The 144,179-nt window shown below is 39.2% G+C and overlaps 1 protein-coding gene and 1 long non-coding RNA gene across 2 annotated transcripts; both read left to right on the top strand.

Moving 5' to 3' along the window:
- The first annotated feature begins 15,929 nt into the window (after positions 1 to 15,929).
- Positions 15,930 to 16,530, top strand: LOC115621678. The gene is made up of 2 exons (XR_003995283.1): positions 15,930 to 16,176; positions 16,246 to 16,530. It is a non-coding gene; the product is annotated as an uncharacterized LOC115621678 (long non-coding RNA).
- A 32,248-nt stretch (positions 16,531 to 48,778) lies between these two features.
- LOC115620710 lies at positions 48,779 to 134,011 on the top strand. Its single transcript, XM_030514085.1, has 17 exons — positions 48,779 to 49,629; positions 91,389 to 91,521; positions 103,984 to 104,122; positions 104,216 to 104,285; positions 104,387 to 104,497; positions 110,683 to 110,889; positions 110,965 to 111,110; positions 111,335 to 111,485; positions 113,999 to 114,129; positions 114,256 to 114,415; positions 120,644 to 120,892; positions 121,351 to 121,476; positions 121,596 to 124,067; positions 125,857 to 125,991; positions 132,137 to 132,295; positions 132,664 to 132,956; positions 133,038 to 134,011. Exons 1-17 carry the CDS (start codon positions 49,212 to 49,214, stop codon positions 133,707 to 133,709), a joined length of 5,772 nt encoding a protein of 1,923 aa, XP_030369945.1. The 5' UTR covers positions 48,779 to 49,211; the 3' UTR covers positions 133,710 to 134,011.
- Positions 134,012 to 144,179: the final 10,168 nt, after the last annotated feature.

The following is a 144,179-nucleotide window of genomic DNA, read 5'->3' as shown; positions in this document are numbered from 1 at the left end:
TTTATAAACTTTTTAAAAAGTGGGAAGGGGGTGGATGGATGAAGCTGAATTGTGCCAGGTGCGAGCTACTTTAAAAAAAATCCGTATTGGACAAATCGTTAGAGTCGAAAGCATTGTGAGCTTGTTTAAATCGAAGAACCTTTTCACTTACGACTTCAACAGAAAACAAACCATTCGTAGAATCTATCGTAATTTGAATTACAAGTATTAACAGATTTAATTTTCGAAATTTTAAAGCCACTGTGCAGGACTATTGGTTTTGGCATCTGCCTACATAATTAACCGCGAATTTGCGACCGATTCCATAGTCTGGGTGACCTGTTTGCTCAGGCATTTCATGCATTCGCAACTTGAAATTGACACAGTTGGCACTGAGAGTGCCGCGATGATTCGCCTTTTGCATAAAGTTACGGTTACGTGCCCCAAGCACAGTCCCCATTGCCATTGCTGTCTCCTTCACCATCACCGCCCACATTTTTCTTTCCTTTTTTTTGCTTGACCTAAACTGTAAAGGCGCACAATTAATGGAAGTTTAACTGTTCAATTGGAGCTGATTCTTTTCTTTTTTTTTGAGAATTTTTATGTGCCGCCGCTTTCTTTCTTTTTAAATAAGTACATGCTGTTCGTTGCGCCACCGCCCCGCACCATTCACGGTCCTGATTCGACGTGCCATTAGGGGCACTTTGTTCATTTTTCATTTCGTTGAATTTTTTTGCAAAAATAATATGAAAAATAAAAGAATTGCCTTTGCACTTATTTTACGCTCTATTGTTCGTATTGTCGGCCACGTCCAGCGCACTCGCTTTCGGCGGCCTGGTTTTTTTTCGGAGGGCTCATTTCTTTTGGTTCGCGGTCCGCGGACTGGTTGCTCGACCCATTCATATTTGGGCTGTTTTTTTCCTTTGTAGAAAAGTAATTCAAATGGAATTAAATTTTCCTATGCTTGCCCGCGCATTCGGCTCGATGTGGGTTAGTTGGGGCGTTTGGCTGTGCTTCTGCTTTTCATTCCAGCTTGCAGCACGCAATAGCCGCATAATTAGCATTCAAACGTGCCGCCCATGTGGCCATGTTGCCATGAAGCCTTGCAATTGGTGACCATTTTGTCTTTACCATGATCTGGCAACAACTCAACCGGGCATGCTGACACTTTTTGGCCGACAGCCCCCAACTTAATATGCAATGCGATTTGCATAAATTGACATTGAATGCAAATTTTTACAACGTTGCTGCAACACCACCAGCAACAGCACCAGCGACGGCGATCAAATTGTTTTCGATGTAAGCGTAAGCGCCGGAAAAAGCGAAACGCGAAAAATGCCAAGCTAAGCGTTAACAAACAAAAGTCGATAACGAAATAAGAGAAGTTCTCTCGATTTGTATAAAAAATCAAATTAGTGTGCAGCGCAAAATTGCAGTAGCAGCATCATCCGAGCAGGGGGAAGTAACAGCGAGGAGTTTTTTTTTGGAAACGTAACTGAATTCCAGCTACGAGGAAGCGTCAAAGGGGGACACCATCAGCTCAGCTGCGAAAGAATTGTACAATCAACCCAATGCCATATTCTGTTGCTGCTGCCGTACAATACTATATAGCGCCGCGTACTGTCATTTCGATTATATTTCAGCTCTATTTTTGGCTGTTTTTTAAGGTCGGCGCTTTGGTCAGTGGCGCTAGTCGCTCGATAAGACTGTTATCGTTTGTCCACCATTGAACAAGCTGAAAGGTTTAATCGAGTACTAAAAATGATGTTCAATATTCATACTATGTGGATAGGAATTAAAAAATATTTTTTCCATCACCACGACTAGAATGTATAAATCCATTCAGCTCTCGGCTTATGGTCTTTTCGCACATCAACAATATTGCTGCCAAAACGTGAGTAAACATTGAGCACTGGGTAACCATCTTTTTTCAGCTCTACATTTATTTATTTAGATATAACGTCAACATAATATAACGTCAAATACGTTAAATTATTCAAACCTAAAGCCAACAAGGAAGAGCCGGATAACATATCCGACATTTTGGGGCAAAAAAAAGGCAAGAAATATAATTCTGCTAAATACTGGTCAATGAAGAAAAAGAGGTAGTCTCCATCGTAGATTTAATAGCTAATTTTTAACGTTTGAATAATAATATTTAGTGTGTTTTTTTAGCTTTTTCATTTAGTACAAAACGCATAAAAAATGAATTTATTTTTGGCAAATTTACTAACTTTTTCTGTCAGGCTTTTGCACGTCCGTGAATTTAATTTGTATTTAAAGAATAACAATCAATAATGGGACTGAAACATATACCGGAACTGGTGCGGAATACAGTACCGGAAATAGCCAAGAATCACAACGTGCGCATCCGGCGCACAAAAACTTGCATGTTTGTACTGTTAGTTAACGTATTTCTGAACCTCAAACAACATCAAAATTGTGAATTTTTAATGTTGGTCGTTTTAAAGCTAAATCCCCTGTGGGTAATATTTGCAGAAAACGCTTCTTCGTTTTGATATCTGGCCAGAGTAGAAATCGTTATCATTGCACATCAAAGAAAAAAAAGCACCATTACTTCTTTCATTGTAGTTTGCAGCATGATGCTCCCATTCTCATCTCCTTAAGCATGCTTTTAAAATAATTTATAATTAAATTTAAACAAAATTAGGAATAAAGTATTTTTGCGTTCTTAAGCGAAGGACTTGCCGGCTATTCATCAATTCGTCCATTGAAAATATATTTTAAACATATTTTACTTTCTTTTGTGTGAAGCTATTGCTGTGGGAAAAACAAATGTCAGTTCATTTTAAAGTACATACCTACATACATAGTTGTTTGGATGAAAACGTCTGATTCGCAACCATCCTCAGGCCCAACTGCCTTCCTTTAGAATCCTATAAAGATACGTTTTGACTTTGTCCGCTCTGGTTGGGCAAGGAAATACTAATAACATTTAACACATAAGCGCTGACAGCGATAACTGTTGCAATAGTAATAATAACAATAATAATAACGTGAATAACAGCAGAACTGACACTTGCATTGTCATATGGTTTGCGGCAATTGAATTCATTTAGCTTGCGTCTCATGCGGCATTGAATAATTACGCATACGCAATGTTGAACTTTAAAAGCGTTGCATACTTGTATCTCAAGTGGAAAACATTTCATTGCAGCGGAAATCCAACAAACAATGCAGCAGAGCACATTAAGCTAAATAATAACAAAAGGGGCCCCACAAAAACCACTACACAAAAAAACACAACAAACAACAAACATGTACGAAAATAGCTCAAGAAATTGTCTGTGTAGGTTCCAAATAAATTTTTTTCTTCCCTACAGCTACAATGTTGCTGTCTTATTCTACCTTTTGTGGAGATTTCTGCTGCATAATAACAATTGCGATAAATGTTGATGGAAGAATGGGTGGTGGCTCTGCATTTGCCTGGCATGCTTTTGCCAACAATGTGACCAAGTGGCACATAGGCAATTCGTCAGAGCGCGGCATGTTCTGTGCTACCCAACTAGTTGTAACTAGTTGCAACAACAACATCAAAGCACTAAAGCAACAGCCATAACAACAATAGAAATATCTAGAGGCATTTCTAGTGAAATTAACCTGCATAGTTTAATACTTTCGTGTTGTTGTATTCTGCATTGTGTAAACTACTATCTGTTGTTGTTGTTATTGTTGCTGCTGTTGCTTCTGTTGTTGCACTACATTAGCCAGCGCCTCAATGCAATGTGCAACATTCTCACTGACATACGACACGACACGCTGCTACTGGCTCTTGTTGGTTTTGTTGTTGTTATTGTTACTTTAGCTGCTTATCAACGTCGTTGTTGTCTCGCCGTGACAGGACCTCTCAGGACAGGCTCACCAACTCGCCACTCAACAGCCCACACCCGCACTTTTTACGCCCCCCCCCCCCCCATGCATATACACTTGAAATAAACATTTACAGCATATTTACAAATTCAAACAATTGAAAGGCGAGCGAATTCATTGTATTGCAATTTTACCCCAATTTCTCCTTTTCAACTGTTCATCTAACTGTTCATATATACATACATGTTTGTTCTATAAATTTTTTGATGCCTTTCTTATTCTATTTGTGTTTCGATCAGTTTTTTTGAATTTCACATTATTTTAATACATGTTTCATTTTGTATCAAACGTCCCCTCACTCTACCAGCATTATACAAGTATGTGCCTTATGTTCAGTTGGAAGTTAAGCGCCCATCGCTTCCATTTATCTATTTATGTATTTTAGTTTTCATATTATTATGTGCTTTAAATTATTCCAGCATACCAAAACAGAGCACTAATACTAAATAAATACCTAAATAAATATAACATTTATAACTTTGAGGCTTAAATAACAACAGTCGACACACAGTTCTAGTCTGATAGAAGTAATAACTTTATTGATACATATTTGTAATTCTAAAGCAATTGAATTTGTACACAAAAATAAATCTAACTATTAGGTACAATAATTTCATTGGCAATTATATTGCATGGCTTACCCTTAAAACTATTCAAAATTGTAGTTGTTTAGTAATAATTTAATGTTTGAATACAATGATTTAATAACATATTTGAAATAATTGCCTTTGTATGATGTCATTGGAATGGCTAACCTCTTTAGCTCCCTTTCTTTCAGTGGAGAGTGTTGGTGCTTATGAATGTGCCGCTTGTTGCAATTGTATGCAAATTATGTTGCTGCTCTCATGTTCTATGTAAATAAGGTGACAGTTAAATGCAAAACAAGACGTAACCGTAGCTCGTACTATGTACATACACACTTTTAGGTGAAGGGTTGGGCTACTTGGCTTATATAGTGAGGTGAACAATGGCTGCCTAAAACACAAAGGGCTTACGGGCCGAGGCGGGCACAGCATGTGGCTTATGCTCCACAGTCACGGCACAACCAAATCACGACAGTGCCATCCAATACTCGAGAACTAAGAGCCGACAGTCGAATGTTAATGAATCAAAGGCAGGCGCCAAAGTTTTGGGGTACAGCCAAAGCAGGAAATACAAACAAACAAACCACACACACACCCACACACACATCTTTATATACACTTTTACATTAAGGCACACGTGCAATAATCACCTTCCCATTCCATCCTCATCCACGACTATGGCCAAGGCTGCTATTCCATTCATATGGTGGGCGTGCTGATAACAAACGAGCGCGCAAAAGTCATGCATAATTAATCATTTGTTAATTATAGACGCGCAAAAAGTGAGCGAGCCACGGCCAAAGTGTAAATACTATGTGTGTGTGGGGGCCATACATGTGTGTATAACCTGTCATATAGCATATTGTATGTAAGTATGTGGGCGGAGTATAAGGCGGACCACCTCTTCTCCCATCATCATCGTTGTGTGCTGGCGTATAATTTTGACACCTGCAAAGTTATACGAGCACTGGCCAAGTAATTGCCTTTGTCCATTTTTGAAGTTGTTTAGTTTCCTGGTTCTGCTCATTACAACTGCGTCACCCACACACATACTCCTACTCGCATACACACAGGACGTGTTACATTTATATAAATGAACTTGTCGACGTTGCTTTTGCAGTTTCCAGTTCAGAAAAACACATCCACATACACACATACACACACACACTCACACACAGGCACGCTTTCCCACCTGACCTGCTCTGTCATCTCTACAAGTGTGGCACGCCTGGCTAAGTGTATGAGAGTGTGTATGCCACATGTGTGCTGCCGCCCGTGTGTCTGTGTGGCTGCGTCTGTACTCGTACATGTTTGCTACGGAACAGGAAATGAGCACCTGCTGCTTATTTATATTTTCCGCTCACTTGAATGTAAAATTACATAATTTTTTCGTTTTTTCTTTTTTTTTTTGTGCTTTTGCTGCTGCTGCTTGCCACTCGTAGTCTAGCAATTTTTGTGTACAAATATTTTTAGTGGCACATTTGAAGACAGCTGGGAGCAGGAAAAAATAACACATGAGCTCTGAATTAACTACTGCCTTTAAAGATGTTGAAACATTTGCCTTTAATTAATCAAGCTACATTAAATGAACTCCAATGGTTCGCCAAATATAAAATGGAATTTCACTCGAAAGCAATAATGGCGTCTAAGAGCATGCCATTAATTGTTTCAAGCAACCATGTGAACTGGATTATTTCAATTAAATATGTTCAAATATGTCAATCTAAGCAGATCTCCAAGTCGGATTCATGGAACTAGTGCTCTATCTGAATACTTCGCTATTTAAGTTATGGTCCAATCAGGTTCCATATCTTGATGTAAATGTTGACCGAACAGTTAAACGATGAAAGACCAAAAACTACACATGCAGCTTTCAACGATTAGTCCACATTATTGGCTCACATTTTCAGCTCAAATTGGAATATAAAAGCCTATTGTATGAGACTACTACAAAGTCAGTCTGCACCTACAGCTCACAATTGAATGGAAAACATGTGCCAGCAATTTTCGAAAGTGTTCATACTCATTGGCAAACAAATGTATCTACAATGAGCCTAACATTCCAACAGTAACGTATGAAAAAGCTGCTAGTCCAACGCAAATAGTACAGTGTTCGGCAAATCAAATGATCGTCCGGAAATTTACGGCAGAGTACGCATGTGTATTGGTATGTGTCTTTCGAAAAGAAACAGTATGGTTAATGTTTGCCCATAAAAATTATATTTAAAAGAAGTTATTTTTTTAAAGCCGGATAAAAATATGTTTGAGGAATTATTGGAATGATAGTTAATCGTACGCGTTTATTTTTATCCCTGTACCCGTAGGGTAAAAAGGGTATATTAGGTTTGTGCAAAGTATGTAACATGCAGAAGGAAGCATCTCCGACCCCATAAAGTATATATATTCTGAATCAGCATGACGAGAGAAATCGATCTAGACATGTCCGTCCGTCTGTCCGTCCGTCTGTCCGTCTGGATGAACGCAAGGATCTCAGAAACTATAAAAGCTAGAATAACCAAAGTTGGCATACAGATTCTCCTAGGTCCGAGAAAGGACGAGTTTATTTTATTTTTTGGAATTTTCCCCCCTTCCCCCGCTACAGAATTTTGTCAATAGCGTCCACATTTCAAATGCTACCAAAATCAAACTTTGCACACATAATTTATATATAATTATCTACTGCTGTTTATTCAATTCGGTCAATTCTAAGAAACGTTATTAGCGAAACAATTTCTCTCCAGTGCAACCCCCCAAACTGCAGCAACAAGTTCGCTCTTCTTCTTCCTCTTTTTGGTGATGCTATAACTCAGTGACGGAAGTTTACCTGGGCACTGGGTATTACACTGTTGGGGTTGGTCGACTGTAGCGTTCTCTCTTGTTTCCTTTGAAACTATTTATGTTTGATATTAAATTTAAATTTCAACTGAATTGTTTGCTTAAAGTATACCAATAGCTCGCACAATTCACAAAAAAAAAAGAATAAAATACACTCTACACGAAAAGTCAACCTCCACAAAAGCAACTGGCAAACAAAAAAAAAAAATTAAACAGCGAACTCGATGCTGCAGTTTCGCGAAATTTGAGGTACAGATTAAAATATTATTTGCGTATGCACAATGTAGCTTTGAAATCGGAGGAAGGGAGCGTACAATTAAAAAAAATAAAAACATTTCACATTTGTATACAATTTCTACCCTTCATTAAAGCAATTAGTATATTAAAATAGTATGTCAAATTATTTTTATTTATTTGCAATATATTATATATATATATAGATACACTATGTATATTTGTATATAAAAATGGAAGTATATATTAATGTATGTATATATGTTCCCTATGATTTGGAAGTATATATTAATGTATGTATATATGTTCCCCAATTTTCCAAAGCCAACGAAAAACTTGTTTAATTGCTACATTACGCTATGCCTGAACAATGCCTGCATTAACGTAAATCGTTCGAGGTAATCGGACAACTCTCTCATGCATTGAAAGAGACAGTCCAACAATAGCCACTAAACAAATCATCTACTCTAAATATTAGTTAACTATTAGTTCCGCAAATGTTGTTTGACCGCTGCTGCGCATAAAGGTTGCCAACAATTGTTTACATCCACCGCCAAGGATTGCAACAAAAACAGCAAATATGCAACTGCCAAGCGATGCAAAAAAGTTAACTATTTGTTGTTGTTGTTGCACTGATGGTGCACTGTTGCAACCGCAACGAGGGCAGCAACGTCGGCAGCAAAATGTTCATGCTCATATGTGGGGCTCATGCATTCCGCCAAAATGTTGTCTGGTGTTTTGTGTGCATAAATTGTTGCCGCTTTTGAGTTTAAGCCAACAATTTGTTTGTTGGTCAGCTCGCAATCACATTCACACGCCCAGTCACAAAAATACTCGCAATTATGCGCCTGTTAATTACAGTTGTTGTTGTTGCTGCTGGTGGTGGTGTTGGTGCTGCACATGATTGCGCTTATTGGTCAGCAGCATAATCAAATGTTCAACTTTTTGAGGTTACGAACTGAGCGACCACATGAAAGTTTAATTAGAAATTTCACAAGCTTTCAAAAAGTGCAACTTTTGCGTTTGTCTTGCGGCAGTTTTTACTGCAGATGAACAAATGAATGGACGGACGGACGGACGGACATGCGAAAAGTTCGAAGCACTGTGCAGTGAGTGGAATAGTGCATGGTGTTTGCATAATATTTAATGTGTAAGTGTGTTTGTGTACATCATTCGAAATGTGACACTCGCAGCTCGGTGCTGCTGCTGGTGCTGTAGTTGAAATCTAATAAGCTGCCACCTTCACGCTTCTAAGCTCAAGTTAAAGCAAAACTAATTTGAAGTCGTAATTAAACTACTTGAAAGTTTTCCATGCGTTTTTCATGCTTGCTGTAGTTGGTTTTTTATTTTTTTATTTTTACTTTTGCTCGGCTTTCTCTTCCATTTACACGCCCATAATCAAGGTTTCTTGTGGCTAAAACAAACAGCCACTTCCAGCAGTGCCTTGGCTCATTAAAAATAAGTGCGAGATGCGGTGGCAAACAAACAAGCAAAGTGGGTGACGCTCCATAGCTTTGCAGGTGCATTTTATATAATTTCTTGCAGCTTATGCTAATCCTTAGGCTGTATGATTGTATGTGCATGCACACACCCTCTAGGCGCTAACTTAATTTTCCAGGCTATAATTGCAGCAGGTCGACAAGTTCTCATACAAAAGTTTTGTTGGCTTAATTGTAGGCATCATTATTTGAGTTGCTGCGCCGTGTAGATATTACAAAAAGTACTCGTACCATGATAAAGTTCACTGCACCACCAGGGGGTGACGAGGCGGTCGAGGGGAACTTTGCACTACATAGTTATCGTAAATGGGATATGTAATTCTCATTTCTATTAAATATTTACAGTAGTGGGACAAAAGCAGCAAATCAATTAAACAAACAAACTACATTACAGAAGCTATACAACAAATTTTACTAAAGTTCATCGCACCTAAAAATAAATATAATTTAAATTTGGATTAGTATTAATCTTGGAGTGTCAGTGCTATTGGATAAAACTGCAATGTTAATTTATATTTTATTGGCACACGTTGCACTCAAATTGAACTATTTTGTTTGGGTAGCACTATCTATAAACAAACAAAGTTGTAATCAGATTTATAGTAGTATAGAGTATAGGTAGAACTGGTATTTTAGATTTAAATAAGTTTACTTTATTCATGGTTTCTGGGACTTGTGTTTTCTAAATATTGGGTGCACTTAAAGAAGACATTTTGAAAATCACATTATATAGTAGTGGGTCCTTATAATCGTTATCGAACATTTCCAGTATTTCGGCGTTTTAATGAAAATGTTGGTATACCCTATTGTTGGTCAACATATATTCTAATAGCATGATATAACATACAACGGATGGAGAAAAGGACTGATTTGGATTTAGATATCCTTAATTATTTCGATTGAAAGCTGCTGCATTAATAATGAGCTCAGCCCCACTCCCATGTCTCTGATGGGAATAATTGTGCGTTGTGCTATCTCTTTTGTCAATCCCATTATAATTTAAATGGAAGTTAACTTTTGGTATTTGCTGCCATTTCACCCACTCAATGACTTACGTTTAACGTTTAATTTAATTTTTAGCCAAATTTACTCGGTCGCATAAATCAATGCCAAACAACATGCCTCTGAGCCATATGAATACTCAAGTATGTTGCCTTGCTAAGTGAGTGTGGTGTGTGTGTATTTGGGTGTCTGTGTCGCTGCTGTCTTGCTGTCGCAAGAGCAACAAATGGGACAAATTTCCATTTCAAGCCAATGCCGCATAAATGGCACATAATTTACGATATGAGTAACACACACACACACACACACACAGAGGATCTACTAGTGCCAGCAATAGCAACAACAACGATAATGACAACAGCAGTGAGCAGCTAACCAAACATGCAGCTAACTATCCAAAAAGCTGGTAACAATATTAGTTAGAGGCAACAACAATAAAGTAAACTTTAGCTGACTGGGTGTGTGTAGCTGTACTTGTATTTGTGTGTGTGTGCCTGCGTTTGTGTATGTGTGTGTGTGTGTGTGTGTGTGTAGGGTGCAATGCCTGACGTTGGCCGGCGTCAATGTGTGAAGTAATTAATTACAAAGCAACTGATGTGTATCTATGTGTGTGTGTGTGTGTGTCTGGCATAGTGGGTCCTCCTCGAGCTACTCCCTGTCGTATGTTATGTCCGTGTGTTTGGGTGCTGGATTATGATGCATGATCGTATATTTCGTTGCACGCACACTTACCCAGCACGCAGGTAATGTTATCTGCTTACTTCAGTGGATGCGTGAGTGTGTATGTTGCGTGGTGTAAGCTGTAACCAAAATTGAATTGATTTACACTTGAGGCGAGAAAACACCGCCGCATCCAGAGTCCATATGCATTTCATTAATTAGACAAAGGTGTCACAGCTAAATGAGTTGCCGGCTGCCAAAACAAGTTTTCATTGCCCATCTCTGATTACAGCTAAACATGTGTCTGTTCATGTTTTTAGTCAAAGTCTTTCCCTCAAATTCATTACAGATAACTAGTTTATAGATTTATTTGTTCGGTAATGTAGATATTTTCTCTAGAACGTAGGTTTAATTAGGCCACTTTTCTCTAACAATGATTTACGAAACTGTACACCATTGTACAGAGAACTTTCTGCTAATCGCAATGTACAGTGTCAATTAAACCCATTTCCTAGCATTGCTCATAACTTACAGGCGAAATAAGATTTGCTTACTCGTGTTAATAACACTTATAGAGTGCACTTTGGTCTAGCTACAAAGACATGTCTTTTTCATGATGTCGATATAATGTGCGATGAACTAACAATTCAAATAGAAGATAGATACTCACAGAAAATCATATTAATTAACAAGAGTCGAGCAAGCGGACATTGAAATACCGTGTACACAAAAAAACTTTCGCTGCTAAGTTACGTGGACCCATAGCTGAAGCAAACAGAAAAAAAAATACTTCGTTTAGATAAGGTTTGAATCAAAAGAAGAAAATTATATATAATTGAAGTGTGCAAAGTTTGGTTTATGTAGATTTGGAGTTTTGAGCAGTATTGAAGAAATTCTGTACTAATTTTGGTCAATGTGGGCTCAGCTGTCTTTTAAATCTAGGCGTTCATTCAGACAGACGAACAGATGGACAGTCGAACATGGCTATATTGATATGATTGATGCCATGCTGATTGAGAATATTTACATTTTATGGGGTAGGAGGTGCACAAACCAAATAAATAACTTCGCCCTTCGGCGTGAAGGTATAAGAATAAATATAATTGCTTTTAAGTAATAATTTCGATGTTCCATATGTCGGAAGTGGAATTGGACAGGAAAATGAAATACATATGTATATACAATTTCCAAAATTCTTGTAGCTTAAGACAAGCTTTGATTTAAAGATTTCAAAAATGGTTTAAATACAAATACACTGTTTTATCACACTGGTGAAAAAGAATGGGTAGGCAGTTATTCGCAGTATGCCGGTAGCAAGGTATGCTGAAGAGACAAGAGTTGGAACGTAACGGAAAAGGTATACAGAGATTGTCCTCACTGGGGCATCCACTGATCCCACTGAGTCTGCGAACATAATACAATTGTACATAAATTATGAAAGTTTTCTAAACTAATGTCATACTTGTAAAAGAGCTAAGCTTGGCTTATGAAATGACTCAAAATCAGAGTTTTCGGCTAAGTACTAAACTCAAATTCCTGAACATTTTATGAACTCGGGAAAGCTATTAAACACATTTGGAAAGGTCTTCAAAGGAAAGAGTAATGCCAGCTCTGAATGTAGAACGTGCGCATTTGCATATTCGAATTAGGACAGCGACCCATACTCGTATGACAAGTAGGTCAGCTCCATAGAATATTCTTATAAAATAATTAGTAATGTAATTGACTCTTCCCCGTCTGTGGCGAAAGAAGAGCGATTTTCATTAAAATAGGCGTGGCTGCGTCGCTAATTGTATCTGCCGTGCCTTAGAGCATTTCGATTTAAAACGCGGCATTCGACATAAGGGTTACGAGGATATTTTATGAAAGCCACACACGACGCGTGATATGTGCGCATAAATAAAGCACCCGTGTCTGGGCCTATGCCATGGATTCCTATGTATGCGGCGTATGGCGGCGTAAAAAAGCAGTCACGGCTTTGGCATGTGGCGGGGGCGCATTTAAATTAATCACAGTAAAAGTGAATTGCCCAAAACAATGTAATATCCCGTGCAGGGGCCCGTGGGAATAGCGAGAGCGTCGTCGGCAGGCGACATACTCGTACAAACAAACAGCCAAACAGAAATCTGTAAATGCCCGTCCGAGCCCGCAGCTGAAGCCGAATCGGAAGTCCCAAAAAGAAGCGGGAGCGGGAGCGGGCGCCCATGACGGGTCCAAACCAAAGCTGTCACACATAAATGTGTTTGTGTGTGGATGTGCGTTAGTTCATGCATGCCTGCTTCTGCTCCTGTTCCTGCTCCTGCTCCGGCCTACATGATGTGTGTACATACGGGGGTGCCTGTGTGTGCGTGTGTGTGTGTGTGCGCGTGGTTGCTCAAATTAAAACAAAGTGTCGTGCGTTTGATGAAAATGTAACGCGTTTTGTGCTTTTGCCTTCAACGTTGCCATCACACATAAATGCTAATTGGCTTAAATGTGCGTGTATGTGCGCCTCTGTCTGTGTATATGTGTATGTAAAGCTCTCCCTCTCGCTTCCATCCTAGTCTGTCATTTATGACGGCTTTTACCCCAAAAGCCGGCACAGTCTTTTTTTGCGTTGTGTGGCGAAGCGCTTTCAGGTGTTCAAACATTTTATAGTTTGGTTAATTGTCAAAGCGCGTCGAAAAAAAGGGGTGCGCCGCACACATTTATGACTTAATTATTTAACGGATTTTGTGGTTTCAGTTGGGTGGGCGCTAGTGGTGCTAGTGCGAGTATCGCTGTTGGTTGGAGTGTAAATAACAATGCTGCCAACTAAATTATTAGAAGGACACATATGTAAGTATTGGACTTCATGGAAGCTTCTGGAAGAAGCATTAATACAATTTAAATGCGCTTCAATTGAATATTGGACAAGGATAAACAAACTATTTTACATGTTTAAATGGTAGGGGCTTGTGAACAGGTGTGAAGTTTTGATATGTAGGTCAAATTACTAGACATTGTAAAACTGATTTGAACAATTTAGTAAAACTCTTGTCAGCTGGACTGTTCACAAGGAGTGGTCTATTAAGTTGCAAGTCAACACCATTAAACTAATTATAACTTACTTAATTGGGTGTTTGGTGTTTACTAAGTTTAATTGACTGTAAAGGTCTCACATATTTTTTTTTGACCAGGCTGTGTTTACGAACAGCGTTTTTTGTTACAAACTATTCTATCTTGTAGAAATCGATGGTGTTTACAAATTACTAAGTTCTCAGAATTATCTATCTGAAATATTTATTTGATTCAAGGGATTTGATTCATTTTGAATGTATAACATCAACATTTTAAATTTATTTGTTTACAAATATGTTATATGACATCAATATTTTACATTTATTTTTATACAAATTACTAAGTTACTCAGGATTATCAAGCTGAAATATTTATTTGATTATTCATTTTGATGTACAAGTATAATAAGATCATCAATATTTAGATCAGAAGTTTTATCAAAACAAATTTGTACTTGATTGACTGGAGGGGAGAAGCGTGTGAAAGAGTTATTTTAATCGTTATACAAGTTATCTTTGTATTACTTTATTTTCATCTTTCGACAGTCCTATTTCTCAACAAAAGTAAATACAAATAAAGACATGGCACTGCTTATCCCAGATGAGTCGCCGACGCTACTTGTAGGACTAAACAGCTGATAAAAAGAATAATCTCTCAGTTGGTGTTAGGAACAATAACTGTTGAGTCAGCTCTGGATGATGCAGCGTTTCGGATTATCTGTCGCGGCAGTTAAAAATATGTGTGGTGTTCCAAGACACTCTAATGAATTTCTTGTAAACTACGAGTAGGCTAAGCGCTGGATAAGGTCAGGGGGCGAAAGGTTTTACTGTCAAGGCACTCTTTGTTTCAAGCACCTTTGAGTGACGACTGGCTGCTCATCTTGTTGCTGTTGTTGTTGTTGTTGCTGATCAGCTCTGAAGTCAATTGTCGCTTTATGCTCTGCAGGCTACGTGCCTAGCGGTGCCCACTTCATCAAACTAAAGGTAAATATTGTAGTACCAGCAACGACGGACCATGGGCACTGTGAAGCAGAGAAATGCAAAGGAGGAAAGCACAACGGTAAAGTAAAATGGCTGGGAAATTGAAAACAAGTGAAATAAAGTGATTTGACGTAACATTTGCGCGTACGCGTGCGTTTTTTTTTTTTGTGTGCCTTTGTGCCCACAATTCTATGCCATTTTATGTTTATTTGCCTCCACTCCATTACGACTTTATGCTCTTTAGCAGACAATCAACTTTGTTGCTATGGGGTGCGCCCAAGGGTGCCCAGGGCCCACCACACACCCACACCCACATCGACTCAGAGAGATACTTCGCCAAATGCTAGCTAGGGTGGTGGCTGCTGCAAATGTGCGGACAATGCCCGTGAAAAAAAAAATGCAAATTACAAGTGCGAGCGGAATGAAGCAAATGAATGTGAGAGGTCGTGGGTGCGGAAGCAAGGAGCATTGGACTGGCAAACTGTCGGCATGTTTGAATGAATGAATGAATGAATGATTGCTGTACTGTGCTGTGCTGTGTTGTGGCATGGGAAGTTGTTAAACATTTTTCTTTTTACTTTATTTCTGCATTTCTTTATTTTTGAAAATTTTAAGCAGTCCAATGATAAATCGAAATGTTAGCCCCCCAAAAGCCACGCTGAATGGCAGGCAATAAGAGATGAGCTAAGACTAGGCTGGCGGCGGCCCATGCACTGCATATGCCATAATTTATGCAAATTAATTTAGCAACTAAAGAAAGCAGCACCAAGTAGCTGCCATTTGGGAACATGGGCTCTGAGTTTGTGCCCCTTAGTCGAACTGTGTGGAAACATATTTCACAACAGCGAGACAATTTTCGCCGCAACACAGACACAGACACAGACAGAGACGCTGAAGCACACATTCATGCATTTATATGGTCATACAACTAAGTACATAAATATATAGTGCGCGCCTTAAAGTAGACTCATTTATATGGCTTTATACGGAATTCCAGGCGCTGACATTTATGATGTATTGTTGCATGGTGATATGAATGTACGCATGTGTGTGTGTGTCCATGACGACTGCCACGCATCAGCCGCCTGTCTAGTTGTCTGGCTTTAAAGCCTGTGGCCATATAGCTCAGACATTTACCTGCCCGCTGTCACACAAAACGTACGTACATACTATATATAGGTTCGTATGTATGTATCAAATATGCATAGCGTTAGGGGGCACCAAGTAGGCGGCGGCGCATGTGGCATATTAAATTCATAAAATGTAAATAAAAGCAAACGGCAAGCATTAAATTATTTGGTTTGAGTCAAGGAAAAAAAAAAACAACGAGCAAACAGAAAAAAGTAGGCAGTCAAAATGCCAGAGCAACCAAAAACTAAAGGCAACCCTACCAAGGGAACCAAAGGCAGCAAGGATCCCAAACCGAATCCTCAGCAGGTGGTGCGTGTGCCCCTGGCTACGCAACATGATCGGGTAAGCGAAGCCAAAAAAATTATATGGACAATGCTGATTATTATTAATTCACCACGCTTATATACGCAGATATGGAAAATCATGAAAATGTAGCCAAAGGCCAAATTCGAAATATTTGCTGTCTTTTATTTGAAATTCATTTTCAATACTGCAGCCGAGCTTCACGAAAATGTTTTGTATTTGTTACGAATCGCCTGCCACAGGCCTGAAAGCGCCCCGACCCCCTCCCTACCGCCTACACATAGACTTGATCTAAATACATTAAAATGTAATTAAATTAAATTATAGACTGCGTGCACACAACAAATATTTCTCAAACTAGTACTTTGTAAATACAAATTGCCGTTAAACAAAGTATTTGTGAACGTTTCGCAGACTTTTTGCTGAATAAAGTGCAAAAGGACTGCCCCGATAGCTAGTATATTTCTCTTATACCCAAGCACTCACTGGAAGGATAGCAAGGCGCATGACCGTGGATTAAAGAGAGCGAGAGGAAATTCGCTCTTTGGTCTGTTGGATGTTGTTTTATTTTTTTTATCAACATAAATTTGTTCAGGTTTGCCACACTTGGCAGTAGGCTAATGCTTAAGTAAGTAACGGTCGAGACTAATTTTGTTAGAGAAATTAACAAATGGAGGTGCAGGGTCTTCACAGAAATGATAATGTAAATGATTTCAGTCTTTAAGGCGACTGCTCTTTCTCAAGTAGTGGCAGTGCTCGGCAACTAGAACTTGCGTATTTGCATTGGACTGCCAAGTGTGGTGTCAGCCTCAGGAAACAACAGCAGCAACAGCAAATCGAGCCTGAAGCAGGAATAAGAGTGCCGGCGGGCTGGCAGGCGAACAACAAATAGACGAGCGAATGAACGGGCTACAAAAAAAAGAAGCTTGGGATAGGCCTACTTCTGGCCTCAAGCATCATCAAGTCAATGCAATTTAAACCAAAACAAACTCAAACAGAGCAAGCTGGCAGGCTGGTAGGCTGGCAGGTTGGTCGGCAGCTAACGACAAGAGCGACGTTGACGTCGACGCCGACGTCGGAGTTAACTTGCGCTCGAATGAAATTTTTACTTTCATTCGTAATTGAGTGAAAACGAGGATGTGGCCGATGCTGAACGCGCTTACGAACTGAAATTTCCCTGACAAGAGCGACAACGGAGCGGACACGAAGCTTTTGTGGCTCACGACTCACGAGTCAGCATCGACCACCGACAGGACATTTTGGGCGGCTCGTGCAACCTTTTTGCTAGCCTAGCTGCTCAGTTTCGTATTCGTGTCGGAACGTGACGCTACAACGTGCTCAAGGATACGCAACGACGCTCCATTCTTTGGTCATCCAAAATCTACAGACACAACGACTGGTGTGTGTGCTTATTGTGTGTAGTTGTGCATTGTTGTTGTTATTTTATTGCTGTCGCAATATTGTTGTTATAACACGCTCGGCACTGGTCGCCGTTTAATTTTATTAGCGTGCTACGCGCGTATCGTCGTCGTCGCCCACTTCCTCGTCCTTGGCATCGGCATCGTCCACGTTGCATTATCGCGTTAAAAAATGAAGCGCAAATAACGCACAACAAAAATACAATAAATGAAAAATTAAATATTAATTAATTTTAAATATGCACAAGTGTATGTTTGTTTGCCGTTGAATGTTGATTGAAATGTTAAATAGATATTAAAAATTGATAAAGCAACGCAAACTCGCGCCTTGCCACACCAACAAAAACAAGAACAGCAAGAGCAACAGTAATAACTACAACAACCAGCAGAATACAAACAGGAAAAACAAAATAGTCGACGCCAGGGTTAACACGGCTAAGTTGCCACTGTTACCTCCTGCTTCCTGCGTCCTGCGTCCTGTGCGTCCTTTGGTAGTAGCCGTGTGCGTGTGTATGACTTTATTAAAATTTTAAGCCCGTACATCGAGCGGCAAGGCGAAAGTATAACGCGCGTGTTCAACTTCCCGTTTTTACACATTGTTTGTGTACTTTCATAAAATACATATTTTTGCCAGACGCATTGCTGTTCTTGTTCTCTTGTTGTTGTTCTTGTTGTTGTTGTTGCCAACAGCAATGGCCCCGTGGTTGTTATTGCCATTGTCGTTATCGCGATTAAGTCGGCGAGCGCGTGGTGCGGCCGTAAAAGGAATTCGCCCGCCAGTAAATGAAAATGCAATTTAATTAAATATTTGCATACGACAAATCCTAGCTTAACATATCGCTCAACAAGCCCACACCCGCATATACGTATACCCATATACGTTTATCCCAAGCGGTCGAAGCGACCCGGAGAGCGTGTCAATTTGTTATTGGCCAAGACGCTTGGCTTGGCTGGCTTGTGAAAGCTTACACAAATTTTCAATAAAAATAAAGGCATTACTATTTGAACCTACGATAAATAATAACTGCACGTTCCGTGGCAATGGCTGATGTGGATCGGCATTCAACAGAAGAAGCTGCATTTTAATCACTATTTAATGAAGTGCCCATGTAAGTTGGATAATTATTCATACCGTTTTGTTTGACTCTCTGCCGTTTTTTGTTCGTTTTTGTTCCTTTGTATGTTGTGCATGTCCTGCCAACACCCACCCACCCAAATGCCCGTGCGGCATGAACTTAATTGCAGTTAACAGGAAATTATTTGCAATACCGCTTCACAAATTGCCCAACCGGTTGCCCGACAATTGTTTGCCTTGCTCAAAGAAATCGAAGCCATGCAAATACACGTATGGCCATATTGATCATTCAGTTTCCTTTTCCTTTTTTCCTGCTGCTTCCCATTCCATTCACTGTCAGTTGTGTGTCAAAAGTTATTTAGCGCGGCAAATCAAGTAGAGTAAGCGACAATTGTAGATTGGCATACACCCATCACCTTATCATGGGAGTGAGTGGCTGTGGGTTGGGGACGTGTGCATGAAATGTTTACCTATTGGTATTTCCAAGAACTCAAAACAATTTTATACCAGTGAACCTAATTGTGCGAAGTAAGCTCCAAACAGGAAACAAGCTTCCTATGATTCCTATGTGCAGAGCGTCTAATTTTAGTTGACGCTTATAAATGTCTGCAATTTCGAAGGCATATTTAGTAAATGATTTTTTTTTTATCTAAGCACGCGTATTCGTATGCCTGTTTTCTCAGAATGACTACATCAGAGGACATTTTTAATGAGAGTTATTCGTAGCTTTTGAAAATTTCTTGGAATTTTGTGACAAGTGCGCAGCAAAACACACTTAATAACTGTTTTTGAACATGCATTTATTTATGCAATGATGATAAAATCTGGCAGTTGTATGGTTTAATTAATTAAAAGTGGATCGTCGTATATACTTTATTATAATTCATCAAGCAATTTAATGTGTAACTAAGAACAAGTCTTAGAGTTTTTTCTGAAACTAACAGAAAAGTGATTTAAAAGCAATGAAATTTTGAGAATATGAGGCCACATGAGGTCAATAGAAATCATTTGTTTTTCTTTAATCACACAAGCTATAATTGGTAAAAGGGAAAATAAAACGAGTATGTACAAGTATATACAAATATATTTTACTGGCACAAGTGAGAGATTTTGGTTTGCTATAAGTTAGCCAAGTAAGTAGAAAAAGTGTCTACACAAACAACATACTTGTATATGCAAGAATTTCAGTAAACTTCATGACTTGCCAAAAAAAACATCGGTCTAAGTACTTAGCAGCATCACAAAAAAAAATTCAGTTCCATTTATAGCGAATAATAGCATTAAAAAATACTTAAGATTGTAGAATGGTTTACTTTAGGCGCATTTTCACGATACGAAAATAAAATGCAGTCATTTTGCAATCTGCTCAATAAGCAATTTTCACAATACATCAATCATATCAACTAAAAAAAAAATAAATAAAATGACAAATAGTCAGTAGCAATTAGTTATAGAAATTAATATGAGATGATAAATGTGCACTTTATATGAGATGCCTAATGCCTAATAAGAAAGGGGCACAAATCAAGTGCTTGTAAATCAGTTGCCTGCTTACAGATATCAGTGGCAATATCTTATTGCTCCCTCATGAAGTCTAAGAAAATTTATGAAATTTTGTGGCCAACACAGCAACATTAGATGGTAGCATACATTACATTGCAATGGCAGGGCTCCATTGCAAGAAACCAAAGTGTTTGCCAAGAATCCTGGCCTACAACTACAATATTACTGCATAGCCCATGATTCCGACTGAGAGTGAGCCAACCCATTTATAACTGCATTGCCTAAGCGTTTGGCTCCATGTGGAGTTGAGGAGGCCCCCTCTGCACTCACCTTCGTACACACTTTATAATATTTATGCATGTGCCTGCCAACCGGACCGACACCGATGAGTAGTTCGTGCAGACAACCAGGGCCACATGGTTCAGAATGAAAAAATAACCGTACAGCGCTTAATCTGCTGAAGTGTGTAGTAAGTACTACAGGCGTCGAGCACATTGCCAAAAGTAACACTCGAAGCCTGAAGAGCAGCCTGCCGTGCACTGCACTGCTCTCGGTACAATGGAGGAGCTTGTATGCAGGTATGTGAACGGTAGGCAGCATACAAGGACGGGCCCAGCTGCACCAAGAATTACATTTAAAACTACATATTTTTTTTGGCATTGGGTAAATAAATATACATGCATACATAGTACATAGTACAACAGGCACAGACAGGAGCAAACAAACAAATACAAGCAAACAAGGAGGGGGCGAATAACATACAAACCAGGCGACAGTAACAGCAACAGTTGCCAAAACAACTGCCTTTTGGCTGTACGAGTATGTAGCATTTAATGGACGAAAAACAAAGCGAGTAAAAACAAGTGCAGCCCAGGACAGAGAGGACAATACAGGACACGCATGAAACTACTCAGCCATGAGATGAGATAGAATAAAATGTAAATGGCATATAAAACTTTACGCACAACGTTGCTCGTTTGCATGACACCACGAGGAAGACCACTCTCAACCCCACTTGAGCTTACATTGTGGCATAAATGCTTGAAATTCTGGCCAAAATAACACATAAATATTAGCCTACAACAAGGTCGTAGCAAAGTTGAAGGATTTGGAGAAACGTGAATCAAGATATATTATAGATTTACCTAATTTTGAAAAATATAAAATATACGAATTGTCATTATAATTTATTAATTTCTCAATTTTTTTAAGGCATATAAGTCAGATTTAAATCATTTTAGTTTGGAATTGGTTTTTTGAAGGCCACCGCTCTAGCTATTGGATTTGTTAAAGGTCTTAAAAAATACATTTACTTGAAAAAATATAACTTAAAAATATATTGCTCTCTTTTAATGTAGATGTGGTACTGAATATGCACATTTCGAAAATATAAAACTGTAATATATATATTTTTTTAAATGCTTGTAATTACAGATAAGATTAGGTGGCCCTAACCTAAGTCAAATAAAATGTAGATAATTAGAAGGATATGTGAAGCTGATCTGAATTTAAAACTGTGTTTAGAAGGAATAATATGATAATAATGATAAAATAATAATCACCACCTCAGAAATGTTTCTCTCTATGACTGTTAATACTTTAGCAGTCTGATTAAATGTGCTTTCCTGAATTAGAAGTATTGGTGATACAGAATAAGGAGATGTTGATCAAAAAGATAATTGTGGGTTAGCTTAGTTTGAAACTCACTTCGATTTAGTCTCAGATCTTGCTGAAATTTACCAAACTCATAATTTATTCTTGTCTGCATGCTAAAATGAGTGATAGCGGAGATTTATGTTTGAAAATAAAGTCAAAAATGTGTGTGAGAGGCGTAACACATATTTAGTTATTTTAGAAAATATTTTCCATAACTTTTATTTTAAGTAAAAGATATTTTACACACATATAGACAGAATTTTAATTCCACTGTTATGTATTTTCTTAGAAATCTAGAGGAACATTTTTAATATTCATACAAGTAAAGAAAAACGTCCAATTCACTTTCTGTTTACTTAAAAATTATTCGGAAAAACTATTAAATATTAAAATAATTCAACGGAAAAAGTTAGTCAGCCAGCATTCAAGGACAAAATTATAGCTCATTGGAGCAGCAATTCAACAAACCATTAATATTCAAACGCATTGAATACGTTTTATACCAGGACAGCACAATTGCAACTTTTTTGTAAGATAATGTGAGATATTTACTGGATACGCTTCATCATGATGCTGCAGTATCTTTAAAATGCTAGATGAATGTGTAAATATGTAGTCGTTGTGTGCCATTGTGCACTTTATTTTTCTTGTTTGTGTTTAGATGTTTACGCAGCGAGCTTCACATTTTGGACAGTGTATCATAACAAGGCCAACAGAGCCGGGTGGTTGATGGTTGACGGCTGGCATATGCGTGCATAAACCCCTAGAATCAGGAGCTTCAGTAGGACCAGTGGCACCACCAGCAGCAATAGCAGCAACAGCAGCTGCACAAATTGATCCATGGCTTGGCATTTTAACTGGTTTCTATTTCTTGCTCGTAAAAAACTTGCTTCCACAAACAATGGACGCGCTCTCTGAACTCTTGTTGAACTGATGGTAGAACTGTTGGAAATGTTTTGCAGGCAGCGCACTGGGGGCCCGACTTGAGCTATTGCCCGATGCCCGATGCCCTGTGCCGTTTGTTTTGCTTATTCCTATTTGTTGCTTGCTTACAGTTGTCAAAATTTATTACAGTTGCTGAGTAAAAAAAAAAAAATAAATGAAAAGTTTGTATGCGAGTTGCAGCAACTTTTTGCTACGTTTTGCTCACGTTTTTGAGCGTCTTTTTTTTGTTTTTGTACTAAGGCCTTTTGTCGTAAAGCTTTAACACATAAAAATGTTATTGTCCGATAGTTGTAGCTTATGCTGATTTGTGGTGACCTACAAAAGTTGCACGTTTACTTGGTCTTTCAGTTTTCCCGCCGCAAGTGAAAATGACAGCAAGTTTTATGCTTTTAAGACCAATTTAAACATTGGTCCGACAAGTGTACAAGTATTTCATCATCTGGAATAGTATTAGGTGTATTATAGACAAAATTAATGTTTGGCTCATAAAATCTTGGCTTAAGTAGGCAAACATTTACATTAGACAAACTATTTACATTTATGTAAGTATAAGAAACAAGTGTTTGTGTTCTTTGCGAAATCATTTTAAGCCATTTTACTTGATTCTTTATATTGCGAATAGAGTTTAATTGAGCTTTTTTTTATCAAGTATTCATTATCAAGTGGCATAAATTATTCATTGTATAAAGCATTGGTTTTCAAAAATTCGTATAGGTGTAGAGTTTTTTATATGTGTATGCCCCAGAAGTTACATCTGAAATACATAAAAGTAATGCGAATAAAGGAAACCTTTTTAACAAACTTATCAAATATTCTTGCCTGTCGCTGAAAATTAAAAAAGGTTCGCGATATATCAACTGAGTACCTAGATTACATCTTCTGCGGTTTTTAGCAAAGCTCGCACGTCAAACTGTTGAATTAGGAAGCCTTCAGTCCAAATAATGACATGAAGCAATACCTGCTTCTTCTCGGCTATAATTAGAGATATGGGAGAACAAGAACGAAGGGAACAGCTAGAAGTTAAAATGATTGTTCGAAAAAGCGCTGAGCTGACTGATACAAGTATAAAAGAGAAATTAAACTGCGTTCCTACATTACTTTAAAGACAAGGCTCACAATTTCCGACAGATACTGCATTTGACTGCAGAGTAATTAATTAAATGGAATAGTTGTGATCATATCCTTAATTTGGCAGAAAAGCGGTAATTACAGTTTAACTAATTTTGTACCCATTTCAGATATTTTAATCCTCAACGATCCCCTCAAGCTGACGTGTGTTCTGCCTATGTCAATAAAGTACAGTCCGCCAACACACAGGCACATTCTATATTAGTCGTGCAAAGTTTTCTTGGTTTGCTTAAAGTTTTAACTGCTATCTGTTGTCTATCAGCAAATTTGATGCGATTCTGTTTACCTATTTTAATGAGAACGAAAAATGCTTTTACAGGGAGCGCAAACATAAAAAGGCGAAAGCGAAGGGAACCCCGGTCGAAAAACCGAAAAACCAAAAACCAGGTCAAAGCAAACAAAATGAAATAGACGGAAATTTATGCAAAACTCGAAAAACGTACGAAAAAGTACGAAGGGATACATATACTATAGTACATATGTACAATTTGTTTGTAGGCAGGCGGCACGGAGTCGACACGGCACGAAAAGTGTGAATATACGACAACATGTGTGAGTGTGTGTGTGTGTGAAAATAGCGTGTATTGTATCAAATTTAAATGCACAACAGTAAAATAATGAATTCTTTTGTTTGTGTTTGTTCCCTGCTGCCTGTTACAGTTACTTTTGTTGTTCCTAGGCGTTCTGGGCGAAGCAAAACAAAACAAAATAATGCATACAGGCCAGGCCAAGCCAGGCCACACACATCATAGGAAGAAAAATGCGATATACTATACAAAAAAAAAAAAATAATAACAACAACAAAAATGGTTAAAACTGAGATGAAAAGGCCAGATGGAAATTAAGCATATATGGAAATTAATGTGTGCACAATGCAAACTTTTTGCTGGCTGCCTTTATCCGAGCACGACAGCGAAAATTTACTGAAATATACAAAAATGTAGTTACCATGATCCAAATAGTGTATAAATAATGTATTACCTACTCGTATTGTGTAATGCGCCTTTTAGCACATGTCCAGTTCTCTGAAGAAGACTCCTCCAGGTAGACAGTTGATGGCCTGTGGCCGAAGTAAAATTGCATTTGTCGAGCGATAATTAAACTTGCCTTTGTTAAGCGTATTTTGTGTTGAATGCAATTAAATTTGTATGTACCTTACTGACGGCTTACAATGAATCAGCACACATAAATACATGTACATACAATGTGAAAGAAGTGGCATAATCCGAAAAAATAAAGTTATTGCGTTTTAATTTAATTTTTACTTCAAGCCAGAGGCGTCAGCTGTGTATTCACAATGATAAGTCAATATCGGATGAAAATGTTTCTCAATTGACTTGAGTCAATTGCAACAATAAACTCACTAAATTGTTACAGCTAAATAATTTGATAAATTATGTTCAACAAATATTCACTCCTTTTTAAATTGGTGTTTGAAATGCTTGAAAAGCATATTACTTTCATTTTTGTCGGTTGAAAAGGTGAAATAAATTGCATTTAATTTTTGAGTAAATTTATTTCTTTGTTATTTAATATGTCTATGTTATGTAATTAGTTAGCACAAACGATGGTATTTTGTGAAATATTTGCCTTCATCCATTGAATAGAAATATCACGAATTTAGGAATTCAGATCTTTGTGGCTAGATCTATTTCACAATCAAAGCAACTAATATAGAGAGTTAGACTGTTTTCCATAAATATTATTCTTCTCCCACAAGAATTTGTGTAAGGCACTGAGCAAACGATAACAAATCATGGCGCCAACAGAAAACAAATGGCTTCTTTACCTTACTCCATCGTTACCCTTCGCACACAGTCGAATTGAGCAACACTAATGGATTTTCATAGTTACCAACATATCATTGCCTGCTTAATACACAACCACAAATTGGCATGCTTTTTGCCCTTTAACATTTTTATTTTTAGTGGCACTCAAAGCTACCACAAAACTGCACACAAAACACAACACTCCAGCAGGCACCTACACAAATTTGCAGCGCAAATAAAAGTAAAAGCAAATAATGCACAGCAAACATTTCATTTAAACAATCAACGTCAATGATCTGTAAACAGCAATGAAAGGGTTTTTACAGCACATCGTATGGCAGACAACAACATCAACATCAACAGACAGTCAGCCAGCCAGCGCGACAGCGAGACAGACAGACAAGCAGAGAGACAGACAGTCCTCACAGACAGCGGACACACTAGTGAGCAACATTTCGGGGGCAAACAAAAGGCGTACACATGCATATATCATACAAAGGAACAGCCAGAAAGATATTGAGGCCCACACAACATTGTGCAGCGCATAAACACACACTTTAAAAACACATCAAGCATACGGTTATCTCTTATACACTTCCGTATTTTTGTTTGCGAGAGAGACTGTGTGTCGGTGGGGGGTGTGCTGGGAGCAAGGCACATTCCAGAAGATGGTGTGGGGCCGGTGTTAGGCTGTAGGACGTGGGGCTTGGGTTGAGTTGTATGCAGCGAGAAATCCACAAACCGTGAAAATGTTTTATTCAACAGCAAAAAACCAAACTAAATAGAACAGAAAAATGTGAGTCTACGGGCAGTATCCAAAAGTACAGCCCACACACACAAACACAACAGACACATAAACAACCCAAAGTGAAGTCTCACCTGCCCGCCCACAATAAAAAAGCTTTGCGCGTTTTTAGCGCGCATTACATTTTACCCAGCCATACACACACAGATACAAACTATGTATAAGATGCTCTGCTTATTTAAAGTAAAGTCTGCTTACGTTGGCCAACTTTAGTTCAGTTATTTATTTAAATCGTTTCGGCATCTTAAAACAAGTGTTTAAAACGAAAAGAAACAAATATTGAAATTTAAGGTATATGTGAAGTCTCTTCATTTTCTTTTTTAGACACTTCTTATCAAGTATAAATCGTACGTAATGGAATTACACATCTTTTAGATTACATAAAATCTGGAGCTGTAAGGAGCAGTACATAGTTGTCATTTGTTGTGAGCAGGAGGCTGTCAGTTTACCTGACGACGCTAAATACTTTGCGGTTTCAATTTTAGCCGAATAGGCGGCCCCAATATCTGCTAGTGATGCTGCTGGAATGGGAAGTTTGCATTTCTCAATATGAAAGGCTATAATGTTCTAGCTCCATCAGTTTTTAGATGTATAAATCCGGTATTGAATGTGCTTGAAAAATTACATCGTTCCCCTCACATCAAAAAACACGACTATTCGATTTCTTACATTCTTATAAATTAGCGTGAGTACAAAAAAGACTGGGTTTTCACGTTTCATAGGCTCCACTGTGTAAGTGGATGAGATTGTGTGCAAATTGTGACTAAACTAAAAATAAATAAGCTAAAAGCTGTGCCAAAGGCTGTGCGTCTTTCCTAGATGTTAAGCGACAGCAGACGATTGCGGAGCTTCAAATTAAAGTGCCATCCTCTTGGCGCACATAAAAAAGAGACGACATGCTGAAATATTTATGCTAATTATATGTTAGCAGCAATGCTGGTGTTTTGTGCCACATTTTAAGTCAGAACAATTTTTGCTCAGATATATTACCAAGTACCAATTTGGCCTTAACTTGCCGCACTGAGCCTGTCTCAAGGCTGTTCAGTTGAGAGAAGGTGATTTGAGATGCTAAGCGAAATGCTTTCAGCAAGCTTGCTAAATCAAATTAATTTTGCTTCATTAAGCCAAACGCCGTGCGCAACAACAACAACAACAGTAATGGCAGCTGCGAGAAAGCTTTGGAAGTCAGTCAGTCAAGCAGGCACACACACACACACACACACACACACACACCCACACACATGAGCTCTCACGTTTTGTTGTCTACAAGTATGTATGTAGGTTTGTGTGCGCATGTAAAAGTGCACAAAATTGACAAACAAGTTTTTGGGCGCTTTCTTAACACTAAGGTACACTCCTCCACACACCCATCCAAATGTTTACAAACACCACTTAGACACAGACGAAGACGAGACCGAAGTCCGTGCGTCTGCCTTATGACTACATCAGAATGCTCAAGTAATTATTAAGTGCTGCTCTTTGCGGTGCGCCCGTTGCAGCCTCAAAGGAGCCCACCCAGAGCTCTTGCTTTTTTGCGGCTGCCTCGATATGCAATATGTTCAAGATGAATGTGTGTGTAAGGGTCTCTGCATGCGGTGTGTGTGTGTGCTCAGAACTTATGGAATTTTCTGTACACGCAGGAAAAATACTTTAGCTCAACGAAAAGTTTATCCAATATTCGTTATTAACGAACAAAGTAATACTATCTTAAAATGCATTAATAGTGGGAAATGTAAAAACTTAGTAAATGTTTTAAATGGTATTTGAAGAGTAACAGATGGAGTCAAATTCTCTCAAGAACTTAAATCAACTTTCCTTCAATATCTTTTGAAATGGAACCATTTCCATATACCTTTACTTCTGCAAGTCTTGGCATAAGAAACGTGCACTTGTAGTCAGCACTTATAAAAAAACTGGATCGACGAGAATAATTAAATGAAATAAACCGCCTTAAGCAAAACTTTGTGGCATTGTTGCCTTCTAAAACATTTTTAAAAACCTTTAATATATTATTACAGTAGCAGAATGGGAGTTATTCGAGGAAGGAGACGGAAGCTCATTCTAATCAATCTCGCTTCTAATCAAATGGAATCAAATGAATTGGCTCAGTGTATGTATACGAAATATTTTAAGAGCAAAAGTCGCTGGGTAAAGTGCTAGCCAGCTAGCCATATTGTCAACAAACTTGAAGGATTATCAAAGTCAACAAACCAAGATAACTTGGCCAACTTTTCTACTCTGTTATGCCTGTCTGCCTTCGTGTGCACTCGTAGCATATGAGTGGGTGTGCAGATCTATAGATATTTTGCTACACATATCAAACTAGGAATAAACTATTTAAATATGCATTTACTATATTGCAAACATTTGCCTTGGCCAAATTAAATTCTGCCTAAGCATTTGGGCTTAATAACTGAGGCATGTGCAATTATTATTGAAACTCTTAGCTCTTGGTTCGGCCCTGTTTCTGCTATTCCAGTAATTTCATTTGGGCCGTACGCTGCAAATATTCCTGCGGTCATTTGTGCAAAATTTAAATTTAATTTTGTTAATTTATTTGAGGCCATAAATTGGCAGTAAAGACATGCGACACACATACACACACACGCATTCACAAACTGACACAACACATGTACAGTCATTTTAAAAATGTGTGTGTGTGTGTGTGCATGCCAGGCGGCCAAACGTTGGCAAAATTAGTGCTCGTTTTAATTGAGTTTGTTAATATTTCAGTAATGGCCAACAGCAAAGCGAACTCTACAATCATCGGTCGACAGGCGGCAGTCGGTGTCGGGCCAAATGGTTAGACGGTGGCAGCTGCCAGCCAATTTTACAACTACACCAAATGCACGTCAATGTTATACTCGTATGCTTACATGTGTCTGTTGTGTGTGTGTGTGTGTGTATACTTGTATGCGTGTGTGTGTGCGTGTGCAAAACTAATTAACTAGTTTTGAATTCCATTCATTTCATTTGGCTATTCGCTGGTTCGTTAGTTTGTACGTTTGTCGCACTTCTTTGTTTTTTAATATTTCTGATTAATTTCCAACCATAAATATTTATGTCGTTAAATTATGCATCCTTTGGCCAATTGCCATGTGGCATTTAGCCTGGCAGCTACAACAAAAACAGTAACATTAACTATAAAGGCAAGGGAATGTGCCAAGCTGGCAAAGGCAGCCCTTTAATGTTTCCGGGTCAGTCACAGCAGTCACTTCCCCTTGAGCTCGTTGGCGCTTTTGTTTGTCAGCATAGACGATGATGATGACGGCGATACCGGCAGACAGGGAGACAGAGAGACAGACATTGCGACTGACAGACAGAAAGGCAGCAAGTGCCGGCGGCTGTGCTTTTTGCACTGGACGGTAGACAAAAAGTCTCTGGCTCAGTCGTCCGTTGTTGTGCACTTGAGCGACTGAGCTGCAGCTGAATCGGCGTTGGTAACACCTTCAACTATACCAACAGGATCAGCTTTCGCAGCTGACACTGCCATCGTCGGTTGACAAATAAGCACAAGCAGCCATTACAGCGGCACCCACTCGCTCTCCCGCCCGAGTGTCTGTGTGCATATTTTCCATGCAGACAAATTGAGCAGGACATTGAATTGTCAGCAGGCTGGCAGACAGGCAGTCAGGCAACGAGCTCTGGCTACGCATAGCCTTGACAACCAGCATTGCCACCCTTTATACCTCCGACCATTCGTTGGGCGCCATTCATGGACAAGCGTGCAGTTGCTTGATTATATTGTTGACGTTGATGTTGATGAAGCATGATTTGGATTTTCATTTTTATTGCATTATACTTAAAAACTATTAGCGTCTGGCGGCAACTGCTGCGTACTTGCAACGTGACTGCATTAAGGCGAACTATGACTATACTGATTCAATTTCTGCGTGCAGACCATTAAGTGATTTACGCGATTAGTTGACTGTTAGTCTTAGCAATGAGACACATTGACAGTAAATACAAGAAGAATTACTTGCACTTGAAGTACATTTTATTTTATTTTATTTAAACTTTTTATGAAGTACTTTTTTGTATAAGGTGTCAAATACTTAACCATGTCCAATTTTCTTATAAATATATTAAGGTTTACTAAATCTATGTACGTACAACAATTTACGGATGTATTTGAAAATATTTTAAAACCTTTATTCTATTTTGTTAATATTTTATTATATTTAAGCCACTGTGTTTTATCCTAAGAATTATTCTCGGACTTAAATTGCTTCAAGTAACTTGAATTGAAAAGGAAAACAATTTGCTAATTAATATATACAAGAAATAGAAAATTAAAACTTTAGAATGTAAAAATACTGTTATATTTTTTTTGAGTTTTAAATATAATCTCTATATAATTGTATACTTCATTCTATTAAAGCATTGAAAAGTCGCTCTGTCGCTACGGGAAAGGGTAGGCTAAACATACATACAAGTGTAGTTTGTGGGTAATTATCTTGAGTGTAAGTGAAGGAAGTGAGAGTAAGTAAGGTAACAGGTGTAGTTTGAGTTTAGTTGGAAAGCAGGTAGAGAAGCGGCAAGTTTTGAGTTTCCCCATGAAGGCACATTTTATATTTGGTTCTACCTCAAGGAGACAATGATTTTAACTCTGCGTGGCCTGTCTTTTGTTCTTCTGGAAAATAAATAACTGCACATACCGTGGCCGGCGAAAATTCCTCGCCTTGATCGAAGGAGACAGCATCCATGAAATCAATTCAAATTTAAACATAAGCATCATAATTAATATCATTTTAATAGTATAAGCAAATAGACTTTTGATTTGCTTCATTTATAGCTGTGCTTAAATATCAAAATGCACGCAATAACATTGCTAATTTAATATCTCAATTTCTTGTGCATAATCATTAAGATTCAGAGTCCTGGTGAAGCTTAGATCAAAACACTTGCCCGAAATTTATTATGCAATCCAGTTTTGATAACCAACAGAATAAGAACAACAAACACTCGTTAACATGCATTATGCATGTCTATAAATTTAACAAGCTAGAAAATAATGCGCGCAAGCCAATAGACAAATAGCTTGGCCAGATCTCTGTCCAAGGCAGGCAGACGGACAAAGCAAAAGGCGAAGCACAAAATTCTCGACTAAAGCGTCGAGCAGCTCAGCGCGCAAATCTTGATAAAGAAAATTTATTAATCCCATCAACGACAACAATAACAATAAAATGTAAACAAACGACTGACTGCAAGACCAGAGAAGCAACCAAGTCAAGCAAGTTAAGTCGCTTGGTGGGGAGAAAGTGATAGAGAAAGTGTTAGAGCAACCCCATCGATTTGCATGCTCAGAGACGCTTCAAAGGTGTTCGAGGAGTTCCATTTTGGTGTCAGTATGTCTGTCTGTGTCAGTGTGTCTGTGCCCGTGTCTCCGTCTCTGTGTCTCATTGATAGAAATCAAAATCGTGCATTTCAGAAATTTTATTGCAGCTGGAATTACAAATTATGCCACAAAGCGAGCGACAATGGCTCGTTAGTTATTAACAAAGGGCATATTATAAGCGGCCCGAATATCCGATTTTATAATACCCATTCATGCAAACATACAAAGGCGGTATCTTGAAGTTGAATAGTGGTTTGATATTTTTATTGAAAATCTATGTGTATATATTCAACAATTTTTATGGCCTGACGACCCAATGCTTTTAACCCGTTGCTGGGGCTCTCACAACGAGCTCTGGACACGCAATGTGGGTTCCTTTTGTTGCTGCTCGCTTGTGATTTTCATACTTTAAGTGCGGCCGGCAAACGAATCGATGATACAGCACCGCATTGAGTTGTCAGTAATAACTCAATTGTGTGTAGATCGATAGCGCTTGATAACTGAACACTGAACACTGAGAGACTGATGGTATGCCTGTCTATATGCCGGAATGGAGGGCGGCTCTTTGACTGCTGTTAGGTTGTCGATTGTGGTTCGTTGGCTTTTGTTATTGTGTGAAAATTTATTTCCAACCTAATGAGTCCTCCAATTTTGTAGCACGTTTTATTGAGGTGTTTATGCGTCATTTGTTGTTCGATAATGTTTATAGTTTGTAGTATAATGCGACGACTACCATTTATTGTTGCCTATTCCAGTTTATTGAACTATAAATAAATGCCACGATGGCGTGCTGTGACAAACAACATCAATAGAGAACTGCTCGATAAAGCCAATCATAGTTCGTAACAGGCTAACAAATGGGAGGTGGCCAATTAATAAGCACATGAAAAAATAAAAGCAAGCATTTGTTTATTTAATTTTCTTCGTAAGTGTCAAACACCCCCCATTTATGTACTTTTCCAGACCCTGCTTTAGTGCCAAAGAAAATCAAATTGACTAGAAATTCTGTGAGCCAGAATACGAACAATTGTTTGCGATTCTTATGGAAATCAATTAAATCAGTGGGCAGTAGAAGCAATTGAAGTTCAAATGAAACTTGCAACTATATGAGAGCAGTATTATTTGGATCGTATAGAAAAGGCAAAAGCTACAAGCAGCCGAGCAAATGAAATGTTAGCTTTGAATTGTTTGCTTCAAAAAAGCAGCCGGGCAAGCAGGCAGAGAAACAAAATCAAAGTTTGAAAAGACTCCATTCAAAATGATTCATAGACAACTCATCGTCAGTGTTTATCTTAAATGCTGGAACAGACAGACAGGCAGACACGAATGTGGAAGTTAACTAACACTTAAGTGGATTACTTCGCATGCTAGTTCACCACAAGCATCATCATACTGGGCTATTAATTGCCATACAGTGCGTATACGTGATGCGCACCGAAAGACAACTTAAGGGCTTGCCCGGTGAATGCCATTTTCATGCAGGGCGCGCCGCCGACTTTTCTTTACATTAACCCCCAGTGTTGGTATTACAAACGAAGTCACCGTGGGCAGGCCACACCTCAAATCAAAATAATTTAGTTACTCGACTGCTGTGTCGGAAACTTTAAAACTTTGCCCAACTCTTCGCATACACACACACACACACACACACACACACAGACATGTGCATGTGGCGTAAGTTGGCGGCGGTGGTGGCGTTGATTTTCCATAACTACAAAGGACATTTTGAGCGTTGTGTTATTATAACAGTTCATCAAATTTAGGCGAGAATTTCAATATAAATGTTGGTTCCGACATCCGCAACTTCGTCACACAATTTACACTCGAAGAAAGAGTAAAGTGGATTTGGCAAAAAAAAAAATGCATATAGGCGAGAAATATTTTTTACTTAATTTTGCTTACCATCAGAAACAAAAGATTGAGATTTTTTTCTCTTAAAATATGCAATAAACTGCATTACGAAACGGAACGATGGTATGAGTTCTTTCTTTCTCGATCCAATCTGATATGGAATTGACAGCCTTACTTTTTACAAAGCTCATGTGTAATTTTTGAAAACTCTTTTGAACAGAACTATATTGGTTGTGGGGGCTCGGTGTAGTAAAGAAGGCCGGTCACAAAGGGCATACAAGTATGTATGCAATGTGATCACAGACTCGACCGACGAAACATAACTATAGTATTCCTTGAGCCTGTTCGGGTACCAGCTTATTGTGTTCAGGCCCGATCTTAGAGTCTTATACTTTTTTAAGTGTATTTAGTGCATAGTTCGGATATCAGTGTCGATGTGGACGTAAGCATTGACGTTGCCGGTAATGTAGACGTAAACGTTGTGCCGCCTTCGCTCGCTTGCTGCCCCTGGGGCATGCCCAAACGAGCGCTCACTTTTATCAAGCAGACCTTTGGGTATTTGTGCTCGAGCTTTAGTAAACTTTTGCCCCCGGTCTGCCCGCCGCTATATAGTATGTCGCCGTCATCGTCGTCGTCGTCAAGTCACCTTTGCGCCTGTTGCCGGTACCGTCGCCGTTTCCATCGACGGCAGGAACATCGCCCAACCTTTAGTCAAAAAACTTTTTGCTTTCGATTTGTTGCCGTGCCAGGCCGTGGCCAAAACCCAAATTGTTGAAAGTTTTCACTAAAGTCGTTGATTTCATAGCTGAGAGGTGAGCTCAACTCGTTCAGAAAGTCTGCACAAGTGCTGCGTTGAGAGAAGGGGTCGACCTGAGTAGGATAGGGTAGGGTATGGCTGTGTAGTAGCTAGATGGGAGAGGGGGAGGGGGTAGTTTGGTTGCATTGCGGCCAGTATGTAATTGAGTAAAGTTGTTGCGGTGCAAATGCGAACGAACCACTTGAAAGGTACGGTAAATGTTTCGATACGTTGATGAAGTTGCTCGTCCCGGATTTTCGGAGTATGGCGCTGGAGAGCGAAAGAGAGGGAGAGAGAGAGGGAGATTTATGTATAGAAAAGTCGGCAGAGCACTGTAAATTTTTGAAATGGCCAACAAGCCAGCAAGCAACGAAGCATAACTCGACAATGAAAACTAACAGTAATTTCATATGGGTCGACGTTGGCAGAGGAGGCGCACGAAATGCGTCGCCTGGCGGCCCAATGGGACGCACAGAAAACTAAAATCATGGCCCAGCCCTAGAGATTTGTGAGCGCAGAAAATGCAACCAAACAGTTGGCAGGCTCATGGGCTTTTTAATTGTTTGTGTGTCTGTGTGTGTTGCCTGTTGGCCTATTCCTGTGCTCGTATATGTGTGTGTGGGTGTGTGTGTGTGTGTGTGTGTGGGTGGGAGTTGTGATTGTTTTCTTGCTCTGTGTGTGTTGGAGTACTATACAATGGTTTTTAGTTTGGACTCAGTAAGCTGTGTAGTTGTTTCTGCTGCTGATTTTTTATTTTTGCTATAGCAACCGCTAGCGCTTCAATTTATGACATTTTGACAGCAGTTTTTGTTGTTGGTATTTCAGTTGTAGTTGTTGTGAATCAGAAAGTTGCTCTCCAGAGTAATTGCACAGCTTTTTCACTTACGAACGCCCAATTTACTGGATTGCGTTTTCGCTCGTCTGTCCGTCTGGCTGATGTTTGTTGTGTGAAAGTGTACAAAAATTACTCAAAAATACACACCATTCCCTCACACATACACACTTACATACATACTTGTATATATGTACACATACGTATATTTGTACACATGTCTACGTATTTAGCCGATTTAAGTTGCGGCTTATTGTGAGTTACGAGCACGCGTGGGCTTTTAAAACATTAACAGTCATTAAATATTTACAGCACAGGGGAGCTCAAATCATTAACTTAAAACATAGTCTGCCACAAACAATAACTCACAAAATTATACACTCTGCACATTGGTTAAGCTGCAGAATTTCTAATTCTATATTATTTATAAACTTATTAGCGTAAGTGTAATGTTTACCAAAAATAAATATTATGGGTTATTTAAAATATTGCAACATTTCAAGATTAGTTAAAAAGCTCTGTAAATAAAAATAGATTGGGGCTTCTGAAAAATTTTGCAAATCCATTTATTACCTCACTTACCCACAATCTAGAACGAAGAAAAAGTGATTTTTAGCTATTGAGAATTATTTCTCAAGCGTCGCTGGATAAAGGCAGCGCGTGTGCTTAAAATAGCGTGGGAAAAAGGAGAAGGTAGTTGTGTTCGAAGTCAGATCCTGTGCGAGTATAGTAAAACTATTGTGCAGTATAAGAATAGTTTAAAAGTAAAGAATGAATGTATTGAAATTAATAAGGCTGTGTCACCACTTAAGTGAGGAGCACAACATCATCCTTATCATTTCCAATGGACCGCATAGAAAAACCATTAAAGACAATTTTACACTCTAAGCGGCAATTTTTTTTTTTTAAATTGATGTGCGTCTTTCACAATTGTTTAAAATATTAATGAATTTAATGTTTTTACCTTTTCCGGTTTTTTCCTCACTTTATTTAAAAATATAAGGAATTTACAAGTGAGGTGAAGATACCTTAATGTTAAGAGTACAGGCAACATAACCTTTTCTACTTAATTAAACAAATTGAAGAAATATAAACAGTTAAACAACAAACAATAGTGTAAAGCGGGACAAATTATACAACAGAAAAAACCCATAGAGCTTAATGACTTAAACCGAACTTAATACTGAGTTTTTTATTATTTATAAATTTCCCCTTTTAATATTTGTAATGAAATGTATCGCATTTTGCTGAACTAAAACATTTTCCTTCAGTAAAATGATTGGAATACAATGATTGAGGCATAAATAATTCGTAACTCAAAAAATGGTTTCATTCGTTAAAAGTTGTTTTCATTAACCCTTCACTTTTCAGTATTGAGATCAATAGTCCACAAATCTACAAAATTCCCCGCTAATTAGATAATTGAATTGAATAAAACTGCTTCAGAATAGTCTATTTTTGAATAATATCAACATACAAGTAAAAGCAGCTAAACCACTTCAGTAGAATCTGTTATTTACATATGGACAATTCGCCGCCAGCTTTGACTTAATCCACAAATCTACAAAATTCCCCACTAATTAGATAATTGAATTGAATTTAATAAAACTGCTTCAGAATAGTCTATTTTTGAATAATATCAACATACAAGTAAAAGCAGCTAAACAACTTCAGTAGAATCTGTTATTTACATATGGACAATTCGCCGCCAGCTTAGACTTAATCCGCGTTTGCGAATTTCAAGCCGAAGCTAAGTAATGACAAAATTAAAACGCGCGGGACTGACTATGAAATATATTAGACATGACCTGTCAAAGTGAGCAAAACACAGGCACAGCCACATTCACATACACATATATGAAGGTTGGAGCATCCTTCTCGCCTCATTTTGAAGTGTATGTGTATGTAAGTGTATGTGTGTGTGTGTGCGATAATAATTCAACAAATTGTTGTTTAACAAGGAGAGGCAGGCAGCCACAGTCATGCGGCACTTAAAGATGGTGCCTCCCTATCCCTAGAAATTGGCGTCGTGTTAATCGCTTTATATGCAACGCGTAGATGTCTTGTTTTAATGTGCGTGTGTGTTTGTATGTGTTTGTCTGTTTGCGACTTTGTGAGTACACATACACACCCATGCAAACATAAAAGGCACAACAACCTACGGCAATATACACAGCTGCCAAAATTTCTTACCTTCATTTCATGAAATGAAACAATTAGGACAAAAAGTTCGTGCCTTTATTCCATCGGCATTATTGTTGTTGTTGCTGCTCTTGTTTCTGGTTGTGTGGGGAAGGCGTTCGCTTCTGGTTTGGCCTGGGATATGTAACCCTTTTTTTATGGCTCAGCAAACATGTGTATGCTTGTAAACAAGCCGTTGTCTGTATGTATGTGCGTGAGGAACGCTGAACGGGTGTTTGTGTTTGTGTGTGTGAGTTTAATGACAAAATAATTAGAAAACTTTTTGTGTACTTTGTAGCCAAGGCTGTGTCGTTGTTGTTGCTTCCATGCCCTTCCGCTTCGCCCCTCAGCCCCATTGCTCTATTTCCTTTTGGCGCAGCATCACCGTCAATGTCGCCGTCAATTTGATACTTGAGCCTCGTCTGTTTGCCCGGGAATACACCCACACACGCCTGTACATTGCAGATACTTGTACTTTGGCACAGTGACACCCACACATAAGCACACACACACACAATTGCAAATTGCCCTAACAAGCAGAGAAGCAGCGACACATTGGCGGCCAGGAGGCAAATTGCCAGGCATGGGGTTGTTGCTAAATTGCCAACGGCATTGGTTTAGGGAGGGTGCATTGGCGGAGGCCAGAACTTGGCTAAATGGCAGCTAAATATTAAAAATTTAAGCAATGTTGACATCGCCTGCTGCAGGGTATGTTACTTGAGCAATTTTTTATTGGGCTAGGTCCCCTTTGAATTGAAGTTGTACACAAACAAAATAAAGATTGTTGTCCAACGCAAAAGCTGAAATGTGAAATAGGGAAAATTCTGTTTTGTCCTAAATTAAAATATCTGTAAGAATTGTGTACCCTAATTATGTAGTAGCTATGTTGATACTCGATGACAGACAAAATAAGTGGTACATGTTTGAATGTATGTAAGAGACAGACAGAAGCTTATTCGGCCCAATTCAGTCTCCGATGCATAGCAATCGTGTATCAATTTTACTGAATAAATTTGAAAAAGGTTTGATTATTTGATTGATTTTGAGGCACATCGGTTTGTTTTTAGCATAATCTGACTCAAATAACTTAATCATATTTCGAATATGTGTTTAGTTAGTTTGTGTTAGTTTATTTAAATTAATACACATTTTTTACCCGGAAAAGTTACAGTAAAGTTTTTAATGCCGAAATAGTTATTTTTCTGGTCCCAACCCAGCTCAGGCTTATATTTAATAATTTCTACGTTTGAAGCCTTTGCAAATTATTTACTTACCTATTTCTAATTGATTTGTTTGATTTCTTTTCTGAAGAGGCCTTGACTGCGTCATCACCAACATATAGATAGAAGTGTTTTTAAAAGGTAGTCGTCAACCCTGGTAGCTGTCAAAGTGACTAGTCGACTTTTTATTGTGCGCTCCGTGAAAAATTGTAATAAATTCCTCTTTTTCAATTATTTCGCGTATAGTGCGTTAAAAAAAACCACCCGGAAACCTAGTTTCACCTTGGCTTTTTGGCAATCGTTTAGTATCCTTATTTTCTTGGATTCCAATCAACAATTAATCTGCTGTATGGGGCTGCTCTGCTGACGTATACACGTCATCGGAGCAGAGACAGCCCAGAATTTTTCTTCTTTGCTTGTTTTGCAAGTCATCTTATCTCACGTAAATGAATGCTGATGAAGACTCGGCCGCTCTCGGAGCAGCTGAGGAAGTAGTCAATAAGCTGCCGAAGTACGTGGAGATGAGAAAAATTTCTGGTAAATCACCTTCGGAGCTGAGAGCAAAAATAACCAAGGACTTGCATATGTCAATGGGAAAACCATACTTAAAGCCGTCAATCTCAACCAGTAACTGGATTGCCTCAACCACTTGTACATCGACTACAAGTACCCTAACATTTTCTGTGGTGAACTCTCAATCAATGTATACTACAGTAGCGACATCAAATGGCAGTTTGTGCTCCACACCCGCCGTTGTGAGTACACCGGCTTCAATCACAAACTTAGTTGCAAATCCAACTCTGGACAAATTTTGCTCGTTTCAAATGCCTGTACCCGGTATTAATAGGAAGCGGAAAGGAGCCGTCGAGTCACTAAAATCGGCTCAAAAAAATAAGCCAACTCCTGTCAATACAACCCAGGGACAACGAACTGCGTCCTCCTCTCCGCCAGCGCTTCAAAATAATAGATTTGCAGCCCTTTCGGAAGAAGCTGATTCCATTATGGAAATGGAAGAGCCAGATTCCGAAGATCCATCGAGCCAGCAAAATGAAGCCAGCCGTTTCCAGCAGGGAAGTAGTATTCCTAAGCCTCCTGCTATATGTGTGCCACAAGTCAACAAATTGGATAAGCTGGAGGTGGCGCTCAATTCTGCTGTCTCCCCTAACGATTACGACATACGCACATCGAAATCTGGGATCTCGCGTATTTATACGAAGAATTCGAATGCGTTTCGTGCAATAATCAAATTATTGTCCAATCAAAATTGTCAATTCTGGCACCACCAGTTGAAGGAGAACAAACCCTGCAGATTGGTGCTCAGAGATATTCATCCCAATGTACCCAGGCAATTAATAGAGCGCACCTTTACCGACAAGGGCTTTACAGTTTTGAATATATATTGCCCCAGAAAACCGGACTGGCGTAACATTCAAATTAATGAGGAGGATGGTGAGGACATAAATAATGTTAAAACAAGACAAAATATGTTTTACGTTAACCTCCAGAACGCACCCAACGTTGCTGAGGCACTAAAAATAACTCAAATTGGTAGACACAGGGTTACAATATCAAAGGCCAAACAGAGTAAAGAGCTGGTACAATGCTTCAGATGCCAAGATTTCGGGCACACGAGGAACTATTGCCTTAAAAAGCCGGTTTGCGGTAAATGCTCGGGGGACCATGATACTGGCTCAAAATCATGTAACCTGAATGATAATGGGGAATTTATATGCGCTAATTGCGGCGAAGACCACATGTCGAGCTTCAGAGGCTGCAAGGTAAGAATTGATCTAGCCAAAAAACTTAAGCCAGCTGTGAGGTTGCCGAAAGATGGACTAGTTATCGGTAGCAATAGGAGTTACCCAAATAACCAAGGCACTAAAGTACAGTTTATCTCAAACTCTACTGTTAAGAGTGGCTTCTCTTATGCTGATGCAGCTAGGCCAATTGGAGAAAAACGTACCAGCGCGCCAACAAACCAAAACTCGCCCCGATCACACAGTTCCGCCGAAGATTGGCATCTAAACAACAAATTTAGTATGCTGGAAAAGGCGATTTTAGATCTAAACGCAAGAATGGATCAAATGTATAAGCTCATACAGGAAAATATGGATTCCAATAGAGCCTTCCGTGAATTGGTACAAAAACTAATATCCAAATGTTAAATCCGCTGTTAAAAATCGGATTATGGAACGCACGGGGCCTGGTCAAAAACAATGATGAACTCAGGCTTTTCCTAAGTTCAAACTCGATCGATATCATGTTAATAACCGAAACGCATATGCGTCCTGGCTTGAACGCATATTTGCCAGGATACGACCAGTACTACGCTAATCATCCTAGTGGCACCGCTAAAAGTGGTTCTGCAGTCATCATTAGATCAAGTATCGCTCATTCACAGAATGAGCCAATTCTAAAAACAAGCATCCAAGCGGCCAGCGTAACTATACCGACGAATGGTGGAAGCATCAAAGTCTCCTCCCTGTATCTTCCTCCCAATGAAGCTTGGTGCAGGGCCGACTTTGATCTATTGCTGGCAACCTTAGGAGATAAGTTTATTGTAGGCGGTGATTTTAATGCAAAACACCAATGGTGGGGTAATTCCAGATCTTGCAGGCGAGGAAGGTGTTTGCAAGAGGCCATAGCTAGTACTACTTGCCAAGTTCTTGCTACTGGAGAGCCAACTTTCTACTCTTACAACACACGGCTTAACCCCTCTGCACTAGACTTCTTTATTGTCAACAGGATTGCCCTAAACAGACTCATCGTTGAAACAAAATATGAGCTCGCATCGGATCACCTTCCAGTAGTAGCGACGCTACATCATGCACCGCAATATAATCCCAAGAGGGAATATATTCTACCACCTGGCTCCCGTATTGATGTTTTTAAAGCCGATCTCGAAAGAAGAATTAACCTGAACGTCGAAATTAACAGCCCAGAGGATATCGAAGACGCGATATCAATCCTCATGAAGAACATTTCACTGGCTGCGTCTTCTGCTGCACCGAAAACTTTACGCTTGCCAACCCAACATAGTCAAGCTAGTCTACCACCAACGGCTGCTGCGCTCTTAAGCCTGAAAAGAAGAGTCAGGAAAGAATATGCAAGAACTGGAGATACTCGCATTCATCAAATCTACAAAAGACTGTCCAATCGACTGCAAAAAGAGCTTGCTAAAATCAGACAAGGCAGAATTGATGACATATTGGAAAGTGCTGGTCCAGATGCATCATTTAATTACTCGCTCTGGAAGCTTACGAGGCGATTTAAGAGGCTGGTCATCCCTAAGACTCCAATTAAGGATCCTACAGGTGGATGGAGCTACTCCAGTCAGCAGAAAGCTGAAATCTTTGCAAACAGCCTAGAGGAAAGATTTAAGCCTTTTGACTTTACAACAGCAGATAGGCGAAGGGTAGTCGAGCTTAGGCTGGAGATGCCATTCCAAATGGCCTTGCCTGCAAGCCCAGTTACACTTCAAGAAGTGGTACAGCAGATAAAAAATCTAAAGGTAAAAAAAGCGCCTGGAGAAGACCTTTTAGACAACAGGACGCTGAAACTGCTCCCCACAAGGGCTCTGCTGTATATTGTCTTGCTCATGAATAACATACTCAGGCTGAGGCACTTTCCAAACTGCTGGAAAATGGCGCTAATTACGATGATTCCAAAGCCAGAGAAACAGCATACTGAAGTAGATGGATATAGGCCGATTAGTCTGCTACCTGCCCTCGGGAAGATGATGGAACGTGTGATTCTGGACCGGATTCTCCAGCTCGAAGCCGTGACGCGCAGAATTCCAAAATGGCAATTTGGTTTTCGAAGAAGTCACGGAACACCGGAACAGCTCCACCGTGTGGTCAACTTCGCCCTGGAAGCCATGGAGCAAAAGATGTACTCAGTGGCTGTGTTTATGGATATTAAACAAGCTTTTGATAGAGTGTGGCATGATGGTCTCCTCTGCAAATTGAAAGGCATGCTAACTCCTCAATTGTTTCAACTCATCGAAAGCTTTCTAAGGGACAGAAGCTTCAGAGTTGCTGTTGATGGAGTGAAATCCACGAGGCGCTCAATTTGTGCAGGAGTGCCCCAAGGCAGTGTTCTCGGTCCTACCCTGTATACATTATTTACTGCTGATATGCCTGCACCGCAAGAGATCATTGGAGTATACGAGGATGACGCACTAATAGCTACTTACGCAGACGACACTGCGGTGCTTACCAGAAGCAGAGATATCGATGTAGCTTCGGAAGCCTTACAGCAGTATGTAAGTAGTTTCGAGAAGTGGGCTCTGAATTGGAACATTGGTATCAACGCCAGCAAGTGTGCGAATGTCACATTTACAACAAGGCCGTCGTCATGCGGAGATATCACAATGTTGGGGTCCACGCTCAGTCATACAAATTCGCACAAATATCTTGGTGTAATTCTGGACAGAAGACTCAACTTCAGCAAGCATACAACAATGGTCAAGCGATCGGTCATGGCGAAAGCCGGAAAGATGGCATGGCTGCTTGCACCATGCAACAAGCTGTCCCTGCACAGTAAGGTGACAGTATATAAGTCCATATTAAGTCCAATATGGAAGTATGCGCTACCAATTTATGGCATTGCCGCTGCTTCAAACCTAAACAAAATAAGAGTTGCTCAAGCTAAAATACTCAGAAAAATATGCAACGCTCCCTGGTATATGCGCACTAGGGACATCGAAAGAGACTTATGTGTCCCCAAGGTTGGCGATGTCATTCAAATGCACGCAAGCAATTACGAGAAGCGACTCGGCAGTCACCCCAACGCACTAGCGAGGCGGCTCCTGTCCAAACCTAAGAAGAGAAGACTGAAGAAGTGCCATCCAAAGGATCTCCCCACAAGAGCCCTTGTATAAAATACATAGTATATATCATAAAATATAATCATTTTTCATGTAAAACATTGTAAATATTGTATATATGTACATAGATATAAGTGCGTCCTATAGATGCTTACTATAGACAACTTTTGTATTCCCTAACTTTCAACTAGCTTAAGCTGCCATATTGGTAGTAGAAAACTAGTTTAATAAATTGTATATATGTAAAAATAAAAAAAAAAAAAAAAAAAAAAAAAAAGGTAGTCGAAACACTTTGTTAGAACGATATTGGCTTTAGTCGACAGTTAAGGTAAGTAACTACCTAAGGGTAGCTAGTGCACCGTTCAGACTAGTGTTATTGGCTGTAAGGTACATCTCCACTCTCATACACATCTAGCGTAGCATAAGTAAGCTTCGTTTATTTGTGTTTTTCGTTGCCTACTTTGAGGAGCGATTATTTATTTTTATGTGTGGCGCGAACGGCGCGCCGTCTGTGTGCGTTAGAGGCAATTTGATACGCGCACGCTTTGTGCACAGTAGATTTGTTATTGGTTTTTAATTAGCGCGATATTAATGCAATTTGTTATTATTAAAATCCAGTCGGGACGCACTCATTCAACGACAAAGCATTACCCAACAGACTGGAAATAATGCCCTAATGCCAAGACATTGTGAGTCCTCCCACCATAATCTTTTGTCTCGCCCCCTCAATGGGCGTCTATTGAACCAGGTGGTGTTTGATGGGAGTCTGTAGAACATGATGAGACTCACTTAGCATTTAGTTATTAAATACTTGAGCATGTGGCACACACACACACACAGGGCCAAGCAGGTGACTTAGATTCAGAAAATGTGTATGAGCTTGTGTGTGTAAGTCCCGCATATAAACTGGCAAATAAGTTGAGGCAGGTGAATTAAATGCAAGGTAAATATAATATATGCCGCACACACGCACTCACATACATAAAGTACATACATATGTGCTGACACGCACGCCAGCCACTTCAGTTCACGAGACTGTCTAACAATCCGTGCTGGTTATTTGGCAGCCATGTTCGATGCGTAACGTTAGAGTTGGTCGTCACGAAACTGGCACAACAGGCCAAAGAAACCTCTTAAATGTGGGTGTGTGGATACTTCTACCCAATTCTCGTTTTCATTCTCTCTCACACACGCGCGCACAGTATGTGTGAGAGAGCGTAGGTGTTTTTATTGAAGTGCGTGGCAAAACACTTTAACTTGTTGTGCAAATAGCAGTAGCACAAAACTAGGCTACGACGCCAAGGCAGTAGCGAACACACACACACACACCCAACATACAACCATTTCTATACAAACAGATGTGCGTAAGAAAGCGTCACAGTACATGCGATGGCGACGGCTGATGCTAGCCCAAAACAAAAACAGCTTTGCTTTAATAACGAGCACTGACCAATAAATGCTGGAGCACACACCCACCAATGGCAAACACAGCCCCACACACATACACAACACCACACAATAGTATGCTGGCCATGTGCTTAACTATTTGTGTTACCGAAGAAAGCAAGCAAACTTTGGTTATGAGCAGCTTTTGTGTATTTGAGTTTTTTTTCGATTGATTTGGAACCAGTTTTCGGAGCTGTAAAGTGCCAAGAAGCTCATGAACGGACTCGTTTACACAAATCATGAAGTTTTATTTACTTTCTTGTTAGTTATCTGATATATTCACGTTTAAATAAATCATTAATTAGTGCATTACTTGCATACATATATACTATATATACATATATACATATATTCGTATTGTGAAGAGAGTTAGCTGCTGATAAATATACATCCAATAGGCTTTATGAATCAACAAAGAATTTTTGCTGAAGAAATTGAGCAGCTATGAAACAGTGCTGATCAAGGTAAATATGAGACCTTTTTTAATGGAAAAATGGGGGCTACTTATTTTGAAGTTTGCCTTCGCAATAATAACTCGGAAATAACTTACATTGCTGAGCACACGAAATAATTTCATTGTAAATCGTTTTTATTTATAAATTTCTCGAGTACTCCCGTTCCCACAGCATTTCATCAAGCTGCAAGACTTAGTTCATTTTATTGGAATCGCACAACTCGAGTGGATGTTTGGGCGTGTTGGGTGTAAGGTCGTTGTTGTGGGCGCCACGTGTGCTGCTTGCCAAGTCGTTGGTTGCCTTTTTGGTCGGCTACTGTGCCCTGCTAGTTGATTTTCAGCAGACGAGTTAAGTTTATTTTGCTCGTACCCAGGTGCGGCAGTCAGCTCTTTCCTTCACCTGGCATTGCTCACATATTTCCTGCTCACATATTTCCTCTACGTTTTTTTCTCTCCAAATCTTTGTGTTCGCTGTTGTTGTTGTTGCTATTGTTGTACAGCATGCTGTTGGGCAACTGAAGCGTAAAATGTTGATGAAGTACCCGCTCCGACTTGTTACACATCACGTGAATGTTTAGCCATGTTTAGTAGCAAACTTTTTCATGTTTTTATGTCGTACTGACCGGTCGAACATAAAACGGGTTACTATTCTGTCTACTTGCAAATTAGTTGGCCCAAACAACAAAAGGTGTCCTTATGTAATTCTAAGTTGTTTTTATTTTATTTTTGACAAATAACTAAAGTTTATTTTATGCATAAAACAAATTTATTTTAGTTGCTACACTTTTTCGGTGTCTCCCCCTCCCTCTCACACACATATTTTATTTCCCATATGCATGGGAAACAGCAAACAAGAACTGGTCACAAAAACGCTCCAAAAAGTAAAAGTTTTGCAACTAGAGCATGACATGATACAAAAGTGCAACAACATGAAGAACTACTTGTATTCAGTTCCAAGGACAATATAACCATGTTAAATAACAATCAGAATGGAAATACAAACTGCTCGCTGGTAATTTTGCATGCAACATTTAATGTCTGTGGCAAGAGTGGCGCTGATTTGGGCAGACAACTTTTTTTCTCCCCCATATCCTCTCCTATTGTTGGTGCTGTTGTTTTTGCTTTGTGCCGTTTGCGCCAAAAAACTGTGTCGCTAAACTTTTTGGGCCGCAGCAACTACAATAACAACTACAGTAGCAGTAACAGTAGAAGTAGCAGCAACAGCGCCAAATTAAATGAAATGTATACAAAATTTACTGCAGCAGCGTTGGCGCACTCGAAAATTTGAGTGAGTGCCTGACTGCATAAAAAGCAAGCAGGCGGGCATGAGGCGTTTGCCAAAATGAACAACAATGTGGCAGTCGTTGCTGCTGCCGCTTGTAATTTTTTCTTGTTGTTTCCCTTTTTTTGATTTTTTGTTTGTTTATTGGTTGTTGTTCTGCGCAGTGTTGTCTAAAGTTTGAAGTGCGCATAATAACCCAGGCGGTGGTAAGCTGTTGAGAGTGGGTGAAGGAGGTGGATGCGATGCGGCTGCAAAAACTACAATTTGCGCGCTGCAGATACTGCGCTCAAAAGTAGGCAACACTTTTGTGCAACTAGATTAGTGCCGAATAAGGGGCTAATAATCAAACACACAGACACTGCGGCGGTCTCTTTGAATGTTGCAAAGGGGTGGCCAACAGGAATGTTGCCTCCGGCTTCGGCTAGTTGCTGAACTAAATAACACAGTGACCAAAAAAAAAAAAAAAAAAAGAACAAAATACGCAAAAAGTGAAGGGTTCTTTAAAAATGAAAGCTATTGATAGGTTGAAATATGACTGGGTTTTCAAATCATATATACTAATTCTAAGTTCTATTTATTTTTATACCCTGTACCCGTAGGGTAAAAAGGGTATATTAGGTTTGTGCAAAGTATGTAACATACAGAAGGAAGCATCTCCGACCCCATAAAGTATATATATTCTGAATCAGCATGACGAGAGAAATCGATCTAGACATGTCCGTCCGTCTGTCCGTCTGTCCGTCCGTCTGTCCGTCTGTCCGTCTGGATGAACGCGAGGATCTCAGAAACTATAAAAGCTAGAATAACCAAAGTTGGCATCCAGATTCTCCTAGATCCGAGTAAGGACGAGTTTATTTTTTTTTTTTAAATTTTCCCCCCCTTCCCCCGCTACAGAATTTCGTCAATAGCGTCCACATTTCAAATGCTACCTAAACCAAACTTTGCACACATAATTTATATATAATTATGTACTGTTGTTTTATTCAATTCGGTCAATTCTAAGAAAAGTTATTAGCGAAACAAATTCTCGCCAGTACAACCCCCGCAAACTGCAGCAACAATTTTGCTCTTCTTCTTCCTCTTTTTGCTGCTGCTTTGGGCGCATATAACTCAGTGACGGAAGTTTACCTGGGTACAGGGTATTACACTGTCGGGCTTGCTCGACTGTAGCGTTCTCTCTTGTTAGGTTTGTGAAAGCAAATTCACAATTCACAAATCACAAAGTTTTAAATTTTGAGGGCCCAAAATTAATCTACCAATTCAATACAAAGACAAAAATGAAAATGCCCGCTGTGGATAATAACAATATGTAATTGTATAACATGTGTGAAAATCGAAAAATTATTTTAAACAAGTTATACTAGTTTCGTTCAAGATTCGATATCAAGGGCGAGTTTATTTTAATTGTTCGGCAACAACAACGAAATACTAAGACTACTATAAACTGCGAAAAGAAAGACAGTGGAATAATGCTTGCTAACAATCTGTTCCCACCTTTTAGTAGAGACTTATCTCTGTAAATCTGATGATCAGGTACGCTTTTTGGCTCTTAGCCTTACCCAACTATTAGACTTCATTAGTACGTGCGCTGCCTGCTGGAGGTCCTGGCATGCAATCGGCTAATTTATTAATGCACTTAACGTTTTTTGTCTAATTTGTTTTTGCATGTGTTTTCTTTATTTTGGCAAAAGCAAATAATAATTAACGCTCTTTCTTTCCCACTTCTTCTTCTCCATCTCATTTGCAGTCAGTTCCAAGTGCAAAAAGTGGCAGGAAGGCTTGCGGAACGTGGAACGTGCGTCAAAAGCTCAACTAAACAATGCAACAATTTGCACACATAGCACACCTCAATGCGCCGTGGAGGCAGCGGAAACTGCATAAAAGTTATGCCAAAGGCAAAAAAAATGTACATGAAACAACTTAATTAGTAGTAGTAGTAGTAGTCGACGTCGACTTATTTGTTGTTCTTGTTGCTGCTGCACTTGCACAAGAGAAAAGCAAGGAAAGGCAAAGGCAAAAAGCCGAGTGCCTAGTGCTGAGCAGAGTGCTATGTGGCAGGAGCCAAGTGCCAAGAGGAAAGTAGAGGGGAACAAAGCAGCTTGGAAACTGGCACACCCAGCTGGCATTACAGCGAAATTTAAGAAATATTTTCTCATGTTACTTCATTAGTGTGCGCAAAATGCTTAATGCCCAACAGCAGCAATAGCAATAGCAGCAGAGCAATAGCAGCAACAGCAGCAGCAATAACCAACTGCCAGCAGCAAGTACTGGCAGCAGCTTAGCCTGCAGTAGACACACCGCGGTAACTTTTGTTTTCGGCATCTCGTGTGTACGTGAGTGTGCGTGTGTGTGTGTTTGTATGTGCGTGCGAGCAAATTAAATTGCAAAACTATACACGACGACGAGCAATTGCAGTGAAACCAGAAACGTAAATACGATAAGCATACCTACATACATATAGAATATATAAAGTCGGGGAGAGTGCAAGAAAGAGAAAGAGAAAGAGAGAGAGAGAGAGAGAGAGGGCTGCTTCAAACCTGAATATAAATGATTATACCATACACAATGGATTTGCAAAAACTGAAAGCTGTAGCGCAAGCAGCATCGAAAGCCAGAACTAAAACGAAAGCGCGCAATTGCCATGCAATACAAACAAATGTAACAACTTCACCTTCAAAGTCCTCCTGCTCCTGCTCCTTCAACAACTCCAGCGTCCCCACTTTCAACTGCTGCTGCTGCTTAAACTCCACAATAGCAGCAACAACACCACCATCGTCATCATCATTATCAACAACACCAAGAGCAACGATAGCAACTATAGTGGGCGGCTTTAGCTTCCGCTTCAACCCAAAATCCTCTTCGTCTATTTGGCGATTCTATTTGGCGCTACTGACGCTACTCGTATTCGTCGCGCATATCAACTTAACTTCCGGTCAAATCGATTGGGACGACGATGATGATCCAGGTGAGTGGCACGTGAAATACATATAACAGAACAATAACAAACAATAGAGCTTCCACAAGTTTTCGTTTTGGTTGGAGCAGTGATTTGCATAAATTCCAAATGCCAGACAAGTTCAATAGCAAAGTAAACAAAACCAATTACAGCAACACCAACAAAATCGACAACAACAAAATTGATGTATACTTTTTGCATTCGGTTGTTGGTTATGCTTTTGTAATTAAGTTTAATTATAAAGCGTTAGAGAGCGGGTTTTAATTAATCTCAGATTTATTGCTTAAGGTATGCCTCGAATAGCAACACAAATGGAATTTTAATTATTCAAAAGCTACAATTGAAATATTTAATGAATTCATAAGTCTGGCAGTTTTATTGCTTAGAGTTTGGCACGCACGCACAGAAATGTTGCTACATGGGCGTGAAGAAGCAAAAAATTAAGAATACTCGTAGACCTAAGGTAGATGGGCAGCGGCATATATACAATTTCCTAAGCTTACGATTGCTTTAGGAAGATGTGAGTGGGTGGGCGGGTGAGTGTTATCTGCTGCTGATATATGGGCAAGTATTATTTGTATTCGTTTCCAATTGTTATGTTGCTGTGTCTTATAAATACATACATACATTATTCTCAGTGCGCTCTGCTTCTTTTTAAATCTGCACGATGGGTGTGGAGTGAAAGCAACTGCCTCATTGCCTGTTTCTATTAAATGACTACAAATATAGGTTTAAAATAAATAAAAAATGCTGGAATTAAATACAGAAAATACAAATAGGAGTTGAAATAGATTGGAAAGAAATGTTGCATATATTGCTGGAAATATATATCGACAGCAATATTTCACTCAGGACTTAAAAGGTATTACTTGTATAGCATAGAGTTCATAGTTGTTTTGTTCAAGAGAGAAAAGATATATTTTGTTGCATTTATTAGTTAATCGGGATGAGGTTTTAAACACAACTAGCTTGAATTCATTTAAGAAATTATAATAAAATGTTCCACTTTTGCTGCCGTACTGACAACAAATAGGATATCAACCGCTGTAATAGATAACTGGAAGTAGATTCGAAAATATGATAACATACGGTAGAATCTGTTGCTACGCTGTAAATGGAGGTGACCAAAATTGCTTCGGTATTTCTGTCCAGATTTTATTTTATTTTCGTATGAAAATATTATTAGATCTGACTTAAATTATACATATATATTATTATCCCAATAACTTTCAAATAAACGTGTGTTTATTTTTAAACAACATATATTTAAATAGGTTTGAACACCCTTTATTGATTCTATACCCATTGTGCGTCGCCCAAGTCTCACTCCAGGGCACCTACAAGCTAACGATGCAAACTAAAAATGTTGACAACAAACATTTTTCAAGCTGTGCCCGCGTCCTTGTTGTACCTGCTGCTCTGTTGTTAACAGCGTTTGTTGTTGTTCAAAGGCTGGCTTTATAAAGAGATATTGTTGTTGTTGTTATACCCCCAGTGATGTACACGTGTGTGCGCACGTTACATTCGGCTCAGAGATAGAAGCAGACAGGACGGCCCGCTGTGATTCCAGTTTACTCGTAGCTTGGTGTGTTCAACATTTTTACAACATTTACAGTTGAAAAATATGGTTTTGCATAAAATTTTATATAAATATAGCGAACTGGGCTGGTGGAAGGGGAATACCGCATCGCCCCTGTCCCTTTTAGCATCGTTTTGTACCACTCAACCAAATAAAAATGCGACACGGCGTTACGTTTAAGTACCAGCCAGACGCAAGAAAAATTACAAAATTAAACTAGAGAGTAACAGAAAAAACAGAAAAAAAAACAGAAAAGCCACAAATTTGCGGGGATTGGGCAAGCCGGGGCAATAAACAACTCGACTACAGTCAGTGCCAACACTGTGAAATTATGAAATCATAAAAGAATTTTTACGATTTCCTATAAAAAAAAAAAGTTGAGCGCAGAGAGTGGGTGTGAGGTGCCTAGCCAAGACATAAACCATGCCGACAGGCAGGCGGGCTGGCAGGCTGGCAGGCGGAAAGGTCTGTCGCAGCATTTTTAGCAATTGCGTGATAACGTAAAATTCAACTTTAGACATATGACTTCATTATTTATCAAACTTGTGCGGCTTGCAAATAGCAAAGAGCGCCACATACTCACTACATAGTTGGCTGAGCCCCACCTTGCCTTAACCCTAGCCTAACCGGTTGCCAAGAACTCAATCCCATATATCCAAATTACGCATGTCACACAACGAAAATAGGAATGAAAAAGCCACATTTGAACAATTTCATTAAAAATGTGCCGCACACAGCCCCATACACAAGCACACACATATATACGAGTATAGTATAGGTAAGCACAGGACGAAATATTTGCCAATGCTTTTTTGACGCTCTTTAGAAATTTCATTTGTTGAACTTTGTCTGTGTGTTTGTGTGTGTGAGTATGTTTGTGCCTGGTTTTAACCCTTATTAGCCTTTGCCTCCTCTGGCTATAATTCATGTTGTTTTCATTTGTTTTGATTAGCAAATGAGTGCCGAGCAGGGCAGCATGGCAGCATGGCAGCAAGGCATCTAGGCAAGCAGGCAGCCATCTAGGTCGAAGGATGGGCCAGCGTGTCGGGAGCGACAGCGCGAAAATGTTACCCATTTTTGTGTTCGGGCCTTTTGGCTGTTGACTGTTTGCTAACAAATCATAACGTGACTCGAGTTGGCAGTAAAATTTGAGTATTTGTACATTCGCACACACTTACACTCTCTGCTGAGCTCTTGCTGTCTCGCTTTTAAGCTTCGTGCCTTATTTGCCACGCAAACTGTGAAATGCTAGAATATGAACAACAACAATAACAGTAACAACAACAACAACAATAACAATGTAGTCAGCCAGGCGAGCATAAAAAATTTTAATTTATGCCGTGTTGAGTGCGTTATGCCCTAATTCTCTACAAGTGCCAACTTTAGAGTAGGTAGTAGTAATGCATACAATGTAGATAGGCCGAACTGTCAGACACTTTACAAGCAAAACACACATACACTAAGGACAACAAAGCCTGAGATTAAAAGGAGTTGGGGGATTGTTGTATTACAAAGTACAAAAGTAGTCGAGAAGACTATATGAAGGTAGCCAAAATGATTTTCTTGAAAGTGCATCTCACTAATAAGAGCTTTCAGAATTTATTTGAGCTTGAAATAAAATAATTTTAAAATTCGAAATGATTCTATTCAGATAAGGAATTACATCAATTCCATTTACAATGGAATCGAAATCAAAGTATAACTCTGTTCCTGATTTTGCAAAGTTCTGTTTTACAAATAAATGTGAAATAAATTAATAATATGTTTTTATTTATTCGCACAGTGTATATTCGTGTGCACATATGGGCCACAACTCTTGAGTTTATAGCTGAGGATTGAAGTTGGTGAGCTGTCGTTATAAGTCAAACCTTAAATCGGCACTTCTGGCCCGAGCTCCATGGCTCATTTTGTTGTCGTTGGTCGTTCGGCATTTGAAGTCGCAGTTCGTGGTTTATTGTTGCCGCTGTCGTTCTATGTTTCAAAATGTTGGATTTGCTTTAGGCACGCGATATTTTTCTTTTTTGATAGAGTCGAGCGCCACGTTGGCGAATTGTGTGGACTTGGGGCAGCCCAAAATATGTAAAAATTATAATTCATTTTACATATTTGTTGAAACACATTCAATCACTCGCCTGCCAGCGCCGCAACCCAATAATTACGCATTTTCGCCGTGTGGGTATTATTTTTAATGATAAATGACCCGGGGCCAAAGTGTTGGCAAAATTTGGGGTTACACCGAAAATTTAACTCAAGGGGTGTTTATGCGCTATTTGAAGCTTCGTGTTTGTCCCGTTCCCGCTTCTCTGCTGGCAAGGTGCTATCGTAATATTGTGTCAAAAATACTTATCGCTCCCCAGGCAGTAGCAGCGGCAGTAGCACATGTGCCTGCTTCACAACAAAGCCATTTGTCATTTGTCAGAACCTAATGCAGTTAATAATTAACTAAGCAAGGTGTATTTACGCTTACGTTAGTAGGTGGTGCGACCTTTAGCTGGCCTTAAAATAGAGAATTAATTACTCAAAAGAAGAAGTTAGCTCAATATTGAAACATTTTTCTGTATTGGTAACTTTTAAATAGATCCAGAATATAGCAGTACACAACAATAAGAGTGAATCGTGACTAAATATGACCCTGCAAGCAATTTCTTATTTCTCAAAATTTGTTTTCAAACTAAAATTAGCAATAAGCTTTATTATTCCACCTTTAAATCTAAAACACTGACACTTGGCAAGCTGGTGCAGAAATTAAGGCAGATTTAACTCAGCGTTTCAACAGCTCATAACCATAAAGTGTTAACTTTCTTAGCTTAAACCAAAGCGTTTCGTTTGTCATGCAAGAAAGAACAAATGGTGGTATATAGAAAATCACGCGAGATTCAAGACAGCGATTGTCGTTGCTGTCTCCACCACTGTTCCATAACCCCCTCCAGGACAGCAGCTATCTACTCTATACTCGTACACTAAAACTGTTCACTTTTGCGAAACGTATAAATTTTCTATTGATTTATGCCAAGTTCGCATGGCATTTTTTCCGTTTTGCATAATTTCTGCTGCTAGGTAGACAGCAAGGCAGCCAGTCAGCCAACACACAAGGCCAGGATAGAAACGGCCCATTCTCTGGCAATGGAACGTCAGTTTTTGAGTCGGCAGACGAGTGACGCAAATGCAAACACAATTGTTGCGACAGTCTCATCGCGGTCGTCGCTCGTTGCTCGTTGGTCGGCGCTCGACGCTCGGCGTTCGTTGGTCTTCTGCTGTGACTTACACCATCATGCCAACTGTGACCGTAGCTGCGAGAGCGAAAGCGAGTGCGGCATGAATTGCGATGATGGAGTTATCCATTTATACTCGCATTTGCATACAACGACGACCAGAGACCAGAAAGCGCCAAATGTGCCGCATGCGTCTGTGATTGCCGCTGGCTGTGGCAGCAGTGGTAGCAACAGTAGCAGTGGCAGTGGCAGCAGTGGCGGCAACGATGGCAACTAGACGCTGACACATGACATGGAAAAATGAAAAGGAAGTCATCGTGTAGTCAGTCCCTAGATACATGAACAAATGGTCAAACAGTTGCAGCAGCTGGCGTACAAAAACTAGTCCCAGTGGCAGTTACAGTTATAGAGCATAGAAAAGGCGAAACGCCAACAACAATAATAACAAACAATAACAACAATAACAACAATAATGGCAACTGCGAAGCGCAACGCGTCAAATCGTTTGATGTCAGAGGTTGCAGCATGTGGAAGTGCATTTTATATAACACACACATAAATGATGGCGCCGGCCTATGTGGCAAAGTTAGTTGTTGTCGTTGCTATTGTTATTCGAGTCCTGTCACGCTCTTTCCGTGCCATATCAACTTTTATATGTTGTTCGGGGCATGCCAAAAATGTTGCTGCTTAGCTTTTGACTAGTTGTGGTTCACAATAGCGTGCCACACTGACGTGTTTGGTTGCATTTTTTGTTTTGAGTTTTTTTTTTGTCCCTGCCGACGCAGGGGCAGGCGAGCATGAAAGTCAAAACTGTGTTGCACATTCATCATTTAAGGCAAACAATTTTTGATTAATCGTCAGCACTGCGAATGGGCAGTGGGGGGGGGGGGGGGGGATGCAACATTTTTCCAATTGCTGCCACACACACACACACACCCACACACAGAAATATAAATGCAACACACACTCAAGCACGTTCGTGCCAGGGTGACCAAAATATTCAAAAGCGAAAAATTGTGTAATTTCTTTCACTTTAAACGTGCCTTTTTTTACGCTCATTTTGAATGCCATAATTTAAAAACATTAAAAAATGTGTTTGCAGTTAAAGCCTTTCTTCTGTATTCCTCCTGCAGCATATTATTGCCATAATATTGTACTTTTTCGAAACATTGCTGATTGATAATTTTACCTAATGCTAGTTTATGATAACAAAGGTCTTTGTCTTTTACAATATCAATACATTTTCAAAAATATGATTCGTTTTTATTTTAGTTGTGGAATTTGTTTCTAACTTTCCAAATCAGTAATTATTCAATAAAATTTATTTCATTGCCTTCAAAGTAATCCCTTTTGGAAGCAATGCAAATATGCCAACGCTTTTAACAATTCTTTTGAAAAATTATTTTCTCAGTACTCTCTTCGATTTTGCTTGAATGTCCCCAATCGCTTAGTTTTGGCTAAATGGTCACCAAACGGGAGTTGACTGTTTCGAAGCCCAAAACTTCTCTTAACCTTTCCTTAGTTGTCAATCGTAGAAATTCTTAACGATTGATTTTCTTTAGTAAACAAACATTTCTTGTCATACTTAGGATTTTGATTGAGCATAGAGAAAATGTTTGTACCAGAATAAAGAAGTCGGGTGCTCCGTTGATTTTGCTAACATAGTTGCTATTGAAAACTCTAGTTTTTTACTTTACTCATTTGGTTAGGTTGGAATTGAAAGGAGGAAGAAAGGAAAGAAAGCTTAGTGAAAACACTTAAAGGGATCACCCTACTGGTCACCAGCGACGCAGTACAGCTCAGCAGAATAGAGAAGAGAGAAAAACACAAACATACCGAATGCTCGGTTGAGAGTGAGTGTCAGGGACACATGTATACAAATTGTAGTTGCAGCTGCGCCCACTGATGAGAGGACGATATGGGTGGAAAGGAGGACGCCGGCGACAAAAACGTCGACGATGACTTGACTTGGTTTGGATTGTTTTGCTTTGGTGGCCAACTGCCATGTTTGAAATTTGTAACATGATTGCTTGCATGACCACCACCACCACCACCACCACTGGCAACAGCAACACCAGCACTAATACCAAAATCTCCCGTTCAAAATCATCAGCATTGTAGTATAGTGGCGCATTTGACTTTTGCATATTTGACTCTCAGTCATTTTGGTCACTGTTTTTGTCTTGGTGCGGCCAATTTGTGCCTTCAACCGTTGTTAATTTCGCAACTTATCAAACTTATGATAAGCTGGGAGCTCACTTAATGTACGCATGCCATGTGCATGTTTAAGGTCTTGATCCTTTTTCGTAAATTTCAATACATATTAAACTGGTTATGCCACAAAAGGATTACAACACTTTGGCCAAAAGTAAGCATATCATTATGCTTAAACAATTTTTTGACAACTTTATTAGGTTTCGGGCGGCCAGCTGACCCAAAGCGACCAGCAACAACACTACAAAAAAGGGTTTAACTTGGAGGCGTGCGAAAAATTCTAAACAAATAAATACGCAACATATCGAAGAGCGCTCTCCAATGGAGAATGGACTTTACCGAGGCAAAGGAAAAAAGGAATTACTATGCGGCATGCGTCAGCGACAAAAACTATTTTATAGCTAGGTCGTGTTGTCGTCACGGTCGCACACTGGGGAAAAAGGCTAACGAGCAAAAGGATCTGGGCCTGGGCCTGTGTTTCGTTTCGTCTGTGAGCTGTAAGCAACTTTGGGCAGAAGGCGGCAAATGACAGTAAAATACTATGCGAATAAGTCAACGCTGCAAAATGTGTCAAAATGCGCCATTTATTTAATTTTTTGGATCCCCAAACACAAGTGTTTGTCATCGGGTGTGTGTTTGTATATATGGTATATGTGTATGTGTATGTGAAAAGTCATTTTCATACTTTGTTTTTTTTTTTCGATTCGACTTGACGCTATTTAAGCACAAAACTTTTAAGTTGTTTTACAAAAGTTTGCAAGCAAGAGCAAAATAAATTGGATTAAACCAAAAAGATGGCACCAGTGTGGCCATAAGGCCAACATCACAACTTGCAAACTTAGTTTGGTCTTCAGTCCCTCAGTTTTTTATTTGTTTATTTCGGGAAAATGCTTCGTTTCGAAAGGGATACAAAACATTTTTTAATGCGCACAAATGTAAACGAACTTTAAATGCTCATGGCTCATGGCTCATGGCAGCTTTAAAACTTTGTCTCTGGGGTCAACTCATTAGCCAAATGAAGCAAAAACTAAACGTATGTTTACCGAAAGCATTGCCCAACTTTGTGTAGTCAGGGGCCTCGTCCCAGACCAGCCGATCGAAAAATCAAACAAGAGTAACAAAAAACTTTCGCAACCCAGGCGCATGACCCAGCCAGCTTTCGGAAAACGCCCCCCAAAACCATAAATGTCAAAGTCAGCCAGAAAGTTTGCATAGTTTTTGACTTTCAGCGACGCCAACGACGGCGACGATGACGTTGGTCTTGGCTTTTGGCACAGGACATGCGGGCGGGCTATGTGGTTGACATATTTGCTGGGGGATTATTAATTGAAACAAGTTAATTTGCACAAAATATTGCCGAGCAACAAAAACCGCAAGACGGCTCACACACAGACCAACAGATGTAACTTTCAGGCAATAGACGACAAAGCAGTGTGCCGAAGGCCACAAGCGCCCTATCGCAAAGGCCCAATGCCCTGCGACTGGCTAACGAGCCCACTTCGTAGTTGGAAATGGCAAACACAAACACAAACACATACAAGAGCAACAATACATACGAGTACAACAACAGCTCCAACAAACACGCTGGTGAACTAAGCTGGGCAAAAAGTTATTAAGAGACATGTTATGAGTCCCGTCTAAAGGGTAAACTTTTCATATGCTTTTAAATTAAACATTGGAGTTTTTCTATATGGCATATGACATCGGCATATCTATAGCCACAGCTTATAGTACATATGCGAGTATATGTGTGTGTGTGTGTGTGTGTGTGCGTGTGCGTGTGTTTGTCTGTGCTTAGCTGAAGTTTCTCTCTTTCGATGTTGAATGAACAAAAACAAGTTATAATTAGCATTTAAAGGCAAGACATTGAACAAAAACTTTTTCGACAATCATGGAGCAAATAGCAGATATAAGTGGTTTGGGAATGGAATTAGCTAGAACCAAAAGCGGAGCTTTTTGTGGCCAGTGATGTCCAGCTTAAGAATCATTGTGTTAGAATTTCATTTTAAAGTTAATATTCAGGCAGAACACTTTCCAAACCTTAAATTTTTCAATATTTGGATGCTTTCGGTTATATACTTTTTATACTCTGTACATGAAATGTACAGAAGTATATTAGGTTTGCGGGAGCTGAAAATGTAACGGGAGAAGGAGGCGTGGCAGACCCCACAAAATATATATATTCTTGATCAGCGTGACATGACGAGTCCATCTAGCCCTGTCTGTCTGTCTGTCCGTCTGTATGAACACCTGGATCTCAGAGACTATAAGAGATAGAGACACCAAATGTTGCACAAAGATGCCTTATGTGTGTATTCTATACGAGTTTGTTTTATTTTTTTGATTGAAAATTGACAAAGTTATTTAGTTTAGCAATAATATTACTTGAAATGCAATATGTTGCTTTGCAGTTGTTTGCTGAACGAGTTGTCTGTTGCTAATAACGATTACAAGTTAAAAGTTACAATTTACTTTACTAAATACTATAGTATTCCCCATGGAGAATAACAACTTTCCGCATTATACTCAAATAAGCATTTAGCAACTTTAGCATCTTTAAAAATTATAAATACCAATTAACATCAAGCTTTTTCAATTTCGGCAAGTTTTTGTTATGCATCCCAATTCCCATTTGACACTGGATTTTAATAAACACATTAAGCAAATATTTTAAAACCAAAAATAACAAGACGTCAAATGGTAGCTCTAAGAAGTAAATCTCCCCATAAAAACAAATAGTTGGGCATCTAACAAGATTAGAGTCTGGTTTGTGCTTACAGACGCAGCAAAGTACTCTTTTATATATTAGAGCATGTCATTTAAAAAAACTGTAATTCGGATGAGGAAAGTAGCTGTATAATAGTGGATAAGAAACATGAAACAAATTTCCAAATGTATTGACATTAAGCCACAAAATAATTAAACGATTGATACAAAATCAAAATGCCGCAACCACAAGCCACATTTCTAAATCCAAATAAATAATTTAATTTTGAATATGATGAAATGCACATAAATTGAAATAATGCAGAAATGCAGGCATATGCTAGTTAGAGCATTATAATACACGTTTTGTCAGCATCTCTTCATTATCCTGCCTACCTCTAGCTATGTGCCACACACACATATTATACGTGTATGTGCATAGTATACCAGCACACATGCATTCATGCCCGAAAACCTTTTGAACAGTTCGTTATAAGGCCAATTGAAGAGTAAAATATTTATTGCTAATCATATCAAATGCTCGGCTAATACGTGCCTAAAGCAACGGACAGGATATGATAGACAGCGGCAATGTTGTGTAATGTGTTACCTTTTTGAAGGTTGTCAGGACGACAGACGTTTCGTGAGGTTAATGGCCATGCACACGTACGAGTATATGCGTATACCGAATATACAATTACAAAATACACTTTTCTAATTGTAATTGTTATGCAACTTCCAAACAGCCAGAGCAAACATGGGACAGCTATGTACAACAGGAGCAGCAATGAGAGCAACCACAATAATAATGCAAACAGTTTAAGGACGCCAGCGGAAGCTGAAATTATATGCCTATGCCCAGCACACACACACACATGCACATACACACAGATACACACGCATATACAAGTATGTAGTAATACACAAATGTACAACAGCAAGCACCCACGCCTAGCATTACAATTTGAGTGCACGTGTCTGTGTAATCGTCTGTTGGGCTGTATTTGTGTGTCCGTGTGTGTGTTGACATATTGTGCTTGTTGCCTTTGCCGTGTGCCCTGCCCTGTTTTCATGTTTATTTGTTTGCCAAGTTAGTGTTAACTTTAGTCATTCAGCCAGATATCCGTCGCTGGCACTTCAGACGGCCCCTTGCTGTCTGCACCTGCTCCTTCTGCCGTCGCCGACGGTCTCCTGCCCCCTCATTTGGCGGGCATTCTTGTTCTTGTTCTCGTCATCATTATTATAACGTGCAAGCCCATGTGAGTGACAACTGTACCTAGGCAACGAGCAGGGACACACGCAGCGTGCGCAATGAAAGTCTAACAACATCAACAATAGGATCGGCAGGCAGGCAGATAGACAGTTGCGGCTCATCCGCCATTGGCTCTTACACATGACCTCATTAGCCATTGAAACGTGACTTGTTATTTGACTTGTTTCGCGTGAGTTTGTCGCACATACATACAAATAGTATGCGATATGTACGTATGTATGCACGAATATGTATGTGTGTGTGCGCCGCTTAAACTCTAATTAAATTTGCCGCGCTGCACTTTAACCCAGCGAAACGAACGCAAACGAATCCCCTAAACCCAAATTCCATGCATATGTTAGCAAAAATGTCATTGCGCTCTTGCCAAACAATTTTCGGACAGCAGCAGTTTTGCATTTCCGTTGGCTGACCTCAACGTTTTTGCACCCATACACATACACATACAGATACACACACACAATTAAACAGACACACATGTACACATTTACTACATGTGGTAGACATTTGTGTAGCTGTGTGTGTGGCCGGCAGGGATTAGGCGGTTGGCACAGCAATTTGCATTGCAAACAAAGTGAAAACAATCAATTTTATTGCAGTTGCATTTAGTTAATTAACACCAGCAGCCAACAACAGCCGCCGAGGGACGCGCCAAATAAAATTGGCCGTGGTTTAAATGCGTAGTTTTTATTTTAGCTCTCGGCTCGTAAAATGGCCGAGTTGCTTGAATAAATTAGTTTGAATTAATTAATGCGCATTAATCAGACGAGTGGCAGTCGTTCCTCATTTTTTTCCTTAACGACAAAGCTGCCATTGAATGGCGCAAAATTAACAAAAAGCCGTTGATGGAAAGAAAGTGCTGGGCGGCGCTGTTTTTGTACGACCAAGTCATCAACCGCCAAACTAGATGCCTGAGGAGTAACTACAGTACGTCGAGGATATATATTGACAGGGTCATTAACAGCGTGTATTGTGTATTGTTTTAATTGTAAAAAACTTACCTAAATACTAAACGTTTACATCACAAATTTGGAAGTTTGTGATGATAATATTCTTACAATATACTATGGCTTCTAAGATTAGGATATTACATTTAATAAATGATAGCATTTACGTCTATTAATGCTAGTGACTCAAAGAATAATCTGTATGTGGAGATTTTCTTTCTGCTTTTAGTCAACACTGCACTTTTGCATTGAAAGTATCAATTTTAGGTTTTGCAGTGAAATTTCTTTACACTATTTTGCAAAAAAGAAACCACAATCCAAAGACTTTAAGATGCAGATGCCAACTTAGTGGTAAACTTGTTACAAAAATTGCTATGTGGATGTGGCTCTTACACAAATGTAGTTTATTGAATGAAAACCCCAAGCAGAAACAAGTTCCAGTAACTATCCGACATTTATAATGCCGGAATGTTGACTTTGTCGAATCAACAAAACATAACATGATCGTATTAGGTTATATACTTTTTCAAATATTGATGGCATGATAACAATATGGAGAAACTCCCACCCCAAGTGCAATCACTAAAAAGTTATTTTAATTGATAAAATATTTGTTCTTTACTGGCTTCATTTATAATATCGGACTTGGCTCAAACAATCTACTTGTGTAAGATTAAATTATATTTTTTTCTCAACTCGATATCTAGTATAAATAAACTAAATAGGGCTTAAATTTGTTGTATATATTTGATAATATATATAATTCACATTGTAGGAATTTTCGGCTAATAACGGATTTTACAACTTTATTTTATTTTTCGATTTAGTTTCATTTTATTTTTTCATCAGAGCGATGACAGATAAAATTAATTTATTTCAACATTACTTATTATTTGTTCATGTATTTCAAATTCGTATGAATATGTTTTGATTCTTAATTCAGTGCATATACATATGGACGACTAGTGTAGAACAAAAGAATAACTATGACTAGCCTGGACGGCCATTGCGTCCGGCATTGTGTGTCATTCATTCAGTTGCGTACTTTCATTCATTCCACTGACCAAAATCTGAACTTCAACGCTTGCCACAACTAATTATGCCACTAATTGAATTTTCGCATTAAGCGCTGGGGCTGGACGGTCATTTGGCAGCTACGAGTAGCTGCCTGCGGCCTGCTGTCTCTGTTTTTGCTGCTGCTTCAGCTCCCGGTCCTAGTACTGGACCTGGCCCTGGTGCTTTATAGTTACGTATGGACCCTGTAGTTGGCCATTGACAGTTGCTTTCGCTGTTGGGGTTAATGCTACTGGCGCAATTCTTATTGATTTTTGCTCAACTTTAATTACATACCGCGCTTTAGTCGATGCAAATACTGGCTGGGGCTTGGTTTTAAATACACAACCGCTTCAATTGCATGGGCGCGGCTTTAAGCTTGAGCCACAAAACCTTTTGTTACGTTGGGTGGCGGCATTTGTCAAAGTTCATGAGGCGAACACACAAATCCGGGTGCCCAGAGCAGCCACACACATAAACAAGAATACTCAAACACACACACACACACACACGCACACACCCACACGCACACCTCGCATTATTTACACTTGAAACCGAGCTCGGCCGCAATGCAAATGTTTGAATTTATGTAGCGGTTTTAAATATTTAATTGAATATTATTCAAAATCTCACAAAGCAGGCAGCGGGCGAATGCTGCTGCTGCTGCTATCCTGCTGGTCAGCCCGCTCTCTGTGCATTTGTGTGTGTGTGTGTGTGTGTGTGATTGGTTGTTGTCTCGGCTTAATCCGTTTGCTATTGTGCGTTTGTTTGTTTATTTGCTTGTGTGTCCGTTTGCCTGTCTGTTTGTTTGCGTACTGTGCTTAATTGCCAATATGCTTCATGCATAAAACAAGTCGAACCGATGCATATGTTCGTACATACTTGACTCTATTTTTCATTAATGCACTTAATGATTGCCCAACTTGCCACAGAATTGTTGCCGCATGTTTCGTTAATTGAAATCTGTGATTGCTGCATCAGCACTACACTCTGACACATACACGTACACCACACGCACACATATGGCTAACCAAAACTTTTGCCCACAACTCGGTCTGTCTAACTTCGCTGAGCCTGTTGACTTGCTTGGCCCTCTGGTTAGAGTGTGTGCACTCATTTCCGTAGAAGTTGAACATTTTGCGGCTTTTCACTTTGCGGTTATCCTCGGCACTAACCGCAAATGTAAAACTAATGGTACTCGCAAATTTATGAATGCATTCAAGCCCTGCAACTGGTTCTTAGTGGGATTGGTTGTGTGGGTGCAATCTTTTGATAATTATTTTGCCATTAGAATCCGATTAGTTGGAAAATTTCATTGGACATGTGGGTGTGTGCACTGCCTGCACAGTTATTTGATTCATTTCCGCTCTTATATGCCCTAGAGACAACCCAACAGTTGAGTCTTGACCGCCCTACAGAATTTCAACTCTTCAGCTTAAAAATTTAACGCTACTGAGCATGGTAAGCGCATGATAATAACAAACATTATGAGCTGCCTGATGATGTACAAACAGCCAAATGAATGAGTTGCCCACTGTGTGCCCTCAGCCGGCAGCTTAAACATTTTCAGCATCAATACACTGCAATTCCACCATTTGGCATCAATAAACTATAAAAGCGAAATGCTTGCGGCAACGTCTGCTCTATTTATACAGTTGGGGTGTCTTCCGCCTGGCGAATGGAAAATAAAACATAAGGGAAAGTATTCAGCTCCAACAAGTCGACGTTTACATACCTTGCAAGTTTTCTTTTTATTTTTTACTTTTCGTCCAACTACTGCACAATGGAAAGATTTAGAAGCAAGATATTGGCAACGGGGCTACCAGGACTTCTTTTTAACTTGGAAGCGCATCATACTGCAGGTAGTACGAATGAAAGATAGGTTCTCAAAAACGATGTAGAAGTAACGAATAAGCACAGCTAGGTACTCATGGTATTAATCCTTCCCTTTCAAATACTGAATTTAGTTCTATATACCATCTTGTTTCTTCATTATTTTTAGTTACAAATGAAATGTTGTGGCAAGACTTTCGCTCTAGCATTACAATCGTCATTAAAAGGTTGTAAATGCCTTTTGGCTAGCGTATCAAAACATAAAGCAAGTCAATGATGGCTTTGCTCGTTGCTTTTGCTTTTTTTATATACATTTTTTATTTTCGCCAGACTCGCTGCCTCTGTAGTGTTAAATTTATGACTTGAGCACATTTCACAAAACATTTGCGCTTTGGCATAGCAACAACAATAACAACAAGAAAAAACCCACAACAGCAGCAGGAAAAAAGCAGACAGCCGTGGTAAAGTTTAGTGCTTATTTACAGCAGCAGCAGCAAATTCTAGAGCAGAAGCTGCGATGTCTGCTTGCAGCACTTTATGTGCTGTTAGCTGCATAACTTAGGGCATAAATAATAAGCTCAACTGCATATAACTATAGCTTCGTATTGGTATGTGGCCTTAAAATTTGGCATGGGCAGCAATTCAAGCAACAAACTGACTACATTGGCTTTTAGAAGCCTCGGCATATGTGGCGTATGTGTAATGTCCAATCAACTTTTTCTTCAATGTTTTTTGCAGTATATTCTAAAAGTGCTTTGGCATTGGATAAAGTTTATATGCATATGTGTAGGCTATAATTACCGGCTATAATAAATGCGGTTTATGCTCTTCAACGCACTGGATTATAATAAGTATTTTATTTATTTTGGGCTTAAGGTTTAAAAACTAACTATGACTTGCTACCGATTTGTTAAATAATTGATTGCTTTAGCAGCATTCAAAGATTTTCTTTAATTATTTATGTTACGAGTTTTAACAGATTTTAATTTTAATACCAATGATGTTTTAAAATAACGAACATAATTTCAATAGATATTTTAATAAATACTTCAATTCAATGTTAAAAATATAAGAAGAGTCCACTGAAACTCAAGTACGCCAATTAAATAGAACCGTAATCCAAATTGCAAACGAAGATACTAAATTTAGATGCTGTTGAAAAATAATTTAGCGTTTTAATTTCTTTGACATCAGTAATTTGTATCTTTCTGTTGAAATTATAAAGATCATTATAATTAATTATGCACGCAATTTAAATTTGAATTCTTGTATTATATATATGTCAGTCCAATCTGAGCAGTTGTCCAGCTCTGCGTATGTTTGAAAGTACATTAACGCCACTTATGTTGCCATGCCAGTGCATTACAGTGCACAGGATAGGGATCATAACTAAGCGGCTTATACCAATTAGATTCCCCATAGCTAACAGTTTAAGTTAAACGCTAAATTATATGTGAACTACTTACTTTAATCAATAGATATGACAGGCAGACACACACACACACACACACACACACACACACACACACACACACACACCTAGCACTCGCAGCCCAACTGCGACCAAACATGCTCACACACATAGACCGTGACCCTAAATGCAAATATGCGACCATCGTTTATATAGTTGAAACGACACAAATGGGTTTAAGCAATGCCCTAGGTACAAGCAGTTCAAGCGCAGGCCAATAATGGAGTCACGTCGCACTTATGAAAAATATGCGATAATCCTGAAAATAAGTCGCAGGAGGCAGAAGCAGGAGTAACATACTCGCACGAAGGAGGAATCAGCTAGACATGGTGCTTCAAAAGTTTCTTATCAGTGGGTGTGCGAGCTCTGTCGTTAGGCATAAAAAGACAGAAAAAGGAAGCAAAGTAAAGACATTTGGAAAGAGTTTGCATATGTGACGTTGGTAGCTGCTGGTGATATTGTTGTTGTTCTAGTACTTAAGATGAGGTCCCCGGGCAAAAAATATTAAGATTTAAAAGTGGGATTTAACTTTTGGAATAAGAAACACTTAAAAATATTAAATGCTTCTTTGTTCAAACGTAAAGTTTAAATAAATTGTTATTTTTTCTTTTTTGAAGATTAGAAGAATGAGGAGACTTAATATTTAAAGAAAATATTGTATATATTGTTTAAAAGCTATGTATATTTTATTATAGATTGACTAAGCGGCAAGCTTATTACTTGGGGTCCCACTTTTATTATTTATTTAAATCGTCAATTTGACTAAAAGGCCATTACTTGCGAACTGAATTTTAGTCAGAACAATTTTTATCTGTGCATATGTGCCTGCAGTTATACGCAGTAATTACGAAAAAGTTGTATAATGTCGATCCTTGTGAACGACTTTCCTTTCGATGGGAGCAGGCCCTTGTAGTAATTTGATTGCACTTTAAGGCCCAAATGCTGCGCCAGCTGTCAATAAATTTTTATACGCAACAACATTGAGCATTGAGCAACAAAAATCCATCTACCTGCCGGGCCTTGATAAAAACACGCGCGTTGCCAGAACGTGTTTAAAATGTAAAAAGCCAAAAATATGTAAAATATTGCGTATACGCAGCGTAAACAGGAGCGGCAGCAGGGACAGATAATCAGGAAGTAGCGGCTTATTGAGAGCACATCAAAAATTGATTTCTGCGCCTCGAAATGTGCGATGAACGCGCATTGGCCGTGTTCTGGGTCTTGACAAATGCAATCGATATAAAGTGTGTGCGTGTGCGTGCGTGCCTTGGTTCAATTGTACGTGTATTTGGATCTGTATGTGTGTGTGCGTATATTCCTTTAATCCAAACAATAATAATTCATATGCGTTGTCCTTGCAAAGGCTTAAAGTTTTATCCGGTAACACATTTATGCGCACTTCCTGTAGCTGATATCAAGCTGCCTGCATATGTGCGTTTGTTTGCGTGAGTACATACATATATGCATGTGTGTGTGTGCGTGTGTGTGTTTGCCAGCCTTATCATCGTATTCTGCCTGCCTTGCGCCATTTTGTGTTCTTATCTATATGCACTCCCATTTAGTGATTTTATGTGTGCGATAGAAATTGTTTGCGCATAGCTACACATCGTTTGCCTCGCACGCACCGCTAAGGTGTGTGTAAAAATATCCATCGACATAATATGGCTATTATGCCCGTGTTTAGAATTTATATATATGTAATCGTATTATGAAAAGCGAATCTGAGCTAATATGGCTAATGAGATTAGTAAATGTTTATGTAAATGTATCTGACATTAATTAGGTGCAGAAAAAATCCTTAGGAAATAATAGTTATAGCTATGTTGGCATTAAACAAATTCCATTGACAACCTAAAGAAGAGACGAATTCCATTGACAACCTGAAGAAAGGAAGAATTTAAAATTTATATTGTGAAATATTCAATTATAACATAATCTTAAATAATATCAACAATTTCTGGGAATTTTTATTTCTCAGTAATCAAATATCATCATCAAATTATATGATGTCGAATATGCTCTTATCGAAGAGTTACAAAATTATAGTTACTTGCTATATGTGCTTTTAAAAAGCTTTTTCCCAAGCTATTGTTGACAATTCCTGGGTTAATAAGTATTTCAGCAAAAACCAATTTTAAGAACAATATTATTGTTTTGTTTTGCTTTTTGCTGCACAGGGTGTACAAGAAGCGGACTCGCGCGATTTTGATGTTCTACTCGTTTTGCTTGCTTTCGAACTAAGCTCCGATACGTTTTCTCAATAATTAAGAAAAGACCGACGCTTAGCTTAATAGTAAAAGATACATTTGTCTACCCAAGCTACTATCCGAATAAATCAAAATGATAAGTTTGTTTTATCAGACATTTCTTATACACATACTACATATACATACACATAGTGCCGCCTATTTCACTGTCACCTTTTTCCTTTTTCGTCTTTTTTCATAAATTTTTGAGTGACATTTTTGATGACACGAGCTTTATACAGTGCCACGCATATTACCAGCCAACTAAAGGCACCTGTCACCGTTGCCAAATGTCGCGTAGCATGCTTAAGCGTAAAGTGTTAAGATGTCAACAGAGACAAGGACAGGACGCACTGGCACTGGCATAGGCTGAAGCGGTGGAAGTGGTAGTGGCAGTGGCAACAACAACGATTGTTGAGTCTCGGCTGCTGTTGATGCTTCTGCTGGTGTTGATAGGCAAAAAGTATACAGCAATTTTTCGGTTATCCTTTTACCCACAGAACAGAGCTTTGGCAGTTTTTAGGCGTCAGCATTGCTCTCGCTTGCCTTAACTTTATATCATGGCAAGTGCGTTGGCTGGCATAACAAGATTATCTGTGAAAAGGTTACGCAATGCGTTATCACGTTTCATAAAGCGTTGTCTCAGGCGCGTGGTTTGTATGTATTTACATTGCCAAGTAGATTGCTGTTTAAAATTTGATGCATGGCAACGGAGACAACAATAATGGCAACAGCAACAGCAACACCACAAAGCCAGTCTTTATCTGTTCTTTTTTTTCGCAAAATTAAACAAAACTCTGAAAGTCGAGTGGGTGTCGTATTAAATGGGTAATAGCGAGGAGTACAAACAAAAGCCTTAATATAACCTTGAAGTGTTTGTTCGTGGGCGAAAAATCAATTGTGCCTAGGTACACATATACTAGAACCAGAACAGGACTCACCAACTAATAGATGCAGATGCTACCTACAGACACCGATACAGATACGGTTACGAAAATAGAAAATAGGTACAGATACAGCGAGTGGCAGGCGTCGCGTTTTATTCAATTTTAACAAACCTAATAAATGGATTTACAACAGCTACGAATGTGATGGTGTGTGTGGATGCGGGTATACGGGTATGCGGGTGTTCGGGTCTGTGGCTAATGCGCTTTTCTCGCTGCGTGTGTGAGCGCTGAGCTCTGTGATGTCGCAATGGCAGCCGCAGCGGCAGCCACGCAAGGAAAACGCACGCCACGATTTATGCGCGTTACATGCTAAGCCCAAAAGTATGCTACATAAGCTGCACTGCCGCGTTAACGCTGCTGCGGCAATGGCGGCGTTCATGGTGGTGACTGCGAAGGGGCGTCAGCCGTGAATAGCCACAGTGCTAATCACCGCTGATAAAAAAAAAACTTTTCGTACTGCTTTGATCTCTGTTGCTATTGAAACTCGCCTACCTTATTGTATAATACACTTTCGATATATATTTTACCGATAAATTATTTCTTTTAAATTTTGGTTCCATACAATCATATGCGTTGAACTTTTTGTTAGAAACCATTTCGATAGCGAATAATGGTATGTATTGTATGTTAAGCTATAAATAAATTTTGATTCTTTTTTGATTTTAGATATTAATAATATTAACTACAAATGCATTGAGAAAAAAAGTACTCCAAAAGTAAAATTTAAAGCATGTACTATAAGGTTTAATATTTTCCACAGTGCTAAGTTTTCATAAATTTGGAAAATTGTAGATGTTTCTTTTTCTCCACTCTCTTTTATTGAATTGATCCCATAACAATACTGTCCGTAAGTACCAACAGTCTTATGTTAATGTGCTGCAAACGTGACTTAAAATATTTCATTTTGCGTGGTTTGATCAAACATTTTTTCACGCACCCATCGCTATTGGCAACAATGATAATGCGGCTGCTGTTGAATGGGATGGGGCACGTAGATTTTTGGTATGGCGCACCCATATGTTTGTCTGTTTGGTAAGCTGAAATTCAAATTTTTTGTTGCCCACCCATCGCTGGCAGCGACTAAAAGGGGTTCATGTTCTTTTTGACTGGCTGCGTGGCTTAAGCTTGCTACGCCATTTGTCAGTGTAATAAAATCAAACAGCGGCGAAACCTCAAAACGTTCACCAAATAAACCCGGGCTGCCAGTAAGAACCAAACTACACAGCCACCACCCCGACTACCACTGCTATTGAAAATTTATATTGGCCACATTTGTACCTTTGACTTGGTAGAATTCCTGATGTTTTTTCTGCTTCTTTTTGGCATTACCTTGAGCGGTTTTTGAAGTTTTCACATTTATTTCACTTGCGCACAGACCTCGTCTGATGCTGGTGATGGTGCTGATTCAGATTCAGATGCTGGTGTTGGTGCTGGCATTGGGATTGGATTGCTGCTGCGGCTGTTTCTGTTACTGTTGGTCTCACAGATTTGGCCCTTTCGTAATTGTATGCACTTCGTTTTAATGCGCTTTCGTGTCACTTTGACGTTAAGGCCACAACAAGCTCGCTGCCTGGCTGGGTGGCTGACTGGATAGCTGCCTCACTGCCGCCTCTCCATTACCCTTCTCCACATGTCGATGTGTTTTTACAGCACAATTTATTGCGGCAATTTTTCGCGCACAAATGCAGATGTAGCCGTAACCATAGCCTTCGCAGGTCTCGGTCTGTTTACATTAGTTATTATGCTTATTTATGTGATTTTATGTCAGCCATTTGACTAGAGTGCCTTGGCTTAAAAATTGATGCGCAATTTGCGTTCTCGCTGCCTGCCAAGTAGCTATTAAATTAAGTTTAGTGGTGCGATATGCCAAGCCTTTGTCTGTAGTTTAAATTGTTGGGAGCAGGCAAAAGTCGTCTACTATAGTGACACTTGAGCTTGGGCACGTTGAAAAATCACCAAATAATTGCACAGCTTACGCTTGTCGCCGGGTGGGCTGGTGTTTATCTCTTGGTAACATTTACAACTCCGCTCATTCCTATGGGAACATCAGCAACAGTGGCAGGGGCAACAACAAATTACAAATTCAACAAGCTCCAAGTGGACGGATCTCATTAATTTGCTTGGTCGCTACAAAGTGCGCAACGCTAAGCGGGAACGTTGCAACGTTTTCTATTAAAATTAATAATACTCCCAAAAAACAAAAACAAAATAAAATAAACAAAAGCAATGGTGAAAAGGAAAGCGACCTAAAAATGTCGCACAGCATGAAAATGGCGAAATAGCGATATACTATATAATAAGCTGCTGTGCGCTTCAGTAAAAATTTATCAGCAACAACATCAATTAATGTTCAAAGAAAGCGTCCAACAACGTGGGTCGTGGTTACGTGGGTCAGCCAAAATATAAACAAGGCCATACTTAAGTTTGTATTGGCAGAAATGCTAGAAAATTAGATTGATAGCCCTTCAAACTCATAAGGATGGGAGGTTACGAGAAATATTATATACAAGAATGTACTTAAAACCGTGATATTCTGAATAGGTTAGCCGAGCTTTTATTTAGTTTTAGTTAAATTTTGAATTAAGAATCGCGGTTGAATTTCAGCTCAAGAATGCTTTTCGGCTTAAAAATTGTTTCAAGTGAGTCGCTTGCCAGTTTTTTAAAGTAGAAATTCATTTTGAAATGTACAAATAAGGTGCGCAGTATTGCGTCGATGCATGAAGTTTCCAAAGATGGGCTAAGAGCATCAAAAGAAAACGTATCAAGTTTAAAAACCAAAAAAGTAAAATACTTTACTGATATTTAAAAACATAATTCCTTTTCCCTAATAAGATTATTTTGTTATGTTTCGAATGTTTCGATGTTTCTTTAAATCTAAAACAATAATTTTTTTTTCAATAATACTCTCTTTATTCGTGAGAGTAATTCATTTTTCAGCGACGCAACTGTTCGTTGCTGTCAGTTATCATTTGTGGCCAGTATTATACTTATACTATAACAAAAAATGATGGCATTGGGGTAATAATTCATTTTCATCTAGCACCATGTCCATGTCAAAACGGGTCGTTCGTCAGCCTTGAGTCTTGACGTTCAGGGTCAGTCATTTGTTCGTTGCTTAAGTGCGGCATTCAACTCAACACAATGTAAAATAATTAGCATCATATATTTCAATTCATTACGTGTAATATCAGTCAATGTGACAAAACTGTTGTTGCTGTTGTTAGGCACGCATATTACATTCAGTTAATTAATTGCGTTGCCATCATGAATACTTCATGAAGACGCAGATAGCAGAGGAGGCGAGTCAAATAACCGCAGGTAAGGTAACTTTGCCAAACGTTATTTTTCAGTATTTTCGGTATGTATGTAAATATTTGGAGTAATTTTCAAGTGCTCTGGGACTTGGCCTTTGTCATTTAGTCAACAACACCAGTAACAGCAATCAAATGCTGGGTAAGGTAAATAGAAGCGCTCCATTTGGCAGTCGCCAACACTGTGGAGCTAGAGGAAACAAAAGGCGAGCGCCCGCAGGCAGTCTGCCCACAAGCAATCAAAGAAATTAACAAACAGCGAAAATGGCAAACGAAAGCAAAGAGAGAAAAGCCGGCACAAGAACAGAACGCAATGCAACTAAATAATTTAATATTTCCACTTCAATTGGCCCTCATTTCTTTCATTCATTTGTTGTCCAAAAATAAGCAATTGAATGCTCAGTTAAATGTAAGAAAAATCAATTTTCCAAACAATTTTACTACCAGTTTGCCAGTTGCCTGCTGTCACTACTTGAGTATTTTTATGCACTTCACGCCGGCGGCGGGCAATCCTCTTTCTTTTTCGTCTCATTCATTCAACTCTGCCAGTTTGCCTCTTTTTCAGCTGTCTGCCATGCCGGCTTGGCATAAAATGGCAAATCAAAAGCATTGCAAAATCAATCGTCAAATCACTCGAGTGCGCTCGAACCAGAGTCGCCGACGCCGTCGCCGTCGCCGTCGCCGTCTCTGGCGCCGTCATCGCCATCCTCATCGGCATACACGGTGCTGATTTTTTATTTTTTTATTTTGGTTTCAGCTGAGTCGAGTTTATTGTTGCTGCCGTGTTGAGCCACTGCGCCCAAAATCGTAAGCTAACGATTCCTCTGGGGCATGCTAAGGGTCTTCACTAGAGAGAGAGAGAGAGAGAGAGAAAAGGAAAAAGAAAAGAAAGGGAAAGGGGTTAGCGCGAAGAGTTGCTCAGTTTAGGCGCTTCGATTGTGTCACGCATGCACGCACGTTGCTTTCGTTTTTCCGGTTGCCGGGTTTGCTATTTTTTCCTGCTTCCTACGCTGCGCCTTCCTCATGCTTATTTTATCCTATTACATGCTAACAGCAACAAAAATAACAACAAAAGCAGTAACAGCAACAGCAGGAGCACAAAAACAAGAGACAACGAAAAAACAGCGACAGACTGGAAAATTTGCATGTTTAGAATGTTTGGACATGTTGAAATCTTCGTGAAGCTGCTTGTGGTACAAAAGTTTTTCATCCTTTGCATTTTGCTTGCAGGGAAATGAGTTTTACATTCGACAGTGGCGTGGAGAAGACACAAGTAAAAATTCATCTATTGCTAAACTTTTCGCCAAATGCGACTCAGAATTGCCTAGGAAGGCGGCAGGTCTATTAATGATAAACATATGTGTGGTTTTTTTGAACCACACACACTAGAATTTCAACTTTTGAAAGAAAATCTCGTAGCATTGGTTGAAGACAGAATTACAAGAGTTTTGAATACAAAGCTATCAATAGAGTTATTTACATTATGTTTGGGGACTGCAGCAGCTTTAAAAATTACCAATCACTAATTTTTGCATTTGCATAAATTTCATTGTACATTCTAATGTTCCGCATCAATAAGTCATCTCAAATTGATCAAAAAAATTGTAGTGGACTTCCCAATAAGTAAAGTTTAATTCAAACAAAGATATTTAATATTAAATATTAAATTTAGTAGCAAGATAAAAACCTTTTATACTCGTAATTTAAATGAAATAAAGTATTTTCCTTAAACTGATATAGAAAGCGACAACAGCTGACTCAATTTTCATATGCTTAGCTCCTTTAGCTTCCCCCTAAAAAACTGGATAGCTTCGCTCCTCACTGACTGCTGTCACATTCGTCTCAAGCACGAACAAGTTAGCATGCGTCTAAGCGTTCGAGTTAAAAAAATGAAGAGGGCCCAACAGAATTGTCTCACATGTAACGAACCTAAAGGACACATGTGCACGTGTTATTGCAATTCTTTTAAGTGATTCACTTGTACCTTCACATTACAATCGACAGCAGTAGTTGGCCAGCACGACAGGGTAGGAGGTAGGGTGCTAGGCAAATGCCTAACTCAACCCAAAATTGATAAAGTTGGTAAAAGTTTGACCGTACCAATTTATGAAAATGATTTTGGCAAAATTTTACTCGGCAATGAGCGGAAGTTGTTTAACAAATATAAGCGACTCAACATCGCAGGTCATGACGTCATTTCCCAGCAGCGTTGCCCAACTGTGAAGCAGCCGTTGGCGCCGTCGCACACAGTTGTGCCGGATGCTCGGAAACTCGTGCTTCAGTTAAAAGTTCAATTTGCGCAATAGCATCGCCGATGCCCCTCTTAGCAGCAACTACACGCAATGCTTCCCACACACATACAATACATACTCGTACATACTTGTATATGCGTATAATGGTAAATATGTATATACATATACTATACATATATTTATATATACCACAGCAATTGAAGCGTAAGAAACGGCGAAGGCGGCAACATCAGCATCAGAGGCAACAGCAAAAGGAAATTTTGCGTTAAATTATTACTTTCCGTTTATGCAAAGCATTCACTTTGCTCTTGCTTTTGGTCTCGACTCGAACTACTTTACCGTATATTTCCCGTTTTTTTGTTGTTGTTGTTCAGCTGCAGAAGAAAATGCAAACAAACCAACAAGGAGCCACACACATATATATTTACACATAACGATGCTGAATTCTGTGGTCTTGCTGGCATGCGGTTCGTTGCCAGTGCGAATTAGTATGTGTGACAAGCAAGGAAATTGCAATAGCGTCTCATGATGCCACTAAATGCAATGAAAGGGCGTAAGAAGCAACACAACAGCTGAGTAGCAACAACAAATGCAAGCAAGCGGGCAAAACGCGCCATACCATGCCAGGCCAAAAAAAAAAAAAAAATTCATTTGCTGCATTTGCAAAATTTTTCGTTGCTGTCAACGTCGCCCGGCAAGAATATAGAGCTTGCTGGATGAGCCGAAGTGGGGCAGAGGTATGGGAAGTGGTGGCATTTGAAACGACACACATGGGTGCCGCAACGCAGCTGATACTTACTCGTGATGCCCCTGTTGCCACAAGTAGCAGAGATGACAGCGTGAACGCCGAGAAGGGTGAAAAGCAGCAAATTTTCTCAAATTATAAATACTTATCATCAATATTAATCGAAAAGATGTGATACAATAAACCTTTTTGTTGCAGCGTAGAAGACGACAATAAATATAAGTAAGCTGCTCATATTAAGCTAGTAGTAGTACTTTTTTTTAAAATCTTACACCTATTTAAAAGCATTGCTTAACTGAGTGAAAAGTAAATTGTTTTCTGTAGCATAGATCAATAGAGGCCGTACAAAATATTAATAAGTATTTTTGTTTATATTGAAAATGCACTGAAATCAAAAAGTAGAAAGTGTCTAATAATTTTGAAACTGTTGAAAAACAATTCTTACCGTTACAAATTATTTAGTTCACATTTTAAAGTTCTAAAAGACCCAAGCTTATGAAACACTTTCAACGAATATTGAAATTGTAGTTCAGGAATAGTTCCAATAACAAAATCAGTGATGCAAATGCACTGTCATGTACTCACGCTCATTTTAGCATTCTTGTCACGCACCCATCTCTAAGCTGTGCGACAGAAAATGCCTGCATGCGAGCATTACACAAAAGGCAAGGCGCCGGCATAGCATCTGGCACTAACTGAAATGAAACGAAATGTAACGTGGAAATTGCAGCCGCCATCTCTGGCGTTTCGGCTCGTTGGCACGCTCTGGAAATTCATTTTAAAGTAAACGCCGCTTTTTTGTCATTTTAATTTTGCGGATTTCTGCATTTGCATTCCACGTCGTTCGCCAAGGTTATCAGCAACACCAGTAACAACAACTGCAACAGCTACTGCAACAAGAACAACCAAGGAAGCCGCCAACTGTTTTTTAATTGAAAATGTTCTCGTAGTCGACAGATGGTGCTCGCATAGCGCCAGGCAGTCAACCAGTCAACCAGTCAGTCGCTCAGTTGGTTAGACAGTGCACTAAGTAACTACTTTGTTACCCTTTCCCATTACCAGCACCATTACAATCACTGGCCCCCATAGCCTCTTACCGCTCGACACACTATCTTGGCACCCACATGCTGATAGAGCCACAAAGATACACACGCTCTGGGCCCATTGTAGCCATTTATCTTTCTCAAGGTAATAAAATGTCTATAATTAGTCATTTAATATACAGATTTCCGTTTTGCGTCAAGAGGCGAAACTTTCGCAAGCGCATGGAAAGAAAAAAAAAGAAGAAACTTTTCATGTCGAAGAACCTTCGGAACTGGGGCCCTGTGGGTAATTTAAGTACATGAAGTAAATGATAAACTACTAAGCAGTAGACAGAGGCTCTATCAGTGTATATCATGTGTGTGTAAATGTGTCGGTATGCGCTGGTATGTGTGTAGGTATATCTGGGTGGCGCAAAATGGCGAACCTAAATAAATGTGCAATTAAGAGCTGTTCGCTTTAGCGTTGGACCGCACAATTTGCTGCCAACTCTGGCCCCTGCATAAACTACACACACATACGCACAGACACATACATAAACACATGCACACATGTACACATAAATAATATGTGTGCGTGTGTGCAGTCTTAATGTAATATGCTGCTTGCTTGCCTGAGCTATGAACATTTTTATAATAAATCTTGGCGTTTCCGTTTTTGGTTTGCAAACTTCCTGTTGCCAACAACGCTGGCATCGTCTTGGCCAAGACAACGTGTTTAGTAGCTAGCCAATGGTGTTGTTACACTGTTAGAAATTTGTAATATCAAACGAAAGATTAAAACTTGAATACCTTGACGGTATTCAGATTGATTTTCTTGGACAAATAACGTGATATGGTCTGTCCTACCGTTGCGTAAGATTTCGTCATCGCGTGTGTCTTAAAAAACTGTACTAAATTATGTTATTTAAAGCCGTTCATCTTTCCTGCATTTTCGCACCCATGGTAACGGTGGCCAGGTTTTAAAGTTGAATGATTTGAGGGGATAATTACGAACTTTGATCGGGATCAGAAATTTGAAGTCAAGAGTCACAGGAGCTGGAATACAAAGGACGGTTGGAAACTTAAAGACTTCCAGTGAGCCGATATTTCTACTATATAATACCTATTGCATCTGCGTTTCCTGAGCTCCAACGTTTTATTTAATAATATACCTTTTTGGCCAGAAATTGCAGAGGTTTTAAAATATTCAAGCCCCTTTTATCGACTTGGTTTAAATTAGTGATTTTTTCAAACGAACGTTGTTGAGTTCATGATGCTGGTCTAATGTGATTTTTTTTAAATTTTAAAGTTGTTGAACTACTGAATTTTCTTAGACTGTAGACTGACAACATATGGAGTCCAGGCTTGGCAGTGCGTCAGCATGGAAAATTGTTGTAAAGCGTGAAATAGCAGACGGCAACTTGGCCAAGTTGTAAAAGATATAAATCTTGGAGTTTTTAGTTTATGGCTGCTGCTGCCGCTGCGTATCTTGCAAGTGCGTGCAGTTGCTTCTCTGTCTGTCTTTGATTCATCCATCTACCTTGCTGTTGTCCTAGCCAAGTTTTTAGTTGGCTACTTAGAGCGCATACGCCGCGCATTGCCATGCAACAGTAAGCAGAAACAGCAAAAATCTAGCATGCCGATGCTTCCGGGCGTGTTTTGTTACAACACGTGTAATGTTTAGGCAAGCTCGCACATAAATATTTATATAGACCTTTCGATTGGCCCACTTCCGGTCTCGCGCTGTTTTTATGACTTATTGTTGTATTTTAACGAGCACTCAAATATATTTTAATGTCTTTTAAATGATTTGCTCGCTTGCGTCACGCCAAAGGCTTGTGGCTGGCTTGTCAATATAGCCCCTTTTTATGAACGTGCTACATTAATATGACCAATATTTTACGTGTTTATGACTTTAAATCGTCGCTAGCTTTGCCGATAATTCCTCGACAAGGACCACTACTCAAAGGTAACCAAGCAACAATTTCATAAATATACAAATAGCTGCAAATATCTGAACATTTATACTATCTTCTATTCGTTCCTTGGTTGGCAATGTTTGCTTGAGCCACAGACGCGTCGTGTTGGCATTTGCATTGAAAAATGCATAAAAGACCCTACGACACAAAAATATATATCAACAAAACCTTTTCTTCGCCGCACTCGTTGCAACAAAATATAAAAAAATAACAAGAATATAAATGAGAGCCACAAAAACGTTGCAGAAGTTATACATATTTTCTTTGAAAAGCGACGAGCAACGGCATTAAGCAAATATACAAAAAGCATCGGCTTGCAAATGTTTTTGCTGTTACGTGGGCAACTCTAAAAGTTTCGCAGTACCCAGAAACAAGCTCTTTCCAAGAAAAAAACTCGCTTCTTCTGCAGTGTTATTTTTATAAGCTTTGATTTCTTGTAGCTATAGTTCATTCTAGTCTTTGAAGATAAGTGTATACGAGTATAAAGATCTCGGATATTAAAAATATAAGAATTAAAACGCTCTCTCAGGCCCGTTTCATTATTATATTTCGTTATCGTTTTAAAATCACAATAAAACTTAAAAACCAGAAACGGTTTATTATGCAATAATGCACTTTTTGTAAGACAATTAAAGTGTATTTGTTGATTAGTGGTGCATATATTTATACAACACAAATTTTTCTATTCTTCGATTTTGTTTTGAAAACACTGCGAGCCGATCTATTTGTCAAATCTCTCCACAAACAGGTTTTATAAAAAAAGCCTTTTTAAGTTTCCTTTAGAGCACGAAATGCCACATATTTCTAGACCAGCCCACGAAGTTGGTTTTATTTAGCTTTATTTTTCGTCTGCAGTTGATGAAAAAGCAGGGAAATGCAATTCTTGATCTATTCAGAAGGAGAAAATGAAACACACCGCTAAGCAGATATAATTGTCAGCGTTGCCATAGCATATGGCAGATATGGGGAAGGGGTCCTTTTCCCATCTAACGAGTTCACCTGCAAACCTGAAACATCAAAGTGTGGACACAAGGAGCAACACTTTGCCCATAGAAAATACTCTCAAAAAATATGCGTGACACTTGGAAAATGGCAAAGTGTCGTTACACCAGCTTTAACCAACCTAAATGGACAGACTTAGCCCCGCACTTCTTAAGAGGAGTGGGCGAAGGCCCGGACAAAGTTATACCGTCAGCTCGTGCTCGTGGCTGTTGTTCAAAATAAAATTAGAAGCAAAAACGCAACAACAAAAACAGCAGCAACAACGGAAAAAAATTGTAATGCAAATTTAATTAGGTTTTAAGTGCTTCAGCGCGACGTTATTTGTTAGCTGGCGCGCATAATAATCAAAAAGGTTGGTCGGTCGCTATTTCAGTTGGTCGCCTGGTCGCTTGGTTGGGCCCCAGGAAAGGTGGTAATGAAATTTTTCGTGCTATGTTTTAAAACAGTTTAAAGTTATTATGCGCTGCGTGGGCAGACAAATTGATTTTCCTAAGAAAGCTTAAAGTTGTTCAAGAGCGAATGCGGGTGTTGGAGTGTGGAGGGAGGTTTCGCGAATCCGGATGCGAATATTGCGACCAAAGTGCAAAACAAATGTTTGTCATGGCTTTACAAACAAATAATATTGACTTTTTAGTTCCTGGCAAAAAGCTAATTAGATTTCGACCCGCATCAATTGTTAAATTTCTGCGGGCCGCATATGGCATGACATAACATTAAAATCGAAATTCCAGTCAACAACAACAACAGCAACAACAAAGAAAGTAATTGCAATAAAATTCACAATGCATAAAATTGGTTTATTGTTCGCTAGCAGAAAACTTTGTCAATGAAAGTTTTTAGCGCCTCACAATATGCAAATATTTGCGCAACTATATTAAAATTCATTTTTGTCATTCATTGCTAGGCAATGTGGGTGTTGAAATGTCCATATGTGTGTGTATGTGAATGTGTGCGAATGCATTTCTCATTGTACGTATGTGCGAGCTTCTAAAAACTCTTGACAATAGTTGCGACTAGTTGTTACTTTCATAGTATGCAATGGAATGCAAGGAATTTGTGCTAAGCGGCAATAATAATTGCAAATTCCATTGCAACCGCACACATACATAAATGCACAAACTCAACAGCCCCCACCCACACACACACACACACACACACACCCACACACACACACACATGTGGTAACAAAGTTTTACGCTGTCTAACTGTCGGCAAATCGCAGAGCTTTGCAAAATCTTTGCCAAATGTTTGGCAGGCAGTAAAAACTTTATGCGCATATAAGTATGCAATAGTTTTTTGCCTCATTCTTTGTGGCAAAATGTTACAATGCAACACATTCAATGTGGTTTGGCTACACACACCCACACACATATATACTCACATATGTATCTATATATATATAAATATATATTACATTTTTCGATGCAGGTTCAGCAATTAAAATTGATTAACTTGACCAAACATTTGACTGTGCACACCAATACAATGACATTGCTGCATGGGGGACTGTCGCTGTTCAAATGTTTATATGTGAGTGTGTGTTTGTGCATGCAATTAGCGCGCATCAGCGGGCACACGTTTGTTGATTTTTACGCCGCCCGCTGGGAAAAAAGATTTCATTTTTTTCTTTATTGACAACCAAACAAAATAATTAAGGTTGTGAAGTTGTGTTCGTGTTTAATCGCCGACATGACTATCCGGAAATCGCGTAAAAATGTGTTGCAATAAATCAGAAAATATCTGTTTGACCTATCCAAATGGTTTTCATAACGAAAAAGTTGTACAAAATTACGAGATTTACAATCCTGCATCAAAAAGCATAAATATTCGTGAGTATTTAAAAAAAACACTATGTTTTTTGTACTTGAAAAATTTTTTGTCTTGACTTCAGACAGTGGAAATCGATAATCGCCCACCAACCGTACAGTTATTCTAGGAAGATATCAGCTACCACCGCTATCAATACCAAAAAGTCAGCCTTTTGTAGCTGTTTTTTAGGTTGTGGCTGATCTTTTAGCAGCAGTGCACACATTTTTATAAGTAATGACAACGTTTTTTGGCCATTCCCCTGTTTTAAAGTCAAATAAAGTAAAGTAAATTGCAACTACTGTTCGATGTTCGATGCCCGCACCACAAAAAGGCAATTATGCTACTTTTCCTTTCAGAAACCCTTTTGAAAAAGTTGAACGTTGTTAAGCTTTTATTTCTGATGTATTTAAACGCTCCTCTGATATTTGTCGATCGTTCAGTATAGTTTCGAAAAAAAACGTACACGAACAGAAGCACGAGAAATTGTATCTTGGACAAATAACAAAAGAGTTAATAAAAAAGAAATAATTACCAATTACAATACCTATTTCTTCAAACGTTTCATGCGTTTCATATATTGGTTTATTATTAAAGTGAAATTAAATCAAGCTTTTAATAGAATACTATTTTTTGATTCAATAAAATATATAATCCCAGTACATGTTTTGGGAATTTTCAATGCATTCGAATAAATAAAGAAATGTGAGATTGATGTAAAGCTTTTTAATGGATGTAAACCGTTTTTACTTGTGCATTAAATTTAGCTTAGCAAGCACTTTTGTCCGCACCTAAAATTATAGGCAGCTCCTAAAAGCACGCTATATCGCGAGCTAATATATAATTGGGTGTCCTCGGCTTATGCAGTCGGCAATTTTGACATACTGTTCATGCGAATAGCGTATGAACTTATACTGCACTCATACTGTCAATTAGCATAAACACGCGAACTTTGACGCATCCCGCCCACCAAATAGCCAAACTGCCAAATAGCCAAAGAGACCAACTGCCAAAAGACCCGACCACCCATGGCATTGGGCGACGCGTCGTCTTTGTACTTATAGCCTCGAGTGCCTAATGGCACATATTGCTCGTTTGATTCCATAGACGTCAAGTGGCCGTCGAGCGAGAATCAAGCAGCGGAAACGTAACGTATGTGACCCGTGCCGTCCATCCGCTGGCCATAACTAACGGTCGGCAGCACACACAAACAGAAGGACACTGAACTCGAACTCCGACTCCAAGTTGAATTGAACTTTGGTGGCGCAGAATGGCCAAAAAAGATTGCCAAAGGTGCCAATTGTTTGTTGGTCTCGGTATGTGTGTTTGTGTGGGTTTGTGAATGCGAGTGCGCGCACGTATGTGTGAATTTATCGGTTGACATGACAATGCGGCTGCAAAATGCTGGCGCTGCTGCCACCACCACTGCCGTCGATTCAGTCGAACTGAACTGCACTTCAATATGCTGCCGACTACCGACTGCCAACTACCAGATGCCGACTGTCGCACATCGACTGCTGTTCCTGCTCTTCGATCCCATTTGTGCGAAACTACCATTAGGTGCAATGGCAATGGCAACAGCAACAAACATGCCATTTTATGTTTTGGCTGCTGCCTTTTCTCTGCGTATCCTCCATGCGATAGAGTAAGGGTATATTTATTTTGTATCCATTTCTGAAACTGGTAAGCGGCGTGGCAGAGCTACCTAATATCATTTCCCGATATTATATAATATGGACAAATGAATCCCCCGGTCTATTGATGAACTATGTTGTTTGGCTGAAAATCAGTGCTAAAGATGAAGAATATACAAATTTTCTCTACCATGTTTCCAACAATTCGTAAAATCGTTGGATAAACCAAAAAATAGCCATTTAAGCAATATTGTCAAGGGGATGACAAAAGTCTTCAAAGTATTAAATGCTACAGCCAACCTGCTAAAAAGCAATCAAAATTGCGAACTTTAAAAAAGTACTTTAATCGTAAATATAGACTTAATAAATATGCTATTATGCTGTTCTCACGCAATTATTTTGGGATTTGATTTAGTTTTTGGATTTTGAAATAATAAATGTGGTGGTTTGTTCATGCAAAAAGTAAGTACATCACCAATAAGTGTAGCGCAGCTGGTCTCGAAAATGTAAAGCGTATCCCAAAGCCTTAACTCAAGCCATTCACAATTTTCTTATTTCTTTCTGCCTTTTCTTAAAAACTGGCATGTCCTGAGGTTCGACACGGACCATTCTTTCTAGATGGCAGCCAAAATGGCGGAGGGCTTGCAGCGGGATCCATAATACGTGCAGCTTGGCAACAAAGTTGCGGCACATTGGCGCGCACCTCTAACGCGACCTCAACGTAAAATAATTGCTGACCAAAGTGCACTCAAATGCAGACACATGGCCACACGTGATGACCAATGCACTTCACAGCCACACCAGGGGTCAAATGGACAAGAATGTATATGTATGCGTGTATGTGCTGCGTACGTATATACATATATACATTGTAAATGCCGCAAGGTCTCAATGTTTTCGAGTCGGTGAGCTCGTTATTCTTACTTTTTCGGTCAGCGGGCAGCAGCTTAGATGCGGACAAGTCGTTGTAATTGATGTAATTTCTGGCCAAGGTGCAGGCACCAAACTGCACACAGAGCATCATGTGGGCATGCAATGTATTCGTATACAAAACACCTATATGTATGTGTATTTTTGTGTGTGTGTGTGAAGTGTAATGTGGTGAAGTAACGAAAGATGTTGAAGCCAAGAGTCATCAGGCAGGCATGATTTCAAAGTAATATGAAGCTTCAGCTCTGACTTTTATTCGGCATCCTTTTGTGCCCTTAGCTTATAGAAAGAGGATGCTTGCATCGACACAGCCCCAAGGTGTGAAATGTTTACGCTTTAAGGCAGTCCCGGCTTTAAATATGAACTACCATTTACCTACCACTCCAATGGCTTTAGCTATACTTGTAGGTATTGATTTTTCTTAAGTTGTGCGCTCTGGCAAAAGCAGATCAATAACTTTTGTCCTATCGTCGTTGCTGTCCTTGTCGTCGATGGCGATGTCTATGTCGTCTTGGCTGAAAGACCTATTGAAGGTCAATAATAATGTAGCTATGTGTATTGCATATATATTTATATATTGTGTGTATGGGTGAGCGTGTTTGTTTTGTCATTGTCTTGACAGGGTTTTTTCTTCATCGTAATATTAGCAGTTTGCTGTTTGTTAGCGCTGACATTTTCTATGACTTTGTTGTGCTATTTTGTTTTATCGTTTTATTGTTCAGACTGTTTCTGTTATGTTACTTTTGTTTTAGTTATCGTCAGACATGACAGTTGCCTGGCATATTTATTATGCCCCCAAATTGAATTTGAATTTGTTGATTTTGGGGCAATTGTTCTGCCCTTCTACTCCAACTGCTATTGTTTTGTGGCCTATAGTACTATTTTGATATTTGTCCATAGACATTTCTTGGCATATTGTTTGGCAGCTAATTGGGCCGACAATGTTGGCTTGGATGCATGGACAACAGTGACTTTTATTTTTTGCCTAATTGCAGCTTATAAAGAATTTAATTTGAGAAAGTTGTTCGGCCCAAAATGCTAATTAGGCACACTATTTAAAGAAGCTTCGCCCCGAAAAATGGGTTAACACTTGTGCTGTTAATGCTTTTGGCTACTGTTGTTGTGAATACAAAGTATGATGTGGATGTTGTTGTTGCTGCGGCGGCAGCAGCAGCACACCCAGCGGCTAAGTATCTCGCAGTCACTTTCGCTCTCTCTCCCTCTCTTTCGCCTCTTCTCTCACTGAGTCCCGCTAAGTGTGCTTTGCTCCAATCTAAAGGCGAAAATTGAACAAAGGACGTTGTTTGTTTTTCAACTAAATTAGTGCAAATAGTGCACCAAACCCACGTGTGTATGTGTGCGAGTGGGCGTGCCAGCAGCACCTACGGCCAGGCAAAAAGCAACGGCATCGACTTTACCTTGTGCCACTTAGGCGTTAAAACAACAACACCAACAACAGCAGCAACAAGAAAAAGAACGACAACAACTGCACAGCCCAACGAAAGCAACAACAATGCGCTTTGTGGCATTCACTTTCGCACATAATGCGACGGCATGCACATATGTGTGTGTGTTAGCACACGTATGTCTCTATGCGAGTGAGTGTGTGTGTGTGTGTGCTCGTTGGTTTGTTAGCATTGTCTGCAGTTTTGTTAGCATGCGATTTCGGGCAATGAAAAGTATGCACAAGTATGGCACAACCATTACCTTTCATCTCAATTACACACACACGCACACACACACCCTCGCAGACGCACTTATTCGTATGCAGGAGGGTAGACTGATAAGTTTGTTTTGATTTCAAAACCTCACTTTATAGCCCACAACAATTTTATTTTAGTCGAAATGGAAAATGGGTTTTATCAAAATATACAACCTTTATTTCTATTTTTTTTAATTATAAACGGATTGTTATAGATGCTGATTGTGGTTGTAGTCCTACTTCCCTGTGAATCCTCCGTTGATCTTCTGAAAGTGTATTCAATTGTTTATTGGTCGATTTATTCATTAATTATATTAATATATATTCATTTACTGATTACTTTCACAAATTAATGGGCGTACCCCGCAATATTTAATTTGTGCCACCATTATACCAACTTGGCAAACATTTTTCTATCACCTGTTCAATACTAAATAATTTGCAAATTGTAGCCCCTCCATAACACTAGTGGTTTGAGCTGCCATCTATTTATTTATATGAAACTATACTACATCATCCCTAGAATTCATCATTCAACACTTCCTTCAGCTATTTTATTGCTCAACCAAATGCAGAAAGACTTGTTGAAATTTTGAGAAAAATCTGTAATATTTGTCTTGTGCAGCTCCAAACTAAAAGAATTTTAATTTTAAGTTTGTTTTCCGATGAAACAACCCTTTTAATTTCATTTTCAGTTTTATCTTTAACCATCTTGAACATTTCCAAATTTAATTTCTTATATTGCTTGGGATGCTGCCTAAACTACTAACTTATTAGCCCAACCCTCTTTAGAGGTTGAAACTCGCGTACATACGTATTTATTTTAAGAAAATTTGTACACTCAAGACAACAAAAACAATGCGACAAGTACAGCAACAACCTACCAGCCATCACCGCGCTGGCACGTTTATACTACACGTGACCTGCTTTGCCTTTGGTGTCGTCATCGTGGTATTTTTGTTGTTGCGGGCTGCTGCCGTTGGCCAGGGTCGACTAGGATGTCCTAGCTAGAGCAGTAGCTGCTATATTTTCACACACTATTTTTACAAGTGTCTACAGTTACGCACACACACACACACTCACACACACACATTCGCAGTCGACTCTTTATTGCGTTGCTGTTGTTGTTGTTTCTGTTTTTGTTGGTGTTGTTGTGCACTGTATGCACAAATTACCATGCTCAGGACTGAGAGACTCATTCGCATGCTCCTCCTCATCCACAGCCTCGTCCTCGTCTCCATCCTCATCAGCAACCTCAAACTCAGGCACATCGTCATCGTGCTCATCGTCATCGCGGCGTAGCGTGAAACGAGAAGAAAAACTTTGTGCACATAACAACAAAAACTTAAATAACAAAAACAACAACAACAAAACACCACCATTGGCGGTGGCGTTGAAAAGAAAGAAGATGTATGTATAGCAGCCATGGAAAGTAGAAAGGCAAGCACAGAGGAAGGCGCAAGCACAAGCACAAGCTAAAAAGCTGCAGCTTGCCATCGCAATGGGTTTCATTATGCGCATTTTCTACAACTTTTTTGCTATTGTTGTTGTTGCCGCTGTTGGGTGTACTGCCTCTCTCTACTTTATCACATCTTCTTCTTAATTTTCATCTTGTTGTTGTTGTTGTAGTTTCGTGCCGCTTGCCTTTCGCCGCGCGTTCGCATTGCATACTTAAAGGCGTTGCTGTTATTTCTGGTGTTCTGCTGCTGCTGCTCCTGCTGATGCTACTACTGTATTTGTTGTTGTTGTTGTTGTCGCTGCCGAGTTTGCTTTGGCGCAGACACTGAAATGCAATTTGCATAAGTTTCACAGCTTATTCGTTTATATAGACCTATATAAAAATAAATACTATGTGCATAACCCAAGTGTGCGAGCGTGCCACTGAGAATGTGTGCGTACTCGTAGTAGGTATAAATGTATATGTGTATCTGTGTCTGTGTATGCGTGAAGGTAGCGTGTGCGTAAAGCACATTAAGTATGTGTTACCTTGTTGTTGTTGTTGTTGTTCTTGTTGGCAATTTCAAACGAAACTGAGGCCAGCAGCGTAAATAAAATTCCATTTTTGTTTATTGTCTCGTAAAAAATTAAAACGACATTGTAACAAATACATGAGAGCATTGCATGCTGACAGAATCTGCCATATTATGTTTCAACATATTTATATACATACCCATTTCATGTTTAAAATGTTATTAAATGGGAAATGTGTTTTATTGCTGTTTGTATAATTACCTGAGTAATGTCGTGGGTGCAACGATCGTGACGGGACCTTTCAAACCTGCAGATGTTCACATCTAGCCGCAAGGCATTTTCAATTCAGAAGATGACAATTTTTAATTCGATTGGTGCTTGCAATTTCAATCAACAACACTCCGGGTTAAGCTGTGTGAATTGTGTGGCATAGATTTACACATAAACTGCTTCTCACATGGACAACTACGTATATAATATGTATGTTGCCTGATCCGGTGGCGGCAAACGAAATAATATCTATATCTATGCAGAGATAATCAAAAAACAATATCTAATATTTAATATCTCTCGCTTATAAGCCCAAAAAAACACAATAATAATATAAACCACTGCCGAGCAGGCAAACAAAAAACTTAAACAGCATCAGATTTCTAAAAGTGTGCAGCGACAGCATCCGGTTTCTGCGTATTTGAGCAGTGTTGAAGTTTAACGCTAACTAGACAGCTAGGGAAATCGATACAAGTTTACATAACATATGTTTTGAAACAAAATCGTATAAGAATTCACTAAGCGATAAACTATCTTAATTACATTATACATGAATTCATCTTCAAAAGAGAGATATGGAATTTTGTTTAAAGCTTCTTTGATATTAAAGCATCATTTTCACAGTATATTTTGTAGAAATTTTTGCAGCAACTGAATACATTTTGAAAATACTTTACAATAAACTATGCCTAATAAAGTTTGTTATTTTATTAGGGCTGGTAAGTTTACTTAAATTTATAATCAAATCCGGACATGCCTACGTATTTGTCACACGACTATTTAGGGAATACCAACTGTTGCTTGGGAAAAATCCTGCCAAATGCTTGGCTGAATTTCTCAGAGACAAAACAAAAAAGGAGGATTTCCCAAACTCCCAATGGGCCCTAAAACGATCGCTGCTCGATGCGAGTCGATGGGTGGTTTGGGTAAGTAGGGCATTGGTATGGATGTGGGCATGAATGTGGGTGTGCCTCACGGGCAAATCACTCATTACACACTTACGCTTGCACGCACAGAGGCAAAGAGGATGATGATGTGGGGGCCGATGGTGGCGCACATATCACAAATTATGTCAATTTGCTGCTGCCGGCGTCGCCGTCGCAGTCGCTGCCGCTGCCTGCTTTGGGCCAAAGACATCAGCCAGCAACTTACTGGGCGAGTGGATGATGGGCACATGGCTGGGAAAACTAGGAGGATGGTGGCGAGGATGGGGTGTTCTGTCTACTCCTTGAGAATTTGACATCTTACATGGGAATTACAAACGTACGAAAATTGCTACCATGTTCTGCGACAGCCTACACACCAACTCTCTCCCTCACTCATTCTCTATCTATGTATCTACCTAGGTACCCGTATATGTATATGTGCGGAACTGCGCGAGTGTTTGTATCTACTCGCATGTGTCTGTGCATCCGTATATGCTTGTGAGGCGTTTTCGTGTGCAAATTTTTGTAGTGTGCCATAAATTATACTGCTGGGAATTGCTTTTCTATAAAACGTGTGCATATTAAATAAATGTCAACAATTTGGCGAGGCCACACAAATACTCGTACACACACACTCACATTCTCACACAAAAGGCACAAAGAAACAACGTTGTAAACTGAAATTATGCGTAAGGAGCTTTGAGCTTTCATCAGTTTTATTTGGAGCTTAAATCAAATTACGCGTAACATGATTGCGGAGTCCCATTGAAAAACATATTAATGAGCATTTATTGATGGAGTAAGACAGGTGAGCTGCTGGTGGGGCCTTTACAATATCTCTGTGGGTCAAGGACAGCTACGAGTATTTGTGAAGTATTGAAGTTTTCGTTTAAGAATTACATTAAATATCAATAGAATGTATATCTATTAATCTCCATACCTTTAAAGTAACTCTTGTTTTACTCTTCATTGCTTTAATTTCGAACACGAATATGTTTCATAGATAAGCTGACTGTTTAAAAAAACTTAGAAAAAACTCAAGTCTAATTGATAATCAAGTTAATTTAGCTATTGAGATCAAGAATACTAACAATGGAGAGAAAGAGAGGCAGAGAAGAGAGAATACGACGATCAGCGACAACAGGAAGACGTCAAGCAGTCAAAGACAGACGTGTCGAGCAAAGAGATGAGTTCGGCACTTGGAACGTTGGGCCAAGTCGTGCACTGTAAAGCTTATATTAAGCCACTGTAATCGATGTAAACCAATTTAATACTTATCATTCACACATTTTCATTAAATAATGCTAGAATCTACTCAAGGGAGAAGCTGCTCCCTTGACTACTGCCAATTGACCTGCAATAACACCATCATATCCTCAGACCTATCGCAATTATTTCACTTCATGTCTTGTGAACCCCTAAGGTGAAAAAACTCGTGTTCTCACATTAGTTGGCACCATTTCCAATTCAATGTCAATTAATATTTACATTTGTTCAGCGATATATGAGCCTTGATAATACAAGCAGCCACTAGCGTTCGACTGAATGACCTTGTCCCAAATGGACTGACAAACAAATGAGCAATTAAGATACTTTTACTAGACACATACTCGTACACAAATACTCACATAGACAGAAGACTATGCGCACATTGTGCCATGCAGTCAAGTTTAATCTAGCTCAGTAACCATTGTCATTTACTGGGATTGGCTTCACGTTTATTCATTCCCACCCATTCCCCATCACCATCACCATCACCATCTCCATCTCCACTCCAGTCTCGCTCGGCAAACCTGAGAGCAGACTTCAGCGTTGAAGCAAACGTCGCGCTTAGCATTTATCTATTTTCATTGACATCAATTGGCAGTTTAAATGCAAAAGATGAGGCCGCAATGAAATCGCAGCCAGTCAGGCATGGCTGTAGAATTGAAGAGCTAGCCGGGCAACCACCTCATCGTCGCCGTCATTGTCGACGTCATCGTCATTCTCATCATTGTCCTTCTCGTCCTGTTGTCCTGTTGTCCTGCCGTCCCCCTGTCCTTCCGTCGTCGTCAATTTGGCATTAATATTCCCACTCACGTACTTGGTTGTGATTATGCGACGACTATGACGATGACGAAGCCAACATCAACGCTGGCGATGGAAGTGGCGGCTACTGCGGTTTGGGTTGGCACACTGGGCGTGGCCAACAGGCGCGAGCGCTCAATTCACTTGAGGTTGAGCTTTGAGGTCGGTTGTCGTGTGGTTTGCCTTGCGTGTTGCCGGCGACGCCGCCACTGCCGCCGCTACTGCCGCCGCCATTACCGCCACCACCATCGTGACAGTTAAAAGGCAACGTTTTGTTGACATTTGTAGATGTTTAAGAAATCGAAGGCAAACAGAAGTCAAGTAATTGCACACACACGCACACACGTACGCACGCATCCACGCAAAAGCCCACACACACACACACACACACACACACACACACACACACACACACACACACATACAAAACAGACATTTTAATATTGTGTTAATGACTTTGGCAATAGTTTTTCGTGCTGCTGTCAAGACATTTACAACTTGTCCCCCTTTTAAGTCTTCTTTTTCCCAAGACTGCATTTGTTCTTGTTGCTGTGGTTGTATTGTTGTTGTTTTTGTTGTGCTCGTTGACACCACAATTGTACCTCAGAGACCATTTTATATAAAAATTCAAATCAAACACACAAATAAAAATTGTTTTGCTCTTCTTTTGCAGTTTCTACCGTGGCCGTGGAGGCCGTGCTGGGACGCACCGCATCCTTGCCATGCGACATTGAACCGGAAGCGAAGGATGATCGCGTATACATGGTGCTTTGGTTTCGTGAGAGCGCAGGCAAACCGCTTTACAGGTGAGTGGGTAGCAATGGAAATGGGTCGGCTGAATATGGACTTAAGAATGGGAAAATAAAAGTGATTATTGAACTGAGCTCTGAATTTTTGGCTCTGTTCAGTTTCCTCTATCATATTACATCTTTATAATAAATCACTAACGGATGCTAATGGCGCAGACTTAGTAAAATTGCATGTAAAGTTTAAATAACATTATAAATAAGTTTCAAATTTCTTTTTGATCTAGAAATTCTATAATAGTGTCGATAAAAATTTACGGCAACTTAGTCTCGCGGGAGTCAGTATTAGATATTTCAATAACAATTAAAATCTAGTTGAAAACCATATTTATATATTTATTTGTATATTCTTTTTTTTATTTATTTATGTCAACAAACATTGACGTCGACATAGGAAATATATAAAAATTATAAAAAGCATCTTATAAGCTAGAAAATCCTAATCCTAAAGAGTAATCTAATCAAATACAATAGTATCTAATATCTGTCTTTCGTATTAACGCCTCGGGTAGCATAAAATCGTAGTCGAACGGACCAACGATTTTAAATGAACTGTCGTATTATTTTGATGGCCAGGTAATGCTTTTGTTTCCGAAGATTATAATGTTTAGGCGGCCTTTATCATTTCTGGAAATATGAAGTCGTTTAAAATCTTTCGATGTCTAGCACCCTAAATGTTGATAATTTTACGTTATGTTAAATATACTCGTATGTACACTGGTATATACATAAACTTATTAGAGTGGCTTGGGCATTTTATAGGCATGAAGAAATTTAAAGTATAACAGGCATATATATTAGTGCACAATCAGTCCATAAAGGCAAATAGAAGTTCCGATAAACAGCAGATATATAGTACATTTGGGTATTGCTTGTACCTCAATGCTATGCTTTATACATTTTTCTATTGAAAACTATAATTCATGGCACAAAGAGTGGAATGCGCGAGTAGTAAATAATTGAGGCATAAAACTCAATTTAATAAAACACTTCTTTTTCTCAGGATGGTTGAACAAGCTTGAACGACTTAAAGCGTTTCCAGTTAAAGACAACTGTCTTTCGTATTGCTTGGTCGCCTGCCATTTGATTTATGCGCTCTGGTCGCACATCCATGAGCAACGGCGCCGAGTTCATAATTTTGAAATAATTTATTATTTTAATAACATCATCAATATTAACTCAACTCAACTCTCGTGTGGGAGCCTGATGCTGGGTTGTACGTTGTAGCTACCACCTGGCCAAGCTCTGGCCCAAAACAAAAGCGAGGTCAGGCTAAGAGGCAGCGTGAGCTCATATATTAGCCGCAGGGCAGACGGAAGGGTAGGACAACAACAAGGAAATAATAATGGTTGCTCAAGTGAAAACTGTTTTGGCGGCAACTTTGATTATTGGATGAGGTTCAAAAGGGAGGCCCAACAGAGGGCGCTGCTGTTATTTATAGAGCTGGCGACGTTGGCGCTTAGGTTTAATATGTAGCACATTATAAGCAGACATCGATATCCTTTAGCCTTGTCAATTTTGCTTACATGTGCTTCCTTTTCAATATGTTACCATGCCGTGCGCCAAAAGTGCCCCGTGGTTTCCATCCACACACACATACATGCGTGCATGTGCATACATACATACGAGTATAGTGTATGCATGTGTGTTTGTTTGTATGTGTGTTTGTTTGTATGTGTGTAGTCGTACAATGTAGCAGGGACGAAGGCACGTGTATATCAAGGGCAAGCGCGAGCTGTTCACGCTGTTGCTGCCGCCGTCCGTTGTTGTTGTTATTATTGTTGCTGGCGTTTTTGTTGTTGTTGTTTCTCTGTGTGGGAGCGTGTCTGTGTCAGTGCACTCAATTGGAAGCAATAAATTTCACTGTTCCACAGACAATGCACGAACGTATGATGGAGATAAGAAGAAGGGGAAAAGGTGGTGGAAAAGTAGGGATAGAATTGCCACAAGCCAAAAATGTTTGCCGAAAACTAGAAAAACGTCGAAAACAATAATGTCGCAAAAATTTCCGACTTTATAACCAAAAATATCCGAAAGTGATTCCAATTCGATTTCCTTTCTTGGAAAAGCAAACGGCAATACACAAACAAACACACTCACACATCCACATCCACAGGAAGAAAATAAAACAAGCAAATAAATAAAAGATAGTAAACAAGCAACAGCAGCAACGGCAACAGCTACAAGAACAAGAATCATAGCAACAACAACAACAATGAGCAGCTAAGCCAGCAGGCGGGCGGTCGCTTATGGGGCATCAAAATTGCGAGGGCAGCCAAACGCAGCGTGAAATCGAAGGCAGGTTGAATGGATTCAAAATAAAACAGACAAAAAGAGAATAAAACACAACAAAAGGCGAATAATTGACTACGTCGAATTTTACATACACTACTTCGCATCCATGTCTGAGATTGTCAAGGCGATCAAAAAGATAGGATGTGATGCATGTAAATAATGCTGCAAATTTATACTGGAAAAATGTAGCAGGGCAGCTATTATATGGTTTTTATATAGCCCTGTCGATGCTGCGGAAAAATGCCACTGGCTGCATAGACTTTTTTGAATCTTCAAAATCCGATTTATGCGGCACGGATTGTATAAAAAAGCGTGCGAAGAAGAAACGCGACTTTAAAAATTATATTCATACAGTTTCTAATGAAATTCATGTAGATATAAATATGTATATCTTTTTATATTAGGCCTTTCATATAGAAATATGCAAAATTCGCTGGATTATTAAATATTTATTAAGTATTTCATCTGCAACTTCTGTAAAACATAAACTTGGGAGAGTGTGACGCGGTTGGAACTATTTCCAATTTCAAGTTCGTTCAATTGTATTAACATTTAGCTTCACCAGCTTGTTGGTTCTCTTTTATTTATCTCGCCCACTACTTTATTGACGTTCACAACTTAGGGTATTTAAACAAAAGCAACTATCAAATATGCAAGAATTTTGCACACCAATTTGTGCAGCTGTGAAGAGTAAATCCCAAAGATCATCTTTGTAGAAGTATAGACATTTTGCTTTAAAGGAAAATTTAAATTTATGCTCAAATTAAATGCCAGTCTAAAGCAACGATCATAAATGCAAATAATTTTCTTATAGATTTGTTGACGTTAAAAGTAAATCGCAAATCTGGTCGGTAGACAGAATATTTTAAATTTATATTTATTGTACTATAAAATCAGACAAATTTATGGGCAAATGTTTTCCCAGTATGACCATAGCGTTACAAACAACATATTTAATCTAGAACACTCCCCAAAAATATACATATGTACGAGTATAATATACGAATGAAAGGCTCAAAATTCAAAAAAATGCACAGAAATTGAAAGAACCATGTGGCGTGCAACATGTATGTATTCCCAGGAAATTGTTTCTTCCTTTTTAGGTTTTGTGGCGCACAGGCTTTCCTAGAACCAAGGCTATAGCTCTGTATTTGACAGCTTCACACTTACGGTGCCAACAATCTATGAATGAAGTGGAAGAAAAAAGCGGCACACAAAACAAAGGCAACTTTAGATCTCGACAGAAGAAAAATTTAAAAAGTTATAATGTTAGCTCCTTTTTATATTTTTCGCTGTTGCTTCGTCGACTTTTATTTTAGGGTTAGGTACATTAATTCCCTTTGCAACCTTTGGCTTTTTCGCTTTGTTGTTGCTGCTGGTGATGAGATTATTTCGTTGGTTTTTTTGTAGCCCTTCTCACAACGATTTGTTTTCTGACTTTGACCCTTGAAATGCGATTTTCATAAGATTTTTATGCATACAAGTATATACGTACACATTTATTTGTTATGAATTGAATGCGATTATGCTTATGCCTTTGTTATGGCATCACAAACCAGAATTGAGAGACCCATGATTGAAATTAACATTGGGGCATTGGGGCTGTGCACCTGCAAAAAACGAGGCCATGGCCGCGTCTGACATGCCAACTGTCACGTTCGATATTGAAAGGCATCAATAGCATTGGCGGCCACAAAGCCTACATAATAAACAATGGCAACGGCAACAGTAAAGGCAAAGGCAAAGTCAAAGGCGGTCGCGCAAGGCCGTGACGATCCGTGACGAGCGAGCTGGGGCCCACCACAATCAAGGTTAATTGATTTTTAAAGCCAGTCTGCCTCAATGTTTTTCGTGGCATTGCCTCTCTGTTCCAGTTTTTTGTTCGTTTTTCCTACCATTGTCTCTGAGCTTAAAGCGGTCTAGTGCAATTAAATTTCATGGAAATGGATATTACGATGCACAGTGCATTAAACGAACGCATTCTCCCGCTAAAGAATTTTAAGCAAAACTTTTCACACGCAATTAAAATATAAATTTTGACTTTTGTTAATTTTATCCAAATTGGTCAATTCGAAAAAAAAATTAATAAGCGAAGTTTGTCTGGGTACAGGGTATTTGATGAACGTGTTCATTTCTAGAAAGTAGCTTTCGAAACATTAAGTTATTAATTTGTTTTTATACAAGACATCAATCTTAGTGAGAACATTGGGAATAGCCCTTTTGGGATTTCAATTTCTGAAGTGGAAAAAGAAACCCAGCATAGCAATTTCAGCTTTCCGATAGCCCACTTTAAGAATGTATTGGAAAAATCTGTCAAAGCTAATCAGTCTAATCAGTTCTTGCACCATATTAGAAAATACTATTTAAATTTATAAAGACTAGTATATATGCATTATCCAATAGGGACGTTCTGCTGCTTCCTTAAACATTCGCCACACTGTGCCGTGTTACATTGTGGATGGCATAAGTGGCCGCAGTCAGCTGTTAACTGGGCTGTCAGGAGGTGTGCGTGCGTGTGTGATGCCGACCAATAATCCGTCTGTGGAACGCTAACTGCAATAATCGCCAGCATTGCCTTCGCTTCAGTCGTTGGGGTAGAGCGGTGGTGTAGTCTGCTTTCGGGTGGAGGCAATCGAAAGTGCATTCACTTGCAGTCACCGTGCCATTGGCCCCATGCATACCTACAGCTTGAGAATCCGCCGCCACAAAAGTAATAAACCACGGAATGGTATTCAAAATGGCTGGCAATAAAATCCGGCGGTAAGCGGCAGACGCCAAGTGGCGAGCGGAAGATGGCGCGCTCGCTGGGCGGCAAAAAGTTGAGCCAGAGGCAATTAACTCGAGTGCATTTTCGGGAGTTTAAGGGCTGAGCCCCGGGGCTAGAGGAAAAGTCTGCCGGTAAATGGCAACTGTGGCACTTTGCACAAATTTCAGGTTAGATGGAATATTTAAAAGTGTAATTAAGTCGCTGCAGTGTGTGAGTGCTTGGTTGTGGGTGTATGTTGCTGTGGGTGTGTTTGTCTAAATGACTGAACTGCCAGTTGTGCAATGGAAATCGATTTTAAGCCACTAAACTTTAGTCTGTGCACTGCAGCAGGTCCAACGTAACTGCTGACTAAATCCTCTGACAATTTTGGCACCGACTTGAGGCTAAATGAGAATTGGAGCTGCGGTTAGACTGCTTAGCAGGCATTAAAAGTCAACGACGAAAAAGTTTCTGATTCCTCATTGCATAATGAGCTGAGCAAACAGAACTTCGTGTAATTGCAATTGGTCATCGATTAACATTACTTGTTCATTTTAAAATAAATTTCAGCGTTTGTTATAACAGCTCCCCAAACCAATGTAGAATTACCTTATATTCAAAAGTATACTATGCCTGCAAAACAAGAACAGACACATCACTCGCATACGCACTAATCGGTTTCTTGCAGATAAGATTACGCTCCCAGTGGCCAAGGGCTAGTGGAGGGCAAATTAACATTATGTTGCTGCATAACAGCAAAAGAGCTCATTATTTGCAGTTTCTGCAACTAAAATTCAGATGCAACGAATCCATTTGAATAATCAATTTTCAGTTATTTTTAAATGGTCCAATACCCCTCAATTCGGGTGTCTTTTAAAACCAGGTCAATGCAAAGCCTAAGCTTTTATTGCTGCATGAAAACAGAAACACGCACAACAAATGAAACAAATATTTATTTAATAACACACACACACAATAACAGAAAAAAGATAAAGCAACAAAAACACACGGCAAGGAAAATGAAACTAGCCCGAAGAAACAAAAAACGGGCAGGCAAGATGAAAGTTTTATTTTGAATTTATTGCCGACTTTATTGGTCGACACTGCATAAATTTGAACTTGGCCATGGTTGCTATAATGGAGAAGTTGTTGGTGGTGGTGCGCGGACTCAGCGTTTCGTATTCATATGCAATATATTCATATGCTACAAATTATATATACTACTAAAAGTAAAGGAAACAAAACGATCAGCAACAATGTGTGGAGTGGTATGAGAACGATGCCAACAAATGTCAACAATGGTCGGTCGGGGGCGGGTCGATTGCGAGAGTGCTGAGGAAACTGTAGAAAAACTGTTGTTGGCAATAACAAAAGAAATTTACAGATATTACACAGCATGGGTCCACAATAACACCAATACAACACACAAACACAAACACATTCGCATGATGGCAAAAACAAAGGAAAGTAAAACCATTTGCATATGTATGGGAACGTAAACAGCTCTTTTCATATTTTGTCTGCTGGTTTGCTGCTGTTATTGTTGTTATTGTTGTTTTTTGAGCAACCAATTTAAAATTTGTTGCGAGTTGTGCCCAACATACAAGCACACATATACACACACACACAGGCACATATACACAAGCACCCACATCCACCCGCTCAAACGGCTCAACAATGAAATTTTTGTGTTGCTTCTTTATATAATTTAATGTAGGTTTATCTCTATATGTGTATATATGTATGTATGCCTATGACAATATACATTTTTTCACCTGTCTAATATTACATTCCACAATGTACCAGGAAAGCTTTGGTGGTACAAATGGCCATTCCTCTTACATTCAGGACAAAGGCAGTTGACAAGAGCCTCGCCTAGATCACACAATTACACTCTCACAGACTTGCATTCATACACACATATCTATGTATGTGCATATAGTTTACTACCTTTTGTCATGAGCTACATAATTGAAGTCAACACTTTTTTCTTGGGCTTACAAAAGACCACAGTGGGACAAGTTTTAAGCCCACTACACATTTCTGTATTGCTGAATGAAAATCCGCTTGATTTACAATTAAGTATGTTTAGCAGCCTCCAATCGCGAAAACACAATCTTTATGAGGCATCCAAATAGGTCTGTATACCTTTTCAGGGTCTACCTTTAAGTATTTTCTCGTTCATTTATAATATTATTGGCTGGTGATGTGTTCAATATTGTATGATTTACAGCTTTGATTTTGTTGTAATGACGTCTTCATTTGAATGAATTTAATGTAGTATTAATGGGACTCAATGCATTCTTTTTTATTATGAAAAAGATATAGAATCTCCGTGTGCATCAGAAGTCAACAAACGAACCACGAGGTTGTTCTTGAGGCATTGCATGCTAAATCAATGGCCACTTTTTGAACTTCAAGTGCGGGCATTTGAAAATAATAAGTCATACAGTGGTAAAGCTCGTTAAGTATTTAAATCGAAATTTCAGTGGTTCACTATTATAACATCCTAGCAAATATAATCTCGTATTAAAAGAGAGGGAAAAGAGATACTTAAAAGTGCCAGTTATAAGATATTTAGTTATACTTACATTTGGGATTTTGTACTTAGAAATGAAGAAATTAGTGATAGTCTGATATCACGTAGATAAGAATAAGTAACGTAATGAAATTTATGATTCATTAGATGCAGTCTGTAAAACAATATTAATAAAGATCTTTATCGCATAGAAGTTGTTTCGAAACAGCCAACTCAATAGTAATTCATGTTAAATCGAAATAAACGATTTTGAAGTGTCCAATTTGGTTCAATTTACCACAAAGGTATTTTAATTAAAAGTTAATTCAGAGCAGTACTTACATGCGTTCTTTCAGCAAATCTCCCATTGTGCGACGTTGAAATGAGGATTGGCAGCGAAAGCAGCACGAGCATGTGTTTAAACTGTCAAAAAATTCCGTCAGACACACTCACCCAGTCACACACACTCACGCAGTCACACACATGCACACTCACTCACATGCTGTGACACATATTGTCATAAAATTATTCAATGGTTATTGTCGCCGTCACACAAGTTTCGTCCAGGGTTCCTCACATCGCCCGCACACACACACACACACACATACACGCACACAGCTACTTTCATCCTTTTTTGTTCAGCCCTTTTGCAATTTTTTGTTCAATAGGATTTCGTAAGCGTTACAAAGTGAAAAGGCAAAACATTAAATGGCAATATGAGCGTGCACAGGGACAAGAAGGTGCCCTTTTTATTTTGTATATTGGATTTGGAGCACCATGTGCTGGCTTAAGCGTAAAGTTGAGTATGTGCTGGAGAAGGGGAGAGGGACTGTGTTGAGATGAGATGCTGCACACACTTGGCCTACAACTGACCAAGTGCAAACAAATGCTGAGGCCAAAACGTAATTACCAACCAATGCTAGACGCCTTCCCCTCCTTTAGGGTGCGCTCCTCTTAAGGCTGTGTAGGATTTGCGCTAGCGTTTTGTTTAAACAACGTGCCTCATTCATTCAGGCAGAAGATAAAGTGCTACCAATTAACGCAAAATAAATAAAACTCAACTAATTGTTGGAAAAAAAAGATGGAGAGGAAGAGTGAGAGACTAAAACAATGGCAAGGAAAACAACAGCAAGAAGAAAACCCAAGGCAAACTCTTCAAACACGCGTCTGCGTCTCGTCCACTCGGCACGACGATGAAGACACGAGCATGGGGAGGACGAGGACGATGACGACAGTCAACATTTCTGCAACTGCCACAATGTTGTCTGCTACTGCTTGCCCCATTTTATTTTCCTTTTAGCCGTTCGCTTCTTTTGCAATTTTTACTGCTAGAGCATTTTGCCTTTGCCTTGCTGTCGTTTCTTCTATTTTTTATTTCTTTTTTTTTTTTTGCTACTACTGCCTTTTGCTTCTCTCATTGTGCAAACTTGGCATTATTGTTTCCTAAGGCCAACAAGAAGAAAACACAACGTCAACAGCGGGCAGACCGCTAACAGCGTGCCCATTGACCCCTCCTCAGATTCTGCCCCACAACCATCGCACGCCTTATCGCTGCCTTTGTTGACTATTCGACGTTTTTCTTTTCTATTCTCTCCCCCTCCCTATTGTTTGCAAATGCGCAAAATTAAAAGTGAGAGCAATACCACAAAGCCTAGACGTCCAACACGGGCCTAACAACGTTTTGAAATGCCTGAAATAAATTTTAGGGCCAAGTGCGTAAAATCGTCCTTTGTTCGCCCGCCAATGGGCTCTGTTGACATTTTCGCACATATATTTAATTTGGCTAATTAGGGAACGTGCTTAGAAGGCGTCCAAAACTAAATGGATGTATATACGCATAGCTTTCTGGGTAACCCCAGGCTTAAGTGGGGTCTCTTCAAAAAGAACGCAATTTATAGGCTTGGGTTAACGCTCTTTAAAAATAATTAAACGTGTCTGCCAGGCAAATAAGTAAATAAGAACGCATTGCACGCTACCGGCCAACACATGGCACAACAGAAGGGAATGGGGGAGGCCACCCACCAGAGGTGGGGTGGAAAAATACACACTGCATGATAAGCATAAGAAATATGAGCACCGGATATAAATTGTGTCAGCGGCAAAATGATAAAAAACCACTTAAAGGCGCAAACAATACTGCTGGCACCCAAAGGCAGCCGGCACAATGACAAACCGCTCGACTAACCACAGCCGCAACCAAGGACGAGACGAAGACGGAGCCAGAGTCAGAGTCAGAGCTCGAGCCAGAGTCAGTAACAAAGGCACACTCAGAAAAAACAGAACATCGGCCACCCTAGAAATATTATATATGCATATTTATTTAGTTATTTATTACGACTCATCTATGTTTCTGTATTGTTTTTTTGCACAAATTTTCTTATTGATGATTCAGCCCACTGTTTAAACAAAATTCAGTATTTTTCTTTACTTTTAGACTGTCTCGCTAAACTCTCTTCCTCTCATTACGTCAGCGTCTAGAAATGGTTCGATTCTATTCCATTAATAATAAACGTTATAGTTTTAACCCGAACGCAACTAAAGTACTAACTAACAGTCCTTGTTTTGCTTGCAAATGTTACGAGTCGGAATATATAGCTTGGACTAGCCCGATTTATCTGAATGCGCTTGGTGATACCCTAGATGTAAACACCGATCATGATTCTAGGCCAAACGGAGGGAAACACAAATATGTTCCAAAAAACGCAAGCATTAAATTTTCTGAAATGGAGTTTCGTCTTACCATACCATAGTGCTATTTTAAAACTATCACTGTAATAGTTCCTTTCGTGGTGTTATATTCATAATTATGTACTTAAGTACCAATCTATATTGTGGATTTATTAACAATAAAAGATCGACCTCTTTCTGCAAGCGTTTATTATGTTTGATACCTCGTTTGTTGATAACATTCGCTGATTGAAATTTGAAATGTATTTTTTCTGAGTGTAACTGGCAAAGGCAAAAGTAATGCCACAGATAGCGACAACGACGACAACAACGATGAAGACGGAAATAACAAAAGGACAAAACTTGCGGGCTGCCTGACTGTGTGAGACTCTGATTCGGACCGTCCTGCTTTGCTTTGCTTTGCTTTGCCAAGTCATTTGCGGCACTTGGTGCTCTGTATGGTCGCCTGCGGGTTGTGGTTTGAACTGGGGCGAGGCGGGGTGGTGTGGTGTGGGGCTCGGCCTGTCGCACTGCCGGACAGACATTAACAAATACAATAAAAGCGCCAAAGATAGCGCGTCAGGCTTTTTAATGCGAAAAATTGCACGCCTTATATGCGCTGAGTGGTAGGTGAACGTTCGTGGGGGCGGGGTGCTGGTGGCAAGTTGCGAAATAATGCGAAACGGAAGAAATTAGTTGCGTGTAAATTTATGCTTAGGTCGTTGCCATGGGTCATAGACAGGCGCTGGCGCAGGGCACAGGAAAAGGGTCATTTTGTAGACGCGTGAAATTTCAGGCCTAGCCAATTGGCAGGCCCCTCCGATGAGCTACTTTTGAAAAGCCATAGCCGGGGCCGGCAATTTTATATCATTTTTTATTAGCTTGTAGCTGCTTTTTTACATGAACTTCTCCCCCTAAAACTTATTGCGCTGCACGGTGGCTGTACAGTGGTCACATTTCAAATTTCCCTGGACGCAAACATCAATACTCGTATAAACAGTAATGTATGTATAGTGAATCAGATTTAAGTAATACTGAATGGCTTCTATGTAAGTTATTTGTAGTATAAATTATTTGCTTTACTGTTTAACATTAGTCAGACATTTCTGTAATATGCTACTAAGTATTTCAGAGTTCGAATCGGATCGTATGATCTAGTAAAATTCTATAAAAATTATAATCTATTTATTATGCTTTTTACTTTTGTAGACGGATTAAGAATTAATTCCCTATCCTACAAATAAATCTCTATGTATGGCGAACCATTTATTTTGTTTACATTTCTTTAACTATTTGTAAAAGATTCGGGTGGGATTTGGATAAAGGTGTGTTTTTTTCCGTTTCTGAGAAGAAAGGAGGAAAGCGATGTTTCGGAATATTTCTTTGTATTAAGTATTGAATAACTTACATGTAAAACAATGCATAAGCTAGTAAATGATGATAGTTCAGCAAATTGCAAAGAAAATATATAATTAGAAAACAACGACATTAGAGTAAGCTATTTAGAATGAATTTAAGTTCCAATTACTTGCTGATATTCCTAACATTTTCAAAAGTTCATATTTCTAAAGAAATATCTAAGAAATATGATCTTCAAACATTTGTTTGGTTTTGCATGTTTGCAAAAATGCGGCTTCAAATATTCCACTGTATGGTGGTCAGAAGACACAACAAGGAGCATTCAAAGGCAACCGCAGTCTTTTGTGCTTTTTGTCGAATTGTTGTCGATTCCACACACACACACACACACATACATGAAAAGTAAGGAAAGAAAAATGCCCCAACCGCAAAACCGTGGCCGTAAACGTTGCTAATGTTGCTTTTTTCCGGACAGCCGGCGGTTGGTTGGGGAGATGGGGGCGTTCCGGCCACGTCACAGACACAATTGAAAAATGTGCTGAAATTAAGGCGGGCAATTTTTATACGCAAAACATAAGGCAAGGCGACCAAGCAGTCGCGGTTAAGGCGGACTGGCGAGTGCCCCAATAAATACTACGTAAAAATTTACGGCGTTGGCTTCGACGCCAACTGCTGCGTTGACTGAGAAGCGATTGGAGCACGAGCGCTGCTGAAAGTACTCAGGCATTTTTCTGGTGACAAAACTTATCAGCAACATTTGGTCTTTTGCATTTCCTTAGCGCCCCGATAGTAGTAATAGCAAAAAAACCAAAAACATTTATAACAAGAACTAACAACATTCATGCTGAAATATACATTTTGTATTTTTCATTTTCAGCTTCGATGTGCGTGGCAGACCCTTCGAGAAGGCACTTTATTGGTCAGATACCAACTCATTTGGGCCACGTGCGTATTTTGTGACTGGCCAACAGCCAGCCAAATTATCCGTGGACAATATACAGCTGGATGATGAGGGCGTAAGTAATGAATGGGCACGCCTAAATGTATGCTACGATATTATTTTATTACTCCGCTCTCTTTCCTTCCGTCCTGCCATTTGCGGGCAACAGGTTTATCGCTGCCGCGTCGACTTTCAAAACTCGCCCACGCGCAATCATAGAATTAATTTAACGGTTATTGGTAAGTAGACGCACATTTTTGCGTCATGAAACGAAATGCAGCAGCAAAGCAATGTAATCCAATCCAATCTAACCCAAATGCTTTTTGCACACTACACACAGTTCCTCCGCATCAAATACTCGTGTACGATGCCTCGGGCCGTGATGTTGCTGGCGCTGTGGGTCCGTTGCTCGAGGGCGATAATATTGTGTTGACATGTGAAGTGCGTGGCGGTAAGTAAATCATGATAAACGACACAGGCGCCCACGCACACACACACCCACACACACTCCCAAAGACAAACACATATGCAAGTGCACACAAATACACACATACACACATTAATGGAGAGTGGGGGAGAGAGCTACTTAAATATAGCACTCAGACAAAGGCTATCAAGCGCTCCCGGCACACGCAACTGCCCCTATCAGGCCGACAGTCAGGCATGCAGGGAGGCGGACAATCGTTCTAGTAACTCTATTTAAAGAATAAAAGATGAAAAAAAAAAATCAGATAGGCGCGCATTCCAATGATGGGCATGAGGTGTAGTTAATAATAAAATGGGAAATTAAAACAGAGCATCTTCAATTTTGAAACGATTACGAATGTCCATCATGAGAAATGAAAAATGAATTTATGTGATATTAAAACAAAGCGAGTCGAGTCACAAAGAGAGTAACTAACTGAAGTAACTAAATAACTTGATAGTTATCAATCATCTCCCAAATTTATCAATTATCGTTGTTTTTTCACTTATATTTTATCTAATGAGCTATAAATAAAACTATTCAATAAAAACAAATTGATTGAATGCAAGAAATTTGTAAAGCTAAAACGGTCCAGCATACGAAATGGAGAACATTTTTACCTATTTTAAATTGCACAGTAAACATATGTAGAACTGATTCAATAGCTTTCGGATTTGAACGTACTAAAACTATATATGTGTAAAATCCGTAAAAGGTATTCATTTTAAGAAATTATACAAATACATTTCTAAAATTGAACCGCAATAAAATAGTAAAGCTTATGAGCAAAGAGAAATCATCAATCAATAATTTAATGAAGTTATATATAAAGGTTTATTTCCATTTTTGTGAAAAAAAAGCTGTATACGTATAAAAAAATAAGAAAACAGAAAAAAATTGTTACTGCGTTTCACATTTTTTTAATTGAGATCAACTACAATTGACTAAGAAGAAATATTATGTGATGAACAATGTTTCAAACACAAGAAATGCCGGTTGCATATTGAGTCACGCGTACACCACTACCGCATACCATCGCACCTCTGCCGCCCTCTGTACATTGCAGTCGAGGTTGGAGGCCCAAGTCGTCGTAAATAATAAAAATAAATGTATGTCAGGGCGCGAACGTTGCGCTGTCTATGTCTGCGGTGGCGTTACTAACCAACCAACCATTGGACCAACCATTGGACCAACCAACCAGCCAACCGTCCCGCCATCCAAGCGTACGACCAAGCACCAGGCGCCCCAAAGCATCTTCCCCGATGTCGGTACCGACTGCTATCCCTGTCGCTGCGGCTGTCATTGCCACTTTAGTTTGAAAAATGCAACAATTTTCAACGTCTGCGCCCCTGCCCTTTGTCGCATGGCAGAGCGACGGCTACCTACCTATGACCTGTAGGCATATGCGGCATCGTAAATCTTTAAAAAGGTCCCCAAGGTGAAAAAGCAAAGGAGATAGATGCAGAGAGAACGCAAGGCCCACACACACACACACACACACACACGAACACAAACCAACGCACACACACAGACAACAAAATGGTTTCCTAAAGCAGCAGTGTAAACTTTTAACACAAGTGTGAAAAATTTGTACAAGTTGCTCGGTCTGGCTAGCTAATGCTGTTTGCTGAATTCTGGCGCTGACGCTGAAGTTGAAGTCTGACACAGCCATATAAATCATTAACTTTCTGACAAAAATTTTTGGGCTGGCTAAAAGCTAGGGGCCAACAAAACGGCCCATGTCAGCCAGCAAAAATATATTTATAACGTGGCTAACTACTAAGCAGCTCTAATGAGCATATTCTAATTTGAATGTACAATTTTGGGAGCACGGTTATGCTGTGTATTTCACTTAAAATAAAAACTTAGGACTAAGGGAATATGAATACCCAGCTATTTTAGCTCTTATAGACAGGCCGGCATATTACAGTACATAGTATAAAAATTTAGTTTAAAAGAAAGTACTAACTTTATAAGTTGTTTGGCTTGAAAATTGGTGCAAAGTATTAAGAGTAAAAAAGTAATAGGCATAGATGTCATGAGTTTACACAATGCATGGACACCACATTGCTTCTATTTCTGTAAATTAAGGCTCAACAATTTAAATTGCCAAGCAAAAAGGGTTATAAAATTTCCAAACGTGTCCCGCGCGTTCCAAGCCCCCTCTGAAACAGTTCCTTTGAATTACAATTTCTGCTCAGCTACCAGTGCTTGACGTCCCACTTTGAATTGGTTTATGCACATGCAGAGAAAGTGATTTCATCTTCGGCACACGCTGACATCTGCTGACTGTTGTTGTTGTAGGAGTAGCTACTGTTGTTAGTCATGTTTTTGTTGTTGTCGCTGTTCCTGTTGTTGCTTACGTGCGCCATTTCGCCTGCGAAGGATTTACTGTTGCTACTTTTGGCATTTGGTGGTTTGCTCACTTGCTTTGCTTTCCTTTGCTTTGCTTTGGTTTTGCTACTGGTGTTGCTTTGGCCTTGTCCTCCTACCTCCATCTACATAGTCCAACCCCCACCCCCTCCCCCGCTTGACAAAGCTGCACGTACTCAAGCGCGCACCGCTTTGACTAGCCGCATGTGAATGAGCTAAGCTGCCAGCTGCCTGCCGGCTCTATAGTGGGCGGCAGGTAGCTGCATGGGGTGGAAGGAGGGGGTGCGAGGCAACCGACGACATTTGCTTTTGACACCTGCTGAGCGACACGCTTCTTGGCAGGTGGCAGCCTCTAAAACTGGCAGAATGGTAGCCAAGCCTGCCAACCCATGAGCTATCGCACATTCAGCGTGGGGCGGCGTTGATTTGTATGCAAAATTTTCCCATCGTGCTCGACTGGCAGTTGATGCGACACCAAGCTACGTACATACAAGTATATGCGTAAAAGCAGCTACACAGAAAAAAAGCCACTTTAATACTTTTTAAAATGATATTCGACTAACTTAACTAAACGTCTTATAAATACTATATAGATAAATAATATAGATCAGATTTCATTCATTGTGCTCACCGAATGGGCAATCAATTGGACTCAAATAAATTATAATAATAATTAAAATTGCATAGCTTTGAAAAAATGTAAGTATATTGTTATGAATTACAGAGTATATTGTTATGAATTACTGATTAGATTTTGTGAAAATTCAAAAAAACTTCTAGTAAAATATAGGGACTTTAAATTGGGAAAGTTTAGAACAAGTTATAGAAGTTATATGTAGTTATAAATTAAAAACGACTGGGGATGGTGTGATAATAGCTTCCAAAAATCGTAGCACATACCTCTATATATATGCATTAATATCAAGAAAATAGATTCTCAATCCTGTATCTCTGCACATCTCTATAACATAAGTTTATGGTGTTATGGAGTGTATTTTTTCTTGATGTGTACGGCATTGCATATGCTATGCAAGCGAATACAGGCGAGGCGGATCCTCGCCGTTGGGCGCTAAGGCAAATTAACTAATATTGCAATTTCAGCGCCACATGTCGTCGTCTTAGTCATCGTCAAAGTAACGCACCCGCTGTGCACGCCTGATTAGGGCAAATGCAAATCTTAACGCTATTTTTATGGGCCCGCCACTAATCATAGAGAGGCGCTGGAAACGTAAACGCCAGAATGCCAAATTGCTTTATCAACTTTATTAAGTTCGGCTAATAGCAATTAATACCGACAGTAAAAAGCTAATCTAAGCGTGCCGTAAAATGCGGGTCTGGGCCCAGCAGCGGGTTTTATGGCATTGTCGCATAGTCCATGCATAATTCTGTGGTCAGCCAAGTGTGGGTCCAACGGCATTGTCAACAACCTTAAGTATGGCTTAGCTTCATGGTTGCTTCTGCCTTTCATTTAGCTTCATTCGCTCACACAGACACACACTCACACACACACACATGCAAACAGATAGTCTCTCATGGTTGCTCCGTCGCTGAATGCCGAAGGAAACTGTTATTTGTCTATTATCCTTGCATTGTCCGTAATTGTCCCATTGTTCCGTAATTGTGCGCGTGTGTGTTCTGTATATTTGGCTGGCTTATTGTCACCAATGTCTTCGCTGCGTATCCTTTGCAATCAACAAACATTTGGGGCTAAGTTGTCGGAGGCAGTAAATTCATGCGACAGCCCAGCACCCCGCTCTTTCATCCTGGACTGCTTAGTCGTCAGCAGTCGCAGCTGCTTGTTGGCTATTGTTGCTCATTTCCGCCACATTCACTTGCCTCACTTAATGGCCATGTCGCAACAGAGGCTGAGGCGGAGCCGCCAAACCCTCTAACTCACCCAACATCTAATGCTTTGGGCACTTAAACGGATTAAAAATATTTCCTACATTTGATGTGTGTGAGCGAGGAAGTAAGTGAAATTGAGTTTACTTACTTACAATTGGGCTCGGCATGATGGGCGGACTGACTCGTATAAAAAAACACGATTAATATTTGATCAACATCAACGAATTGCCGACAAATTTATCGTAAGGTATAAAACACAATATGTTCATGGATTAGGCGACTCACCGTAATCGATAGCAACTGAATTTTAAAGGTCAGCAGAGTTTAGAAAAGGTGTTTAAGATAAATTCGTTAAAAACATTGGATTAGATTGATATAAACGTAAGCTACGGGCAGACATTCCAGTTCAATGAACACAAAGTTGCATAAATTATAACCACAAAGTTGTATTTTGTTGAATAATGCTATATATAGTTCAGTATAGAATTATTAATCGTTCACATTGTAATTGCACAATTTCGCGGGCATGTTTGACTAAATATGTAGTAATGTGATATTATTTTCAACATAAGCATTGCCAATAAAAAAGGTACAAAATTATAAGTAACTCGAGAGAGCACTCGCATTTGCAGCCTTGTCTTTATCACTGAAAAGTCATCTAGCTTCGATAGAAGTTAAGCCAGTCCATTTACCACATTCAACATCGCCAATAAACGATAATATAATCATCATAAGTCATCAAACAAGTAGTATACATTAAATAATTAATTAACCTATAAAAGTGAATAATTTTCGAGTCTACATATATTTTCAAACATGTAACTGAATATTTTGTGTGTTTTTGTTTACACATACGAGTATATGCTGTATTCGTAAATATGTTATCCTTCATAAATGTGTACAATACAATTATTTACGCTTTCATTCGTTAAGGCTCTAAGGAACATACTGACAATCAACAATTGTAACGTATAAATACATATGATGTCTTAAGTAGATATAAAAGCGTAACACACTTAACGCTCAAGGGCATTCTGGGATTTATTCCATTGTTGTGAGCACTGTGAAAAATTAAACTTAAATGTATTGTAAATGTATTTTATTGCATTTAAAAGACTATTTAAAACAAATTTATTTCAAAACTTTTCTTCAGCTTCAATGAGCACGTTCGAAACTAAACAAAATTGCTTAGCAACCTTTTATTAAAAGGCATCGATAACTAATTGGATTTTAAAATGTAGCGGCAAACTCCTTCGAGAAGATTGTTTTAGACAAATTTGATAAATTCTAAAATAAGCAGTAATCCTACGTTTTGGAATAGAGTTCCCCAAACTAAACTACAAATAATTCAATTTGAATAAACAAGCCCCTCACCAGGCTCTTCTCGAACCCAACTGAACGCTTTGCATTTTTGGTCTAATTCAATATTCAAGCTTATGCGCCTGACTGTCCGTTGGCACGATTCTCTCTTTTTCTCTCGCTCCTGGAGGACACAGTATTGGCAACTTTGCTAGTTAAGCTGGCTAAGCCTTTTTCCTCAGGCCATGGGTACACTCTGCTAAATGCGCATTATCATTAAAATGCTTAAAGTTTTTTTGGTGCCCATAAATTTTCAAACGCGTTGTGTGCGGTGGCACCACTTCCGTTGTTGCCGTTGTTTGTGTTAATAATGCATGAGCCAAAAGTTGGCAAAAACAATTCAAAAATTTAAAATTAATATGTACATTAAACATTAATTTCTATTTCAAATGCGCAATGAGCGTCGCGCGTGTGTTTTTATTAAGTTTTCAAGTTGAAACGTACGCTTGGCACTTGGCGCTTCAAGTGCTTCATGTCTCCCCCACACTTTCTATGCCACTCCACTTCTGCAACTGTTTTCGCAACTAACTGCCTACAATTAACATAAATTTTCTCACGCACACACACACTCACACATATATACACGTATACAGGTCGCCCGGAGCCCACAGTCACGTGGCTGAATGGCACACAGACCCTGGAGGCGGGTAGCGGTGTTTCCATGGGCCGGCATGTGACCGTCAATCGGTTGGAGGTGCCGAACATCCCACGCTCGGCTCTAAACAACACCTATCGCTGTCAGGCGTCCAACACGAAGCTGGTGGCGCCCGTGGAGCGCAGCATACGCATCGAAATGTTACGTAAGTAGCCAGACTTTAAGTCTGAAACAGCTCTATAGGTAACACCTGCAATATATGTATCTTTTCCTTTCATAGTCAAGCCCACATCAGTCAATTTGACCAACAAGCTGAAGGTCTTCTCGTCAGGCACACAGTATAATCTCACATGCATTGTGGCTGGCTCTGTACCGGATACAGAAATCAGATGGACACAAAATAATCGACCTTTCAAACGTGGCGTGGTAAGCACTACCTACCTACCTTCCTACCTATGCATCCACCAGCTCAATTCAAATGTCAAGCGACTGCTTATTTATGAATTTTGCCTGACATGAAGGCAGACAAGCATTATTCTATCTATACATGTATATACATACTCCTGCTATGCTGCCCGGCTCGGGCTCGGACTCGGGCTCGTGGCCACTTTTCTAATCAATTTCACATCTCTGCATTCTTCTGTGTTCAGCTGTCAGCAAGCCAAGGCAATGGACGCGTCATCTCGACCCTGTCGTTTTATCCACAGCCCGAAGACGACGGCACAATGCTCAAATGCGAGGGCTCCAATCCCAGATTACAAAACTCAGCCATCGAGGACTCGCTCATGCTGAACGTGATGTGTACGTATACAAAAAATAGTTTCCCTAGATATAAAATCGATTTTAATTTTCATAAATGCAACTTGCCATGTCGAAGGCTTCAAACGGCCAACTACGAATAGGTGACACACTGGCAGGGACAGAGGTGGGGGTTGGAGGTCGGGCTATCCAGACGGCGCACAAATCAAAGCCACTTGCGCAAATAAGTCTAAATTATGCAGCGATATTTGCCCAGCCCTGCCACGCCCTCTTCTGCCCACTCATATTCAATCGCTGCTCATGTGTCAATATTTATTTCGCTGACTTTCAGCTTGGCCATAAAAAATGACAGCAAAATTTGTTGCTGTTCTGCTTTTACTTTGTTGGTTGGTATCGCTGTTGTTGTTGTTGTTGCTGGGCATATATGCCAACAAAACGCCATAAATTTTACTTTATATGATTATCAATTTAAAATCAACAATTTGCAAAAACTGCCACGCCCACCAACAGCAAAGGTCACTGGGCAGCGTGGAGCATTCGCAAAAAAATACACATGAACCAACATAAAAGAGAAGAGCAATGAAGTCATAAAAAAATTGAAAGGCAGCCTGCACAAATATTTCGCTTGGTGTTGGGCATTCGAAATTTACGAATGTAGTTGAAAATCGCTGTCAGCTTGACTTTGCGTTTCTCTTCATACTGCAAGTGCTCAGATAATCATAGGTTTATTGATTTGTAAAGTCCCACTAGTGGGGGAATCTATAAAAAGATTTGATGGGGGTAGTCTGTAAAAGATTGTATAACTTTGTGACCCTATTGAACTTTGGTTGTATGAATCAGGAATAAAAGTCGGTAATTAATCAATTCACTTAAAATCTTCGACTGTTTGCATAAAGAGCAATTGAACCATAAAAGCTAGTTACAACAAACTGGTCATGTAGACGTTAATTACAGACCATATATACAAGTAGCTTCATTATTGAATATAGTTTCCATAGGACCGACTAATGCTAGGATCACCTTTTCCTTTATAAAGATATCTCAAGAAAATTTGTATAGTGTCTCATAATATTCCGACGTTTCTTTAAACTTGGCGCAAAGATTAGTACATCAAGCTAATAGTATAAAAACTTTATTGCTTAATAAGACATCTTAATCAACTCTGGATTTCCGAATTTTGTGTTCTGAATTTTTACTGAAATTGGTTAAATATTTATATAGCTGTCATACGAATGAATCTTACAACAATGTTGGGTATAGAATATTAATTACCTGCACTGCCAGAACTTGAACATTTCCCTCGTTCATACGACTTTCTTCATTAATTTTCTGTTCATTTTTAATACTGGAGAGGGTTTATAAACTCAACGACAAAAAATAATTTACATATTGAGGAATATCCTGTCATTAAACAAACCAGATGGTTGGGGTATGGCATCAGAATTTATCAATGCATTGCATCCTAACTTAACCTGTGGAAACTCGGAGCTAGATAAATAGTCGAGGATGTACCTTAGCCAAATACAGCGAGACAATAATTATAATTATGATTACTTTTGCAAAAATTCAAAACTAATTAAATCAATTGTTTGAGAAGAAGCTTATTGAACGAGCGTTGATCAATAAGTACCCGTGTTCAATGCGACTCTAAAGAAGCGCATCAATTAATATTTTTATTTATTTTATTTTTTTAATATTATTTAATAGAATTATATCAATCATGACTTAATACTTTTAATAAAAAATATTGTGCTGGACTTGTTGTCAAAGATGGATGTCGAGCTAGTTTTTAATTTTCTTCCCAAATTCTAAAAAGAATATCCTGACTTAAGTCAATGCAATATTTAAATTTTAGATAGATGGCTTTCATTTTAAATATTTGCTTGAAATTTCCCTTAGTCTTCACAATGCTCATGTGACATGCAACAATTTGTGTCCCATATCCGACACCGCAATGTCGCACTAAAGTCCATAATACTTGTATACACAGTCTCCGATATATCATCATTATGTTATAAATGTAAAAATACACTAAATTTTATATGATCCATCATCAATATTGGCATACACTCACGCAGCAACGATTTTAATTTAAAAATTTTGTCATACTCATTGGCTGTCGACATCGTTGGATTGTCGTCGTTGGCATCCACTTCCCTTCCCCGTTCCCCCTTCGTTCTTTCCTGTTGCTGTTAACTTTTACGGGCTTTCTTCGACGTTGGTATTGTCGTTTATATTGACGAAGCGCGATGCGTCGGCTCATACATTTCCCATTTTATTATGCAATAATATTTTTCGATTTTACTTTTATAACACGAGCTGTGCTAAAAACGGTGTCGCATAAACCATGCTCGAAAAGAAAACTGCCATAGCAGCGGCAGCAGCAACAACAATAACAACAAAAACCAGAGCGAGAGAAATTTGAATTTAAAATGTGCAGCATAAAAATATGTTTATTAAAAATGCAATTAAAATGTTTCATTTACGTCACTTTTTAATTGCCACTATTAACGACAACTTTGTTGCTCTCTCCTCCGACTTATTTCTGCCTGCAGACCCGCCACAGGTCACCTTATCGCTGGGCTCCACACTGCGTCCCGATGACATCAAGGAGGGCGATGATGTCTACTTCGAGTGCCACATTAAAGCCAATCCCAAGGAGCATCGCATCATGTGGTCGCACGATGTAAGTAAAAGCATAGTTGCTCGACGGTGATAACTTGGCCAAGTTTATGGCTATGCAAATGCTGGCCAACGCCAACGCACATAAATTTTGCCGCCAACCAAATCATTTTCATTATTTGGCTTGCAGGGCCAGGCCGTCACCCAGAATGTCTCGTGGGGCATCATCATCTCCACACGCTCTCTGGTTCTTCAGCGCGTGGGACGAGTTCATTCGGGCTATTATGCTTGCTCGGCGGCCAACGATCGCGGCGAGACGCAAAGCGCTTTGGTCAACTTGAGAATACGATGTAAGTGCTTATAGTTTTCCTATTCAGTAATACACTAAAATGAGAGGAAGGGATTGTATTGTACATGGGAAAGAAACAAAACAAAAATTTAAATCCAAATAGATTATCCAAGAAATAGTATCAAAATTTAACATGGGAAACTAGAGAATTTTTAATCTAAAATCATAAAGACTTATAGCTTTGTATAGCTTTTATTTTGATGTTAGTTGAAGCCAAATATGAATCGCTGCAAATTAAAGGCGATTATATGAATGGATTTTTTCTTCGCGTGTATACAATAAATAAAATGTGTAAATTTAATTTTAACGCTCAACAAGAGGAATATAAAGAAATACAAGTATCTATCCAACAAAAATTTAATACAACAGGAATAATGTAGGCACAAACAAATTCCCACAAAAATTATGCTGACAGTTGATGTCAGTGGAGCGGAGCATTAAAAATACATATGCGTAAATTTATGCACAAATACGGACGCACTCAAAGACGCACAGACGGACGTACTTACAATGATAACATTGGGCAGCTTTAGCACGGCCAGAGCACACACATATTACATACTTGTACGCAAATGGGTACCAACAATGGGGAAGTTGATGGGGCGGGAGGACAGGACAACTGCGGCAGTTCACTTGACAAAATCACAAAAACTTCCAACCCAACAAAAAGTAAACTAAAATATGTTAAAATGACACAAAATATTTTGTGCAAAAAGCCGTAATATGTACAACGTTATGGCATTTTATGCATATGCCCGCACATATGCTCCACACACACACACACACACAAACACAAATACGCAAACATACCCATACGAGTATACGAAATGATATTAGTAGGTATGTGCGATTGCATTCTGGGCTTGCATTTTATCAACAAACGACAACATTTCGCAAATTTTTACATTTTACTACCGAAACTGCCGATGCATGTATGTTCGAGTATGTAGCTATGTACATACATACTATATGTGTATATGTTTAAGTTTAAATCGCTTTACAACAATATAATCTTCACTTGCTCTGAAAATGTTTAAGTACCAGTCACAATTCGATATGAACTTTGTAGCATATGTTGCCAAAAATGTGATGGGTTTTATAGAAAATTAAATTTTATTTACACAGTCAATAAGTGTCAAAAGAAATACACAGGACTTGGGCAATTTCATTTAAAACCCTCGTTTGCAATAAGTAATTTGATCGGCTTGTGTTAAAAACCAGCAGTAATGAAATTCGTTTTTGATACTTGTACATTGTGTGTAGACACAAAGGTTACCAGGTGAAAAGTTGACTTCCACAGGAGGGCAGACTCTAACGTTTTATACACTAATCGAAATGCCAGCTTCCCAAATATACGAGTATGCTGCAAGCACAACTAATAAAGATAACCTGCTCGTTTCAATCGTAGCTTTTGGTGTGAAGATTCTGTCTCAGCTTTCTAGCATTCATTTGAAAACTTGTGAAGTCAACATTCGGTATCTGATGATTCTCTACAAAATTCATCATTAAATTCAGTGTTGCTTATATTATATGGCGGATATTTCAAACAAATCAAATAAACACATTTTGCCTAGAAACTAGGAGACCAGCTCTACAACGACCTCTCTCGTTACGTACGCTATCTCAAAAAGTCAATTTTAAATGAGTTTAATCGACTAGAGCCAACTTTATTTAAAACTTTAGTAAATTTGATGATTATAATAATTTTAGAACTTGGAAAAGTATAAAATAAACAGAAAGACAAGAACTATGAGTTATAGCTAATACACAAGTAGTGTGGGAGATAACCAATATTGTCATTGGTAAATGAAATAGATACACAATTCTTGGTCCGTTCTATTTAGACAACCAAATCCATCTGACATTATTTACATAATAATAATTGTATTATTGCTGAGCTGTCCAAAATAATAGCCCTTCTAAATTGTGTTATTGTTACTATTTATTTATAATCATTTATTATTTGAAATTTGTCCATTATTCAAAATGTTCGAACACATACAAAATAATTTGTATGCTGACAAAAACGCTTTGAAACTTATTGAAAATGTCTCAATTACCGTTATAAACCATTTACTTCCGACTGTTTTTCTAAATAATTAATGATGCTTAAATACAAAATGAATGTGTAGACTGTTAACAGTATGTGTGTATTTGTTTGTATTTGTTCGTGCACACACACACAAATATTTATATACAGACTTATACACATGCGCCCTCATACACATATTAATGTATATTCATAAGCAACAAATGGACAGCTGGCTACCTTATTTGAGGGCCGACCGAGCTCACAACTTAGTGTGGGCGGCATGTTCTGGGTGGATAATAAAAATGAATGATCTGCTTTTATTATTGAAACACATAGTCATTATTAAACCATTAATAATTATGGGCCCAAAGCTGGTGACGCCAAAAGAACGCGGCAGTTACAACAAATAGGACAGCCACATCCATGTGTTGTGTGTGTCTGTTTATGCACAAATTTAATTTTTACTTTGCATATTTAATGCAGTTGAAAAAAAGGCATTTTAAATGCAAATATTTTGCAGCACGTTGCTAAAAATTAAGTTAAGGCATATTATTTAATTAATTGTACGTGCCGAGTATGTACGAGCGACACATTCCGCAACAATTTACACACATTATTTGCTTTAACTACAATATTAAATTACAGGCGCTTTGAATGATTGACTCACTGATTGAAGTGCATCGATAAACATTGCATTCAGATACCTTTTTTGGGGCCTATTTTCGATTTAAATCATAAAATGGGATAAAAGGCAGCTAGATCCATGCATGAGATCCAGAAAGTGTAATGTTCCGCGCTACTTTTTAGTTTATAAACATACGAATTACACTTCATGTCTTTGTTATGTTTTAACAATTTTGTGTTCTTTTATTATAAATCAAATGTTGATGTTATCCTCATTTTTTTATTGAGCACGTATGCTGATAACAATAAAAACACTAGCTTAAATTTAAATTTAAAATCAAATTCTGATTTTGTCACAAAAAATTCTGAGTTTTTTTTTATTCTTTCATTTCATGTATATCCATCATTTATATTCTGAGTGGCTACTAATAATGGTATTTTGTATTTTTGTTAAGCGGCCTGCCTGTGTTATGCTCATACAGCCATAGTCATAAGTAATTACAAAACAAACATTTTTGTGCATATTCTACATACTTGTATGTTGTTGAAAGACGAACAAGTTTTTCTTGTCTCATAGCTCTCATACGCAGAAGCAAATGACAGACGAATTAAATAAGATAAATCTTCATACAAAAGTTGTCAAACCCAGATTTTCTTTATTTCAAATATAAAACCATTGTGTTTTCGTTCCTTATCAAGAGTCCTTTTCTGCCTTATGGAGGCTTAAGCATTTTCAGTTATCACTATAACTCGCACTCGATCGGAGCTTTTTTGAGGCCAGGGTAGACTGACATAGATCTTTAAACTTAAAATGAAGCACTTCATGCAACACATTTCCATAGCAATTTGATTTTTAGCCTATTACTTCAGTTTGGAACTCTTTATCTGAATATTTTCCATTCTTGGCTATATCAATAATTTGTTTCAATTAAAATTGTTGTAATCTATTTTATTATTATTGCTATTTTTGTGTTTTATATTATAGATTTGTATTATTAATAATCTTGAATCTATGGCATTCTTTATATTGTTCGCCTATTGTAAGTTTTTATTCATGAATATCTACAAGTATAACCATTTCGAGACAACATCACTGCATTTTTTTACTGGTTCAACAATATTATTCCAAACATTTAAATGCACCCAGATTCTTGTTTTTATAAAAGTTAGGATCAGAAATTAAAAAAAAAGCCAGGAAAAATCCAAAGAAGTATGGTGATATATACACATATCATAAATACATTCGAGTGTATGTAGGTGTTGGTTTGTATTCGAATCCATTGATGCCTTTCCATTATTTTTGATTTCATTTTTTCGTTAACGTTTTTGCACCGGCAACACAAATTAGCTGCAAAGTAAATAATCCCATAAAAGTTGCTGCGTCAGCATGGCATTAAGCTGCGCGATTAAAAATGGGCGCCATCCCCGATTCCCAAACGTCGGACGGATGCGAACACAAAAAAAAGGCAAAAGGGAAGACATCAGCAAACTGTTTTCGCCTGTTTGCATTGCACGATGCCGTTACCTTTCGCGTAACCCTTTTGATAATTACGATAATTGAAAGTAAATACTGCGAAAGATACACCTTACCATGCGCAAATATTGCCGACTGTGCAAGGCAGCAACATCGCGCATACGCCACGTAAACATTTGCATATGCCTGGGAAGGCAGAACTGAAACCAAAGCCGATGCCCAATGCCGATATTTGCCATGATTATGATTGATAAATGGGTGTACTGGCAGAATCAGAATCAGAATTGTGGCCATACGTTGCGCTCATATCTTGGCACAAATTAATCAGACAATGTCCATTCAGAAGTGGCAGCTACGATTGTGAAATTGACGCAGTCATATAAATTTATGGCAATTTTTATGAGTGCACAGGCACATACATACATATGTACACACACCATATAGACAACAGTTAAGCATGTATGTTTGTACACACACATATATATATATATAAATACATATTTTTTTTTTAACTTTTTCGACTGTTTGTCGTTTGCTGTGTTGTTTTCTGGCTTGTTTGTTTTTGTCAAAAATTGAGAAGTTTTCAAAACTGTGCTGAAATATTCAAATACGGAAAGTCAAAGAGTGTGTTTAGTGAGAGGTGGGCGACAAAGTAGGCATGGCATCAGCTCAGGGCCATCATCGTCATCATCAGAAGCAACAAATATTTCGTATAATATTTTGCTTATGCATGTGACACATGCAAACTTTTCAAATATTTTTTAATAAAACAACAAAATGTTTTGATGCTATAAATACGCCAAGTGGCTCGGCTCTCGGCTGGGCTCAGGGCGATATGTAGGCGTGGTGGCAGCATTGCTACCATTCTTGCTGGTTGTTGGTTGTTGCTTTTATTGTTTCTGGGATATGCTGGTTGTTTATGATGGGATTTTTGATACCACAAGGTAGCTTGGCGCACTTGCCTGCCACAGTTTTCAAAGTTGTGTGCAAAGTTTTTGCATATATTGTTGTTATTAGTGTGTGCGTAGGAGCTGTTCTGGGTTCAAGTTCAATCGCTTGTAAGCAGATACAATGAGTTTACTCTGAATAAATCATGCCCTAAGCAAGCCTAACAAAAGGTAGCAACTTTAGTTGATGACAAAAACAAAGGTGCTCACAAATTCCTTAAAGGAAACGGACCAGCTGTGGATAAGTTCAATGATACAATTGTCTTAGGAGACATGCTAACAATAAATGGCAAAATAAAACTGGGTTTTCATTACCTTTTAAGAAAATAGTAGATGCCGAAATTGTTAAAATATTTACGATATTGAAAACTCTAAAAATCCATTGTTTTCTCTTTAATCAAGCTTTTCGTTTGTCTTATGATAAATCTTGCAAGCTTCACGACGGTCAACTCTCAAGTAGTACCACCTTTTTCAAGCATCCAAATATGTATTCTTTGATAACTAACTCTTGTGAGACTTACTCTGCCAAAATTTATAGAAACGTAGTTCCTTTTTTTTGTAATTAACGTCATGAATTATTAATGAAAATATTGCATTGCCTAAGGAAATATTTGAATATTATCTGAGTATCTGCTTCCGTTCCATATGCCAAACAAAGAGCTTGCATACTATGTATGTAAAAATATGTATGAACAAATCTTAACGAGAACTATAAAGATATCATTTCGAAGTTATTTACTTTTAGCTTGTGTATTCACTTTGTTCGGAAAAAGTATGCATTGCCGTAAGTGAAAAGAGAACAATAAATTCAATGGATATCGCTTAACAGCTGCGCATATTCGTATTCAATTCCGCAACCTATACCGTCCGAACGACAACGGCGGCAGCTGACAGTTCAAATTGAAAATCTTGGCTGTCAATTTGCGTACCGTTGTCCACTTTTCTCTTTAGACAACTGTCAGCACAATGTTTGCCCCAGCGATTTGTTGAACATTTTTACTTATAAAGCAAACAAAAAATAGCTACAAAATATTTGGTACACTTACATTTATTGCTTAGCCGGCAGACAATTGCAGCTGCTCATTATTTTGCATTTTACTCTACGCTCTGAGGCTCTGTCTCTATCGCTCTGTTCTTTCCTGTCACCCACAGATGCGCCTGTCTGCAGCAGCAGCAGCGTGAGTGTCATCGGAGCCTCTTTGGAGGAGGCAGTCCCCATACCATGTCGCGTCAATTCCGATCCACCCGAAATCGATTTCGAATGGACATTCTCGAGCAGTGGCGAACACTTTGAGGTGCCGTCTGGCCACTATGCAACAATACAGGACCCGACGACGACCACAACGAGCGACGTGCGACGCACCATCGTCGAGGCGAACGAGACGCACTTCGAGAGCTATGGTAAGTCTGCAGTTAAATGCTCGACTAGGCATATACGCCTATGCATATGCAATGATAAATTTGCGTGCACATACTATACATACATATATACATATAGATATGCATATATTTTCGTATTTGCGCTTGAGCAGGCTTTAGAAAAATTAAAAAAATTTCCTTACTTTTGGGGCTTGCTTTGTATGGAATTTTTATCAATATCGTGCACATAAATTGGGTTATCTGTTGTCCCAGTTGGTTGGCTGCTTGGGCGAGCAGAACTTATTTTATTTACCTTTGCACACGAGCACGGATATGAGCAGCATATCTTGGCCTTCTACACTGTTAGCTCTCGTTCTTCGCAGGGGCCCTGCTTGTAAATGGAAATTTAATATTATTTAAACAATACCATATTGTCCTTGCATCTGAGATAGTGATTGTGTTTCCATATTAAATTGCATTCCTTGCTGGCCTATTTGCAGTTGAGACCATCAGCGAACTCATCTATACGCCCAAAGGAGAGCGGGACTATGGCACACTGGCCTGTTGGGGACGCAATGCGATTGGAAAGCAAGCGGAACCATGTCTGTTCCAAGTGGTCCCAGCAGGTGAGCACAATTCCGTATTCCCCAAATGGGCTGCACTCCTTCCTGCTCATTCATTATAATTCATTTTATATTACCTTTTACGTTCTTTTCCCATGCCCTTGTTATTTCTATGGGTGCAGCCAAGCCTGGTGCGTTGCGCAACTGTACATTGCGTCCATATGTAGTGACCTCTGCCTCGCTGAATTCATCGAATCAGACGACAATGCATGGCAATCAAATGTTGCAAACACAATACGGCAGGCACGAGTCGAATTACCCGCATTTGGAATACGTACGTGAGCGCCATAACAACAACACGGCTAACATTTCCAATGGCAAGGGAAAGCCGAACAATGCTGATAGTGCTGGTGCTGGTATTGGTGCTAGTCATGCCAACAAAATATCTAACAATAAAAATATGAAAAATAATAAAAACACTACCGCTGGCCACGCCAATACTGCTGGTCATGTAAAATCTAATAATCAGCAACATAAAAAGGATGTGTCAACAAAGACCACGCAGCACAAGCAACAGCAAAGATATCGCCTGAATCAACAGCAATTGCAGCGTCTAAAAAAGCGCACATCATTTACGCCGTCACAAACATTGGCAGAAATCGAAAGACAGCGGCAGGCGAATCGCCAGCTCATGGGGGGAACTGGCGGCGGATTCGGAAAAGGCACTGGATCAGGAGGAGCAGGAACAGCAGGAGCAGCAGCAGTAGGAAGAGTGGCAGTAGCGTCCACACTGCCCACATCCAGTCTGGCTTACATCAATAACAAAACTGATGGATTACCGGCAAAGCAACAACAGCAGCGAGTGGACAATAAACGACGCACGAAGCGAAATGCCGGCTTTGTTGTTGTTTCAGGCGGTGAGTTGCTCAAAGCATCAATAACAAGCAAAAAGCGGCAGCCAACAGCAGCAGCAATGGAAGCAATGGCAGCAGGAGCGGCAAGAAGAAAGCGGCAGCCAATGAAGAAGACATTGCTGGCAAACAGTGAGGCAACAAAATCAAATTTATCATTGTCACATGTAGGAGCAGAAATAGTTACTAGCGTCGATGTCAAAAGCAACAACAGCAAACTGCCAACAAAGTATTTTAATAAGCGACAGAAAAACATGCAGAAGAGCAGGAAGAAGAACCACCACCACCACCAGCAGCAGCAGAAGCAGCAAAAGCAGCAGAAGAAGCTGAAACGGCAACAGAGCAGACGTGAGGTAAATGAGCACAACATAATCCATCATTATGCAACGTCAACGACTGCCGTGCACAGCAACAGCAGCAACAATCGAAGAAAGCGCCAAGCAGCAAATGACATCAAGATGGAGGCTGCAGCAACAGCAACAGCAACAACAGCCAGCAAAAAGCCAACTCTGGTAGCAGAGGCAACATTAATGTCAGCGGCGGCAGCAGCAGCAGCAGCGGCAGCAGATGCAGACAACGAGAACGAGAACGACGCCAGCAACAATATCAACAGCAGCAGTAATGGCAGCTACAGCAGCGGCAGCGATGACAGCAATGCCGTCGACGACAACGACATGACGAACACCAGGCGCACACGCAAATCTTTGGCCACCATGGGCAACAGCAATGTCAGCAGCAGACTGGAGTTGGAGCAACCACACAGCTTGCCACCCAATGCCCCGCAAATTAGCAACAAGCCGGCAGTGGTAGCGTTTTACAAGCAACAGCAGCAGCAGCAGCAGATGTCAGCAGCAATTAGCAGCGCCAGTAAGACAACAGGAACATCATTGGACACCGAAGACAAAACGCATATATCAAGCGCAGTGATCCCATCCTCTGATGATCTCGAAACTATGCCGCATAAAGTTGATGGCATTGCCAGCCAAGAAACTGAAATTGAAACTGAAACGGACGACGATGATGAAGATGAAGATGACGAAGAAGACGAAGAAGAGGAGGAAGCTGCGGAAGCTGATGAAGCTGTTGGTGTAGACAATGATGAGGCTGAAGAAACTGCATTGGAGACAGATGCTCAGTATATGGCCGATGGTACACATGAGCAAACCGATCTAGATAATGACTTTGCCGGAAGTTATCAGGAGGAAGATATGGAAAGTGCAGATGCAAAAAGTCTGAAATCCACCGAGCGACAACATGTCGATCTGGCATTGATGCAGGACACAGACTCACTGGAAGATGAGGAGGAAGACGAAGACGATGATGTTTATAATGTGAGCGATGATGATTTTGTGGCCAGTGTGACCTTTTCTACAGCTGAGACCAAGTTGGAGCAAGCACTGCAGTCGGAGGCAGACTGGCAGCGTCCCCATTTCGACTACTCACGCATGGAGTACAGCTTCAATAATGGTGTGGCCACCCAGAGCTTAATAGGTGGTGGGCACAGTTATGATGGCACCAGTGGCTCAGCTAACGGCGGCGGTGGTGGTGGTGGTGGCACCATTAATTTTGATAACTATGACAACATCATCTACTCAACCATGGAGCTCGAATGCATGCCCGGCTATGATGGCGGCCTGCAACAGCAATTCTATTTGGAAGCCTACGATTCCAAGACTAAAAAGTTGCGTCTGAATGCATCCAGCACTTATGCTGATGTGCCCGTCTTTCGCATCGACTTGACGGGTGAGTAGACATTAGTGTTGTGGCTAAGAATTGCAATCTCCAAACAAGATTTAATAGCATTATTATTTGTATATTCTATCAGGGTTCTATAGCTTGCATTTCGAAAAATGTGATTAACCCTATAAGAATTATTTTTATTATTTTAAAGCTAAGGAAATACAAGTAGTTCAGCAAAACTATACATTTTCGATGAAGTATGTGTTCTGAATGGCTAATTTCCATTTTGATTAAATAAAAGTAGCTTCTCTATTATATGCGATTAGACACCAGATGTGCTGAGAATCAAAATTGTAGAATTTCGAATGCAATTTGTTATTAATTTTTACAATAATCAATATACGGTGAGATCGCAATGCTAGTATTTCAAGCCACGATGAATACGTTGTCTCTCCCATCACTAGTGGTCATGGCTTAATTAAAACAATCTGATGGCAATCCAATACGCCACGGATCATGCTATAGTGGGCTATATGGCATGGAGGCCAAAACTCAGCCGAGCGGCAGTGTTTATTACATGCGCTTATAAATTATTATATTTAAATGAGGCGGCACAAATTTGTTGGCTACTGCTAAACTACGCATACAAATTGCAGGGCACTTGCCCTTTCGCCGTTTGTAGAAATGAGCGCTAAGGCGCTCCCATTACAACATTTTTACCGCACTATGAAAAGCCGCAAACTAAAGACTCGACTTTTCTGCGGCAGCCAAAATGGAAATAGGAGTTAGCGCAAAAACAAAAACAAATCAAAGTAACAAGCTGAGCAAAAAGTTAAGCAAGCAAAATTACTCGACGCCGGCACTGAGTGGGAGTCGGGGAGGGGGAGAGGGAGGTGGGATAGGGGTTGGAGCTGGGTCTTAACTACACAGCGCTACGCAGATTAATTAGTCGTGGCTAGCAGCGAGTTGTTTTGCCTCCTCCCCCAAAACACCGCACAGGCTGCCCCGCTCCATTCCTGTGTTTGTTGTAATGAATTTTAGCTAGTCAGCAAAACTTTTATGGCAATGCGCCATGGTGTGGGAAGGGATGTGGGCTGGTTGCCTTGGCAGCAACAAATCTGAATTAAGTTGTTGAAAAACAAGATTTATCGGGGATGCACACTCACACACACCCAAAAAGCAAAAAGCCAAACACCCGCACACCTCAGACAGCAGCAAAAACAGCCAAAAGCCAAAAATTATTTTATTACATTTGATTTTGATGGCAAAAACGCGCCGCCACCGCATGAGTTAATGAGCCACATTTTGATTATTAAAGTTGCAACCGAGCCAAATGCAGTGGCAGATTTTTCCCTTTTTTGTTGTTCTTATCGACGATTGAGGTGGGAGAGGGGCTGAGTGTGCGTGTGTGCAGTTTATTTGCAAAGTCAAACGAAGCGTAAAGTCACGATTAGTTAGACAAGCGTGTTAACGACGCTTTCTATGGCCAGGATTCCTGCCGGCTGCCAAGCCAATGTTGTTGCTTATTGGCAGCCACGCAGACTGCCGAAATTGCAGGCCATAGCTATAAGAGTTCACACACAGATCTCATTTTAATGATCTGCTATCGGTAGAAACAGGGAAACTTTTGAAGCGCGCTGTATGCTCATAAAAAAACACAAACTTTTCATTTTATGCTCCCGTAGCTGAAGTTTTTCTCGCCACTCTTGGCCAAATGCGACGTGTTAATTAAATGCTGTTTACTTTAATGAAGTTTTCGAGCAAAACTTTTAAATTAATGACCAGTAGTTGGCCAACTAAACACAAACATAAATTCATTCATCATTTAACTAATGCCCTTTGCCATTTTCAGATCTCACACCCATGGACTATTATCCCGATGCGCATCCAGCGCTTCATTTGGTGGTCTACAGCGTCAATCAGAAAGGGCGTTCGGAGCCCATTGTGTTGGAAAATGTGCCCATCAATGAGGCAGACAAACGTTCAGGTGGGTGAGAAGTGCGGAAAATGCGTGCATTTTTGTTTGTCCGATATTTTCCATTTGCAGCAAACTTCAATTATAAATATATATACAAGTATAAAAGAACGCAACAAAAATGCAAGAAAAAAATAAAAGCTACAAAGTTTACATTTATTTTACCCCGTTTAATGTGCACGAGTACGAGTATTTGTATTTGCCATGAGGTGCGAGTTCTGCGCTCTTATACGTAGTTGCCGCCCCTCATCAGCAAAAACTTCAGCAGGGGGGACATTCATTGCTTTTTAAGCACCATTTCACCTTTAACAAGAGAGAACGCTACAGTCGAGCAAGCCCGACAGTGTAATACCCTGTACCCAGGTAAACTTCCGTCACTGAGTTATATGCGCCCATAGCAGCAGCAAAAAGAGGAAGAAGACGAGCGAACTTGTTGCTGCAGTTTGTGGGGGTTGTACTGGCGAGAATTTGTTTTGCTAATAACTTTTCTTAGAATTGACCGAATTGAATAAAATTTTATACAACAGTAGACAATTATATATAAATTATGTGTGCAAAGTTTGGTAAATGTAGCATTTGAAATGTGGACGCTATTGACGAAATTCTGTAGCGGGGGAAGGGGGGGAAAATTCCAAAAAATAAAATAAACTCGTCCTTACTCGGACCTAGGAGAACCTGGATGCCAACTTTGGTTATTCTAGCTTTTATAGTTTCTGAGATCCTCGCGTTCATCCAGACGGACGGACAGACGGACAGACGGACAGACGGACAGACGGACAGACGGACGGACAGACGGACGGACATGTCTAGATCGATTTCTCTCGTCATGCTGATCAAGAATATATATACTTTATGGGGTCGGAGATGCTTCCTTCTGTATGTTACATACTTTGCACAAACCTAATATACCCTTTTTACCCTACGGGTACAGGGTATAAAAAGTCATTCAAGTATTTGCATATTCTGCTTAACCGTTTTAGTTTTTTTTCTTCTTCTTTTTCTTCTCTTTTTGTGAGTGTGTGTGTGTGTGTGTGTGTGTGTGTAAGTACAATTGTTCTTTTATTTAACGAGTTTTGTTTACGTTGGGTGCCCGTCACCGTCCTTTCCGTTCCGAACCGTTCCGTTCAGTAACGCTCTGTAGAATCGGCCGTGAAGCAAAGTAGTGGCGGAAAGATTTCTTATTCATGCTTTGTTATGCAACTTTGACGCGAATTTTCTTTGAAAGTTTGCATCTTTTTCTCGCGCTTGAAACGAGCTAAGGAAAAACTTAAGCTTTAGGAGAGCGGCGTTTAAGAAACTGCATGTTCTACACGCAATTTTGCCGGTTGTACGTATTGAAAAATTGCTTTCCCAGGGGGATTGCCTTAAATGGATTGCGTAGAAAATGGGAAAAACATTGGAAATTATTTATAACACAAATTGAAAAACTACATTGTTTTGTATTAAAGTTTTTAAGCAAATGCCTGTCGCTAGTTTCTTTTCAAATGAACAGTAAATTGAATTTTTAAAACGGGTTTCATTTTCTTTGGCTGTTTTATAAGTATACTTGTAATACGCTGTTAACAATAAACTTTTCTATAACATTTTAGCTCGAATTTTGAGCTGCGTTTCAAGTACTTTGTTTAATGATTGTGCACACTGTTATCACACTGTGTGCACAATAATTCGATCTTAATTGACAATAAACTAAACTTACAAATTGATTTTCCCCACACAAGCTCCCTTCTAATTCAATACACCAATATTATATAGAAATTGACGACAATTTCATTATTGGTTTAATTGATTATGTTAGGTGTTTAAGTAAATCTTTCTTTTCCTACCCGAATTTTTGCGTGTTTTCTTTTATGAGCATCTACGTGTGGATATGTGTGCCTATGTATGTATATTCAAGTGTGCCTATGTGTGTGCCTATGTGTGTGCCTGTGTGTGTGGCTATATCTACTCGCCTTCTCAAATTGTCGAATGTGTAAGAGCTCTCCTTGTTGTGAAGACTTTTAGGCGCTCGGTTTTTCTTAATTCTCAAAAAAATGCTGGCAAATAAATGGTTATGTTCAGTTATATTTCCCCGGCATACAATCATAATTAGACCAGATTTTTCGAAGAAACAAGAAGTGCCTTTGATTACTGTTTGTTTCAGGCCCGTTTTTCCAATTTTGTACCCGTAGGTTTGTATGGAATAAATAATATGCATTCTTGATCAGCATGTACTGACAACTAACTTAATTGTGTAATCCTGCAATAAAGTGCTCTTACCAAATGCCTCTAATATCGCCTGAACTTGCCCGATGGCTATGATTACTATTATTAAATGGGAAGCACCTTCAACTTAATTCTCTGCCAGACTACAGTCTTATCTGCACAACTGCATATTTTGTGCTGTGGAACTGCCAATCAGTAATAAGCAACCTTCAACAAATCCACTCAATCATCTCTTTAATGCACACAAGTCGCACTCACATATACATATATAGTTGATTGGCCATTATTTAAGACCGCATCGCGTTACAAGGACATCACTCGATTATGCCTACTAAATACATATATAAGGATATGATTATACATAGTTTGTGGTACTTGCAGATATGTGGGCGCTGGCAAGATAGAGCGCAATATGCAATATTCGTCAAGTGTCAATATTTGCGCCTTGGCAAATTTAAAAGCTTTTCGTCGACACCTGGGCAGGGGGTGGTGGGTTGTGGCAAGGTTGTGGCAAGACAGCTGCATGCCACAGACATTTTGCAGCATTTTACAATGGCATCGGTTGACGCCACATTAATGTAAATATAATCAATTTCGTGTTTTACAAAAAAAGGAAGAAAGAAAGAGAATGCAAAGAAATATCTTGTTATGCTAAACTGACACAGAGATTCCCCAAGAGTTACATTATCCTGCCATACACAACATGCCAGGACTAAAACATACACACAAATATGTATACGTGTATATGTATTTGTAGGTACTCTAGCACGTAGCCACAGATGAAACTTATTTACCGCCATTGCCAACTTCAAGGTAACAAGGACGCATCACACGCTGCCGACGGAAACGAAACAGACACTGAGCACAGCAACCAGGTGGAGTAGGGAGGGGGCGCGAGAGCTGGGGTTAGAGTGAGAAAGTAGCGCAGAAAACAAAATATAAACGATTACTGTAAGACAAGAAAAAATACATTAAACATGTCTTATCTGAATAAAATATCCCAAAAGACAATGCTGCTGCATAGCAGCACCAACAACAACAACACACACACAAAAGCACACAAAGTACGTAGAGCAAAGTAAAATTATATTTTATATATACATATGTAAGTTGGTGTGCGTGTGTGTGTGTGTGTGTACCAGATCGAAGTGTGTAAACTTGGCTGACTGGCTGGCAGGAAGTGCGTCCGCCGCCGCCGCCATCATGGCTGCAACAACAACAACAACAACGACAGCGGCTGTGGCTACGACTGCGGCCCATGATGAAAACGGCAGCTCGAGCGATAGGCGATGAGGACGATGTGGATAAGAATGAGGACGATGTCGGGGTCTGGCCTGGAAATGAGTATGGGCTTCCACCTACATTGTTTGGCATAGCGGGCGCTACACTTACCGCACACAGGCAGCGGCTACAACATTTTATTTATGCTTACTTTGTGTAAATGTAAACGCATTCCCAACTCAGACCATGGTCGGAGCTGGAGTCCTTGGCGGAGCCACATGTGAGCTGAAACGCGTATTCCCAATACATTTTAACCAATCCACTTTTTCATCATTTCAACGAATCATTTATATCTCAAACGGGAGCATTAAATCGAATTAAGCTTATAAGACGAGCCAGCCAGTTGGTTGTTCGAACGATGCTCGTACAAACAATTGGCTTATGAGACGCTTTTTGCGGTTCACAGGTTGGTTCTCAGGCTGGTACTCTGGTTGCCTGGCTTATCTGCTTAACTTGGGGCATGTGCATCCATGCCTCATCCCCTGCACGTTTCCCACTCCCATTCCCATTCTTCATATTGGTAAATATTTGCACAAGTGTGAAAATTTCATTACGCCGCTCTACTTATATTTAAATTACATTTTTTTCCTCTTCTTCCTGCTTCATTCCGTCTTATTGCTGCTATCAGTTTCAATTGTCTTCATGTTCGTTTCCATACACACTCGTGTATGTGCATTTTATTTTGGCAATTGATTGCTTGCCTTTGTGTTTTTTAAGCTTCTTGCCATGGGTTTCCATTTCCAGCCATGGACTTTCGGTTTGAAGTCTGTTAATGAAAATGGTTCAGAATGGTTCATGTGCGGTGGAGGGCAGGAATGCAATTACATTTACTCGCAACGAATGCAGAGCTTTATTTGCATTTAACAAGGTGAAATGTTTGCCAAAGTTTATTTATTCACACTCTTGAACAAAGCATTAAAAATGCACTGCCAACAATATGAATGAATAATGCACTGGCAAATTGATGCGCTCTTCTTTTTTCAAGAGAAAAATATAAGCCACTGACATTTCGGAAATAACTGCAAATTGTTGTGTATTAAATATTTTTGTAATAAAAGGATTAAAGAAAACTAAATTTATTGTTGGCTTTGGTTGCCTCTGTTCGGAACTAAAAGCATGATTTCTTAAATGAACTTCTATCTTAAGTAGCTTAATATTGGCTCCGGAGATGTTCCATAATTGAGCATCATAATAAAATAAATAAATACTTTTTCTGTTAAGGAGGGAAACGCTTTATGCGCCCTTCGATCTGCCGTCGCAGAGAAAAGGCTTCGGAAGTGATCTTATGCACTGCTCTGTTATATCTGATCCTGGCAAAAATCAATTACTTTTCTGTACTACTTAAAAGAGATGATATTATGTACATTTATCCATTATCAAAATGGTAGATAAATAATTGCTGGCGGTAAGGTGCAACAGTCGCCTTAATCCTTATTGCCTTTTACTTGCAGCACGGTTTTTACAATACTAAATTAAATTCCATTCTTGCGTGTTCATGTATGTGAACGCATTCCAAATTAAATCATTTTCTATATCCCAGATTGGTTGTCAGTGGCTCGCGGGCAACATCTGCGTGCCCGGCTTTTATGCAAAACGGAAATATATTTATAGATGCGTAAACTTATATGTTCGTAAATGTTTTTAAAAGTCATGTGCCAACAATTACATCGCATTTACGAGTATGTACAAATCAATGACACATACATGTGTAAGGACACAATTGTGTGTGTGTGTGTGTGTGTGTTTGCAGGTCTAAACGCAGCCATGCATAAATGAGCAATTTCGCCCGTGGCGTCGTTTCGTCAACATTTGGCAAAGCAAAGCAAAGAAAAGCAAAAATAAAAATAAAAAAGTTGAAATAAAAAAACCAAATATTTATTGATTTGCAACTTTGACGCTGACGACGGCTTCTGACTGCTTCCGACGGCTGATGGGGTGACTGGCACAGGTTTATAAATTAGCAACAGTCGTAACAGGCGCTACTGCGCCCACCCCCTTCTTTGCCAACCTAATACACACACATGTACGCACACACCCACAACACACACACATACAGGCGTTGCCGACAATTTTTGTGTTTGCTTATTGAAATTCTGTGTTGCATATCCGCAGGCGCACATGATTTGTTGAATGTTAAATGTATGGCGGTGCGGCATGTGTGGCAGCCAGGCAAAATGGCAACGTATCCAGCTGCCGTACATGCTGCGTATACGCAATATTTATGACCATGTAATGCATATTCAATTACGCGCTCGCAACAAAAATGAAATGCCAAACGGCTTTTAATTGAAATTTACATTTAAGCATTAGCAAATGCTATAGTTGGCTAAATATTTAAGCTCCAACCACCACCACTACGCGCGCCCCTACGCGCTCTGGTCGCACTCACGTGACGATGTCCACTTGACGTGCGGCGTGCGTTTTATTGTCAACTTAGTTGCCAATGGCCGTGGATTGCCGGGTGGTTAGTGGGAGGAGGGGAGGCAGACATAAATTTGCGGACGCTGACAAAAAGCGCTGTGCGTGCAACTTTCAAGTGTGCATCGAGTTTATTGGCTTGTCACAGCTGCCAACGACCGCCAGCCAAGCAGCCAAAGCCGTAACTGTAACCGTAGCTATAAATGTATTTGTTGACTCTTACTATACCGCTGCTGTTTATGCTTGCCATTTGCAGATGGACGCATGGGACTCTCCATATTGCCATTGGCCGCTCTGCTCACTGGAACGCTCTTCACTGTCGGCATAGCCGTCCTCTTTGTGGTTGTCATTGCCGTGCGCCGGCGACGCTGCCAAGGCGGCCGCAACATGTGTGATGACAAGGACAAGCATTTGGGTAAGTAAGCAAGCGTTTAATTGTAAACTACATTCGAAAACTACACTCAGCGAAATCGGAACGATAAATTCTAAATCACCGAATAGTGTAAAATTACATTGTTTTCGGTCATTTGTATCACGTAGAATGAGGAATTGTAGATCTTGTTATGCTTGAAATGCTATAAGTATATAAGCATATACGTAAGTATATAAGCATGTGGGATCAGTATGTTGAAGATTTTTGTATGATTTTAAATATAATTTATCATATTGTTTTTAGGAGAGAGATAGAGAGAGTGGGTATTAAAGTAAGAGTTTTCCATTTGAGAGCATTCACTGTACCAAGGATATATACGAGTAATACTAAAGTGTTGCCCCAACTTGCAGGCATGGACGTGACTGTGACGGCGCCACTGGAAACAGGTGCCGGTCATCAACGCCTCGTTGTGGCCTACACGCTGAAGCAGGGCATTGAAAAGCAGCCGGATATATTGAGTGCGCAAAAAAGTGCAACTGGCAGTGACACATCATCGCCTCTGGGAAATCGGCCGAGTGGTTTATTTATGGGCGTTGCTGGTGGCGGCAGTGGCGGCAACTCGGGCAATGGCCTCACTGCTGTATCAAGCGGGAATGCTGCGGGTAATAAAACAGACTTTGCTGCCGTTACGCAAGCGGATTATGTAAGTTGGAAAAACAAATATCAAAACAAAAACCGTACAAGAAGTGAATGCAACGTCAACTAACCATTTGGCTTATTGCAGGACATAAATGCGCCGCACCTTCACAGCCCGCCCTCGCAGTCGAGCACCCTAAAGCTGGAGAGCGTGGACAGCGTCGCCCAGGGCGGTTCAGCTGTGGCGGCTAAAAGCTATCAGTCAGCCGGGCCGCTTCTTTACGACGCCATGCCCTCGCTTAGTCGCTACGAGCAGTTGGGCCTCAATATTGGTAGCAGCTACAACGCCGGTGGTGGTGCCGGTGTCGGCGGTGCTGGCAGCAACAGCACCCTCAGCTCTGCAGGCAGCACTGCCAACTCAGCCAGCAATTCTCTGCTGCACAGCTCGCTGGCCAATGGCGGTCATTATGCCTCCCATATGCATCATACGCTACCGCATAATTCAACAGCGACGTCGGGAGCACTGCCCGGACACAGTTTGCAGCAGCGGGTGTCCGGCGAGCAGCTCAGCATTGCTGACTACCTGACCACCAGCAGCCTGATTGACTACAATCTGAGCAAGGCGGCAGCAGCCGCTCCCCCTCTACCCACACACATGACGCTGCCCAAGGGTCTGGGACTGGGTTCAGTGATGGGGATCGGTGGTGGCGGCACCAGCAATCTTTCGCCCTCGCAACTCACAACGATCACACAGAAATCGAATGCTGGACGCAATCACATCATCACAGACACTCTGCCCGGTCCGGAGAGTTGCGTCTAAGCTATGGGCGTTGGCAACAATTCCTGGCATTAACTAAAGACTGGTGCACAACAACCAATTGATAAGAGCTAGAGCTCTGGAGTAATTAGCACGCAATGTGGATTTTGAGTGCGGGGAGCGGGTAATGAGTCCAAGCAGCCCCGTTTGTACTTAGCATTAAAATTTTACCATTAAGCTTAGACCTAATCTGAACAGTATGTTCTTACTTAACACGGTTGCCACACTTCAAGATTATACGACGGGTTTTAGGGCTTACGAAATAATAATTTTATCATTGTCGTACCTCTTTGGGGGTCACATAATATTCTGTCCTTCACAATACATTTTGCTTGGCTCAAAATAAATTCTTATATTGATTTACGTTTCCTATATGGATCCATTGTAAATACAATCTTAAACGAACTTTCCTCTTCTGAACATATTCAAATCAAAGCTTGATCTCAGCTAATCTCATTTATCCTGCAATAGGCTTTTGCAAGTATGAGTAACAGTTGAGTTAAGAACTAAGCTGTCATACTTAACGCTAATTCCTATGTGAACTCATCTAGGTTAACTGTCACCACAACCATAATTTTTCCATTACAAACAATTTTTTTGAAAACTTAAAGAGATAGTACATACTATACATACTGTCCTTCTTAATGTTATTGTAAATGTTTATGATGGATTCGTTCATACATAGTACTTAGGCTCTTGATTAGTTTTTAGTGGCAACCGTGGCACACACTAAGTAGGAGATGTTCCGTCATAGTCAATGTAGTGCAATAAGAGTGTATGTGTTTGTTTGTATATGTATGTTATTGTACATGTTAGTGTAAATGTATTTGTAGTAGTTTGTACTCTATGTAATCGGTATAGTTGAATTGCTGGCCCAGCAGCCGCGTTCTTCCAAGCAAGTTGTTAAATCTGTTCCGCTGCAAAGGCAAAACATATCCTCCAACATATCCTTTTTCTACTAGGCTCTTTTTCTAAGCTATGCAAACATCTTCCCTATCCCCCTCCAAAACCAAAGGCCGCAACTATTTGAGCTGTTGGTGACCAAATTAATGCAAATATAGGACCCAGAAGATCAAAGCTATCGAATTACCCAACCACTCTCTCCATCTCCAGGGAGAGAGAGACAGAGAGAGAGAGACGCGAGGCAAGGCATAAGGGACCGGAAACCAAATGAAAAGTTATATTGGACACGTCTTGCGTCATTGCGTGCCCAGTGCCCAGCGAAAAACTTGTGCAGCGTTCGCGTCCATTATTTAACTTTTAAACACGCACCAAAAACAACATCAAAATAACAACAACAACACCAACAACAAAAAGAACAAATGAGTAAAAACACGGTCATCCAGCAGATTTGAGTTTAATGTGCATGGCCAAAATGTGACCAGACGCCAACGCTGTCGTTGTTGCCATTAGCAGCCAGCCAGTGGCAGCCAACAAGTGAGCAATAAAGAAAAGTTTAGAAAAATATGCGAAGCCTCCGACCACAAACCCAGCCAAACCCAACCCAAAGCAACCCAAATCGAGCGTCCTAATAAGCGCACACGAACGATTGAATGGGTATGAGACACAATAAAAATGGCGTGGGCTGCGACTGTGGCTGTGTGTGGGACGGGGACGGGGATGGATCTGGGTCTGGCTGGGTCTAGGGTCCGGGTGCATACTGTGTGTGGGCGCTGGTCCGATATACACAGATTTGTGCGCACGATAGCGCAAAATGATGACAATAAATGGAAAAGTTTTTAATAAGCTAATAAAATGATTTATGTTGCAAACCTTGCCGCGCCTAACAGCTGACTCAACTGCTTTATAGGCCTCAAAGCCATTTGGCTGAAACGCAGACAATTGTCAAGCACTTACCAACCGGCCATGACATTTTGATAAACACATTAGAACATCTTAGGCCCTATAGCCTTCAGACAGCTGCACTACTCAATATACTATAGAGACTTCTTGTTGAACAAATACTATTCAATTTTTGTAATAACATCTTCAAAACTGTGGATGAAATCCATTTTCTTTTTTCACGCTTTCCCTATTAGATGGGGTTCAGTTCTTGAAGCAATTTAACTCTATTAGCATCACAATTCCGATTTCATTTTTGTGCTGCTCGGCATTAGAAATCATTTTGCGTTCCATTTTCAGTTTAATTGACGTCCAAATCCTCAATACTTCAAATGTGAAAACTATAAGCTCAGAATATGAGTTCGTTCGAATCGCGGCACTATCGTCAGCATTAGGGCATGATTTAAAAATTACTTGTAGTCTTTAAATTCTGTATGAAAATGTCAAACTCTGCCGAGTTATGGTTAAACTGCTGACCAAGTCGCAGCCGTCCTTTAAACTTATCGAATTGCATTCGACTTCGATCTTGAATTTAATGAATTATGTTTAGGTTTTTTGTTACTTGACTTGAACATACAACGAATTGTAATTTACTACTATTGTCAAGGGCAACTAATACTGTTATTGATTTGAAGTACCGGTATATCGGTATATTGGAGTATAATTCGAATAGCTGTACAACGATGCATTACAGGAAATTTTTGTAAATATCCGCACCAGATTTGGGGAGAACAGTTCAAATAGTTGGCGTGTCCTTTCCTTTTCCCAGCTAATCAACAATTGTTATCAAGGCATTAGCATATCAAAAATGCATAGAATAGACTTTAATGCGACTACGTACGATTATGTCAGAACTTAAAATATCAAGACAAGGGCTAAACTACAATAAGTGTTCAAATGTTCATCATATCATTTTCTCTTTGCTCTCAGTTATGCCTCTTAACAAAAATTAAAAAAAAAAACAATACGAAAATAATGCAAAAACAAAATACAATTTAAAATTGCTACCTATAGTATATATATGAAAATGTAATGTGCGTATAATAATGTTTAGACATAAATAAAACATCAAAAACAAAAAAAAACAATATAAAGTATTGCAGAGACGTGTCCAAAACGTGAAATCACCTTCCGTTTTGGATCCGTAAGCATATGTATTGGAAAATGAAATCTGAGTTACATTGAATTGAACAATGAATATAAATCATTAACTTCCTCACGTTAAACACTCACATGTATGTCCCCAAGCTGTAGATATAAAGTAGTGAAATTTTGAAGCCGAACACAGCATATACTTATAGACAAAATAGTATAATGAGCGCAGGAGCCTAAAAACGTAAAAACCATGTAAATAACTAAGCCTATGTAAGCCTGTAACTAAGTATCTATGTAAAAATGCTTAAAATATTTGTGATAAAGTAATAGTGTTAATGATAAATAATAAACCTAAAAGTATGTATTATGAAAACAAAACGCTATTTTTTCCATCAATACTCCCGTTTTATCTGATTTGTAGGTTGGGAAAGCTCAAGGCACTCCAAGGTTTGTATAACAAATTTATATTCGCTGCCACTAAAAAGAGGTTGATTTTTCTTTTATATTATTTATTTTTCTTTTGTAGTATTTATTGTAATACTATTTGCAGAGCTTCAAATACTGGCATCACCACGTTAAGGTAATTTCAATGATCGAGACGCCTGATGAAGTCAATTCAAGAAATTATGTTCTGCTTTCGTGTAGAATTTATAAAAAATTGTTTAATGATTCCAGGGATATGATGGAAATGCCAAAAGAAATTAAATCCCCCCCCCCCCCCATTTTGAAACCAACGTCGTACATAAAATGGTGGGAGCGCCAATATTTTTCTTTGATTTGTAGGAACATTTGTTGGTATTCAGGTATAGATACAACAATCCACAAGTTAGGCCAGTAAGACAAGATATCGGTGTGTATGAAATAGTGTTGCATTCTCTACCACATATTTAAACAATTTTATTGCATCTATTCATTTTATGCTCAACTTCAACAAGATTCTACTACGTCTAATCAATATACTATGCTTATTAGATACAGCGTCCACATTTCTATAAATATTAATATCCATTTCGATGACAGCACACTTGAATATCAATTTATAATGAAGTCTGTCGCGGTTCTGCTATTTGTAGCACTCTATGGGATTTGTGAAGCCAACGAAAATACAAAAAAAAAAAACGCGATGACGATATGTTTGACCGGATCATTGAAGTTTATCAGGATTCAATAGCAAAACAACAGAAAATATTGCAACTCCTTGAAGCAGTTGTTGAGCCCAAAAAACCTCTTCACACTACAAATACAACTACTACATCGACTGATGGTGATGATGATCATTATCAAGGGCCTTATTATTTGGAAGAGACGACTGATAATTTTCCTGAAAGGCCTTATTATTTGGAAGAGGCGACTGATCATTTTCCTGAAAGGCCTTATTATTTGGAAGAGGCGACTAATCGTTTTCCTGAAAGGCCTTATTATTTGGAAGAGGCGACTGATCATTTTCCTGAAAGGCCTTATTATTTGGAAGAGACGACTGATAATTTTCCTGAAAGGCCTTATTATTTGGAAGAGGCGACTGATCATTTTCCTGAAAGGCCTTATTATTTGGAAGAGGCGACTGATCATTTTCCTGAAAGGCCTTATTATTTGGAAGAGACGACTGATAATTTTCCTGAAAGGCCTTATTATTTAGAACAGACGACTGATCATTTTCTTGAAAGGCCTTATTATTTGGAAGACACGACTGATCATTTTTGAAAGGTCTTATGATTTCGAATAAGATGCGTATATAGAGTCAGTAACTTATTTTGATGATGATACGCTTTGGCAAGCAACTTGGTTTCACTAAATAAAAGATTTTTATATATTCAATATGAGTTTTTAAAAGGCATTTCAAATTTGCTATTGTTTTTAACCCCTGCACACGAAGCACACCTCGTATACTAGAAAGTCTAGGCTTTAAACGTGGCAGACATCAATCAAAAAGAAAGACCACACCGAGAAGAGTCCTATTTATGGCTCAAGATAAAACGGAAAACCAGCCAAGGCCTGCTATTTTAATGCCTTTGGATTGACTCAGTTCGAACCCAAAGAGTACTTCAGCAGCAAGCATAAAGAAGTTTAGGTCTGTAATAGGGAATTTGATTCTTTATGCACATAAACAAGTTTACAGTTGCATAACCCAATCAGCTCTGCAAAAATCGTATTAAATCAATATTAATTACCACTACTTCCTTCGTTACATTATACATTTGTACTTACATACAAGTAGGAATTCATCACACTGAGCACACTGCACTGATTCCGACTTTATATGCTACTATATCTTTCAACCCTGCGGATATAGATTTGACGATTTCTATATTATTTTCTCTGCAAAGTTAAGCAAATTGTTATAAAATTATGAAATCTTACTTAAAAAGGAAGACAATATTGTATACATATAATAAATATATATTGTACAATATATACATATTTTATATATACCTACGAGTATATACTACTAATTTGTTATTTATGAGTGATTATTTTAAAGTGATACAATCTCTGCACCTCTGTGCTACATAAAAGGTCATATCTTTATATCCGTTTTTATTTTAGTAATTCAAGTATAATTATTTTGGATAATGGAATTGTCTCTTCACCTATATTTATGTGACCATTCCCATTTGATATGTCGGAGTAGAAGAATGCGATTACTTATATTAATCATTTCATATTGGTTGTTTCCGGCTTCCCCCGGAAAGTATAGAAATATTGCACTCCTATGCCAGGTTTGTAAATCGATTCAAGATATTGTTGTGGCCAATCGATTTGCTATGCACATTAGATACAGCACCGGTATTGCTTTAAATACAAAGGCACGCTCTTATAAAAGTCCATTTGTATATCAAGTAATAATAAAAAATGAAATTTTTGTTGCCTCTGCTTCTCTTGGCCCTCGTTGGCATTTGTGCAGGCCTCGACAAATCTCAATTTGATAGGCTCGTAGAGATTTATAGAGCTTCGACGGAAACACAAAACAAAATGCTCCAACTTCTAGAAAAAATTGTGTTAAGTGGCGCAACAAATTAAAGATACCAAGAAATAACGAAGTACCCAATAGAAGGCAACACCAACAATAGCCAACAAGCCACAAATCGAGCAGCCAAGGCCAACTATTTTCGGAGTATTCCGGAATTTCGGGGACGCCTAAAAAGCAAGATTGTAAAAACAAGCAGCGAAGGCTAAATAATGTAAAAGTTAATATAAAAAGCATTTTGCAAATCTTGTAACCATTGACTTTTTAATTTGTACTAGATAGAATTATTTTAGCTTAAAGGCATTGAAGTTAATCCAGACTTAAGGGTCCAGACAATAAGACGAGACGAATCTTTATGGTCATGCCTGTCTGTTCATTATCTGTTCACCAGTTTCAACGCCAACTGGTCTCGCAATCTTAAGTTGAAATTTGGCATCGAGACTTATAATTCTTGTATAATCATTCCACCGTTGGTCCAACTAAGTCCAACTAATTATTGGTTTTTTTATAAAACTTGATCATAAAAAGTTTATCATTCTATTAAAGAAAAAAAATGATGTTGAATAAATATACATACTCTATTTATGGAGCTTAAATCCATTGCACGAAACTAGCTTATCAGAAATAAATAAGTTGGAAGAGGTAATTTAGAAAAACTGTGTTCATGGGGAGGTATTTTAATATCATAAAGTTTATTTATTTAATTGTATAAACAATATTTAAAAAGACACAAAGTCCTGCCAGCCGCTTTCATAATTTTGCCTAAATTGGCCTTCAGCTCTGTAGCTGGAACACCGCTTCACTACTTTTTATGCGAAGATCAGTGTAGAGAATTAAGTAAACTCACTTTCCTATTCATTGACATAATTCTACTGACATTTAAATTAAGTATCGAAACACACTTAATAATACTTATGCGTAACTAACGAGACGAAAGCCGCGAGCGCTTAACAGTTTAAAGAAAACTAAGTCTGTCTTTTCTGCTACACAAACACGCACTCACGAATACTTTATTTTGGGAGCAAAGAACTACTACTCACTCATACAAAAACAAACACTAGGAGAAGCTAAAGTCGTGTGTCCCGACTTTCAAATACTCTGTACGTATGTGTAGAATAGTTATAGAAGTTACAAATATTAAAGAAAATAAAAAAAAGTAACGAAATTATATTGCATTTTACTTGTTATTGTTTGTCTTCTGGTTTCTGCTTTTTTTAATGGTACTTTTCCCTAGTCATATATAAAACGAAGTATTTTTGTTAGTTTGACGCTTATCGTGAAAATAGTATATTTTAGAGAGAAATGATACCACATCGTTCAAATTTAAATACAAATATTTTGTCTAGTCGCAACACTAACCATATGGTTCGTGTCGCAACTATATACATTGAGAAGATGACATTCAGAACTGCTAGTGGCAACACCAACCATATGATTCGTGTCGCAACTTTATACATTGAAAAGAAGACATTGACAACTGCTTGAAAGAAAAAGTGGGTAACTGCTTGGTTAGTGCCAGCAATAATAAAATAGTGCCACCTTAAATTTCCTCTTGCACGAAGAAGAAGGAAAATGAAATGAAAATAAAACTCAGTATTGCTAATAATGTATCAATAGTCGCATTGCTTATTTTATCACACTTTATTTCCTTTGAATCTCCTCTCTCACATTTTTACCGAAGGCTTGAATTGCTTGTCGAAAAAGAGATTCAAACTGCTTGGCTTGTTCGAGCAGAAATAAGAAAAAGAGGGAAATACCGAAATATACTTCATACCAATATTTACTTTTCCTTCGAAATACAAAGTACATTTCCCCTTTTTAATCATGGTTTGCACTGGGAAATTAAAAAAAATAAATTATACACCTACCAATACTATTTTAATTCAATTTCCTTTTTACCCGCTATTTTTCGTTGCATGGCAATGAGCTTTGCCAGTAGCTTCACCGATGGTCAACAACTAAGCTATCGTGTGGTCTTGCTATCATTTTCTGTTGATATGGCAGTATATTTCCATTCCGAATTATCTGGTGGCTTTTAGAAATGCAACATATGTAACGGTTTTAGGCGTAACGGATGCTTGGGATTCAGCTAAAATATTGGCACTATGTTTTTCGTTAACTATTTGTTTTTATGACCAGCATATTATTTTCAAATTATATTTAGTGATTATTTTTAAATAAAAAAATATACAAGAGGCAGAAAAAGTATGTAAATAGTATGAATAAATAAAGGAATTAAAATTTTGACTATATTTTAAAAAGTTCATTTATTCCTGAGTTTGCTTTTTATTTTATGTTGAATGGTTTTTTAATGAAGTTATAAGCAAAAAGTTACAATTTGTTCTCCTCAGGTATGAGCCGTATTATAGGCAGCATTTCTTATGTACAGAGACTTTTTTTAAGAATTGGAATAATAAAAAGAATGCGACTTAGACGTTTATCTACTAAAGCAATATTTGATTTGAAATATCTGAATATTAAACTCATTTTAAGATATTGCGTTAAGCAGAAAGTTTATCCAGCAATATAAAAATGTTAGGCTTAGGAATAAAAGACTTAAGCAGGTCAGTTCGGGCCAGCACTCTCAGATTACATATCACATCTAATAAGCGATCCACTAATGACTATTCACAGCAATGCATATTTTGCAATCTTCATAACAACACCTCGGGTCGGCCATTCAACATACTTATAGCATCCATACATATTCATTTGCCAATCGATTTGCGCGCACATTTTTCTCGCCAATGTTTTCGCAATTTGTTGCCCAGTTGAGGAGCAGAAAGAGGCCTGAGCATTTTTCAGCTAGTATTTCTCTCTAATCAATTGCCCCAGCTCCATGGCGATTATTGCCAGCGGTTGCTGCTGTCGCTGCCTTCTGTCGGCCCCCCTGTCCACAGGTCTGTTGGCGTCCTTCGCTTTCCCTCGACGCGGCCATATCTCTATATATTTGATGCTATATGCGATGAACACTTGCGGCATTTGTTGCCAACTGCTGTGACGCCCATTGCTGCTGCTCTTGTTGTTGTTGTTGTTGTCGTTGTTGTTATGGCTGGAAGGCAGGTTTGAAGCGCGTGTCAGCGGCAGCAGTAAATGATGTCCACTTGCCTACACACACAGAAGACCCCTGTGGCCCGCAGTAGAGACAAAAGCATGACCAGAGACAGGGACAGAAGTCGGGAAACTGGACGGGGCAGGAAGGTGCTACAAAATGCATGACAGAGTGCGCGACTGCCTGCTGCGTTTTGATTTCGAGTTATTGCAGTCAATGCGCAGCGCCAACTACAACGAAAACAACACGCCTACACTGAACAAAAAATTACACTTTCTGAAATTTAAAAAATTTAATTTAAAAACCGGTCTATATTTTATCTCTTTTTTTGTATTCAAAATTTCAATTAGATCCGAATGAGAACAATAAAAAGAATAAAGAAGAAGCCTGTAATAATATTTGTTACACTCTGAAAAATAAATAAACCATCCAACATTTGACAACTATCGTGAGGATTGTTTCTGCTTCACCTTCTTCACACGCCTCAGTGCTTTTCTGTTCCTTGTTATAATATTCACAGTTGCCGTTATTTCCGAATCCCCTCCGCATCCTTTGCTTTTTTAAAAAAGAGTCTTTCTTTAGCCTGTTTATGACTTTAACAAGAAGGTCTATTCGGTTGTTCTACTTTTAGCCTACTCTTGCTCAATAGTCCGTCTAATATATATATGTATATCGGCATATTATATAATTGTATTACATTATTATTGGTAAAAAAAATGAGTTCTTTGAAATCTGACGTTTCTAAGGCAACCTATAGGTTATAGAAGCATAGATATAGAGGCATCGAACCATATTCCTATCTAATATTTTTTATTCGTAAGTATTTTGTTCTCCGTTCCAATAGCTTTATGTCCGAAAAGTTGTTCATAAAACAGTTTTTATATAATCATTGCAACTTAAAATTTAAATTGTATTGGCCACCAAGCCTGTTGCAGAGGATAGGGCGAAAAAGTAGAGTAATATCCTCTATCACAACAAAGCAAAGATATAAAAACATGTTGGAATTTAATGTAGCCTATCACTGGACGATTAGATAAGGTGGTCCAAAATAATGAAGAATATACAAGGTAATAAATGCCTTATAATAGATTAAATACATAACTAGCGAAATTTAAATCTTATCTACTTTTATTATAACTATTCATAATTGGAGTACTTAACGAACTAATTGAATGTCAAACTTGAACTACTTTAAGACGCTTTATAACTCTCTCTTCAATCGTATGGGCGAAGTAATATTTTATTGTGATCTTGTGGTTAAAGATCCAAATAAACCCCTTCTTCTTAATCATTTTTATAAATATTAAAATAGTATTAAAAACAAAACTTCACTATTTGAAATTGGGTTTTTTCTTCAAAATATGCTGTTAAAATGACTGCGGTGTCTTAATGCTCGTTATAGAATTAAATATGTATTCTATCATTCTCCCTGATAAACGCACGACCTTTAAAAAGTTGCCTATCCCTTCGAACTTTCAGTTCATGAAACTTTGACTGCAGCACAAGCTATAAAAATGTC

The sequence above is a fragment of the Scaptodrosophila lebanonensis genome, unplaced genomic scaffold (genome assembly GCF_003285725.1).
Source record: "Scaptodrosophila lebanonensis strain 11010-0011.00,11010-0021.00 unplaced genomic scaffold, SlebRS2 tig00000024-arrow-pilon, whole genome shotgun sequence".
NCBI classification, from domain to species: Eukaryota; Metazoa; Arthropoda; class Insecta; order Diptera; family Drosophilidae; genus Scaptodrosophila; species Scaptodrosophila lebanonensis.
The sequence above is the reverse complement of the archived record's forward strand: the minus strand, read 5'-3'. Positions and strand labels throughout refer to the sequence as shown.

What these genes read in the sequence shown, in the direction of transcription:
- LOC115620710 (XM_030514085.1), top strand. Translation starts at nt 49,212, where the DNA reads ATGATTATACCATACACAATGGATTTGCAAAAACTGAAAGCTGTAGCG. An exon ending in GCAGGCAAACCGCTTTACAG is followed by an intron (nt 91,522 to 103,983) that starts GTGAGTGGGTAG and finishes TTTCATTTTCAG; the next exon opens with CTTCGATGTGCGTGGCAGAC. An exon ending in CATACGCATCGAAATGTTAC is followed by an intron (nt 110,890 to 110,964) that starts GTAAGTAGCCAG and finishes TTCCTTTCATAG; the next exon opens with TCAAGCCCACATCAGTCAAT.